The sequence below is a fragment of the Gopherus evgoodei genome, chromosome 4 (assembly GCF_007399415.2).
Source record: "Gopherus evgoodei ecotype Sinaloan lineage chromosome 4, rGopEvg1_v1.p, whole genome shotgun sequence".
Lineage (NCBI taxonomy): Eukaryota > Metazoa > Chordata > Testudines > Testudinidae > Gopherus > Gopherus evgoodei.
The window spans coordinates 7,671,219-7,815,397 of NC_044325.1; the positions used below are offsets into that span (position 1 = coordinate 7,671,219).

Consider the following 144,179-nt stretch of genomic DNA (forward strand, 5'->3'; position numbering starts at 1 on the left):
AAGGGAGCGGGGAAAGGGGAAATCCCTTTGTTTAGATTCAGAAGCTTGAATCTGTCTATCTCTCCAGGATAGCCCAGGGAGGGAATGCCTGGGAGGGGGAGAGAAGGGGGGGGGAACAAACCTGACTTCTCTGTGTTGTGATTCAAGGAGTTTGAATCAAGGTGATCTCCTAGTTACCCAGGGCAGGAAAGATCTGGGAGGAAGAAAGGAGAAGGGGGGGAAATGGTTTATTCCCCTTTGTTGTAAGACTCAAGGACTTTGGGTCTTGGGGTCCCCAGGGAAGGTTTTTGGGGGGACCAGAGTGTCCCAAAACACTATATATTTTTGGGTGGTAGCAGCTTATCAGATCTAAGCTGGTAATTAAGCTTAAAGGAATTCACGCTGGTACCCCATTTTTTGGACTCTGAGGTTCAGATTGGGGAATTATACCATGACAGGCCCACAGGCTGCAGTTTGCCTACCTCTGTGCAGCATTTTGGAGCAAGGCCCCCACCCTAGTTGACAGAGGGGTTAATGCTCTAAAATAGCAGTGTAGACAGGGCTTTGAAGGTGCAGCTGGGACTCTAAAGCATAGGGAGGGGGAGGGGGAGCTTCAGCCTCAAAATGCTGCGCACCCAGCTATTTCTAGAGGCCCGAGGCTGGCTCTGAAAGGCAGGTGAGAGGTACCATTAGAGACTCATGTTCGAAAAGCAGCAGCTCCTGCATGCTGAGGTGTGGGGCAGTGGCACCAGTACATGAGCCTGACAAGTGGCTCCAGGTACATGAAGAGGAAAGGCACAGGGTGGTCCTGCTCTCCTTGCACCTGCCTCAGCCTACACTTCGCTGTAAGAATCCTTTGCTGAGAGGCCTCCAGTCCCACGCCATTAGCCAAGAAAGCAAGCCCCTACTCCTGCCTTCCCTACAGGTAGGTGTTAATTTACCTCCCGCTGTTCCCAACCAACCTAGAACAGGGCTTCTAGATATCAAATAAAGTGCATGTGGCAGGAAGGCTGAAAACAAAGTGAATATAAATGGAGGGGTGGTGTAGCTCTCTTGGTCTCAGGATGTTAGAGACACAAGGTGGGTGAGAGAGACAAGCTTTCAAACCTACACAGAGCTCTTCTTCAGAGCTCAGAGCAGCTCTGCATAAGCTGGAAAACTCGTCAGTCTCTCCCCAGCAGAAGCTGGTCCAATAAAGATATTACCTCGCCCACTGTTCTCTAACAACTGAACAAGCAGGAAAGTCTAGCTAAACAGTCTGCACATCCAGCCTCAGCTACAACCTAGTGGAAATGCAAGAGTTTAAAACCAACATTCACCTCAGAAAGTTTCCTCTCAGCAGCAAGCTGCCATCCTCCCAGGGCTCATGTGTCTGCTTGGAATCACTGTTGGGCTTCACTGCCGTGTTGCACCTTTCCTCCTCAGCTAACTCAGATGTCACTACCACCACTACAGCTGTTTCTCAGTTTACAATAGATCTGATCACATTCATTAACCCCATTTGCTTTCCTAATCTGCTGTTTGCATTTCAAAGAACTCGAGGAGCCTGTTTTAGTCTTAAGTTGAATACAAAACTTGTTCACAGAATAATTAATACTTTGGCACCTTTCACAGGTCCTGAGCTAACCTTGTATTTAGTGCTAATAATTGCACTCGGGGGTATTTTATCCTGGTTGAAATGTTACAGAACAGACAAGGTATAAACAATATTAGACAAACTTCAAATGTCGATAGCAGCTACAAGTCATGTGGGAAGAGACCATTTATGTCAAACTGATGTTTGCTGTAGGGCAGTTTTATAGCTGTACCTTTTCTTCTGCTGTTTTAAAGCATGCCATACTAACAGATGTATCCTACTTCTAATATGGTTAGAATAAGACTACACTAAAGCCACTGCAGCTGTGCCACTACAGAATTCTTCTGACAACCTAGCCAGGTTGACATTAGGGGTTAGGTTCACCTAACTACAGCACTCAGGATATGAAATTTTGCACAGTGCTGAGTGGTGTAGCTTGGTAGATCTCATTTTTAAGTGTAGCCCAAGCCTTAGTAATAAATCACCTTTAAATATGGCAAAAGTCATTTCTATACTAGAAAATATAGCTAACTACCACTGAAAGTTTGTGACTTATTTTACCGCAACAAGCCAAGTGATAATACAAGGACATTCTGATACCACCCTCTGTTAAAACTTTTCATTTGAAACGTCAGCTCGAAAGTATCTTAAATGAATCCTCTCTCGCTCAAATACATACACAGCTGAAAAAATATTTGCAGAAACAAAATATTTTTATCTAGTTTGCTTTGCCATTTGGGATTCTGTAAAAATCTCAACAGCCACAGACTTTTTGTACATTCAGTCATTGGATGACTGGAGAACCTCCCACTCCCAGAGAAGACTACTTTAGAACAGGGTTTCTTAACAACCAGTCCATGGACTGGCACCAGTCTTTGCGATTTCCCTGACACAGTTTAGGAAGAAATCAGCTGGGCCCTACTATCCAAAACACTGCTTTAGAAAGCAAAATAATGGGACTTTTATAATGACACAAACTCCTTTCCAATTCTTCAAAAATACGAAACTTGTGTGCTACTCTTGTAAAATTTCTGATACAATTTATAATTAATTAGCCACATTATTTCAACATTATCCTATCTACAGTGTACTGTTTGGGAATATTTGTAAGGTCTTTATAAATTTCAATACAGTTTCTGAACTAAAAACACTAACTTGATTTAACTGTCAAATCAATACTACAAAACTAGGTTTGAATGACAACTGAAGTGGACAAAGCGTTTACATTTCTGCAGTTCAATCTTCCCACCAAGAGATCAGAACAACATGAAGGGGAATAGCTCAGTGGTTTGAGCATTGGCCTACTAAACCCAAGGTTGAAAGTTCAATCCTTGAGGGGGCCATTTAGGGATCTGGGGCAAAAATCTGTCCAGGGATGGGTCCTGCTTTGAGCAGGGGGGGTTGGACTAGATGACCTCCCTTCCAACCCTGATATTCTATGATATGATTCTAGATGCACCAAACAAGACATGACTCTCCTGATTCCTCACATGCACCAACTACCCATTGTTAATTTCAGCAATATTAATTATGAATCAAGCCATTTGATTTCCAAAAGGACAATGAGGCTCTTCATTACCTCAGCAGATCAGAGGACATCAAACCACTCATGTTTGCCTCAGAATCTGTCAACATAGCTTAGCAACAAAGCTTGTTGGTATTGTTACATTTACTCTGTTCTGTTATTGAAATGAATTGTGAAGGTTCTAACATATTTTCCCCCTATTAATTTAGCAGATATTGAGATTGAATGGGACACCCCAGTACACACTAGAATTAAGTGTTAAAATAAACCCTAACTTTAAATAACTGCTACTGCATCAGCCTCTGGCCTGATGCTGCTTACATCACGGCTAGAGTGTTATTGTGGGGTAATAACACCCCATATACAGGGTATGAACAGCAGTCTATCTGGTAGCATTTAAGTGTCCAGGGTACCATCAGAACGTTCATTAATGAGCAGAGACAATAGGAAGCAATGTGACTCTTTAATGGAGGAATAAGGTGATAAAGTACGGATGACAAACTAAAAAGGGAGGAAGGGGTAACAGGAGACATGACCCAGAGCTTTATTATAGAATACGTCTTCTTATCACAGATATTTATACTCTAGAGCTGGGAAACAACCATCACTAAATGACAGTCTGACAAACAATGTGAGCAACTATACATACCAAAAGCTTAGAAGCATAGTAGCCCTACAGACTCCCCTCTGGAATAGTATAAATAAAATACATGTTGTGGGCAGTTGGATACGTTATTCTCATTCCTTAAGGGTGACCAGGCACAATCCACTTATGTGTCTGTTTAATTTCACACAGGTTATCCCTAATTTATGAAAATAAAGCATGTATATATTACATATACACTGCCTGTCAATGACACTGACACTGACACACACACACACACACTGTACACACCCACCCGTGAATAACGTTTCAGGTGTCAATATTACATTTTGTATATACTCTACACCTATTTCAGTAAATATGAAACTCCCTTTTATGGCAACTCTGTAGGCAAAATGAATACAAAATACTTTGTTGTACAAAATTGCATTTATACAGGCACAACCAACATTGTACTATAACCCCCTTCAACAATGCGCTACATTTCTACAAGGACCAAGAATCATCAAATCTTTATACAACTGTAAAAAAGGCTAAGCTGCTCTGCAACCTTCTTTTGCTAAAAGTTAGATACATTACACCACTCCAGCAGCAGATTAATAAATAACGATTAAATAGTCTATTTTACAAAGCCATACAGAATGGCAGATTTAAAAATGAAAAGCATTGCTGATCCTTTCACTTCCTGCGCAAATCATCTTTATTAAGGATAAGACTCAGTATAAAGGACTGGCCAGCACTATATTTATATCTACAGGATACAAGGACAACCCAGAGGAAGTAAACACCTAACTTTTTATGACACCTTTATTGCATTTTTTTTTAAAGGCTGTGTTTCCCTAGGATTAACAAATAAAGGACTATTTATCTCAAAGCTTTTATTAAGCAAACTTGATATAACCAGCCACACAGTGGCAAGAGACAGAACTAGCTGTTTCCAGCTGCGAAAAGTACAATATTGATTTCTACCCTACAGACCAGATAATTAAGATCTCAAGAAGAGAAGAAGTAAGTTACAGTCCAGCTTGTATTTTAGTTTCCTTAATGGTTCTTTTTTCCTTAAGTGATGGATTCAGTCTCTTGTTATTTGCATTGGGTTACTGTTCCTTAGTAACTATTTTCATGTCCAGCCAAGATGTAGAGATTGCTGTGTGCAGTCGGGTTTTCTGTCGGCCTACTTTCTAACACTACAACCCTGCAAGTGAACACAAGCACAAAATAGAATAGGGTTAGCTGGAAAACAGAGATCCCACGGTTTAAATACTAACATCAAAGAGGAACAACACCCATTGTTCACAGGCTCATAAGGTGACAGAGGTATGTTGATATTCCTTTAACGCCCATTTAACTTATGTAAACAGCATTGTTGTAGCCATGTTGGTCCCAGGATATGAGAGACACAAGGTGGGTGAGATAACATCTGTTATTGGACCAACTTCTGTTGGGGAGAGAGAGAAGCTTTCGAGCTCTTCTTCAGGTCTGTACATCTAGATGTATAGCTGTGCCTCTGCAACACGTGTGGTGAAGATGAGCTTTCCCGTCGGCATAATAAAACCCACCTCCGTGAGCGGCATAAGCCATGTCGGCAGGCCTAGAACACAATCTCTTGACTTGTAAGAACCACATGGTTACGCTGCACAAAGCCTAGAAGGCTGAAGCAGCCTCGGCTAATGTGACAATTCTGGATTCAAAGAGCATCTTCCTTGAGCTAGTGGCTCCAATCAGACTGTACCTATTCCCTGCTTGCTTTTGCTGAAGAGACTCAGCTGGATGTTTCAGGGACTGAGATTAAAACGAAGCTTCGTGTGTTAAACAAAACAAGTCACTTAGGTTTGTTGCTATCTTATTCCAGACCTCAAGTCCCACAGAAGGAAAGAACATTTACAAGCTGGTTGTCTGTGTGATTCATGAATATAATTCTTCCCTCAAAATCCAAACCATGATTGCTAGAACCAGGACTTTCCTGAAGGGCATGGAGCAACATGACTACCATCTGTTACATGTGGTTCGTTCTCTCCCCACAGGTCTATTGCATGGGGATTTATATATTCTAGGTACACTGTGTTCATATTACTAAAAGCAATGTCAAAGTACGCCTGGCACTTGGACTGGAAGATGGCGCCAAACTCACTTTGGTTCTAATCACAATGACTTCTTAAAATCAACCAAAGGTAGCAGTGTTGAGCAACAAGCTGCATTGCCATCCATCTTTTTCCCCCCACACAAGGGTCTGAGACAGGGGTCGGCAACCTTTCAGAAGCGGTGTGCTAAGTCTTCATTTATTCACTCTAATTTAAGGTTTCGCGTGCCGGTCATACGTTTTAATGTTTTTTAGAAGGTCTCTCTCTATAAGTCTATATATTATATAACTAAACTAGTGTTGTATTGTAAAATAAACAAGGTTTTCAAAATGTTTAAGAAGCTTCATGTAAAATTAAATTAAAATGTTGATCTTTCGTCACCGACCCACTCAGCCCACCGCTGGTCTGGGGTTCTGTTCACCTAGGCTGATGGGCTGAGTGGGGCCTGTGGCCGGGACCCCAGCTGGGAAGGGTCTGGCAGCCAGAAACCCAGACAGGCAGCGGGCTGTGTGGGGCTGGTGGCTGGGACCCCAGACCGGCAGTGGACTGAGTGGCTCAGCCCACTGCCGCTCAGGGGTTCCATCCGCCGGCTCCTACCAGGCAGGATCCCGGCTGCCGGACCTGCTCAGCCCAGTGCCAGTCTGGGGTCCCGGCCCTGCCCACAGACAGTGGGTACCTACCTTCTCCCTGGTTCTGGCCCATTCTCCTCCTCTCTCTGCACTGCGCTGAGAGTTGGAGTGGACCGAGCACAGGGCTGGGGGTGAAGGGTCTGGCCAGGAGCTAGAATGAAGGAGGGGGCTCAGGAGGTTTGGGTGTGGGGGCACTTACCTGGGCAGCTCCCATGTGGTGTGAGGGGTGCAGGTGGGAATGTGAGTGGGGGTGCAGGGGCTCCCATTTGGTGCTCGGGGTGGGGATGTGCAGGGTGCATAGGATGTGGGGGGGGGCTGGGGATGTGGGGGGTGCAAAAGACAGGACAGAGGGCTGGGGGCATGTGAAGGGGGTGCATGTGTCAGGGTAGGGGGCTGGGTATGTGTGGAGGTGCCAGTCAGGGCTGGGGTCATGGGGGGGGGGGTGAAAGAGTCAACAGAGGGCTGGGTTGTACAGCGCTCAGGGCAGGGGCCTGGGAGTGTGTGGGGGTGCAGGGCTCAGGGCAGAGCTGGGTGTGTGTGTGTGTGTGGGGGGTCAGGGCAGAGGGCTGGGTGACTGCCCCTCCAGAACCCCCAACCCCCCCGCTCCTTGTCCCAACTACCCTCTCCTGGGACCCCACCCCCTATCTAAGCCTCCCTGTCCCTTATCCCGACTGCCTCCCTAGGACACTACCCCCTACCTGTCCCCTGACTGCTCCAACCCTTATCCACACCCCCGCCCCCAGACAGAACCCCCTGGACTCCCATGCCTATCTAACTGCTCCCCGCCCCCTGACAGGACCCCCAGAACTCTGGACCCATATAACCCTCCCACCTGCTACCTGCCTGCCCCAACCCTTCTCCACACCCCTACCTCCTGGCAGCCCCCCCAGAACTCCCGACTCATCCAACCCCCGCAGCTCCTTGTCCCCTGACCACCCCCTCCAGAGACCCCTCCCCACCCTAACTGCTCCCCCAGGACCCTCTTTGCTCCCTGTCCCCTGACTGCCCTGACCCCCTATCCACCCCCCAAACAGACCCCAGGACTCCCATGCCCCAGCCAACCCCCCTGCTCCCTGACTGCCCCCTCCAGAGACCCCTGCCCCAACCACCCCCCAGTATACCACCCCCCCATCCAACCCACCCTGCTCCCTGTCCCTTGACTGCCCCCACCCCTTACCCAACCCCCTCCTTGCCAGCCCCAGCCCCCGCCCCCTTACCATGAGGCTCCTCGCTCATCCGGAGCCCTGTCGCCACCGCCACCCCCACGCACGCATCCCTGCTTCACCCCGCCCCTGAGAGCGCTGTGCGCGCGGCAGCAGGGCTCCGGATGAGCGGGGAGCGTCTTTCCCTCCCCACGGAGCCAAACGCTGCCCCGTGGGAGCGGCTAGCCCCTGCCCCCAGAGCACTGCGTGTGCGCGTCGGCAGAGCTCTGGGGGAAGGCGGGGGAGGGGGCAGTGGCTTGCTGCACTCGGGCAGCACTCCAGCCCAGGACTCCGGACCCCGCGGCTTGACGCGTCGGCAGGATTTTTAATGACACGCGGAGTCCCAGCAGGCAGCCGCGTGCCATTAAAAATTGGCTCTCGTGCCATAGGTTGCCGACCCCTGGTCTGAGAGAACCATTCTGGACTGTAGCTGAATTTCAACTCATTTTCAGCTAACATTTAAATTAATACAAGATTTAAGTTTCTTAAATATAACTACCTGTCTGAACCCAATAAGCGGAAAACCCTGGTTTCATCCGAAATCTCTTGGGTAACCTGCAAAAGAAAAGGATTAGTAAAAAGCTCCTTTGTACTGGTAAAGTAAAATACATTAATCTGATTTAGAAGAGAAAATATCCAGCCAACTTCTTCAAATTACAATTTTAAATAAGATTTAGTGCAAAATATAAAACCTTATACAGGCACTAAGTACAGCTTAGTGATTAGACCTCACAAGATTAATCTTAAATAGCTTGTAATAGTGATGATTAGCACACTGCAGGATAAGATGGTGGACTTGAGGGTCCTTTGCTTAAATCTCAGCAGAGAGACTGAATTTCATCTATCACTGCGCAGAGTTAAAGGGACACTGTCAACTTGATTTTCACAAGATGAATTTTCATTAGAATTAAATTTTCTGAGCCAGCCTTTCAAATCGTCCGTCCTGAATTTGTATAAAAGGTTTAAAGGCACAAATGTATGAAGTTTTTTTGGAACCGTTGATGATGTTTAGGGTGGGCCCAAGAGCAACATGCCTCATATAACATGCCTTATAACGACAAACCCAAAGAGCTCAAACTATTCAGCTTAAAGGGAACGTTCAGTAGTGACTTCATCGCAGTCTGTAAGTACCTATATGGGGAACAAATATTTGATAACGGGCTCTTCAGTCTAGCAGAGAAAGATATAACAGTCCAGTGGCTGGAAGCTGAAGCTAGACAAATTTAGGCTGGAAATAAAGGTGCAAACTTAACGGTGACAATAATTAACCACTGGAACAATTTACCAAGGGTCATGGTGGATTTGCCACTGCTGACAGTTTTAAAATCAAGACTGGATGTTTTTGCAGAAGATCTGCTCTAGGAATTGTTCTGGAGGAGGCTCTGGCCTGTGTTACACAGGAGGTCAGACTAGCTGATCACAATGGTCCCTTCTGGCCTCGGAATCTATGAACAGCAACATGTTTGGGCCCATCCGTCTCCGTTCTCTGGACACACTTGCCTGATGCCTCTTTAGTTTCAGCTTGGTGCTGTGCTACCAGTAGATGCCTCTTGTGCGGGCTGGGAAAAAGCCTGCCTGTCATTTCCCCCAGAGCAGCACAGGACAGCAATGTCAGAACACGCATCTGACCATCCAAACCAGTGACACTGACTAGCCACACACTATTACAGTAACTCCTCACTTAAGGTCATCCCGCTTCATGTTGTTTTGTTGCTGATCTATTAGAGAACATGCTCGTTTAAAGTTGCCCAATGCTCCCTTATAATGTTGTTTGGCAGCCACCTGCTCTGTCCACTGCTTGCAGGAAGAGCCGCCTGTTGGAGCTAGTTGGTGGCGGCTTGGAACCAGGGTGGGCCAGCAGCCCCCCATGAGCTCCCCGCTCCCCTAAGTTCCCTGCACAGCAGCCACCCAGCAGGCTATCAATTACCAGCAGTTCAGCTGTCCCTCCCCGCACACCTCAACACCCCTGCGCTGGCTCCTGCCCTCTGCCTTGGAGCTGCTCCTGGGAGCCTCCTGCTTGCTGTGCAAAGCTGGGGGAGAAAAGAGGGGTGTTAATGTCAGGGTGTCCCCCTCCACCCTGCTCCTGCCCCCATGCTCCTTTTCCCCCACCTCCACAGAGCGGGGCATGACACGACAGGGCTCAGGACAGAGGGAGCTCGCTGGCAGCAGCTGCTGTCTCAGCTTGCAGATCTACTTAAAAAGGCAATGCATTTAGAGTGGGGTCAGCGAACTTAAAGGGGCAATGCACATCTCTCACACACATGGGGTGTGTCTCTGTCTCTCTCTGCCTTGCTGCCTCTCCTCCCTCCATCTGTGCTGCCTTGTAGAGCGCGAGGCTACCTTAACAACAGTGGGTTAACCCCTGAGGGCTCAGCCAAGTGCTAGTTCATCATTTAGCAGTAAGGCATTCCCTGGGAAATAGCCCACCCGCTTCCACCCTCTGACTCCACCACCTCAACCAAGCTTCACTATCATCATTGCTGTGTACAGTATTACATTGTTTAAAACTTATACTGTGTATATGTGTGTTTTTTATATATATATATACACACACACACTCACACACACACAGTTTTTTGTCTGGTGAAAAAACTTTCCCTGGAACCTAACCTCCCCTATTTACATTAATTCTTACGGGGAAATTGGATTCGCTTAACATTGTTTCGCTTAAAGTCGCATTTTTTCAGGAACAGAACTACAATGTCAAGTGAGGAGTTACTGTGTTATGGTAGCAATTTAGAACCCCAGTCAGCATCAGCAACCTGGAAGCAGGTGCGAAGGGAAGATGAGTTAAAATTAAATTAAATATGGAAAGACCGGGTGAGTACTTACTTCATCTGACTTAAAGCTTTTGCCCTGCATTCCGTGCTTCCAGAAAGCCAGTACACTGTCTTGAAGGCACACTACAAGAAGAAAAATAAAATTAGACAAATGGGTTGAAAGGAGGTCTATTGTCTCTGATCAAAGACAGCATTGGTGGGTCCAGTGCAGGAAGTGTGGCACCAAATGAATATTACACATTTTATAGCCATGCTATTTTTCCAGGTCTTGCTTGCAGCGCCGGCTTTATGAACTGTGGGGCCTTATTTGAATATCCGGCGGCAGTCCGGGGCTTTGGTGGCACATCGGTGGCAGGGGGTCTGGTCCGGGTCTTCCACGGCACCGAAGGACCCCCCTCTACCGCCAAAATGCCGCCAAAGAGCCGGAGTGGACCAGATGAGTAAAATAAATTTCTTTTAAACATTTTAAGAAGTGCCTACGGTGTGGGGCCCTTCTAGGCGCGGGGACCAGTTCTGGGGAATTGGGGGAATCGGCCTAAAGCTGGCCCTGCCTGCTTGTTTCCCATGTGATCTCTCAGAGACTAACGGGGCATGCTGTTCAGTAGCTGATGCACCTGGCATTCAATTAAGTCAATTGAAACTTATAAACTAGTGATTGGGCTTTTCAAACATCAACAAATTGTACCTTTTTCTACATAAAAAGCTATGTCTGCACTGCAACTGGTGGGGTGACTGTAACTTGTGAAGGCATGCCTGTGCTAAGCTATCACTTGGCTAGTGCAGCTAGCAACAGCTGTTTCAGCATCAGCTGCACAAGCCCACTTGGAATCCTGGGTATGTATTCACACTCCTAGCCCATGCCAGGAACCATGCGGCTGTGTTTTCACTGCTATTTTGAGTCGTGCTAGCTGAATTAAAGTTGGCATGAGTATGACTACCCAACAGCAATCTCACCTCTGACTGCAATACAGACATGCCCTTAGATTCCTGTGCACTTGCTGGTCCCTTTCTCCTGTCATAAACCAGGAAGTACTACTTATTCCTATTCCAATCCCTACATTACAAAACCGAGGCTCACCAGAGCCGAGTGTAATAAATTCCAGAAACCATTCACTGAACAGCCATATGCAAAGTGAGCTAGACAATTAGCACAAGAGTCCTCAATACATCTTTCCATCTCTTCATCTCTTCAGAGTGTCAAAGGAAAGTTGTCCACATAGTATAGTAGCATTATAGTGTAAATGACAGTGTATGTCAGTTGCTGGGAATGGAGGGAAAGTTTTCTCACTGAGAATTCAACTGGGTAATTATAACATTTCATGATTTAGGAAAGGACCACGTGTCAAATAAAAAAAAAAAATACTGCAGTGACCTTTCATAGCCTGACCAGTTCTGAGATTCTGTTACACAAGACCCTGCACTGCCGGGACAGATGACCATGTGACATTCATTCTTTAAAAAGCTATCTCAAAAATCAGTTGCCAAAGGGAAGATGCCTAAGGAACCCAGTGCTCCAAACTGCAAGGAACGGCTGGGTAAGAGTGAGCTGATCTTGAAACTGGGATTTTTATTAAAGGCTTTTCACCACTGACTCTGGTTCCAGAACAAGTTTAAAGAATTCCAGTTCTGCAACAATTAACGTATACTAAATACCCACAATTTGGGACAATTGATCATGGCAGGAACACTCAGCGTAACAGTGCGCAAAGCTGTAGAGATTACGGCACACCTTTCAAAAACAAGACCGCTATACACCGGGTAAGAGCTATGTATTATCATGAAGGTATGGGTGAGCTAAACTGCTATCCGCAGGGTTTCCTTAAGTAAAATCTCACCTTTGTTAAAAATTGCTCCAACCTAATTTATTACTACAATAAGAACCCTTTGATAAAAATGTTTCTTACTGCTCTAGAAATGAGGAGGAACAGATGAGAACAATTCCTTTGTTTTTAATCAAGACAGGATACATCTTATTGAAAAACAGCAGGAATGACACTAGAACGGAATTTCCAAACATCAGGCTCAGCTCGCAAACACAACCTGGCATATGGCCTATCCCCCTAGGTAGTCAATGCAGTCAAGGAGACAATTCACTGCAATAAACACCACACCAAGGAGTAAGCTTTTGCAGTGGTAGGCAATAAACCAACCTTGGCTAGGAAGAGCCATGCAATTTGAAGATAAAATCTTCTCTGCTCAAGGCTCAGTACCTGAGAACCAGTCGGGAGATTTTTACTTACCTACAGATTCAATGCAGAAATCAAAACTTAGCTCAGAGGCCAGCTTCTTGCTCGATTTCAGCTTCCCTTGTAAATTCACAATTTTCACAAATTCTCAAGGGAAAAGAAGTACAAAATCAAGCTCAAAACCCGTTGCTGAAAAGGATTACAGACAGCTTTACGTATAAAATGCTAACTACAACCTTCAGGCTTAAGAATATTTTATTCCCGTGTCTGGCTTTTATAGTCTGTACAGAACGAATCAAAGAGCATGTTTCTATTAATGCACAAGTAGATAAGACCGTATGCATATCTGTATGTTTGAGACATTGCTAAATGTCTTCCTAAAAAACTACAAAATATATGATTATTCAAAGAAAAAACAACCAACCACCCTAACATGAAGGTTTGTATATTTAAATACACAAAAGTCATGACTGGGTTGCTATTGAAACCATTAACTTTTCAGCCACGCTTCTGTGCATACAGATTCTTGTATTGCCAGGTGTGTTGTACAAGTTAAATTTGTGGTAAGAAATGAAGCTCTAAACATTTCTGATTTTTGAGTATTCTATTTTCAATCATAACACTGCATTAAGTTTAAACAATGAAAACAAAAGACAAAATAAAGGACATATGTATTTTTTTAAGAGGGCTGCAAACCTGATGGCTGCATGTTTCTAATTCTTAACTGAAGCCCTGATATTGAAATGCAAGTATAAAAGAGAACCAAAGAGCTGACATCTAACAAAGTAGCATTTGTGCCAAAGCAAAGGTTTCTATCACACAGCTCCAGCCATCCAGCCAATACTTACTGTCCAAGCAGACTAGAACGGTGTCTCTTTCCAGCTGCGTTACATGAATGGCATCTAACTGCTGATTGCCTTGTTAAAGGAAAACAAAACCAGTTTACATTACACCTTTAAAACCCCATCTTAGCTCCCCAAACCTTATAATCTACTTTGCGCATTTGCTGCGCTGCGTACAACCTTTACAGTTAGGGATTTCTATTCTTGTAGAGTAATTTTTTTTTCTTTTAGTGGTGGCAATGTTAAAGAAACCAATTCTCCAGCTGAAAAAGCAGCACAGAGTCCTGTGGCACCTTATAGACTAACAGACGTTTTGGAGCATGAGCTTTTGTGGGTGAATACCCACTTCGTCAGATGCCACAGGACTCTTTGCTGCTTTTACAGATCCAGACTAACGTGGCTACCCCTCTGATACTCTCCAGCTGAAGTAAGTCAGCTGCTTTCTGACCCTTCTGTGTTACAGGAGACAAGCGCAGGATTGAGTCCTGCCTCTCAAAAAATTGGGCTTTTAAAAGAGAAACCATAACTCTGAAGGGACTACTGTCTGCTTGTGACAGCCTGCCAAGAACATATCAAATCTGCTGTAGAGGGTGTTCGCAACAAGGTACAATAGTGAGTAGTGGGGATCAGCACAGGATACTTCCCCTATGGAGAATTCATGTTTGGAGATGACAATCTAGGAAGACCAGCATGACTGATAAGTTAAATACTAACAGTTTATATAGCTTTAATTCATAAAATGAGCTTGCCCACTAGTGCAGTTAAAAAGACGCCTTTAAATGTGGAAGGATGTGTCTGAATCAGCTTAGCAGAGAAAAAAGTAATCAAGGTAGCAAATAGCTTTTGAAGAGAAAGGAGTACTTTTTCTATGGCATAAATGGGCAATGAATTATTAAAACGGTCTATGTGGGGCCACAAGAGAGAGGCACGCACTTCGCTGAGAGTGTCCAGAGAGGAAAATGGGGAACAGAATTGAGACTAGTCCCATGGAGGGACATGGAGCAAGTAACCACACACAGAGCTCTTAGCTGAGTGGGTCATGTTCTGTTTTTCAAACATGCACTTTAATACATGGTGCTTTTAAAATGAAGCCTTTTAAAAGGTAAATTAAATTGGAGTTGGGCAGAAAACGGACTTGGAAAGGTCTGCAGGATCAGCCTCCTATGTGATGATTAAGTAGTGGGAATGAAGTAATTTTTGAAGTAGTTCCCCCAACTTTTCTCAGGAAGTGATTTTATATCTTACTACAAAACAGTTATGCTCAGAAGGCCAGAGCACAGAGAGGAAGATGCAATCCAGGCTGGCATGCCACTGCAAGGCCTATATCCAGATATGTATGCGTGCCTCAAAAATTAACTATGATGAAGGAATCAAGCTGGTAGAGAATGTGTTTCTACATTACTTAGAATGCAAGGTCCAAACCTTACCTGCACCAATTTCTGTAAACCATGAAGAAGCAGAGTTCAAGTTGATTGTCTCAAACTGAACTACCTGATTTGGTTCTGTGCCCTTACTAACAGCCACACAAACCATGGGGTATTCCTGCTCTGGTATCACTAGCATTTCAAACACATTCAGAGGGGTTGGCAAAGGAAAATCAAAGTGCTGAAAAATATTAAGATAAATCAAGTTTAGAAGTTACTTTTATCTAGCATGTAGACAGGCAGCCTAAAAACTGACATGCACAGATAATGAGAGATACTAATCAACATCAGAACACAAGAAGGGCCATACTGGGTCACACCAAAGGTCCATCTAGCACAGTATCCTGTCTTTCAATAGTGGCCAATGCCAGGTTCTTCAGAGGGAATTAACAGAACAGGTAATCATCACGTGATCCATCCCATTGCCCGTTCCCAGGTTCTGGCAAACAGAGGCTAGGGACACCATCCTTGCCAATAGCCACTGACAGACCTATTCTCCATGAATTTATCTGGTTCTTTTTTGAACATTGTTATAGTCTTGGCCTTCACAACATCCTCTGGCAAGGAGTTCCACAGGTTGACTGTGCGTTGTGTGAAGAAATACTTCCTTTTGTTTTAAACCTGCTGCCTATTAATTTCATTTGGTGACCCCCAATCCTTGTGTGTGGAGCAAATATCACTTCCTTATTCCCTTTCTCCACATTGTCACAATTTTATTGACCTCTATCATATCCCCCTTTAGTCGTCTCTTTTCCAAGCTGAAAAGTACATAAAAGGTTGTTACAAGGAGGAGGGAGAAAAATTGTTCTTCTTAACTGCTGAGGATAGAAGAAACAACAAAGGACTTAAATTGCAGCAAGGGAGGTTTAGGTTGGACATTAGGAAAAACTTCCTAACTGTCAGAGTGGTTAAGCACTGGAATAAATTGCCTAGGGAGGTTGTGGAATCTCCATCATTGGAGACTTTTAAGAGCAGGTTGGACAAACACCTGGCAGGGATGGGCTAGATAATACTTAGTGCTGCCTCAGTGCAGGGGACTGGACTAGATGACCTCTCCAGGTCCCTGCCAATTCTATGATTCTAAGTCTCAGTCCTTTTAGTGAGAGTTGTTCTCCTTTCAATTGCCTATGTAATTCAAACTACTACTCACAATCAAGGAGAGTACATGCCCAAAAGATTGAAACATTTCACATAATTCATGCTCTTAGTTTTTGGAGGTCTGCTACTGCTAGCAGTGGGTTTGATCCAAAATCTTGTGAATCAATGCAAAGACTTTCATTCATTTCCTCCGGCACTGGATCAGCCCTAGAGCTAGTAAAAGCTTGCAGGGACAGATTTTCAAGTGCTTAGCATCCACAATCAGGACTAGAAAGGGATGCACTTTCCATCATAACAATATGGAATGGTTCACACACTTTCAGAGAGCCTTGTTTATTTCTAATAATAGTTGAATGATTAACATTGTGCAACAGGAAAAAGACATATCTTGTAACTGGGTAAAGCTTACCTTTATTAACATGAATTTCTGCATTGGTTCATACCACTGAAGTAAAACAATTCCAGACTGCAATGCTCCACAAAGGTATTTATGTCCTGTGTATGGATTTCTTACTATTAAACAAAAAAAACCCCAGAACAATCCACACATCAAATAGGGTTGGATTTAACAAGCAATCACATTTCAAGTAAAACTGAAAATTACAGCTATTTTTACAGAGGATTCAAAATTTAAAAAACTAACCTTTTTGACCTTAGGTTTATTACTTGGTGCTGTATTAAAACGTTTGTTCCATTTATTATTGTGTTAACTTCCAAATGAACTAGACACAAAATTATCTATTTTGCTACATATGAACATAACTTGACCTGCGGACTAACTCATGAAATGTTACCGAAGCGAACAGCACACCTGTGCCAGACAAAGATTTGTTTCTAGAGGAGCAAGAGTGTCAGGGGCCTGTTGAAATAGAAGGAAGATGGGAACAGCAAATTACAAAAGAGCCAACAAACTCAACCAAATCACTTCTTCCTCTTGCAAAATTCCTCATTGCCCCAGCATTATTCTTTGTTTGTGTTATTGCAGCACCTTAGAGGCCCCACCTAAGACCAGGGCCCATTATGTTATGCACTGTACATACACAATGACAGAGAACCCTCACCACATTAGTCAGTGTTGTAATCCTGGTGCTGTTAGTCAATGTCATCCTCACAATAGCGTTCTCTATTACAGATGCTTTTCCTGGTGCTTAGCAACCCCCTTCATCATACTGACATCAGCAACGGTCACAGCTTTCTTTTCTTTGATCACACAGTCCCACTGTTTAGGAACCGGGGACTGATGACCTTAGCTAGTCTGTGCCTCTGATCCCCATCCGTACAATGGGAATAACAGCCCTTCCCTACCTCACAGGGTGCTGTGAGGATAAACACATTAGAGACTGAAATGCTCTAAGAGCTCCTCATGAAAAATGCTACACAAGAGCTAGTGCAGTGGCTCTCAAACGTCTTTTGACTGGTGACCCCTTTCATATAGCAAGTCTCTGAGTCTGACCCCCCGTTTATAAATTAAAAACACTTTTTAATATATTTAACACCATTATAAATGCTGGCGGCAAAGCATAGTTTGAGGTGGAGGTTGACAGCTCGCGAACCCCCATGTAATAAAAGACGGTTACTCACCTTTGTAACTGTTGTTCTTCGAGATGTGTTGCTCACATCCATTCCAGTTAGGTGTGCGCGCCGCGCGTGCATGCTCATCGGAAACTTTTTTACCCTAGCAACTCCAGTGGGCCGGCAGGTCGCCCCCTAGAGTGGCGCCGCCATGGCGCTCAATATAGACCCCTGCCGGCCCACCCGCTCCTCAGTTCCTTCTTGCCGGCTATTCCGACAGTGGGGAAGGAGGGCGGGTGTGGAATGGATGTGAGCAACACATCTCGAAGAACAACAGTTACAAAGGTGAGTAACCGTCTTTTCTTCTTCGAGTGATTGCTCACATCCATTCCAGTTAGGTGAATCCCAAGCCATACCTAGGCGGTGGGGTCGGAGTGAGAAGTCGCGGCATGGAGCACTGCAGATCCGAAGGCCGCATCCTCTCTTGACTGCTGGACCAGGGCGTAGTGGGAAGCAAAGGTGTGGACCGATGACCAGGTCGCTGCCCGACAGATTGCCTGGATGGGCCCACGGGCGAGGAAAGCCAGCGACGACGCCTGCGCCCTGGTAGAACGCGCAGTCACACGGCCCGTAGGAACATGGGCCAGCTCATAGCAGGTCCTGATACAGGAAGTTACCCATGAGGATAATCTCTGCGCAGAAATGGAAAGCCCCTTCATGCGGTCCACTACTGCCACGAATAGCTGGGGGGATTTGCGGAACGGTTTGGTCCTCTCCACATAGAACGCGAGAGCCCTACGGACGTCAAGCGAGTGGAGCTGTTGCTCCCTGCCTGAAGAGTGAGGTTTCGGGAAAAAAACCGGGAGGAATATCTCTTGGTTGACGTGGAAGGCTGAGACCACCTTAGGGAGAAAGGCAGGGTGTGGCCTCAGCTGCACCTTATCTTTATGGAAGACTGTATATGGGGGGTCTACCGTGAGAGCCCGGAGTTCCGACACCCGTCTAGCTGAGGTGATAGCTACTAGAAAGGCAGTCTTCCAAGAAAGATAGAGTAGGGAGCAAGTAGCTAACGGCTCGAAGGGGGGCCCCATGAGCCGAGACAACACCAGGTTAAGATCCCAGGTTGGGGCAGGGAGTCGGACGTTAGGGTATAGACGTTCCAGCCCCTTCAGGAATCTAGTCACCGTCGGGTGAGAAAAAACGGAGCGGCCATCCCCACCCGGATGAAAGGTGGAGATAGCCGCCAGGTGGACCCGCAGGGACGATATCGCCAGGCCCTGTTGTTTGAGAGACCAAATATAGTCCAAAATATTGGCCACCGACACTTCCATCGGGTGGAGACCTTTCTCCACGCACCAACAGGAGAAACGCTTCCACTTGGCCGAGTATGTCGCTCTAGTGGAAGGCTTCCTGCTGCCCAAGAGTACCTCCCGTACCGGGGTGGAGCAGCGTAACTCAGAACTGGTCAGCCACGCAGGAGCCACACTGCTAGGTGCAGCGACTGGAGGTCCGGGTGACAAAGAGTTCCATGTTCCTGGGTGATCAGGTCCGAGTGAAGGGGCAAGGGAACTGAGTCGGCTATGGCCAGGTCCAGCAACATGGGGTACCAATGCTGTCTGGGCCATGCCGGGGCTACCATGATCACGCGGGCCCTGTCCCTGCGCACCTTCAGAAGGACCCTGTGGACCAGCGGGAACGGGGGGGGGAACGTGTAGAACAAGTGGGTTGTCCACGGAATAAGGAAGGCGTCCGCTATAGACCCGGGTTCCCGGCCCTGAAAAGAGCAGAACGCCTGGCATTTCCTGTTCTCCCCGGACGCGAAGAGGTCCACACGGGGACAACCCCACCTCTGGAAGATCGAGAGGGCGACGTCCGGGCGAAGGGACCACTCGTGGGAGAGGAAGGATCTGCTCAGGCGGTCCGCCAGCGTGTTCCGCACTCCGGGGAGGAAGGAAGCCGTGAGGTGAATGGAGTGGGCTATACAAAAGTCCCAGAGTCGCATCGCCTCGTGACATAGGGGAGAGGATCTGGTGCCGCCCTGCTTGTTGATATAGTACATGGTCGTCGTGTTGTCGGTAAATACCGTGACACAACGACCCTGAAGCTGGTGACAGAACGTTTGACAAGCAAGGCGGACCGCTCTCAACTCCCGCATGTTGATGTGCAGCTTCACCTCCTGTGGGGACCACAAGCCCTGTGTTCTCAGGTTTCCCAGGTGGGCCCCCCAGCCGAGATCTGAGGCATCCGTCGTAAGGGACACCGAGGGCTGGGGCGGGTGGAATGGGAGCCCCGCACACACTACGGACTGGCCTAGCCACCAGCTGAGAGAATCCAACACCCCCTGGGGGATAGTGATCAGTATGTCTAGTGGTTGCCTTGCCGGCCGGTAGTGTGCAATGAGCCACGACTGGAGGGGCCTCATGCGGAGCCGAGTGTAACCGGTCACAAATGTGCATGCTGCCATGTGGCCTAACAGGGTTAGACATGTCCGTATCGATGTCAAGGGGGCTGCCCGCAAGCGCTGAACGATCGCCGACAACGCCTGGAACCTTGGCAACGGCAGAAGGGCCCTGGCCACGGTGGAGTCCAGGGTGGCCCCAATGAACTCCACCCTCTGCGAGGGGAGCAGGGTGGACTTGCCCACGTTGATCATGAGGCCCAAGGTAGCAAACAGGCCGGTGATCCTGTGGACGTGGCTGCAAACCTGTAGCTCCGACGTGCCCCGAATTAACCAATCGTCTAGGTAAGGGAACACGTGGATACGACTGCGCCGAAGATGTGCCACAACGACGGCCATGCATTTTGTGAATACCCTCGGAGCTGTAGAAAGGCCAAATGGGAGGACTGCAAATTGGTAGTGAAGGCGGCCTACCACGAATCGAAGGAATCGTCTGTGGTGTGGCCATATGGCAATATGAAAATAGGCGTCCTGCATGTCGAGGGCGGCATACCAGTCTCCCGGATCCAGGGATGGAATAATGGTCCCCAGGGACACCATGTGGAACTTCAACTTCGCTAGGTACTTGTTGAGCTCTCGCAGGTCAAGGATGGGCCTGAGGCCTCCCTTGGCCTTGGGGATCAGAAAGTAGCGGGAATAAAACCCCTTGCCTTTCTCGTTTTCCGGAACCGCCTCTATAGCTCCTTTGTCGAGGAGCGTCTGTACCTCCTGCCGAAGGAACTGCTCGTGAGAGGGGTCTCTGAAGAGGGACGAGGAAGGGGGGCGGGAGGGAGGAAATGATACAAACTGCAGGCGGTATCCCGTCTGCACCGTGCGTAAGACCCAGTGATCGGATGTTATTTGGGTCCACGCCTGGAGGAAAAACGAAAGGCGGTTGGAAAATGGGGGGAAAGGATCCGTGGGGGAAACTGGTACTGCGCCCTCGGGCGCACCTTCAAAACGAAGGTTTGGGCCCAGGCAGGGGCTTGGAGGAGGTTTGATTTTGCCCCCCTTGGTTCCCCGACTGTCTACGCCTCCCATTCCTGCCACAGCGCCTATTAAGGTCCTGCTGCTGGCGGAACTGGGGGTATGGCCTACGCCGCTGCTGCTGTTGCGGTCGGAAGGGTCTGCGCTGCGTCTCCGGCGTGTGCATCCGGAGGGAGCGCATAATGACCCGATTGTCTTTAAGACTTTTCAGTCTGGGGTCTGTCTTTTCTGAGAACAGGCCCTGGCCTTCGAACGGGAGGTCCTGTATGGTGTATTGGAGCTCCGGTGGAAGGCCAGAAACCTGAAGCCAGGAGATGCGGCGCATCGTTACCCCCGAGGCGAGGGTACGGGCAGCCGAGTCTGCAGCGTCCAAAGAGGCCTGTAACGAGGTTCGTGCAACCTTCTTGCCCTCGTCAAGAATCGCCGCGAATTCTTGACGAGCCTCCTGTGGCAGCAGCTCTTTAAACTTGTCCGCTGCCACCCATGAGTTAAAAGCGTAGCGGCTAAGAAGGGCTTGCTGATTTGAAACCCTGAGCTGGAGGGCCCCAGCCGAATAGACCTTGCGGCCGAGGAGGTCCATACGCCTGGCCTCCTTGGATTTGGGGGCTGGGGCTTCTTGTCCGTGGCGCTCCCTCTCGTTCACCGACTGCACCACCAGGGAACATGGCGTCGGGTGAACGTGGAGGTACTCATAGCCCTTGGAGGGGGCCATGTACTTCCTTTCGACGCCCCTCGCTGTAGGGGGGATGGAGGCCGGTGACTGCCAGATTGTATTGGCGTTGGCCTGGATTGTCCTAATGAAGGGTAGGGCGACCCTGGTGGGAGCATCAGAGGAGAGGATGCTGACGACGGGGTCCTCGATCTCAGAGACCTCCTCGGCTTGCAGGCTCAGATTCTGTGCTACTCGCCTAAGGAGGTCCTGGTGTGCCCTGAGATCTAGCGGAGGAGGGCTATTGGAGGAAGTGCCAGCCACCGCTTCGTCAGGAGAGGAGGATGAGGAGACTCCTGGCAAGAAAGTGTCCAGCGGGGGGTCCGCCTCAGCCCTCGCCTCTGGCTCAGGAGCAAGACCAGGGTCTTGCTGCTTCGATCCTTCCTCTCCATCCGGGGAGGGAGGGGGGCGAGACAACGACGCCTCCGGCACCCTGTGCTCCGCCGTTGGAGGCCTAGGAGGAAGCTGTTGGGGGCCCTGGGCTTGATGGTACGCCCAGGGTGTCCAAAACCCCCACTGCTGCGGACCCTGGTCCTGTTGCGGAGGGTCCTGGAATAGAGCCGCTTGTCTGTCGGTGCCCAGCGCATATATGCTGTCCGCTTGTGATGACACCGACGGCTGTCTAGAAGGCCATGGTGGGGCCGACCGCGGCTGGTAAGAGTCTCCGCGGTCCGGCACCGAAGATGTTCTCGGTGCCGGGGATCGGTACCGGGAGTCATACCGGCGCCGGGATCGGGACCGAGTTCTGTCTCGGTGCCGGGATCTGGACCGGTACCGGCCGCTGCTTCGGTGCCGGGATCGGGACCGGGACCTGCCACCGATGCGGTGCCGGGAGGTCGACCGGGACCGGGACCTGCCACCAGCTCGGTGCCGGGAGGTCGACCGGTGCGCTGACCGACAGCGAGACTGGCTCCTAGAGTCACGATGCCGCTATCGGCGGCTGGAACCAGACCGTGACCGTCTGGAGGTCGATCGGTGCCGCGAGTACGACCGGTACCGCTGAGGGGAGCGGTGCCGGGACTCCGAGTGGCGTCTGGATCTCGAGCGACCGTGGCGTCGGGACCTCGATCGCGAGCGTGAGTCCCGAGACGGCGCCGTCATCATGGGCTTGCCCCTGGAAGATACCCGCACCGGAGGTACCAGGGGTGGCGGCTGAGTAGACTCAGTCAGGGCAATGAGGTCCCGTGCCGAGGCGAAGGTCTCTGGAATGGATGGGACCAACAGCTCAACCCCAGATCTTATGGGGGAGCTCGGCGGTACCCGACTCGACGGACCCACCGGGCCCGGAGTCGACGGTGCCGGAAGCGCCGCGGCAGATGTCGATGCCGGGAGTTCCATTCGAGTCTGCCCGGCTGGAGTTGCAGACTTCGAAGGTCTTGTTTCTGCACCCGGTGCCGGGGAAGGTTGGTGCCGGGGAGTCCTTCCAGTGCCGGTGCGATCCGGTGCCGGCGTAGAGATCACGGCCTGCGAAGCTGCCAGGTCAAGTGCTGCTTCCATTAGGAGAGTCCTGAGTCTCTGGTCTCTCTCCTTCTTTGTTCTGGGCTTAAAAGCCTTGCAAATGCGGCACTTGTCCGACCTGTGCAATTCCTCCAGGCACTTTAGACACGCGTCGTGGGGGTCGCTGGTTGGCATAGGCTTTTTACAGGCCGCACATTGCTTAAAGCCCGGCGAACCAGGCATGAGCCCGGTGCCGGGTGCCGGGAAGGGCTACAGCCCAGACCGGCTAACAACTATGTACAATATTATCTACACTACAAACTAATTAACTAACTATACTTAACCACTAACTAACAACGGTAGTAACAATGGTAGTAACAAGGAGAGCTAGGGACGTGGAGGACAGCAATGCCGCGCTCCACAGTTCCAACGACTGACACGGCAGTAAGAAGGAACTGAGGAGCGGGTGGGCCGGCAGGGGTATATATTGAGCGCCATGGCGGCGCCACTCTAGGGGGCGACCTGCCGGCCCACTGGAGTTGCTAGGGTAAAAAAGTTTCCGACGAGCGCGCACACCTAACTGGAATGGATGTGAGCAATCACTCGAAGAAGAACCTCGCGACGCCCTGAGGGGTCCCGACCCCAGTTTGAGAACCCCTGAGATAGTGTAACCCACACACCTCCTGGGTGTGGTGTTTTGTCCCATCTAGCAGCACCAAGACCACTTATAGAGAGAGATAAAATGAGTCTGCTCTGCAGCCTTAGCTAACAGCCAGCTGGCTTTTAGCTCACGATGTAGAGCAGGGATCAGCAATCTTTAGCACCCGCCCATCAGGGTAAGCCCCTGGCGGGCCGGGCTGGTCTGTTTATCTGCTGCGTCCGCAGGTTCGGCCGATTGCAGCTCCCATTGGCAGCGGATTGCCATCCCAGGCCAGTGGGGGCTGCGGAAAGGGTGGCCCCCATTGGCCTAGGACGGCGAACCGTGGCCAGTGGGAGCTGCAATAGGCCAAACCTGCAGATGCAGCAGGTAAACAAACCGGCCCGGCCCACCAGGGGCTTATCCTGACGGGCGGGTGCCAAAGATTGCCGATCCCTGTTGTAAGGCTCATGCACTGAGATCCCAGGTTCGATCCCACCCGCTGATGACCAGGGTCTGTCGGTGTTACAAGTGGGGGCTCATCCGCGATTTCAACTGGGAAGCATCTGAAGCCCGGGATGCACTTCCTCAGCTAGGGGACGTGTGTAACCCACACACCTTCTGGGGGTGTTGTCCTGTCTCATCTAGTGGCACCGAGACTACTTAGAGAGAGAGAGAGAAAATGAGTCTGCTCTGCAGCCTTAGCGAAGAGCCAGTTGGCTTTTTGCTCGTGCTGTCGAGGCTCACGCGCTAAGCTCCAGAGATCCCCAGTTCGATCCTGCCCGCCGACAACAGGGGTCTGCTGGCATTACACTAGGTATTACAGCAGAACCCTGTTTATCTGATCTAAATGGGATCAGGGCCAGATCGGATAATCAAAAATCCAGATATTCCAGAGAATGGGAACATGCAAGATGGCAGCGCCATCTAGCGTCCACAGGAGAGATCACTCGCTTCTGGCCCTGGACTCGTTAGGTTAATGTGGAGAGCAGGATACAGGAGGGTCAGATAAATGGGGTGCCGCTATATTAATATTTGTTTTCTAGATGACTCTCCTCTTCCTGCTGCTAAGTAATTGTCCAAGGAAATAGCCTTCAAGTACAATCAGAGTATGCATGTGGGTTTTAAAGCACTTTCAAATAATGGCTCTTAAACCAGAAACTTTGCTCTCAGGGTAAAAATCTAATCCCGCAGGAGCCCTTGGAGAAGCAGGGAGAGAGCAATGAATGTTCACAACACACATTCTCAGATAGCTGCTGAGAGGGGCACTCAAACTCAGTCATATTTGGGTTCAATGGCCACAACATGTCACCTTGAGTCAGCCAGTTACTGTGAGATCAGGCTGCCTGCAAACACCGGATTTCCCCAGTCCGCCTGGACATGTACAGGTGCGTTTGGCTTGTCACCTTGGCTTTAGCCACATTGTAAAGCTAAGTTCCCCCCAAATACATTTTAAAACACTGCTTCCCCAGAAAGGGAAGAGGGTGCCAATCAGTAGGTGAAATCAATCCCTAGCAGGCAGTATCAATCTGAGGAAGATCAGACCCATAGTTTGAACTCCACATGTCTGCATGAGGGAGGCAACATTTTAAGACAACAACATTTTTACAATTCTTAAGTTCCACTGATTTTCCATGACACAAGCTCATAAGTGCACAAGACCCTTTGGAAAAATTTACTCCAAGATTAAAAAATGTGTGTGTGTGTTTACACAGCACACACCAGGGTTGTAAGCTTGCATGTCAGATACAGCTCAAAGTGATTTTTAATCTGCTGAACTACACCTCCCCCCACCGCATACACCTACAGATAATAACTGGTCCTTTACCATCATGTTTGCTAGTTTTCCATCTTCAGCCTATGGTGCCCTCTACACCACAACCGTACCCTGAATGTGCCACCCTCCTAGGGTCAGAGGATATTTCAATTTCATGACCAGTCTTTGGCCTCTTTAGTGAGGCATAACAAGAAGTGTCAGTCTGTGACAGTGCTTACTGACAGGGACACTTGTCCACTTGGAACTGGACTGAGACCGACCACCACATTTTTTGATATAGGCCTCTGCCCAACCCACAGGTAGTAGTGACCGTGGGGACTGATCTGGGCCACACTGACTGGTGATTTGAGGTGAAATACTGGCCCCACTGAAATCAACAGCAAAACTTCTCTTGACTGCACTGGGGACAGTATTTCACATGTGGTAAGGTAAAGCTAGATTTTCAAGGTACATTTTAAGGGGTTCAGAGGATGATGCATGCTTACGGGCACTGGACGAGAAAGCTGATGGTAGAAGAACAGCAGGAAGAAAAAGAAGATCTTGGATGGATGCTGTTGTATTCTGGGTGGATCAAAAGAACTATTCATCCACCAAGAGATTAGCAGAGGATTGTACCGAATGGACCACCAGGTTGCAAACTTCCAGTCATGAGAAGTCACGTAAGAAGGTAAAGCTCAGTAATTCATTACCAATCTCCTGAGTTATCCAGCACCCACATTTTTATTATGTTTATGATGATTAAAAATAAATCTGAGTGGAAACCACTCTGTTCCAGCAATAAAAACCAAGGACAAGAAATCAGTAAACAGTAATCACTCACCTATGCAGCATTTGTGGCATCCTTTTGTATCAGGAATCTTTGTTGTTAAGGCAAACTTCCTAGAATAACAGAGTAACAACACACATCAGTGACCAATACTGAAGGCCTTTTATGTTACTGATTCATACAGACATACATCAGAAGCATAAAGGATAAAGTAGTTTAGAATGTGTTCATTTTTCAGAATTGTCTAGAAAATAAAGATATTTTTGTACCTTGGCAATATTTTGTCAGGGAACCTATGAGTCTGCATATGAGCAGCAAATCCTGTTTTTTTGGCTTGTTCAAACAAAGCTATTAGGTTATGTGAGTAGAGCTGGAACGTTTTTCCTGTAAGACAGAAAATTGATTTGTATCGTACATACGCACATCAGACAGACGCAATTCATGGTAAAAATACATAGTGGTAATTACCTTCTAAAAGGCGATCCAAAAGCATGTCAAAAATAGAAGCCAAGCCAAAATGTAAAGAAACAAATCATGATTAAAATGACAGCACATTGAGTGGGGACATAATTCCACTATTACAGTTAAGGTTTAATAAGAACATTTAAGAAAATGTGTAAAACAAATGCACACACTAAATTCTAGTGTTGTTCTTTGATACCACATCAAGGCACTGATGTGACTGTATCAGGCCACTACACCTTCATTAAACTGATATAAATATATTTAAATATAAATTATTAATATTGAAATAGAAAATTGATATTGAGCTATGTACAGATACCTGCAATCACTCAAACACAATGCATATAGCTAAACAATCTTGAAAAAAACTTTTATGGCCTATATAAGCACCCTTCCGTGCCTGGCAGTGGAAGCATTAATTCACATGGGGAACAAATATTTAATAATGGGCTCTTCAATCTAGCAGAGAAAGGTATAACATGATCCAATGGCTGGAAGCTGAAGCTAGACAAATTTAGACTGGAAATAAGGCGCACATTTTTAACAGTGAAGGTAATTAACCACTGGAACAATTTACTAAGGGTCATGGTGGATTCTGTGTCACTGACAATTTTAAAAACAAGATGGGATGTTTTCCTAAAAGATCTGCTCTAGGAATTCTTTTGGGGAAGTGCTATGAACTCTGTCACAAAGGAGGTCAGACTAGATGATCAGAGTGGTCCTCTCTGGCCCTTGGAACCTATGTGCCACCAGCCTTCAGGAAACTCATCCTGGACTATCTTCATATTATCACGTGACTTGAATTACACACAGAATCCTATGTCTAAAGGCCTGATCCTGCAATCCGTCTGCACTCAAAATTAAGATCCACCTTGGGCTGCTGCTTTGGATGCAGAATTCTCTTTTGTCAGGACAGGAGGGAAAACCCCTTGTTTCAAATCATCTACAGTCAGGACAGATATAATAGATAAGAATGACAAATTCATTATTTACATGCACACATTAACATACGTCATTCCTCCTTAACTAAGGACTTTTCCTGTCCTCAATCATACCTATTTTCTGAGTCAGTGGGATGTATGCTGAAGATAACTGGCAAGTTCAGAGCCATTAAAGATGGCACCAAACTGCAATGCACCAGGGGAATGATTAGACATTGCAGCTCAATTCTTAGAATCCCTTTCCACCCCTCCCCAATAGAGCTGAATGTTGGCTTGATAGTTATTTTAATAGCAGAACACTGCCCTGAACTTGGAACTGCAATGTCAGAGGCCAAAAGCAGAAAAAATTCAATATCTTTCTCCCGCTCAAACTGGGCCCTTGGAATTACTCAGAAAAAGACTTGTATCGTGTGGTCTAATCATCAAACTCCTAACCTTTCAGGGAAGAAACAATGGGAGGCCTCAGATGCATTTAACCTAGTGTTTACAAATTTGATTTTATAAGCTTCCAGCCTTACAATCTATGAAAATTTCTTGTGTAAAGCACGTTCAAAGTAAAACTTCCTTTATGGAAAAGGAAAACAGAAATACAGGAAACAGCACGATTCTCTTATTCAGTATAATGTTGCTGATCTACATGGCGCACATAGGAAAATATCCTTTAACAAGTGAATGCTTTGTCTACTTTCCCATTATTTATAGTCGCTTTTTTTTATTTAACAGATACATACCTGACAACGACATTAAAGTATTATTGATAACATACAGCCAGGTACACTTTCGGGGAAATAACTAAAGGAAGAAGCAGAAGATATTTCCATGTAACAGAGAGAAACTGAATTAAAAAAGAAATATATACGGGTTAATAATGCAAGGTCCCCTGATCCATTTCCTCAGGCCCTGTTCATGCCCTGATAATTGCCTCTTGATGAAGTTTTATGATGACGCTGACATTCTCCATGTCAGGTTCATTCTTCTGTATCCCAGCTGTACTCCCTCCCCTTTCTTTCTAAAACAGTTTCCCCCATCGTTACACCACCAGCACCCAATGAGGCGCTTCCATCTTTAATTCTCCACCTTTAAAGTGGTGGATTCAGAGATCTCACTTCCACTACCTGCCTCTATTCTTGTAGCTCACCTCCACAATTCCATGTTTCTGTTCATTCTCAGTTCCTTCTCCAATACCTACTTGGTCTTACCTTCCCCTGTGCTTTCAAGCATGTTCTGGAAGAAACTAACCCAAGAAAACCTTCTCTCTTGTGACTGTATCAACTTCAAGTTCCTCATTCTTACCATGAGATCTATCCTATCTCATAGAACTGGAAGGGACCCTGAAGGGTTATCGAGTCCAGCAGCCTGCCTTCACAAGCAGGACCAAGTACTGATTTTGCCCCAGATCCCTAAGTGGCCCCCTCATGGATTGAAATCACAACCCTGGGTTTAGCAGGCCAATGCTCAAACCACTGAGCTATCACATTCTTCTGCTTGCCCAGCGCCCTCAGATCATCTGGCCAGGTTGCCACTTTGTCTTTCACTCACACTTCGCTTTGTGTCTTCTATCATGTTGCGCCCATGGAACAGCCTCTCTTTTCCGATATGCTGAATACTCTCTCTACTGTACCTCCTTCTGACCCACCCAGTGCTAGGATCCTGCCCATGCGCTCCTCCTCAGAGCCCCACGTTCTCCTTTTCCTCTAATATCAGCTTGTGTTGTGTTTTGTGTCTCTGGGGCAGAGACTGGGTCCTTGCTAGCTTTGGAAAGTGCTGTACAACCGTACAGCTCTGTATGACAACAGCACTAGCACTATCTAGACCAACTCTACTCCAGTCAGAGGCTTCTTACCTTTTCCTCCCTCTTTGGGCAGTAACAGTAGCAAAGCATAAAAATACCTTACAGTAAGTCTGGCAAAAACTGTCTCCCTCTGAAGGCTACCCCCCAGTAGATAACTTCAGATAGGCCTCATAGGGGGCCTGAACGTATAACTCCATGAGGCCCAGTGTGAGGGTACAGCAAATCAAAGAAATAAAAAGGACTATTAAAAACAACCAGGAAGGAAGATGTTAAGTCAGAGGTGACGAGTGAACTAAGGACTTTGCGCAAGCAATGGGGTGCTTAGCGACAGTAAGCAGTGGGCCAAAGCCAAAGCACAAAAGGAGATGGGGTTTGCAAGGAGAGAGGCAGGCAAGCAGGGGAGAAGCAACAAGGAGATTAGAGGAGGAGCAGCTGGCCAGCCCATAAATATTTACCAGCTGCATTTGTGCTAGCTGGACTAACCAGCAGCGGGGCTGCAACTGCCTACGGGTCATGCACAGTGGAGGAGAGGTGTGCCATCTAGTGGAATCAAGATGGAGAAGGAAGAGGCAGGCTGGGTAGCAAAGGAGAGGAGCAGGCCAGAGCAGGAGGATGCAGAGCCAGTTCTGAGAGAGCTCCATGCTATCCTTTGATTTGAGCATCTCATCAACAGTGTCAAAAATATTGCCCTGAAAGTCAGGGCTTTCTACTGTTAGGACTAATGGGATTTGACTTGATGTGGCCCTGCTTACAGAACAAAGCAGAGCATCTCTATCCACCCCCACTAAAAATTACACAGTTTTGGTGTTTTGTAGTATCGGTCAATTATATTCTGCCTGAACAAGACATTGATAATTACCTGTTCCATTGTTGCTTCATGAAGTTCATTCAGATTCAACGTATAAATACCATCTTCAGTTCCAAAGATAATATACTGATCTAAAAAAAGGAGAGAAATTGGCTTAATCCAGAAGTGCAATACTGATTTTGTAGCAGGATTTAAAATACAAAGGGTAAAGCTAGCCTACCTTTAGTATCAGGATGTATCCATGATGTTGCACAGTTAATCTTCAAAGGGCAACCATCAAAAACTTTTGAAAAACATGCTCCCATCTAAAAGCAACCCAAATTTAAACCGGAAACAACTTTGCAATGTAAACAGTTTATTATTAGACATCTATTTAATTAAATGTCAGACACACAAACACATTAGTGTTCTTTTCTTCAATCACACAAACCTATTTTAATATCCCTTGATGCAAAAAAGCCCTTCATCTTCCCCAAGAACACAACAATACATCCTATGAAACATCTCTGTTTGGCTGAATTTCTACAGAACACCATAGATACAAATCCGGAACAACATGAAAGCTTTTTAGTGGCAGTTACGCTGACAGCAACACTAAATTCTTTTGGTAATAAACTAATTGCTAACAGTATAAAGGCAAAGTAAGCAGAGGGATGAATAAAACTGTGCTCCCAGTTACTCCTATTTTAAATGAGATTTCTTACCAGCACCTTTGGCGTCGGCGGTAGACCATTGATGGCTGGCTTCTGTGGGGAAAGAGATGAATTGTCAAATGATTCACACTAGCTTAAAATTCTACACCGGACATTCATGTGCGTGTAATCTATACAAATGAAGTCATGTCACTGACCAATATTTAACAGCCACAGTACCAAATACTTACTGGAAAGTCTCTTTTGTCTTTTTTACGTGGCAGCTGGGGGACCTGTCCAGAACCTTCTGCATTTTCCTCAATGAGTTTCAGCATACTATCCCCATTTCCTAAAACAAATCCCACATGCATTTTAATGCATATCTGATAACCAAATTAAGTACAAATAATTTTGCTGCCTACATGCCTCGTTCTCTTCTCTGCAACATATATAATTAACCCTAAAGAAGAGGGAGGCACAGTTCTGAAGTTACCATACATTGATCTCAGCCAGCTGAACCTTTTCAGAGGGAGTTGCGGAAAAGGAGTCAGTCCAGCTGCCCAGTGGCTAGGGCTCTTAACTATCAAGAGACGCCTGTGTTTGTTGTCATTGCAACCCGCTCAGACCAGCGGGCCAACGTAGGGATGGTACTGATTGGCTGCAAGAGAGATTCAATTCAGCATCCTTGTGCCAGCAGGAAGTTCCCTGACCTAGGCCTTTAGGATATGAACCTCCAGGGCATAGAGAAAGCCCAGCACACGAGAAGGAAAGTCACACTTCAGGAACTACTTCTATTACAATAATGTTTTGCTTAGAATCAAGTTGGCTCCAAAACATATTTCTTTTTATGGGAAACAAGTCACTTGCTGAAAATGTAATTTAGCGAGACAAGGTGCATGAGGTAATATCTTTTATTGGACCAACTTCTCTTGGCAGAAGGTACAAGCTCCAAGCTACAGGCACCTGAAGAGTAACTCAAAAGCTTGTATCTTCCATCAACAGAAGTTGGTCCAGTAAAAGATATTACCTCACTCACCATGTCTCTCTCATGTCCTGGGACCGACACAGTTACAACAATACTGCAAACAATATAAATTAGGTTATTTACCCAAGTCACTGTATCTAGCTGTAAGCAGTCCAGGGCTGCTGAGGCTGCTAGTCATACCAATGGGGGACGGCTCAGCTTGAGAACCACAAGTTGGAATACTCTGTCTCCTATGAGCTGGCAGCGCTCTACTCTGTGAATCTGGAAAGTGTTTTATTGTCTGAGACTTCTCATCATCTGCAAGGCTTTCCTCAGGGTAATTGTTTATCCTTGGCTGTAATAAATAAAATAGGTTGGGCTTTATAAAATAAAGGTTCATAGATTCAGACTTTAATGCCAGAAAGGAACATTCTGATAATCATAACCTGCACACTGCAGGCCACAGACCCTCACCCATCCACTCCTGTAATCGACTCCTAACTTCTGGCTGAGTTACTGAAGTCCTCAAGTCATGGTTTAAAGACTTATGATGATTTTTTGGAGGCATAAAATTATTACATGCTAGCTTTTACGTAGAAAATGTATCACCATTCTAACAAACACTGACAGCAGGATAATCTATTATCAGAATTATTCTTTTCTTGATAGATTTTGAAAAATAATGACATAGTGGCAGAAAGAATAATGGTCAACAGGACATATCACACATATACCACATCCTTTCAAAAGGGAAACTACCTAAAAACCACTTTTACAAAAATATATAGGGCCCAGCGACACCCAGTATAATCACAAAGTTTAACAGGACAGCACAGGGTGTAAGTCACTGCAAAATATGGCCCATCATGTGAAGTCCAATAGCTATGTTTCCCTCCAACTGATAGTAAATGAGCTTTTGAACTTACGAGCAATTAGAAAGCATCAGATTGAAGTATTTCATAGAGTGTCCTTTATCAGTAAACCTTTCTTTAAAATACAGCAGAAACTTACCTTAGGAGGTAGTGGTGGTGGCCCTGCTCGCTTTAGGGTTGACCTAAAACAGAAAGGTGCAGTAGCATCTTGGTTATATATACAAGCACAAAACACACAGATAGTTTTGGCTGAAAATATGAAATCTGTGGAAATAAGATGAGCTATGTGCATAGAATAGATTGTCTTTTCATAGCTTGACACAAACGGGTTAAAGCAGACGGACAATAAAAGGAGGATCAGAAAAACAGGTTAATATTTGTTAGTGGTTTTTTTACTTAAATTATGTTCTGTCATAACGCAATGTTAGAGACAATTGTGCAGTGAAGATGACTTGAAATTAGTGGGATTAAACAGATGTTAAGGCAGCTATTCCTGTGGGGTGATTATCCCCACTCCCTTAATTCTAACTCTCTTGGTTACTCAAGAAAATCCCTCTTGACAATGAAAGTGCTACAGTGCTGGATCAGCCAGTAGGTTAAGACACAGAGCAGAGTCCTCCCAAATTCCTTGAAGTGACAAAAGAAACCGACAGTTGTCTTCTAATAATCATCCGAACACCTACTGAATGTTTGGTTCAAACCACAAAAAACCCACAGCTATCGGACATGGCTTGCAGTTTTTGCTCAAGAATGATTAAGAACTGGAATAGTAGGAGTGTCGTAGGGCAGAGGGAGGTGCATTGGCAGAGGTCTTGTACATCAACTGTCTGTAGTAGGCCCAGCTCATCATAGTAATATTATCCTCTCATTCTCAACATGCAAAATCCCCTTTAAAAAAAAATCTGAAGCATCCTTGCACACCGCATAATATTTTATTGAAGGAGGGAAGAGAAGAGGGGATAGTTCTATTTATTCAGGGCTTTCATATGTTCTCTTGATGCTTGTATACACAGTGAAGGGTGCATTACATTTATGAGTGCCACTAGCCCCTCACTGTCATGTGGGATAAATATAACATTTTCAGAAAAGGGATTTTGGCAGAACCTTAACCACTTAAAGAAAGAGCTAGAGAGAATACAACTGAAAATGAAGGAGGTTCACTCACTCTTCAACATCTTCACTGCCATCGCCAAATTTTGTGAACGGTCCCCTAGGTAAAATGTTCATAAAAATAAGAAGCCCACTCTTAAGTTGTATGAAGATCAATGCAGTCAAAATCTGATTACTGATGCACTTCACTTTGACATTATAGTATCTATCAGCCCATCACAAACACAAAAGTACCTTGCTCTTATTATGTTGAGTTTTTTTTTTCCTTCCCATTTTGCACTTCCTTTCCCCCTAAACTAAGGAATAGTTATTTATGTTCTCTTATGCTTGGGTATCATAAACTAATCTCACATCTCCATCTATTAAGGCACTGTTGCAATGTCTAATTATGTGCACTAAAACAACACAAAATGGAGAAAGTTAGTGAAAAATGAAGGAATATAGTAAAGATTCTCAGACTGTTTTCTTGTTACACCATTAAATAGTTTTCTCTGTCAAACCTACTATAGGATCAACAGAAAAGTCAGATTTTTTTAACCAAACTTTTAGATTTCTGAAAATCACTAACTTTCTAGCTAATTTTATAGAGTAGTAACTTCAGTTTATTTCACAGATATGGTTCTAAATAACAGTACATTGTAAACATTCAGTTGCTCAAAATCCATCAACACTAATGCTGCTCATGCACACACAGAGAGAACTATTTTGCTGATCGTCTGTTATGATTAGTTAATCTCAATTATGGTAGTGAGCTCAGGGAAGGACAGGCCTTTTTCCTGGAGGTGGAGGTGAGAGTCGCAACTTGCCTGTCACAATTTTATTTTTTTAATAATCAGATGCAGATTTGTGCAAGGCTAGGGAAACAGGCTGGCAATCAGAATCCATTGGAAAGATACAACTAGCACTGGGAAACGCTACAGGTTTGTTTGTTTGTTTTTGATAAGCATGGTGGCATCTAAAATTCCGAATAATAGTGGACAGACTCCAATACCACAGGATCCAGCTTTCCATGTGTCTAGCTTTCTCATGTCCCCACTAATGAGTACGTTCTGGAAGGTTCCATGAAATGCAATGTCAACAGGAAAAGAAGATTACAGGATCCATTTACATAACTACTGAAGAACAAAAGCATATTAATAAAAACATAGCACTCTGTATACTAATCAATTTACCTTTGAGCTGCTTCTTCTGAGGGGTCTCAGAACAGCTGCTAAAGAAACTATGCCTGCTGCCCCAGACACTACCAGGGGAGTGGGGCAGGAGGGAATCAATTACCCCCAAGTCATTACCAGATGTGTGCACTAAAAAGGTTACTCATGCATAATGCAGAAAACAGTGCACAAAATACTGATTTTTAAATAAATTATAGATTGAGAAAGTATCCAACCAGTTCAATCTTCCATAAGCACAAATGGCATTTGTCTTGTTTACATAAAACTAACCTGAGTCAGCGTATAAATCAGTGTTATCTCTGGCATGGGCCAAACCACAGAAAAGCAGCCCACCCCCGCTCTCAAGCCAGCCTTTTCTTTACCATTTTGGCACTATCCAGAACTCCCTGGCTCAGAAGGGCTAAGCATTTCCTGTTTACCCTTCTGAGAAGGAACTGAATTCCAAGAGAATGCCAGAGAAATTCACTGTCCTGGGACTTTATGACTGTACCCCTTCCAGTCAGAAGCATCACTTCAAAAACATGTACACTGATTTATAGCCTCTGTTACAGCTGTTCATAGTTGCTTTTGATGCAGTTTTATATATACAGCCTACTTTATACAAAAAGCCACAGCATTAAGGAATCAAATTTATATCCACGGGTAGTTTTGAAGAGGACACAGAATTCCGAGCTTTCTGGAGTGTAGTCCCACCCCCCCAATCCTGGAGATTCCAGCTGCCCACAGAACAGCCTCGTCAGTAACACGTAAGGCTTTCCAGCTCTAGCTAGCCAGGGTCACATAAGCAAAACAAGAAAAAGGGGGAGGAAAAGGAGTTGTTCCTGTTTCTGGGGAGAGGACGACTGGCCAGGCCTACAAAACCACCTTGAATTTTCACTATTGAAGGAGCAAAGATGAGAAAAAAACAGAAAATAAATGGAAGGATAAACTGTCATACATTTAAAAACAATGGTTTTATTATACTTTGCATGACATGACCGGTTGGATTGTGGAACTGCAATGCTGGAAATGAGCTATATGCTAAAGGTTATCTGCAAAAGTTAAAAACAAAAGCATATTGTGCACTGACTGCCTCCAGATAAAGAAAGGAGTGAGGGATTTTTCAGCCTAGCAGTAATTTAAACTTGCAGAAGAGACCATTTCTAAAATATTCTCTTTCCTGTTTAGCTGGATCATTCAGCTGGTAATACCAAGCCTGCTTACTTTTTCTTGTAACTTCAAAGATCAGCTTTAAAGCAGTTTAGCAGTGTGCAGTAAAAGGAAGCCCTGTGCAACTGTGGGATCAAATTCAGCCCTAGCTTCAACAGAGTTGTGCTCATTAATTTCAGGGTTATTGTTGACCTACAGTAAGTTGGGATTTAAAATGTTGGGGAGGTAAAAGCTAAATTGTTAACTGACTGTCCTGTACAATACACTGCACCTATAATGGACACATACCACAAACACTTGAGTAAACATATCTGCAATTTTTAAAAGCCACATTTTTGGAAGTCAGTTCCTCCTTTACTTACTTGCAAAGACCACTCGTCAGCATTCTGTGTGTGCCTTGCACATGGTGACATCACAACCACTAACCAGTACAGGAGTGTTGCAAGGCCAATGCAGAATACTGAACTGAACCCTTTGACAGGCAAGTAAAACAAAACCTGATTTTAGTTATTTTGTTTTAATACATACATGACATGTTCCCATAACCGAGCCCCCCAAAAATCACTGTTCATCTTTCACAGGGATCAAAACTGCACGGAAGTGATTATCCTGGCCCAGATCAGCTGACCAACTGGATCACAAGAACTGCACTGCAATACTGTATATAATGTGAAGTCCAAATCATTTTTACCTATACTTTGGCCTGTCTTACTTTATCAAAGGACATAAAAATTAGAATTAATCAGTTCATGGTTTTGAGGTTTTTTAAAGCACAATTCTGTTTTTCTTTTCACAATCAAAATTCTGAAAATGCTATTAAACGATGTACGTACTTGCTGCTGCTTCCACCATCAACAAAAGGATTCCAGTGTGAAGCAAAGTCTGTGCCTGCTGCCACAATCTGAAGATGCAGAAATTTCAGTTCAACAGTTTGTATTTCATTGAAAGAAAATATTCTCTAAACATATTTCCATAACATCATGGGGGGCTTGGGAGGTAGAGAGCAGCAGAAAATAATCACCCATAAACAGTGGAACTTCAGTTCCAAAGTCCAAATGTTTTTTACAGTCTGATTATTAGGGGGTGGGGGGCTTAATTTCCAACCTTCCTTTAATTTGGGCTTGAAAGCAACACCTGGAAATGGTGAAGAGCCCAGGTTCAACAGATGACAAATGACTTAATTAAAGTGTTCTGGTCTTGACAAGGAGAAAGCTTTTCTCCGTGTGTACTGGCATAACAGACCACTGCTACTCTTGGGGACTGTGATCCCAGAATGAGATCACATTGTGATTCTCAGAACTACAGCTCTTTGAGGGCGGTCACCCTTGACCCCAGACAGCCGGCATTACACTGCACTCTTGCTGAACTCCCAGTCCCATCAATGCCTTTTCACCAGTGACTGGTGAAGGAGCTCCTGGTGAATGCTGTTAGTGCAGCACTCATTAAAGTGACTTTAGACTTGTTAAAAAATTAAAATTTTCCTCGGGAATCAAATCAATCCGCCTCCAATTCTGCTGTTCTTTAAAAAACTATTGCGAGCTGTTGCTTTATGTAATCAGCTTGGGTCAGTTGCTTCCCCACTAACTTCCCCTTCACAGACGCAGTTATCGCAATGGGAATAGAGGTTTTTTTGTTCAGTGATTAAGCCCCAAAGGGACCAAACTGGGAAATGGTGCAAATTTTTGCCATGAAAAAGGCCTATCTGGCCAACAAGAAAAGACGGTTACTCACCTTTGTAACTGTTGTTCTTCGAGATGTGTTGCTCACATCCATTCCAGTTAGGTGTGCGCGCCGCGCGTGCACGTTCGTCGGAAACTTTTTACCCTAGCAACTCCAGTGGGCCGGCAGGTCGCCCCCTAGAGTGGCGCCGCCATGGCGCCCAATATATATCCCTGCCGGCCCGCCCGCTCCTCAGTTCCTTCTTGCCGGCTACTCCGACAGTGGGGAAGGAGGGCGGGTGTGGAATGGATGTGAGCAACACATCTCGAAGAACAACAGTTACAAAGGTGAGTAACCGTCTTTTCTTCTTCGAGTGATTGCTCACATCCATTCCAGTTAGGTGACTCCCAAGCCATACCTAGGCGGTGGGGTCGGAGTGAGAAGTCGCGGCATGGAGCACTGCAGTTCCGAAGGCCGCATCCTCTCTCGACTGCTGGACCAGGGCGTAGTGGGAAGCAAAGGTGTGGACCGATGACCAGGTCGCTGCCCGACAGATTTCCTGGATGGGCACACGGGCAAGGAAAGCCAGCGACGACGCCTGCGCCCTGGTAGAATGCGCAGTCACGCGGCCCGTAGGGACATGGGCCAAGTCATAACAGGTCCTGATACAGGACGTAACCCACGAGGATAACCTCTGGGAGGAGATGGGAAGCCCTTTCATACGGTCCGCTACCGCCACGAAAAGCTGGGGGGATTTGCGGAAGGGTTTGGTCCTCTCTATGTAGAACGCGAGAGCTCTACGGACATCCAGCGAGTGGAGCTGCTGCTCCCTACCTGAGGAGTGAGGTTTTGGGAAAAAAACCGGGAGGAAAATCTCTTGGCTGACGTGGAAGGCTGAGACCACCTTGGGTAGAAAGGCAGGGTGCGGTCTAAGCTGCACCTTGTCTTTGTGGAAGACCATGTATGGGGGGTCTACCACAAGGGCTCGGAGTTCCGACACCCGTCTAGCTGAGGTGATAGCTACTAGAAAGGCAGCCTTCCAAGAGAGCTAAAGCAGGGAGCAAGTAGCTAACGGCTCAAAGGGGGGCCCCATGAGCCGGGACAACACCAGGTTAAGATCCCAGGTTGGAGCAGGGGGACGGACGTTGGGGAATAACCGTTCCAGCCCTTTAAGGAATCTCGACACCGTCGGGTGAGAAAAAACGGAGCGACCGTCCGCACCCGGGTGAAAGGTGGAGATAGCTGCTAGATGGACTCGCAACGACGATAAGGCCAGACCTTGCTCTTTGAGGGACCAAACATAGTCTAAGATTTCGGTTACCGAAACTTCCATAGGGCGGAGATTTCTCTCTACGCACCAACAGGAGAAGCGTTTCCATTTCGCCGAATACGTGGCTCTTGTGGACGGTTTCCTGCTGCTCAAGAGCACCTCTCTCACGGGCGTGGAGCAGCGCAGCTCGGAACCAGTTAGCCACGCAGGAGCCACGCCGCTAGGTGCAGCGACTGCAGGTCTGGGTGACAGAGAGACCCGTGGTCCTGGGTAATCAGGTCCGGATGAAGGGGCAGGGGAACTGGGTCGGCTACGGCCAAGTCCAGCAGCATGGTGTACCAGTGCTGTCTGGGCCATGCCGGGGCCACCATGGTCACACGAGCCCTGTCTCTGCGCACCTTCAGGAGGACCTTGTGAACCAGAGGGAACGGAGGAAACGCATAGTACAGGTGGGTCGACCACTGGATGAGGAAGGCATCCGCTATCGACCCCGGCTCCCTGCCCTGAAAGGAGCAGAACGCTTGGCACTTCCTGTTCCCCTTGGACGCAAAGAGGTCCACCCGGGGATAACCCCACCTCCGGAAAATGGAGAGAGCGACGTCCGGGCGAAGGGACCACTCGTGTGACAGGAAGGATCTGCTCAATCGATCCGCCAGCGTGTTCCGTACTCCGGGAAGGAAGGAAGCCCTGAGGTGAATGGAGTGGGCTACGCAAAAGTCCCAGAGTTGTATCGCCTCGAGGCACAGGGAGGAGGACCTGGTGCCGCCCTGCTTGTTGATATAATACATGGTCGTCGTGTTGTCCGTGAACACGGCTACACAACGACCCTGAAGCTGATGACAAAACGTTTGGCAAGCAAGGCGGACCGCTCTCAACTCCCTCATGTTGATGTGTAGCCCCACCTCCTCCTGAGACCACAGGCCCTGCGTCCGCAGGGTCCCTAGGTGGGCCCCCCAGCCTAGATCTGAGGCATCCGTTGTCAGGGATACCGAGGGCTGAGACGGGTGAAAGGGAAGACTCGCACACAATACGGACTGGTCCAACCACCAGCCGAGGGAATCTAAGACCTTCTGGGGGATTGTGAGTAACATGTCTAACGGTTGCCTTGCCGGCCTGTAATGACTGATAAGCCACAGCTGGAGAGGCCTCATGCGGAGCCGAGCGTAGTCGGTCACAAAGGTGCACGCCGCCATGTGGCCTAACAGGGTTAGACATGTCCTCACAGACGTCAACGGGGCTGACCGCAAGCGTTGAACGATCGCCGCCATGGTCTGGAACCGCTGCAGAGGCAGCGAGGCCCTGCCCACAGTGGCGTCCAGGACGGCCCCGATAAATTCCACCTTCTGAGTGGGCCTCAGGGTGGACTTGTCTGTGTTTATCAACAGGCCCAGACTCGCAAACATGCCGGCGATCACGCGGACATGGCTGGTCACCTGCTGTTCCGACGTGCCCCGAATCAACCAATCGTCCAGATAAGGGAACACGTGGACACGGTTGCGCCGAAGATGCGCCACGACAACTGCCATGCATTTTGTAAACACCCTCGGGGCCGTGGACAGGCCGAACGGGAGGACTGCAAATTGATAATGAAGAGCCCCCACAACGAAGCGGAGAAAGCGTCTGTGGCGCGGCCAAATGGCAATGTGGAAATACGCGTCCTGCATGTCGAGGGCGGCGTACCAGTCTCCCGGATCCAGGGATGGAATAATGGTCCCCAGGGATACCATGCGGAACTTCAACTTCACGAGGTATTTGTTGAGCTCTCGCAGGTCGAGGATAGGCCTGAGGCCCCCCTTGGCCTTGGGGATCAGAAAGTAGCGGGAATAAAACCCCTTGCCTTTCTCGTTTTCCGGAACCGCCTCTATAGCTCCTTTGCTGAGGAGCGTCTGCACCTCCTGCCGAAGGAATTGCTCGTGAGAGGGGTCCCTGAAGAGGGACGAGGAAGGAGGGCGGGAAGGAGGAAACGAAACAAACTGCAGGCGGTATCCCGTCTGCACCACGCTTAAGACCCAGCGGTCCGATGTTATTTGGGACCACGCCGGGAGGAAAAACGAAAGGCGGTTGGAAAACGGGGGGGAAGGATCCATAGGGGAAACTGTTACTGCGCCCTCGAGCGCACCTTCAAAATGAAGGCTTAGGACCAGGCGGGGGTTTTGAGGAGCCTTGGTTCTGCCCCCCTTGGTTCCCCGACTGCCTGCGCCTCCCGTTCCTGCCGCGGCGCCTGTAAAGGTCCTGCCGCTGGCGGAACTGGGAAAACGGCCTGCGTTGTTGTTGTTGTTGTTGTTGCGGCCGGAAGGGTCTACGCTGCGTCACGGGAGTGTGCATCCCGAGGGACCGCATAACGACTCGGTTATCTTTCAGACTCTTGAGTCTGGGGTCTGTTTTGTCAGAAAATAGGCCCTGGCCTTCGAAAGGAAGGTCCTGTATGGTATGCTGGAGCTCCGGCGGAAGGCCGGAAACCTGCAGCCAGGAGATGCGACGCATCGTAACACCTGACGCAAGGGTACGGGCAGCCGAGTCCGCAGCGTCCAAGGAGGCTTGCAAGGCCGTGCGTGCGACCTTCTTGCCTTCGTCCAAGATGGCCGTAAACTCTTGGCGAGCATCCTGTGGCAGCAGCTCCTTAAATTTGTCCACTGCCACCCAGGAATCAAAGGCATATCTGCTCAGCAGGGCCTGCTGGTTGGAGACCCTGAGCTGCAGCGCCCCAGCCGAATACACCTTACGGCCAAGGAGGTCCATCCGCCTGGCCTCTCTTGATTTGGGGGCCGGAGCCTCCTGGCCATGACGCTCCCTATCGTTCACCGATTGAACCACCAGTGAACACGGGGTCGGGTGTACATGGAGATATTCGTATCCCCTGGAAGGGGCCATGTACTTCCTCTCGACGCCTTTTGCTGTCGGAGGGATGGAGGCCGGAGACTGCCAGATGGTGTTGGCGTTGGCCTGGATGGTTCGTATAAAGGGCAGGGCGACCCTGGTGGGAGCATCAGAGGAGATGATGGTTACAATTGGATCCTCTATCTCCGAGACCTCCTCCGCCTGCAGACTCAGATTCTGAGCCAATCGCCTGAGGAGGTCTTGGTGCGCCCTGAGATCCAGCGGGGGGGGACTGTTGGAAGAGGTACCCGCCACCGCCTCATCCGGGGAGGAGGATGATGAGACCCCAGGCACGAGAGTGTCCAACTGAGGGTCTTCCTCAGCCCTCGCCTCTGCCTCCGGAGCCACAGCGGAGTCCTGCTGCTTGGACCCTTCCTCCCCTTCCGGGGAGGGAGGGGGGCGAGACAACGAGGCTTCCGGGGCCCTACGTTCCGCAGTCGCCGGCCTAGGAGGGAGCTGCTGGGGGCCCTGGGCCTGATGGTACGCCCAGGGTGTCCAGAATCCCCACTGTTGTGGGCCGTGCTCCTGCAGCGGCGGATCACCAAACAGCGCCGCCTGCCGGTCGGTGCCCAGCGCATAGCCGCTGTCCGTCTGGGAGGATACGGACGGCTGTCTCGAGGGCCACGGTGGGGCCGACCCCGGATGGTACGGGTCTGCGCGGGCCGGCACGGAGGATCGTCTCGGTGCCGGGGACCGGGACCGGGAGTCATACCGGTGCCGGGATCGGGACCGGGACCGGGACCTGTCACGGTGCCGTGATCCTGATCGGTGCCGTGATCCTGATCGGTGCCGTGATCCTGATCGGTGCCGGGCGCCGCTTCGGTGCCGGGACCTGCTACCAGCTCGGTGCCGGGAGGTCGACCGGGACCTGCCACCAGCTCGGTGCCGGGAGGTCGAGCGAGACCGGGACCGGGACCTGCCACCAGCTCGGTGCCGGGAGGTCGACCGGTGCGGCGAGTAGCGTCGGGACCTGCTCCTGGAGTCGCGGTGCCGGTGTCGACTGGAGCCTGACCGCGACCTTCTCGATGCCGACCGGTGCCGCGAGTGCGACCGGTACCGCTGAGGGGAGCGGTGCCGGGACTGCGAGCGGCGTCGGGATCTGGAGCGCCCAAGACGTCGGGACCTGGATCGGGAACGACTGTCTCTGGGCGGTGCCGACATCATGGGCTTGCCTCTGGACACGACCCACACCGGAGGTACCGGGGGTGGCAGCCGAGTAGGCTCAGTCAGGGCAATAAGGTCCCGAGCCGAGGCGAAGGTCTCCGGTGTGGACGGGACCACTATCTCAACCCCAGATCTCATGGGGGAGCTCGGCGGCACCGGACTCAACGGACCCGCCGGGCCCGGAGTCAACGGTGCTGGCGGTGCCGGCGGCGCCGCGGCCGATGTCGAGGCCGGGCGCTCTAGCCGGGTCTGCCTGGCCGGAGTATTAGACTTCGACGGCCTTGGCTCTGGCTCCAGTGCCGGAGAGGGTCGGTGCCAAGGAGTCTTCTCGGTGCCGGAGCGATCCGGCGCCGGTGCCGATACCACGGCCTGCGAAGCCGTCGGGTCAAGTGCGGCCTCCATTAAGAGAGTTCGGAGCCTTTGATCCCTCTCCTTCTTTGTCCTCGGCTTAAAGGCCTTACAGATGCGGCACTTGTCGGATCTGTGCGATTCCCCGAGGCACTTCAGGCACGCTTCGTGGGGATCGCTGGTAGGCATGGGCTTCTTGCAGGCCGCACACTGCTTGAAGCCCGGCGAACCAGGCATGAGCCCGGTGCCGGGTGCCGGGAAGGGCTAAGCCCCCGGCGAAGAAGTACTTTACAACTAATTAACTTAACTATCAACTTAACAGACTAATTAACAACTATAATGAAACTAGAGATAACGATAGATAACGATAGATAACTAGGAGAGCTAGGGACGTGGAGGACAGCTATGCCGCGCTCCACAGTTCCAACGACCGACACGGCGGTAAGAAGGAACTGAGGAGCGGGCGGGCCGGCAGGGATATATATTGGGCGCCATGGCGGCGCCACTCCAGGGGGCGACCTGCCGGCCCACTGGAGTTGCTAGGGTAAAAAGTTTCCAACGAACGTGCACGCGCGGCGCGCACACCTAACTGGAATGGATGTGAGCAATCACTCGAAGAAGAACATGGCTTTAAACATCCGGATCCTGATTTTCGTAATGCTGAGCACCTGTGTTTCCAACTGAAGTCAGTGGGAGCTACTGGGACTCAGCACTTATGAAAAATCAGGCCCATTGCATCCACAGCGGTACTCTACTCCAGACGAACGTGTGTTGGCTAGTGGCATTCAATTAATCTGAAGTAAACAGATCACGGCTGAGAGTTAAAACAACAGCAAGAGGCACACAATGGAGCAACATGGCTGGGCTCTGAGTAACAAAGAGTAGAAAAAATAATATTGGCTGGTAGAGAGATCTAAGGGAATCAAATTCAGAATCTCTTTTCACATTCCTACATTAATTTGTGCATTTCAGTTTGCACATGAGGAATACCCTTCACATGAACCACAGAGAGCAATTCATTTTCTTCCGAATGTGGCGACTGTCTGAAAACTGATAGTTGCCTTCTTGTGACTCTTTTTATACTCTGAATACATATTACTTAACAAAGTTAAAGCATAAAACAATGAGGACATTGTGATTATAATAAACGATGGAAAACCAAGTCCTACCATTTCATCCCGAGCTTCTGTTTCTTTCCGTAAGGGAGGCTCAAATTGCAGCTTGTCAACTGCAAAACATCACATTTTCAACTTTAAAACATGTAACATTCTACTGACACCCCCTTATGGACACTCTATTAAAGCAAGCAGCATGCTGTAGCATATAAAAAAATCAAAGTGCACACTGCAGTGTTACATAACGCTTCATTTTAACTTGCCTATAAAATTCTAAACTCTTTGAATCATGAACATTTGTTTTTATGGAAGTCTTCAATGTCTAAATGTTTGCACTTGCAATGCATTTGTTATGAAACAACCCGCAGAAAAGAAAACTCAGAAAACAGCAGTAAGAATCCCCATTTAAAGTAGTCTAAATGCTAATTATTTATTTTGTGTGGGCACTTCTTCAAACACAGAGAAAGCTGGTTCCTACTTCAAAGGGCTCCAAAATTTCAGCACTTTTCCCCCACTCCAGCTGAAAGTGACTGAATAGCGTGTCACTATTTAACATACACCATAGTCAGTACAGTACGTGACCATAATATTTATGGTCACATATCTACCAATACTTCAGTTTCCATATCTATGGAATCTTATGTAATCGGCTTGGGTCAGTTGCTTCCCCACTAACTTCCCCTTCACGGACGCAGTTAACATGATGGGCGTAGAGGTTTTTTTTATGGTCACATATCTAATAATACCTACTAATTATTTAGTTTGCAAGAACACTTTTTCAAACACAGAGCAAGCCAGTTTCTGCTTCAACAGGAACCAAAATTTCAGTATTTTCCCCCCACCCATTTGAAAGTGACCCAGTAGCGTATGAATGCTGCATGGAGTGTAAGGACTTGCACTCCTTTTGAGTTTAACATACACCATATAGTTGTATAGCAGACGTGACCATAACAAGTGGAGCACCCTCAAACGGTTAGGATGAGGTTTAGCTGACCATCAATGTGAAAACCAGCACGAAATCAGAGTGGCATCAAATTGCCATCTACTTTTCTATATTTCCCCTAGCCAGTGAGGGCCATGACATCTATGTGTAAGAACATGCTCGCCCCACTATAATAATCAACTTGGTCTTCCTGTTTAATGCTTCTATTAAATTATTATTTTTTATGACGCCAGTAGGCATTCAAAGTCTGGCACCACACCATGGCAGACAAAGGCTGACTACAGAAGAAACAATATCCTGGTTTTATAGAAATGTTTGCATCCTGAAATGACATGAAATGAACTAACAGAAAAGTTTGCAAGTTTTAATTTTAGTTTTGGAAAAATACTGTGGGGGAGGGATAGCTCAGTGAGGGGGGAGGGATAGCTCAGTGGTTTGAGCATTGGCCTGCTAAACCCAGGGTTGTGAGTTCAATCCTTCAGGGGGCCGCTTAGGGATCTGGGGCAAAATCAGTACTTGGTCCTGCTAGTGAAGGCAGGGGGCTGGACTCAGTGTCCTTTCAGGGTCCCTTCCAGTTCTATGAGATAGGCATATCTCCATATATTATTTATTATTATTAATACTGCAGAGATTTTTTTGCTTGCATTTTTTCTTTAAGTGTGCCAATAGTAAAAGTCAAGTATCAGAGGGGTAGCTGTGTTAGTCAGGATCTGTAAAAAGCGACAGAGTCCTGTGGCACCTTACACTAACAGACGTATTGGAGCATAAGCTTTCGTGGATAACAATGGTAAAAGTGGCTCTCTAAGATTTGCTATAAAAGAGTGACACAGACACCCTCCATCAGGAAAAATAAACCAGCACCACAAAATGGGAAAAAGCACATTTGGGACTTACAATTTATCTCTGATGCTGTTCTTTCCGCTCTAGCATTTCTGTTTGTAGAGCGAATGGTGTGACGAATAACAGAGTGAGGCTGTTAGAAATAGGAACATTACAATTCAGTTATTGCCTTCACCTTAGATCTCATACCATAATTAAAGGGAAAGAAAAGCTATTACAATGGGGGACACATTCTGTTTCCTACCAATGATACTTTCATTGCCTGCATACAAGCCCCCTGTACTTGACAGCAAGCTTAACCTCAACTCTGTGGCAAGGTTTCTACGGCACTGCTGTGCAGCAGAGCAGAATAATTTTTCAACCCCTCTCTGAAGTGAGAATCTAGGTTTACAGAGTGAAAACAGGAGAAGATTTTTAAACATTAGCTTTTCAAAACAGGAAAAATACAAGTATGTTCTCACCTCAAAATCATCGTCATCAGCTTCAACGTAATGCGTATGGTTGTCAGGATTATTTACTTTGTCCAACAGCTCAACTGCTAGAGATCTCGAGAGACCAGGTTGTCCTACAAAACTATGCTAAAAATCACAAAAAAAAATAACGTTACAGTAGGTTTAATAGGAGGCAGATATTTAAACCTGTACGTCTTGGCTTCAAAAGATTAGCCTTCTTGTTTTGCAGAACTTTATAACCGACACTCTTCTGTAAATCTTTTTAACGTCTCCTGAGCAAGCAGACCTCAAAAGCACGCATCTGTTTTAGCCTGATCGCATTGTGCGTCAGTTGCAATTAGAAATTAAGACCCTAGTTGTGCAAACATTGATGCATTTGCTTTAACTTTATGTATGTAAGTAGCTCCACGGAGTTCAATGGGACTCTTTAGGTGAGTAGAATAAAGCATTCGAGCGTGTTTTCTGAATCAAGGCCTAACTTTGCCCTATGGGGTGATTAATAACCAAACAGAGGCATACTGTTACAAAATGCCAGTCTTTGGACAATTAAAACTGGACTTATCTTGCAGTATAGACAGGTATCTTTATAAAATCTGGCCACCAAGAGATTCCAATTTCACTTTTGCTGCATTTGCACCATTAAGCACACTGTTACAATAGGAGTGTGAAACATAGCCCAATTGGTGCACTAATGACTTCTTTCTCTGTGAAACAATAGATTTAGTGGTGACATTACAAGTTCTGACTTTGCTTTTTAGACACTTACAGTAAGGAGTCTTTCTGCGGTTGGTCTCTTCTTTGGATTTTTGGTAAGTGCTATTTTGACAAAATTATGGAATGTTGATGACCTTTACATAAAAAGAAAAAGAAAAAATTGAAAACTTAAAATCAAGTTAAGTTTTTCTGAAAAGGAAAAAATAATGGTCACTTTCAGTGTAACTGCTATATAAATGGCAAAACATCGGCTGAATTAGAATCCTGGCTCAAATATCCCAGGGCATTTCAGATTTATACCATTCTGCTGCTGAGTTAACTAGTGGGAGATTACTACTACTGTCCCTTTGGAAAAAGCAGTCAAAAGATCAGATTCCATTTGTATCTTATGACACTATATAACAGAAATAAAAATCTACTGAATTAGGTATACAGGAGAAAGCAACAACCTCCTCTTTCAAACGCATGGTTGAGATTTTTAAAGCAGTACAGATGATTTAACTACACCTCTTTCTTTTAAATTAATGCAAGATGTGAGGCTAAATCCCTTTGAGAGTCTCATCCTACAATTTTTACTTGTCTTTCTTGCACGTTTATTTTAATATATCTTTCAACGGATATATTGCCTGAATTTGAGGACTTTCAGGGCACGTTGCAAAACTTATCCCTCAGGCATTTGGAAACAAGAAGGAATTGGACTGGTGAAGGGCAGGGGGGGCTGATGATCTGCTTCTTGGAGGTGGGTTGTACTGAACTGTACTACTGCACATCGAGTTTTACTTGTGATGTGCTTTTAAGTTATGGCAAGAATGTCTAGAGTATATGGATAGGTACTCTTAGCATGTGCATAAATCTGGGGGGGAGAGGTGCAGAGTGCAAAGTTAAGTGCAGAATGCAGTTCACAGAAGGATGTTTTTCCAAGTGATAAACATTTTAAGTATCTGCCCACAGCAATACTGGCAGAATCCCCCTCTCAAAGACTTAAGGAAAAAAGGACAGTTACTTGGTCACCAGCAGCATTCTAAGTACATAAATGGGATTAACTGCTTCACTACAGCGAGTCTTGATCATATGCACAATGTCAAGCTAAATTGCCAAATGTGTGTTCTGGAAGGAGATTTTTTTCTCTCCAGGTAGCAGCCCAGAGGGAGTTTTCCTTTTCCTCTGGACCAGCAGAGGAGAAGCAATTAGCATTATGTGGGCCTGTCCCACACAGTCAGTTTCCTGCCATTGCAGAAGTGTGGGTACTGCTGGACCTTGGTCCTTTCTGTTGCATTTGTTTCTAGGTTCCCGTAACATCAAATCAATTACCAAAAAAAAATAAAAAAATCTATCCTGCTTGCTGGTACGGACTGCAGACATCTCAGCCTAAAACACTTCATCCTCAGGGAAATCATCTTTCAGATCACTGGAATGAAAACTAATGCAGCACACTTTCATCAACGGTTTTCTTCTTCCACAGAGCAATATGAAATTAATGTCCCATTTTTAGAGATAGATTGTTTTAAAGCATGATTTACCAGGGATGAATTATGTTCCAAGAAAAACTTCTGAGTTTGAGCAAACAAAGATGATTTTTTGGTCACTACTGAAGTCAGAACAATTTAAAAATTCATGACCTATACTAAATTTAGCCCTGATTCCGCAATGAGAGCTTCACAGTTCAGATTTAATGGGGCACTGCATGAACAGGGAGTCCCATTCGCACGGTCCTCATTCCAGGATCAGAGTCTTTTGCTGTAATTAAGTATTTTGTTTAGCAGTAAAAACTGAATTTGAAGGGACAACTCATGTATAAAAGTCTCAAATGTGCATATGTGTTTGCAGGTTGAGGGCATATGCTTATGAACTGTTGACATAAATAATCATTCACATGATCTTTAAAATATGCACTGAACAAAGGGAGAAAAAATTTATTTGACTTACCATTTTGCTTTTTCCTTGAGCTTTGGAGGTTGAAAGTTACTTTTAGACATTAAAAACAAAGCCCTAAGATAAAGAAAGCATAATAATATTAGACAATATGAAATAATTCATCTTATTCTAGTATCTCGAGATTGAATAAATACTGTACATAGCAGTTCTATTACCCTACGAGAGACAGTATGAGCTGATGAAAATCCAAATGGGTTCTGTAGTATGTAATATAAAAGATCTTGTAAGAGACAAAATAAAGTTTTGATTTTTTTAATTATAGACAGTGTTTCTGAAACAATATCTGTTTATTTTCATGCGCAACCCTGCTAACTGGAGGGCTACCATAGACTGCAGGAACTAAAGCACTTACAAAATGTTGTGTGCTTAAGAATCTGAGTCTGGAATCTGAATCTACATCTTTAAATCAAGACTGGATAACTTTTACAAAAGGTGTGGTGCACTAAAACAGAAATTATGGGCTTGATGTAGGAATCGCTGGGAGAGGTTACAAGGCCTGGGTTATGCAGAACAGACTAGACCAGGGGTCGGCAACCTTTCAGAAGTGGTGTGCCGAGTCTTCATTTATTCACTCTAATTTAAGGTTTCGTGTGCCGGTCATACATTTTAATGTTTTTTAGAAGGTCTCTCTCTACAAGTCTATATACTATATAACTAAACTAGTGTTGTATTGTAAAAAAAAAACAAGGTTTTCAAAATGTTTAAGAACCTTCATTTAAAATTAAATTAAAATGCTGATCTTACGCCGCCGGCCCGCTCAGCCCGCTGCTGGTCTGGGGTTCTGTTTACCTAGGCTGGCAGCAGGCTGAGCGAGGCTTGCGGCCGGGATCCCAGCTGGGAAGGGTCCGGCAGCCAGAAACCCAGACCAGCGGCGGGGCTGTGCAGGGCTGGCGGCTGGGACCCCAGACCGGCCGTGGACTGAGTGGCTCAGCCCCCTGCCGCTCAGGGGTTCCATTCGCCGGCTCCTGCCAGGCAGGATCCCGGCTGCCGGACCCGCTCAGCCCGCTGCCGGTCTGGGGTCCTGGCCCTGCACACACAGAGTGGGTACCTATCTTCTCCCTGGTTCTGGCCCATTCTCCTCCTCTCTCTGCACTGAGCTGAGGGTGGGAGTGGACTGAGCACAGGGCTGGGGGTGAAGGGTCTGGCCAGGAGCTAGAATGAAGGAGGGGGCTCACGGTTGGGGCAGGAGGTTTGTGTGGGGGGACACTTACCTGGGCAGCTCCCATGTGGTGTGAGGGGTGCAGGTGGGAATGTGTGTGTGCACACGTGCATGCAGGAGCTCCCGTTTGGTGCTCAGGGTGGGGGTGCGGATGTGCGGGGTGCATGGGATGTGGGGGGGCTGGAGATGTGGGGGGTACAAGAGTCAGGGCAGAGGGCTGGGGGCATGTGAGGGGGGTGCAGGTGTCAGGGCAGAGGGGGGGCTGGGTATGTGTGGAGGTGCCAGAATCAGGGCTGGGGTCATGCGGGGGGAGGAAGGAGTCAAGCAGAGGGCTGAGTGTGTGTGAGGGAGGTACAAGGCTCAGGGCAGAGCCCTGGGAGGTGTGCGGGGGTGCAGCGCTCAGGGCAAAGGGCTCTGTGTATGTGGGGGGAAGGGAGTGGTCAGGGTTCAGGGGAGAGGGCTGGGTGACTGCCCCCCTAAGAACTCCCAATCCCCCTGCTTCTTGTCCCCTGACTACACCCTCCTGGGACCCCTTCCCTCAACTGCCCCCCACGACACTACCCCCTATCTAAGCCTCCCTGTTCCTTGTCCCCTGACTGCCCCAACCCTTTTCCATACCCCCGCCCCCAGCCAGAACCCCGGGATTCCCATGCCTATCTGCCACTCCCCGCCCTCTGACAGGACCCCTAGAACTCCCGACTCATACAACCCCCCCAGCTCCTTGTCCCCTGTCCACCCCCTCCAGAGACCTCCCACCCTAACTGCCCCCCTCCAGGACCCTCCTTGCTCCCTGTCCCGACTGCCCTGATGCCTATTCACCACCCGCCCCCTGACAGACCCCGGGACTCCCAGGCCCCATCCAAACCTCCCTGCTCCCTGACTGCCCCCTCCAGAGACTCCTACCCCTAAACTCCACCCCAGGATCCCACCCCATCCATCCAACCCACCCTGCTCCCTGTCCCCTGACTGCCCCCCCACCCCTGGATCCCTTACTATGAGGCTCTACGCAGAGCCAGACACGCTGCCCCGTGGGAGCACACAGCCCCTCCCCTCAGAGCGCTGCACATGCGGCGGCAGAACTCCAGTTGAGCAGGGAGTGTGTCTGCCTCCCCGCAGAGCCAAACACTGCCCGATGGGAGTGCACAGCCCCAGCCCCCAGAGTGCTGCGTGCGTGGCGGCAGAGCTCCAGTTGAGCAGGGAGTGTGTCTGCCTCCCCGCAGAGCCAAACACTGCCCGATGGGAGTGCACAGCCCCAGCCCCTAGAGCGCTGCACGTGCGGCGGCAGAGCTCCAGTTGAGCAGGGAGTGTGTCTGCCTCCCCGCAGAGCCAAACACTGCCCGATGGGAGTGCACAGCCCCAACCCCCAGAGCGCTGCGTGCGTGGCGGCAGAGCTCCAGTTGAGCAGGGAGTGTGTCTGCCTCCCCGCAGAGCCAAACACTGCCCGATGGGAGTGCACAGCCCCAACCCCCAGAGTGCTGCGTGCGCGGCAGCAGAGCTCCAGTTGAGCAGGGAGTGTGTCTGCCTCCCCGCAGAGCCAAACACTGCCCGATGGGAGTGCACAGCCCCAGCCCCCAGAGTGCTGCGTGCGCGGCAGCAGAGCTCCAGTTGAGCAGGGAGTGTGTCTGCCTCCCCGCAGAGCCAAACACTGCCCGATGGGAGTGCACAGCCCCAGCCCCCAGAGTGCTGCGTGCGCGGCGGCAGAGCTCCAGTTGAGCAGGGAGTGTGTCTGCCTCCCCGCAGAGCCAAACACTGCCCGATGGGAGTGCACAGCCCCAACCCCCAGAGTGCTGCGTGCGCGGCAGCAGAGCTCCAGTTGAGCAGGGAGTGTGTCTGCCTCCCCGCAGAGCCAAACACTGCCCGATGGGAGTGCACAGCCCCAGCCCCCAGAGTGCTGCGTGCGCGGCAGCAGAGCTCCAGTTGAGCAGGGAGTGTGTCTGCCTCCCCGCAGAGCCAAACACTGCCCGATGGGAGTGCACAGCCCCAGCCCCCAGAGTGCTGCGTGCGTGGCGGCAGAGCTCCAGTTGAGCAGGGAGTGTGTCTGCCTCCCCGCAGAGCCAAACACTGCCCGATGGGAGTGCACAGCCCCAACCCCCAGAGTGCTGCGTGCGCGGCAGCAGAGCTCCAGTTGAGCAGGGAGTGTGTCTGCCTCCCCGCAGAGCCAAACACTGCCCGATGGGAGTGCACAGCCCCAGCCCCCAGAGTGCTGCGTGCGTGGCGGCAGAGCTCCAGTTGAGCAGGGAATGTGTCTGCCTCCCCGCAGAGCCAAACACTGCCCGATGGGAGTGCACAGCCCCAGCCCCCAGAGTGCTGCGTGCGCGGCAGCAGAGCTCCAGTTGAGCAGGGAGTGTGTCTGCCTCCCCACAGAGCCAAACACTGCCCGATGGGAGTGCACAGCCCCAACCCCCACAGCGCTGCGTGCGCGGCGGCAGGGTTCCAGGGGAGAGGAGAAGGCGGGGGAGGGGCCAGCAGCTTGCTGCGCTGAGCCCGGCGCTCCGGCCTGGGAGCACAGACTCTGCGGCTTGCCGCGCTGGGAGAGTGGGGCCATTTGCCCATCCCGTGCGCATGGCTATGCTTCTGCTCCCTGCCCCCGCATGGGGAGCGGAGGGCAGAGGAGAGCGGGCCGGGCTGGGCAGGATTTTTAATGGTTGCCGACCCCTGGCCTAGATGATTGTAATGATCCCTTATGGGCTATGAGTTAAGAAAATGCTTGAAATGAGCGAGTTTTGTGATCAGCAGACCTCATTGGATGAAGGTCAAACATAGGAGGCTGAAGTTCTCCAAGTTCGATTGCTGTTATGCCAACTGCCCAGATATCACAGAGTTGGTTGTAACCGCCATTCTTTTCCACTGCTGCAACTTCTGGGGCCATCCTTTAAATGTAAAATCATCATTTGATTACACATTATACACCATCACTTCCACAGGCACCTCCTTCGACCTGAGGATCTCAAATCTTTTTACATGATCACTGTGGAATTCATTCCAAGGCAAAGGGCCTATACAAAGAGTGTAAATGGGGCCTCATGTGATTCTCTGCACTGGGATGTATTTCTTCCATTAACAGAACAAAGACACAAGGGGTAAGTGTCTTGTCCAAAGTCATGAATTCTGTAGCAGAGCCAGGAATAGAACCTAAGTCTTGTGATACCCAGTCTAATCCTCTAACCCCAACACAAACTTTCTTCCCTCAGTCTGTTTTCTCTAATATGAATACAGCATGCAATTTTTGCAATCTCTAATACAGTATGCAATTGAAAAAAATCTGTAATTTAAGTGTTTTGTCTATATTCAGTTCTCATTATGGCTATTACGCTAATGAGGGATCTCTGTATTAAGGCAGTGCCTCAACTCAGTGCAGTTAAATTTGCATTTTTATACAACCCCAAAATTACGAAGTTGAAAATGTCTGGCATGTCAAAGCCTTAAATAGCTAAGACTGTTTTGAAACAAAAATAGCTGAAATGTGCTTCTTTTCTCTATACTGTCCCCTGCCTGGGGGAAACCCAGATGCGTACATTGAGGTTTTGTCAGCAGAATTTTACTTATAATACTGGGATATAAGCATTAATTTTTAACACATGCCTACATATACGTGTGTCACTAATTGTGATCTTAGACAGCACTTTCAAATGATTTTTCTTTGCTCTTAAAAAGTTTTTTGGTCCACCTTTAAGGTATAAATATTATGTTTTTATATTGGTGAGAGGGAGAGGAGTTACAGCACCAGACCAAACTCCGACCAGGCGTACAAATAACATTCAGCACTGTGTTAAATTGGCAGAGGTGTCAGCCAGGCCATTAGCATCACATGGTTGATGTTACAGTCATATTACAAAGCAACAAAACAACAAATGCCATATTTTGCCCAAGCACATTACTAAAATAAGAAAGTTTAAATAACTATATTATGTCTGCAGTTAAAACATATCTGTATTTTAGAAGCTTTAGTATAATTTGTAAATATTGACTTCACTTTGCATGTAGTCATTCAATGAATCAAAGCAATTTATTACCAGTAAGGGGTACCAATAAAAGATTTTCTCTTCGCAATGGTGGCTGTTATTTTTGCTGCTACACCAAAGTCAGCTGTAAAAACATATATTACATCATCATTACATGTTCAATGAAAAACCAATAACACTCTAGGAAGTTATTATAAATCAACAAAACACACACATTCCTAGGTAATAAAATTAAGATAATTGTTTACAATGTTAATCTCTCAGGTAAAGAAGAGCAGAACATTCTAGCTGGAAATTTTTTTTTTTTTGAATGTCTGGAAATTGAAAGTTAGGTTTCTCCAAACTGCCTTAAAACGGACCCTGTTTCGCTGCTTACCTCCACCTGTCTTATCACACCATAACTGAATCATATCAGGACATAATGTTATGTATTCTAATTAACATATACTGGGGGGAAGATAGATTGGCATTGTAGTTATGAGAGTGCTATGTCAATGAGGAAATAACGGGAGATGTTTTGTTCGTACTGTTAGGACAAGAGAAGCAGTAGGGACTCTGATAGCAGAGCTACATCGAATGCATGTTATTGCAGATAATCATCCTATGTACCCAGAGCCAGAAATCATGCCCGTCTAGTTTTATTTTACTGTATTAACACGATAGCACCTGAAGAACTGTAGTCCACATTGTAGGCAAAGGATGCCTGGCCAGTTGATAGAAAATGGGTATCCATGTGTGATCAGAGTTAAAGTTGTTAATGGAAACTCAACTATGAGGTTCCTAGCCTTTCAATTAAAAAACAAATATATTGTGTCCTCCTAATACATTGCTTCTGCACATCCACAATGGAGAAGTGCAGTTAACCATGTGGCCACATACATTTCTATATGCTTGCTTTACATATCCTGTTTAGTTAAATACGAGATAGAAGAAAGGAGTATTCGTATCTCATACTCTGCTGATAGTTCTCGCCAGAGCAAACTGTTGTGTAGCTACGATGTAAGTGCAAAAGGTGTCTCACTGAAACAAAGCATCTGAATTGGTACCTTAACTTACCACCTTCTGTTAGGTTCCATTAAAAAAATCTTCATTCAGTTTCTGTTTACTAGTAAATTCAACTGAACGTACCTAATTTTATGTCTCCATGGTCGGTTAGCAGAATGTTTGCACCCTAAAACAAAACATGCAAAAATTAATATGCTAAAAGAATATTTGGAACATTATTCTGCATTACAAAGTATTAAAATAGTCCCTGAAGTTTTAAGTGACCTTACCTTAATATCTCTGTGCATTTTGCCCTTCATGTGCAAATAAGCAAGACCCTACAAGTCAAAAATAAATCTATAACTCAAGTTTGCCATGTTAACATACTACACAACATGACATTTCAAATTGGATTTTTAACAGTTTAAGCTCTTTGTAGTTTTAACTAAAAACTGAAAAAATTAACGCTGAGATTTTGAGAAAATGCATCCATGGCTTCTGCTCCTCACCACTCCTGATTCCAACAGCAACACATGTGCAGACTTTTTTCAACAAGTTATATAGAAAGCATTTTTGTTAGATATATTTTCAGCTTCAAAATGCACCTCAAGAGGCATAAGATTTATGACTGAAGCCAATAAAGTTTATTTACTTCTCAAGTCTAGGAAGCTTTCAGCCAATTTGCAAGTCTGGGTGCCTAAATCCACATTTAGCTCATAAATAAAAGTGGACTTGTTTTCAGTGGTGCTTAATGCTGGAATCTCTCACTGAAAGTCCAAACAAGTTCTGCAGCACCCATTCTTACTGCAAGCAAAATATCAGCTAAGAGGTTAGGAACAGAACTGCTATATCAGATCAGTTCGCTTGCCCATTTAGTCTACAGTCTGCCTCTGGCAATGACCAGTTCACCAGCGTTTCATATAAAGGTGTAAGTGTCTTCTACAGTTCCCTTACACAATTATATATAGAGGTATAGAGCACAATGAAGCATGAAATTTCACTACCTATGTTGTATTGGCTTACATTTATGTAATTATAATAAAATGAACCAGAATTTTAGCAGCCCAGCCACAGAATTTTTCCCTCTACAAAACATTAGAATTCACTGCCATAGATTGATTATACATGGCAAAATATTTCTTTTTATTGCTCAGTTTTATTACTTACCCTATCTTACTAGGAATTAGCTGTCTTCTGCAATGAGATTCAGAAAATTTATCCTAAACAATGGCTTCACTGAACCACCATGTCAGTTGTCCAGTGTATGAGAATAGCCAGGTCAATCTAAAGCCTCAAATCTCCAGAGACTTACACAGGATTAAAATAATTGCATTGAAATCAATGGGACTACTCCTGGGGTTAAAGTTAAACACGACCAGGACTGGGGCTTAAGATTCTGATCCTGCTACACAGGCAGACTCTTATAGCTGTATAAATCCGTTTGCAGGATCAGGGCATATGGGAATTGACATGAAATGCTGCATTAAAAAAGTATTTGTTGCACCACATTATTGTAATATCCTACTAATTTATATCAATACACTTCTACCCTGATATAACGCGGTCCTTGGGAGCCAAAAAAATCTCACTGCCTTATAGGTGATGAGACCGCGTTATATCGGGTACGGTATGCCGTGCCAGACAGGACCGGCTTCCCCGGCGGTGATTTAAAGGGCCTGGTGATCCAGCTGCTGCGGGGAGCCCCAGGCCTTTTAAACTACCACCGGAGCTCCAGCAGCAGGGCTCGGGTGGGGATTTAAAGGACCCAGGACTCTCCACAGTGGCTGGAGCCTCTGGCCCTTTAAAGCATCACCCGAGTCCAGCTGCTGGAGATTTAAAGGGCCCAGTGCTCCAACTGCTGCGGGGAGCCCCGGGCCCTTTAAATCACCACCGGAGATCTGGCAGCCAGGCTCGAGCGGGGATTTAAAGGGCCCGGGGCGCCACACGAATTCGGATATAACGCGGTAAAGCAGTGGGGCTCAGGCGGTGCTTTAAAGGGCCCAGGGCTCCCCGCTGCTTTACCGCATTATAGCCGAATTCGTGTTATATCAGGTCGCGTTATATCGGGGTAGAGGTGTACTGGAAATATGAAAAACAAATTTGTTAACCCTAGCAAACTGGTCTCATTGAAGCTGTATTCCCAGATTTACAGATTTAAGTGACAGCACAGCATCTCCTTCTGAAATAGTTTATCTTCCACATCTTCCTCATGTGTATCAAAAAGAGGCTTTATTCTGTATCTACAGATGTACAGTACCTGTAAAGTTTCTCTGCATACATACGCAATTTGTAACTCTGACAGTGGTCCGGTTACTGAAAACAGAAAGATAGAAACAAGCCTATGAGTTGTAATGCACACTATACATACACCATTGTAAAACAGTCAATAGAATAGGGTAGTATCCAACCTGCAAAAGTCCAAGGGACACTTTCATCTTAAAATATAGTTTATTTAAAAAAAAAAAAAAAGTTGAAAGCCAGTGTCTTTCTGTAGTTTTCCAGCCACGTTTTTCATTATTAAAACAAAAAAGAAGGCTACTACCCAACTTCTCCAATATGAACAATGGAGGGAAACTGATAATACAGGGGAAATAGTGAAACTGGGTGCACCCAAACCATCATCAAATGCACAAGTAAAGAAGCTGAAAAAGAGAAGGAACATCTCTCACATCTCTCAGATATAGTAATCCTGTGTAATATTTGCAACAAGAGGTAAACATTTGCCAGAGAACAGAGAATTAAAACATTTTTCAGACAAATGTGATTTTTAACTTGATGACAACAGGGTAATAATATTGTTTATTTACCTCTTCATGGAGGTAAAAAGCAGCAGAGATAATTTCTGTTTGCCTTTTAAAATTAGAAATTTAGATCTTTTTAACCTGGAAGAGTGTGGCATCTGAAGATTGTTTAAAAACTTGCTTTCATCGACAGCTATTTACATTACACTAAATGACTGAAACATACATAGATGAAAGGATCTTTGCTTAAAATTCAAGAACCCCATCCCTTTAGTTAAGGTCTGAGAAAGCCCACAATCTGCTTTCCAAGACCTTCCAGCAAAACCAGTGAAGACCAAAGCTAACATACATGAAGTAAAAAACAAGCACAACTGTATAGAAAATATCTTTTTAGTCTTTAATCATCATAAAGGAGAACAAAATGACACATACCCTTTTTGTCCTTTTAAGATCACATTCAAGGTTCTCCTAGCAAAATTAGTTTTCCCAGATTGTTCACTATATGTTTAGCCTACTTTTACAGGCCTAACTTGTAATCAAATAGTATATCTGCAATATGAGGACGTTACTTTAAGAACTTGGATTTTTACATTCCATGACTTGTGTGTTTCAATAAATACAGTATTTATTATTTAATTACTTCAGTTATTAATGTAACTTTTTGAATTTAAGTAGCTTGGGGTTTTTATTTTTTTCACTTTTTCAAAGAAAGAGAATAAACTACCCATCCATGTTAACATTTAAAGAAGGCTTTGAAAGTCACATTTCATTGAGATGAACTTCTGCAATGTGTCTCAGAAACCGTCTCCAAGCCTATCAAGGGTAATAGGCACTGTGATGTCACAAAAGGGGCGTGATTTCATTAGGAAATGTTAATTTCTTAGCAAATATCAACTAAACATGATCATTTTCCAGTCACCCGTAAGTAACTTTTCTCTCCTAGGACTGACTTCTCAATAAGGACTGTTTACATGCATGATTGAAGGTTTTCTTTTTTTTTTTTTTTTAATAGAGTTAAAGAGCAAAAATATCTCAAACCCTTAAGGCTGAAAAAAGTGTATTTTGTTCACTTCTCCAATAACTAAAAATATATTTTAACTTAGAAAACAAATAAATCCACAAGCTCCTCATCTCTACGCTCAAACCATGCATGAAAAATTTGAGTCCCCTAAAGAAGAACTTCTCAAAGCTGTGATTATGTGAAGATGGGAAAATAAGCTTTACATTAACTAGCAGTTTAAGGGTTATTTGTTCAATACAATATGGAGAGATTTAGTTACATATTTCCATTATTTTTAACTCATCTGCTATTCATCACATTGGAAGTATTCCTCCAAATACCTACTTGCCAAAAAGGGCTCCATTTATTCCTATTTAGGGTCTATATACCATAGAGGTACTTACTTATTTTGTAATGTTCAGTATAACACAACAGGTTATGAACACACTAGTCACTATGTTTATGAAAAGTTGCCATTAAAATTGACTATTGTTCTGTCATATTTTCTTTGCTTTCAACGTCGAAAAGATGCAAATAAATACCAAAATCAGTTTCAAAATACCATGGTAAATGTCTTGAAGTGATCCACCTCCACAGTATTCCATGCAGATCCACAGCTTTTCACGGCTATTTTTAAAAAGTTAAACATAACTGTTAGCAGTTGACTGACCTATATACAGCACATGCAGTCAATAATTATCATGATTTTATTATTTAACTGCTAGTTATTTGATTGTTGTGTTTTCCATTTTCTTATACCCTGAGGAAATCTGAAGTGCTGATGTATCACAAAACCAGATATACATTTTGCATGTGTTTTAATACATACAGAGAAGTCTAGTAAATATCAATTCTCACTTAGTGTGAAACTCCTTACATGTCAGATTCACTGACAAATTGCTCTGTTGATCAGAACTGTAATATAACTGCCACAACCATGACCTTTTCTCCAAAATAAAGTTAATGTAAAAATACAACGGAGGCATACATTCTATTAACTGAGATAAAATTATCTGGACATGCGCAGCCATGCTATGCTAGTGTCAATGCTCAAAAGTGTGTTCCTCACAGATTCCACACCTCAGTTTTTCAAAGAAGTGTTGGCTTAGCCGTAAGTCCAATTAAAGTCAATTTGAGTGGCATCTTTCACTTTGAAAATGTAACTCCCCAAGCAATTTGGAGACAAGATCTCCTAGAACTGTGTAGCTAGGATCAGAGCCCAAATGTGGAAAGTGATGATATATATTGTCCACAGAGCCCACTGATAAACTGCAGAACTGCAGAGAAATGGAAAATATTCTCCAACTTTTTGTATAATATTTAATGTGTATACCTGAAAACACAGCCAGCTGGCCTCACCTTCTCTCTCCAATATTTCACAGCTGTCACACCACAGCCATGAAATCTAATTGTTACCAACAATTCAGATTTAGAACATTTACAAATCACAGATACCCAGCTATACTTCTATAACAACAATACCTTTAAATAAAATACCAAGAAGCATAATTCTTTGGGTAAGTAAATAGCCTTTTTTATTTTAAAAGTCACTAGAATTTCAAATCTCTCCACCAACTTGGTAAAACCAAAACTCCCAAAACATCAGGCTATGAGGCTGGATGCATTGCAACAGTCTCTAGGGAGAAGGTTTCTGGCTAGCAGAGATGGTGCAATACTAGTGACTATTTAAAAAGGCAACTAGGAATCAAGGGCCCAGATGATAGGGGGACTGGGGCGTGAGGATAAAGGCGGTACTCCCCAGAGAGGAAGAGTTGTAGAAATGCACACAATTAAACAGGACTTACTTGAGATAGCTTCCAAAGTAGGCTACAATGTTGCAGTGTTTACATTCTTTAACCATATAGATTTCTTGCTGTATCAATGAAAAATCATCTCCTGAAAAACAAGAGATGGCACAGTGATGGCAACAACATACATAAAACACAGACCTATACATAAACCAGGGAAGTGATCAAGAGCTTGAAAAGGTCTGAAAACATGCACATAATTATGAAACCCCAACCCACTGTATTTTGACAGCTGCTGATTCTTTTTGAGAGTTTCCAACATCATCCTATTCAATATCAGTGATCCATACATGTCCTCCTTTTCACTTTCCAATCTTTTTTACATGATTTGCATGACACCAAAATGTTTCTTGAAGACCAGTGGAGAACAGCTGGCCTGGCAGTCCAGAGGTAGCCTGCAATATGATCAGTTAAGACACTAGATCATTCAGACACTAGGCAGCAAGCACTGGGAGTACTCTGGAAAGACAGTACTCAGAGGGATGGGAACATCATAAAATGCTTTCCAGCAGCTCCTCTGGCTACTTTAGGAAGGGAACTAACTGGTTCTGTAGGGGGTTGTTCTAACTCTTCATTTGCAGGGATGGGGGAGGGTGGGTGTATAGTACCAGTGATTCAAGAGCCCTGAAGGTGGAAGGAAATGGTCCCCCCTGAGAGAAGACACCACAAAAACTATTTTTTAAAGTATTCCACTTTCAATTAATTCTGGGGGACAGCGTATCGCCAGCCCAGTACTCTCAGGCCTGGTCTATGCTACGCTGTTAAACCGATTTTAACAGCGTTAAATCGATTTAACGCTGCACCCGTCCACACTACACTGCTCTTTATATCGATTTAAAGGGCTCTTTAAATCGATTTCTGTACTCCTACAAAACGAGAGGAGTAATGCTAAAATCGATATTACTATATCGGATTAGGGTTAGTGTGGACGCAAATCAACGTTATTGGCCTCATTATTTTACAGTAGCTACCCACAGTGCACCGCTCCAGAAATCGACGCTAGCCTGGGACCATGGACGCACACCACCGAATTAATGTGCCTAGTGTGGACGCGCACAATCGACTTTACAATATCTGTTTTATAAAATCGGTTTAAGCTAATTCGAATTTATCCTGTAGTATAGACGTAGCCTCAGTCACTGATGACCAAGAGAGCAGGCCAGAGTCAGAGTCCCAAACTCTGATCTCCTTGCTACAGATGCATTTTAAAATGATGGAGCATAGTGGTTATACAAGCAAAATTATGCATCCTAAGCAATGTCTGTCTTGAATGCATTGTAACTAGAAAACGCTTAATGAGGCTGTTCTCTGCCCTTGATATATCCACCATTTAAATATAAAGGGATGTTAAAAGAAATTTGTCCCATAACTTTAATTGTATAAAAAGGTTTAAAAAACAAACAACAACAACAAGAAGGAAACCTAGAACTGTTTGCTTAATACTAGGTCATTCCGATGAACAATAATTTTAAAACAAACATTCCCCAGTAGTATTTAGAACCCAAACATTACAGCGCTAAGGCTCAGATCCTCAATCAATAGGAGTTAAACACTTAAATCCCTTTGAAGGTCTGGGCCCAAGAACTTGTAACTGAGTGTAAACAAGCAAACATTAGACAGGTGGGTTTGATTTTCAGCATCCAAGCTCAGAAACTTAAAAACTAAAATTAGAAGCAAGAATCTCAAAAATCCAAGGTGTTATTAGCAAGATGGGGGCGAGGGGGTGAAGAAGCAGCTAATTTACAGAATATGATTTCACAACACTCCTTTAAAATAAGCCAGAAATACTGATCTACATCATGGATTCACTTAAGATGTTCTTTTTAGACAAGAGGCATGAAGATGAGACATTCAAAACGTCAATTCTTCCCTATGTGAGAATTTATAGTAATAAATCTTCACAGGTTTAGATCATTTATCCTAACTTTCACTCTAAAGAAATTATAACCCTCTGCAAACAGGTTCAAAATGGAAAAGCTGAGTGAAACAGTAGACAGGTTACAGGCATGTAATTACATTTAAGAAAATATTGTTTCTAAATGAGTATTAATAGTGTTTCCCCAGGTATATTATGTAAACTTTTTGTGCCTTACTGCAATCTAAAATGTTGGCACTAGAAATTAATAATATCAATTTGTCTCTGCTCCCCTCCCCTCTCCCAAACAAAACAAACCCTATAGTCCATCTTTAAGTTGCTCTGCTCACAGATTATGTTCAACAATAGCATATCATCATATCTGCAGGAAGGACCTGGTCCACCTCCAATTAAGTCAATGAGAATCTTTCCACTTACTTCAATAGGGGTTGGATCAGACCCTAAATGATGGGGCACCAACATTACTATGGCCACTTTCTTGCAATGGAAACCAGGAAAAGTGGGCACAAAGGGGGCTGGTGATGGTGCTTAAGGAAGAATGTGATTGGGGGTCTAATTTTGGAATGTACATTTTAAATGCATGTTCTGCAGCCAGATGCTGCTTTGGCAACAGATGGAATTAAAATTCCAAGACAAAACCACATTAAGATGGAGTCAGGGTTGAGAGCATATATCCATAACAAGGGTAAAAAGCATTACAGGTTTATTGCAGTTATCCCATAGCCTTGCAGTACAAACCCAGAAAAAAAAGAGTTACACTTACAAGAACTACGAGGAGTCCTTGTGGCATCTTAGAGACTAAAATTTATTTGGGCATAAGCTTTTGTGGGCTAAAACTCACTTCATCAGATGCATGGAGTGGAAAAACAAGAACTGCATAGTTAAGCTACCCAAACAACCTTAACTCGGCCCTGTAGCGACATCATGTAACAAAAATGATGATGATTAAGGTATCTGTACCCAGAGTTTAGATGAAGTGAATTAAAAAAAAAAAAAGACAGGATATTTTTTCTTTGCTCTTTCATGGTGCCACTACATGCAGAGTTAAGGCTACAGCCAAGAGCAACAGCAAAAATACCAACTCTGAAGAGGAAGGTTCTTTGAGGGGATTTTAAGACACCATCAGGGGTATTTCCTAATGACTGAGACAGGTATCCTCTGAAGAATGCAAGCAAATGGGAAACCTTCAAATACAACTGGCCAGTTCAAATAAGAGCTATCCCAAAAGAAGAACTCTAGAAGACCAGAGTGCTTGGACTCCCCTCTCAACTATCCTATACGCTGAACCTAAGCAACAATACTCAGCAAATGTATTGAGTGAAGCCCACATGGCTACCGATCAAATGAGCATTGATATAGCCAGTCAGGTCATAGCAATCTGAAATGTAGCCAGCCAGCTATTTAGACACAGTCCTACTGTTAACAGCATTGCACAAGGAAGGGGTGTGAGGTAAAACAAGAGGTGGAGAAAGCTGTCTAAGAACCTTAGCGTGCTTCAAGTAAAACCACAAGAACTTTTGAATGTTTAGTATATGAAGAAGGGCCTCACTGGGGTGGACAAGCAGGCATGGAAAAAACATTAGCAGCACAATGGTCTCCTGGAAAGGTGGAACTCAAAACATCACATTAGAGGAGAGTCTTCAAGGTGCCCGAAGCCAAGCACCTGAGATAGCCACTCTTTTTTGTTTATACATTGCAAGCTAAATAAATATAATAAAGCAATTTCTATAAACCAGATGATCAAGTTCTGCACACACTTTGTACTGTATGGGGCGTTACCCTATGATCATACTGAATTTTGGCATGAATTCATGCACCTGCCTAAAACTATTACTGTGAACAGAGGAATTTTGGGTTTGAGTCAAGTGGATTAATTCACTCCAGTCTCTGACAAATTTCCTACAAGAAACTGTTAAAACACTTATGTATAACAGATTGGAGCATTTCAAAATTAATGTCACTTTTAAAGAAGGTCAATATCAAATCCAAAAGAGTACATTTGAAGGAAGAAATCAGCACCAGGAAGGCATTATCTTTCGCTAGATAACAATGTTTGCAGTGTTGTTGTAGCACTGTTGGTTCCAGGATATGAGACACACAAAGTGCTGAGATAGTATATTTTACTGGGACAACTTCTGTTGGTGAAAGAGGTAAGCTTTCACATCCACAGAACTTTTCCTCAGATTGTGGGGCTCGAAAGTTTCTCTGTCACAGACAGACGCTGGTCCAATAAAAGACATTACCTCACCCACAGTGTCTCTCCAGATAACAATATCAGTTCTCCAGCTGTTTGCATCACATCAAATGATGCCAAATCCCTTGTTAACAGAAATGTCTTCACATCAATTGTCTATTCATGAACAGAGACTTGAATATACATGGCACTTTTATTTCAAAGAGATGATCAAACAAGGTCCCAACCCTAAACACCTCACAATCATAGGCAGCAAGCAGCCTTACAGAGACCTTGCCTAGCAAAGAGGGTGTTAGAAGGGGTCCAAAGGAGGAGGTAGGAGGTGCTTGCTGGATGTTGAGAGAGATTGTAGTGGACTATGAGAAAGGAAGTGTGAAGAACAGAGCAGTAGGCAAAGAAACCTGATGGAGTACATGGAGGCTAAAGAGAGGTCAGATATGTAGATAGGCGAGGAGTTATGCAGAACTTTAAAGGGAGGAGGAGGAGGAATTTCAAAAGAATAAGGGAATTAGTGCATACGGGAGGAAAGCGGAAAAGCTGCTAGAATAGTGGGAGAGCAAGAGGCTCTAGGTGGCAGTATCTTGGACAGACTATGAAAAGGAAAAGATGGGGAGACCAAGATGAACTATTCCTTAAGCTCGTACCGGAATGAAGTGAAGGAAATTAGCAATATGGCATGACAACAATACTTGCTCTTAACATTTCATTTGGAGGAAGACAGAAAGTGAAAATAAGACCTTGATTTTAAGCAACATAGCTGATGACAATATATCCTTGCAAAACAATTTACTTCTGGTTTAGTCATCAGGAGATCACTTCGTGCTAAACAACATGTTATTGGAAAAATGTACTTTCGTCTACTCATATGTTTGCAATTATAGGTTATGCAGCACGCTGAGCAAAAAGCCGGTTTGGGGAGTTGTTGTAAATCATGCAAGCAGCATGGTGACTCACTGCAACTTGCTAACACTATGTAATTGTATCTGTACAGTTAAACACAGAGCATACAGAAGAGCAGTCACAATATAAAGTACTTTTCCCAGATCAAAACTGGTGGTTGAATCCGCTCCATTTGGCTCAACAATCTGCTCTTCTCCCTGCCAACTGTGCTACAGAATAGACTATTTAAATCTGTAACCATACCACCTTGTGCCGCGATCCCATCCAGAACTCATAAGCTAGGCAAGTTAGGGCCTGGTAATTTAAGTCACACAGTGTTTGAATGGTTTCAGAGTAGCAGCCGTCTTAGTCTGTATCTGCAAAAAGAACAAGAATCACTAAGACCTATCTGCACTAGAAACCGGTTCCAACTGAAGTTTTAGAATTAGCCTAACTATCCAGCATTAGTTCTGACCAGCCATCCTAGATCCGGTGTTGGTCCATCCTGGATCCACATACACACCTCTTCGGAGCAGGGGCATAATGTCTATGGTTTACAAGGTATATTCACTCTTGATCACATTTTCATTTGTTCCACTGCCCTGCTATGAAGGGTATCATCCTGTGTAAGGAGCCACACATGCACCCCGGGAAGCCAGGGATACATCCACTCCCTTGCAGCCCTCCTGGACTGACTCTGGGTCACATTTTCAGTGATTCCCCTTGGACAATAGATAGTTATTGTTTTAATAAAATGGGATCTGCACGATCTCAGTGTGTGTGTGTGGGGGGGGGGGGGAGAGAGAGAGAGAGAGTGAGTGTGGAATGGACACAGCTGAGAAGAGCCACAGCAGCTCTTGGGCCCACATGCAATTGAGCAGGGCTGGTTTTAGGCCTATTCCACCAATTCCCCCGAATTGGGCCCCGCGCCTAAGAGGGCCCCGTGCCCAGTGAGAATCCCTTCCCTGACTAGAGGCACCTTTTTAATTTTTACTCACCTGGTGGTGCTTCAGGTCTTTGGCAGCACTTTGGTGATGGGTCCTTTGCTTGCTCTGGGTCTTCGGCGACGGGTCCTTCAGTGCCGCCGAAGATCTGGAGCAAGTGAAGGACCCACTGTCGAAGTGCTGCCGAAGACTCGGAGCACCTCCCAGTGAGTACAAGCCTCATATGTTTTTTCACATGTGTGGTTTTTTTTTTTCAGTCATCCCTGCCGGGGCCCTATCGAAACTATTCGAATTGGGCCCCACACCTCCTAAAGCCAGCCCTGCAATTGAGAGGAAAGGGGTTTGCCAGGGTTGCCAAAGACAACACTCCAGAGTTGGGCAGGAGCACTGGGAGAAAAATGCACCCCGCCAGCTAGTTTGCCAGCACTCCTGATCTGTGCTAGCACTGCAAGCTACACGAGTTAGGAAGCCATATTAGACTTGCTGGCAGAGGGATAATGAATGATACAAAGCATGCCTTCAGATCAGACGCAGCTACACACCAGCTTGCTGCATAACACCCATGAGGCAAATAATTTTATCTATTTTGCCACAAGACATCATTGTAGATGGGGCTCCAAAGGTGCTAGAAGAAGTGGCATTTGCAGAACCGCTGTGCCAGCATCAAACTCAAGGCAGTGAAATGCAAGTGAGCAGTTTGCAACATTTGCCCCCATTAAAGATCTCTCGTGTTTTATCAGTGGTGAGGTCCCTTGGCTAAATTCCAGCTCAGGAAATGACTAATGACTTGAACTGTGCCATTTTTCAAGTGTTTGTATTTGAACAATTAGATCTCCCAGAAAAAGCAAGAATAGTGTCTTGGGATAAGTTGTTACAATAATTCCTCTCAGTGTGCAAACTCCACAGCAAAGCTGCCCAAAGTACAATATTCAGACCTCACTAAACCCCTAGAGAAATTTACAGAGATCTCCCCATCCCATTCAATATTAGGAAAAAAAAATCATTCCAAACCCAATGTGTGAATCCAATCAGGGGTCCGATCTGTGCCAATGACTGATGTAGGTTTCACAATGCGCAGATTTTTATTTTAAAGTGGAATTTAGTGTTTTGATCTCCCCATCCAGAGATATGTGCAGGTATCTGGCTTCTGACTGTAACCATGTTGCTTGTCATCTAAGCTGACATAAAATCTATTCAGAACCGATCATTACAGCAGCTTTAACTTTTGCTCTGTGTAACTCGAAAGCTTGTCTCTCCCACCATCAGAAGATGGTCCAGTAAAAGATATCACCTCATCCATCTTGTCTCTCTAATATCCAGGGGCTGACACAGCCATAACAGTGCGGCATATATCACCTACTTGGACGGTCTTGTTTTCCAGAACCCCAGTGCTGTGCCTAAGGTTCTCTTCACAGGCCCTCTAGCATCTAGGAGATTTACGGGATCACCTTGTGCCTCTCACTCTCATGTAAGGCAGCTGGACTCTGGTCCTGGCTACAGGATGGGTGGAGCAGAATGAGACTCTTCCCAAGGAATAAAGTCAAGATGTGGTTGTTGTTGATGGGGGAGGAGGTTGTCTTTGGCCTAATGGCCTCCATCTTAGAGTTCCTTCAGAGCAGTCAGACACATGATCCCTTTGAGATATGCTGATCCTGGTCACTCCTTCCCCAGGGCTGTTAGTCAGCTAGGGAGCTGCCTGCCACCTCCACTCAGTGGGATTACTAGAAGGAACTGCATGAGGCAGTCAGTTTGAGTGGCTTCAGGGACTCTGCCTAGGGAAGCATCAGTGGGTGTGAGGCTCTGGGAATGTAACACAATTAGTCTCACCTCAAACCACTGGATCCCATTACTTCCCTCCCTCCCTCCTCCACATGCATTCAGGCTCCTGAAACTCACACATCCATGGAACAGTGGACATGTCCCCTGAGTCTGCCTTCTTCCCAAGTCTCATGCTTTCCATTCTGTTTTCTGAACTGTCTCATGCCCAACTTTCCTCCCAGTTTCATCTTGTCCTCAACCACTTCCCAAGCTGGCTGCCTTCTTGATTTCATTAATTCTGTACCAGTCTGTGATGGGGTGTGTTCGGCCTCTGCGACTCCTTGCTGGGCCCCTTGGGGGGTCCTATTATCCCCCCCGCTCCAAGAAGTGGCAAGCTGAGAGGAAGAGAGCAGCAAAAGTGGGTTCTCCAATCTTATCTAAAGAAGAGACTCCAGAGCAACCATTTTGGAAACCATAGACCAAATCCTCCAAGGGCTAGAGAAACTAGCAACAGCCAGTCAGGCCCTGTCAGTCCAGATAAAAGGAGCTGCCTCGCCTTAGGAGGTCAGTTCCCACCTGGAACAAGAGAAGTGAGGAAGGACACTCCTTTCTGGGCAAAGGGACCTGAGGGACAGCCAGAGTTTGTTTTCTGGCTGCGTTTTTCATAGCTGAGATTGCAGGGAGAGAACCTAAGAACCTTAGCACTGAAATATCGGTGAACCTACAGGTTCCAGGTAGGAAGAGGCTCAGGGAAGAAGCAGCAACAAACTGAATCAAGCACTACATGGCTGCTGTTTATAGGATCGTTGGGCTGGGGCTGATATTAGTGGTGGGTCCGGACTCCACTCCTGGCCACACACAAAGTGGCATAAACCCCAAGAAGGGGATGGAGCTTATTTGGGAGCCTGAACAAAAGGCTGAATTTAAGTGGCCCAGAGCCAGAGCTGAAGACCCTAGTGAGAGCAGACAGACTGTTAACTGACTCTTTCACATGCTGGAAGGGTGTCACTCAGACTTTGTGACTTGGCTGGAGGGCCATGCCGCTCAGGACCCATCGTAGTCAGTCAGTAGCTTGTGGAAGGCATCGGGGTGAGAGGAGGACTGCAATACCACTCCCAGCCACAATGAGGCACTCAAGAGGTGAGTGCCCCTTTACATAGTCAGTAAAAGGTTACGCTGAGAATGGAAAACATAACCTAGACATGTAGCTATCTGACATAAGAATAGTGAATTGTGAGAACACTGTAGAAAGATGCACAATATGTAATAATCAAACTAATAAAATGACACCAGATTTCAAGAAATACGTTTCAGAGCACTTGGTATCTTTATTGCATTAATTTAAATAAAACAGAGCATTACCGCATGCCTTCTGCATCATCAGCAGCAATTAAGAACACTCCATTGCTTCTGCTCTGCCTTCTGTATATCCTGAAGACAGGTTGGTTTGTTCAAAAGCTGTTTGAATTGGGTGCTCATGAAGCTGAAGGTTACTGTCACAGAGATTAAGGCCAGAAGGGAGCACCAGACCACCTTGTCTGACCTCCTGTATATCACACCCCAACAAGCCCTAAACTAACCCAACTACATAAATGAGACCCAAGTAGTACAGCCCACAGGAGAATAGACCACTATGGGCCAGAGGCAGAGAATAGGCGGAACTGAGGAGCATCAATGCTTGAGGCCTCCACAGGGCAGGGAAATGGTTATACCCAGATAATCCTGGAAAGTGACCCACACCCACATGCTGCAGGGAAGGTAAAAAAACCCACAAGACCCCATTGCTAGTCTGACCTGGGGGAGAATTCCTTTCCGATCCCGTCTATAGCGATCAGTTAGACCCCTGCCTGTGAAAGAAAGAATGAGCCAGCCAAGCCCTCGAGAGAGAGAATGCTCAGTGCCAGTTCAGAGTCCTGGCCCACCCTGACAATGAACCACCTCCAACGATATTGATCATCTTGCTTACACTACACCATACGCTAAGGTGCAGTCTCTCTCAAACAACGCCAGTGTGCCCCTAAAACTGCCTTGAAACATCCCACTCCAGTTCTGAGTATGTCATAAGCGAAGAATGATCTATCATGTCAAATTGCACAGTGGTCTCATCTAGTGAAATGATATCGACCAGGGTCAGAATGGGACCAGACTAAGTCAGCACTGAATCCAGGTGTCAGAAGTGAAAGGCAACAGGGCCAACACTATACCACTTCATAGCTCATGAAGCCTTTTTAAAAAAAACAAACAAAAAAGCTAACAAGGTCACACACTAAGGACCAGATTCTTAAGTCCAGCAAGGTTATGCTCAGCACAAGGTGGTGGTGGAGAGTCAAAGGTAGCTTAAAGCTATTTTCATACGCCTCCAATCTTGGGGGCTGCTAGGGCCAGTTCAGCCATATGTTAAAGCAGTCTCAGGGTTGCTCCTACTTACACCAGCTGGTAACGGCCCCCTGGGAGCCACACTACATAGCCAGGGATTGCCAGAGTATACAATGGTCGTCCCAACAATATCTCCTCACCCTCTTTCAATCCCCAATATATTCCTTATTAAGGCAGATTTCCAGCTCCTGTGTACTGCAGAATGGCCCAAAGAGGCCAGAACAGTGGTTGAGGATCTGGCTGTAATAGTTCAACAGATGTGATCAAATATTAAAATGAAAGTGACTTCAGAATGTGAATCACAAAGTGCAGAAACTAATATTCTGAACAAAACACCCTGTTCTGAATTTATGAAAACCAAAATACCACACATGTGGACAGTTATTTGCTATGGCATTAAAATCTCTGAACTTCCAACTTCAATTAACATATTACAAGATACATCAATAGACCAACTTCTAATACAATAACTAGCTTGTTTTGCCCTAAACAGAATATTTCTACTAGAAAAATAAACACATCAGACCAATTCTCCCTAAACCAAATGAAAACACTAGCAACTAGATACTTCAGTAAATTTGTAAAAGGGTTTATTTAGAGCATTACAAACATATGTCAAATATTCCCAGTGTCTTTATTTAAAGGTACAGCAGTATTTGCAATGTAGATTCTCATTAATTTCAAAAGTAATGTTTACTGTATTTTCCTAAAGAGAAGGCTCTGCAGAGAAGAATCACACTGACAAATAATTGTCCTCCTACATCTACTATTTCATTAGTTCATCTGCTAAATCCATACAAGGAAGTGGCTTTTGTGTTTCACATAATTTTGGCTTCTGCGCAGGTCTCTTGAAAATATTGAGTACAGTTAGAATTCGTTTCTGAAATCGAGCTGGCTCTCAAGTTATGTGAAGCATTTGAACTCAGTGAATGTTGGGAAATGTCACTACTGTGCCAGAATATTTTTGGCTAAACACTCTCCAAAGTCTGTGCCAAAAGAAGTGAAAAACACTGTCTAGTCCGATTTTATTAGCACTGTCTAAGTAACAGGGGCAGCTGAGCTAGCACACTGCACAGAAGTTCAAACAAATTCAGGACTGAAGCCTTCTAAATGGGGGGTGGAGGTAGTTTCTTTTGTTTAGAGGAAGGGGACAAGCAGGTAGAAGAAGAAATTTATTAATTTTGCAACCTTGGTTTTAGTTCCACATTTCTTTTGCCTACTAATCCAATTATTATCATTAGACTGGTTATGGGAACAAAACACAAAACCATTCCCATCCTAAAATTAAAGCAGTTTCTTTCTCTGGGTTGTCTTCTTCATCGGTCCCATACAACAGTGAGAATTTCTCAGCTATCACCTGATTTTGGGCAGCCTCTTTTCAGCTCTGATTCAGTACACATAGCTTGAAGTTAAAGCCAGACAAATTCAGACTGGTAATAAGGTATACATTTAACTGTGAGAGTAATTTACCCAGAGTCGTGCTGGATTCTCCATTGCTAACAATTTTTCAAACAAAATTGGATGTTTTTCTAAAAGATCTGCTTGGGAAGTTCTCTGTCCTGTGTGATATATGAGGTCAGATTAGATGATCACAGTGGTCCCTTAAGGCCTTGGATTCTATAAATATATGAATCACTTGCCTTATCATTCTTTGTTTTCCTCAGTTGCTTCCTTCCTCTTCTCTGAGGTCCCCTATTACGGCGACCATCCCTCTCAGTTTAAAAGGACTGTACAAAACTCAAAGTTAGTCAAGCGCCTTCATTTCTCTAGTGACAGCAACATTCAGAATTTTTAACAGCATATTATCAATCTCATCTCTAGCTGTGTCCTCTGGTCTAAATGCAAAGACTTAGCTCCCTACCTCAACCACCAAATGTTCCATTCTGTCTGCTTAGATACTCAAATGTCTTCAATGCTGTACTGAAGATAGCATATTTGCTACACTCTGGGTTTGGGTTAAAAGGAGTTGTATTCTCTGCAAGAGCTCCAAGATTAATTGGTAGTGTTTCTCGCATTGACCTGATGCCAGGGCTGACAGTACTACAGCCTGACTGTTTAATCTGAAACATCTCAATATATTGGACAACATCCATTTAAAACATTCAAAATAAGTAAAAACTTTATATAAATACAAAATCTCCCCCAGAGCCAAAGCAGAGATTTTTTATAAGATGAGAGTGATACGTTGAGACAGCCACGTCTACCTGCAAGGATGTGAGCTGCTGCATTCTAAACAGACTGCATCACTGAGGCCATGTGAGCAAACACTCCAGAGAATAAAGAAATACTGTAATCCAGCCTTAAAAATAACACCCCCACAAGGTCTTCACCAGCAGTCTGTGCAAGCACCGCCTAAGAAGGAACTCCTGCTAGCAATGGTTTGTAGTTACCTAAAACACTTGAAAAGTAGTCACTTGCATGAGGCAGGTCAGGCTAGCAGTACAGTGAAATTTACAAAGCTATAATCACCATTGCTAATTACAGTAGTGTTATTCCCAGTAGTGAAATGGGTCCTCACATGGTTGTATGTTTCGCTCTGCTACTCAAAGTGAAGAGCACAGGCAAGGACAATCTCTAGCTTCTGAAAGTTCTTTCCCTCCCCACACCACCCTCTAACAGCAGAGGATTAAGTCCCTGCCTCTGCTCACAACTTTCCAAGCAGCACATAAAAACATATAAGCATCTGCTCTATTTCATCTGGATCAGGAGCAGAAACCTAAGGGCTCAACGGGGCCAGTTTTACTGCATTCATAGTAGGCTGAATCCACCCTACTCTTCTCCATAAAAAAAACATTGCCCTGCCCCCGTCTTTGGGCCAAGCACTTTGGCCTTTAACTCTCCCACTACAGGCTGGCAGGACCTGTTGGGGCTCATCTGCTCTCTGCAGTAAGTGCTGACAACCCCAGTTGAGGTTACGATTTTGGGTACATCAGCTGAGGGTGTGGGAAGAAAGATTTAGTGCCGCTCGATATATTTTCTAAAAGAAAACGTGGATGGATAAAGCTGACCAGAATCTATGTATAAACTAACGTTGACTCTGTTTTCCTCTTCTTTAACATCACATAATTAGAAAGAGCCCTAGCTGCATTTTACATGTGTAAACAAGAAACTCCTATTTTGCCAATGAACAATTGCTAGTAGCAGCAGCACATAACTAGAGGCCCCAACTGAGATCAAGCCTCCACTGTGCTGGACTCTATATAGACACAAAGTATGAGACCGGCCCTATGCCAAAGAGCTTACAGTTTGAACCAGAGAAATCAGAAAGAGTTGAGAGGACAAGAGGCACAGAAAGGTGAAGTGACTTGTCCCAAGTGACACAGCAAGACAGAAACAAAACTGGGAAAAGGACCCATGTCCCAGTTCTCTACCTCTCCAATATCTAAGCAGGTAATTAGCTCTAGTTTGGGATAAATAGGCCCTGAGAGTGTGACTACTAGAATTAAGGTGTTTCTGTAACATGATGCAGGTGCTCTCAGAGCCACTGCCATTGGAATAGGGAGTTCTAACCATCCAAACCTAGTCAGACATGTGCTGGGCTGGATTTGCAGAAGATCAGATTTTAAGGTCAGAAGGGACATAAGAACGGCCATACTGGATCAGACCAAAAGTCCATCTAGCCCAGTAACCTGTCTTCCGACAGTTGCCAATGCCAGGTGCCCCAGAGGGAATAAACAGAACAGGTAATCATCAAGTGATCCATCCCCTGTTGCCCCATTCCCAGCTTCTGGAAATCGGCTAGGGACACCATCCCTGCCCATCCTGGCTAATAGCCACTGAATTTATCTAGTTCTTTTTTAAACGCTGTTATAGTCTTGGCCTTCACAACCACCTCTGGCAAGGTGTTCCACAGGTTGACTGTGCATTGTGTGAAGAAATGCCACCATGACCATTTAGCCTGACCTTCAAAGCCTTAACTAATTTTTAAGCTGGGTTCTATAGACAACAAATACATTTTAATTTCTAGGAATCCATTGCTCACAACTTGTGGGTGCCTTACAGTTAAAAAATAAAATCCAGGAAACAGCAAACAAAATCTCACTCACTCGTGTGAGCACGTGCTCTCTCTCTCTCTCATCCCTCCACATATGTACTCCCCCCCTTGAGCCCCCCCCCCCAAGTTTGTACTCCTTCCCTGAAGGCCAGAAAAACAAACTGATGTATGGAAAGAGCACACTGCAGAGCTGCACCTTCAACAAAGAAGGTCCTGCATCCCACACAAATCATGGTGCAAGAGGCCAGGCTGAGCAAGTTGTGGGGTGACAATCAGAGAAAGATACGTGGAAGATAATTACACCCCTACCTTGATATAACGCTGTCCTTGGTAGCCAAAAACTCCTACCACATTATAGGTGAAACTGTGTTATATTGAACTTGCTTTGATCCACTCGAGTGGGCAGCCCCCCCCGGAGCACTGCTTTACCGCGTTATATCCGAATTCGTGTTACATCGGGTGGCGTTATATCGAGGTAGGGGTGTATAAGGAGGGATTTGAAAGTGAAGAGGGGAGCAAGAAGTGGGATATTAACACTGCACGCTCAAGGGTGGTACAGATTATATTTTGGGAGAGGAGTTGGAATTCTCTCACGCTTCAGGAATAGGTTAATTGTTCCATCCCAATTTCCATTCTGGACACTCTTCCTGATTTCATCTCTCCATGCAGAACTCCAAGATCAGATTTCAGATCAACAGTTATCCTGGGCAGTGACTTATTTTTTGCGCTGGGATAGGGGGGTGGTAGTGTCAAATCTACAGCGCTCTCATCAATCCAGGATAGAAAAATGGCAGCACATTAACATGCAGGGGTGTGAGAGACTGGCTCTTCTAACCCAGCTAGATGGGTATTAGCCAATTCCCTCAATCTGAACTTGCACTGCCCCTTACCTCTCTGCTCTCACACAATGACTCATGCAGACCATGGGAACTGAGGAGGCTGCAATCAAAGGAACTGGGACAGGAAGTCATGGCTGCCCAGGAAAGCATCCCGAGCAGGAAGCTTGGTGGAGGTGAGGGACAGGAGGGAAGGACAGGAGAGATGGAAGGCAGCTACACGGCCTGTTCCTCTCTGCCTCTCCCACAGAATACTTTGGGGGGGGGGTGCCTGCAGGAGAGGTTTGAACACTAGCTCTGTAAACAGGAATTAAAACATTAATGTACAGGCTATTCTGTAACAGTTTATAGGAGGGAAAGCAGCAGATTCAGACTAACACGGCAACCCCTCTGACACTATAGGAGGGAAAACACCTCCTGCCCTCAAGCTTGCTTTTAAACTAATAAAACAAACCTTACTGTTATAAATTAACAGCTGATAGATAAAATAGATAAGAACGAAGGAGAAACAACAAAAAGGAAATAACCAAAGGTAATTGTGTATGCTTTAAATAATTCTGTAGCATTTCCTGAAACCTAACCACTGAAACTACTGCAACCACCACTTCTTCAGCAAATAGTAATAAAATGCAAATGCCCTATTACTGCTGTGTGAAAACAAATACGCAGGGGAACTGGCAGTGTTTAATGACAGATCATATGCCTCCCAAAAGTACTTGGAAAGAATGCAAAACTTACCTGGCTCTAACTTGATAATTTTTACAGCAGCCAACTCTCCTGTATGAAGATTTCTGGCCTAAAATAAGAAAGTTAAGACATATTTAATCATAATGCAAGGGCATCTGACATAGCCTTATAAACAATGGCCTTTTACGTAGTGAAGCCTTGTATAATAGAACAGCACAATGCAATTAATTGCAAGCCCTCTGGGACAGAGATTGTCTATTTCTATGATTGTACAGCTCCAAGCACAATAGGCTCTAATCCTGGCTGGGGTCTTGGGGTGCCACCAACGTGCTAACACTTACCCTAATCAAACTCAGAAAAATACAATTAGTTACCTGCAACTGCTGCCTCTCCACATTCATGCTTGTGGGATGAACTGCTCAGGGCTGCTGAGGTGGGAACCTTAGGGAGCCTGTCTGGACAGCACCAGCAGCCTCTTGCAGCACCAGTCGCTCAGAGGTCAGGTTACAAAGGACTGTGCAGTCCTCACTCTCTCATTTCCTACCACTAACATCCAGAGCATTATGCAAGTAGAACTCTCATGCAGAGGGGAAAGTAGGCGAGCTGGGAGACTATGCAGAGGCAACACTCTTAAAATAGCCACTGTTTTTTATAAGCAACCTTAATCTTCATTCGGTGGCAGCCTCTGCGTTGTCCTGCTTGTGTGAGTCTAGTGAGCAGTTCAGCCCTCAGGGAAAGGAGGCTGAAGTAATTACGGATCACAGAACTGCTCTCTCAAAGTACAAGAGAGTAGTGCTGCACAAAGATGTGATTAGAACCCCAGGTATTAGCCCTGCAGATTTCTATGACTGCATTAATGAAATCCCTGCGAAATGTTTCCATTTCAGCTCTAGTAAAGTGAGCACTAAGTCACTCAGGTGCTGTCACCCTCACTAAGGTATATTATTTTTGATGTACAGCTTAATTCACTTAGGCAGGTGCTGAATGGAATTGGCATTTCCTTTCCACCGATCATCCAAAGGTTACAAGAAATCTATTCTTAGTTGTTTTATCCCCATCCAAAATAGAAACACACATTTCCCTGGGCACCGTGGATATGGAGTGAGGTTACAGGAGGAATTTGGGAGATAAATAACCTGAGATGGATGAGCAAGAATTTAGGATGAGGATACAGAGCAAGTTCATTCCCCTGGAATGAGGAGAAGAGAGGATCAACCCTTGAAGCATACAACGCACTCCTCCCCCAGATTAGCAATGCTGATTTTAACACTGGGGGGGGGGGAGGGGCAGAGACTAAGGAGCACTAGCCCACGGAATCTAAAGGTGAATCCCTCATCTTGGTCAACACTAAGCCAAGGGTTCCATGTCAGGACAGATCCTCGAACCTACAGAAGAAAATCACCAGCCCTTCAAAATCCAGGCAACTGAAGGTCGCAGAACCATCCACTGCAAGTGACATGCTGAGATGGTAAACAAGTGCAGCTCGACTGAAGACAAGAGGCTGAGCAAATAGCCCAGAAGAGAAGCTACGGAGGCGCAACACAGATTGCTATCCACTGCCCACAGAGGAAACTATCTCCGCTTCTGAGAATAACCTTTCACATAACTGGCTTTCTAGAGTGCAGGAGAATCCCTTTATACTTTTACTGAGTGAATCAGCGCAGAAGTAGTCTGCATCTTGTGTCCAAGCTGGAGGTAGAGTGACTTGGTCAGAATACAGGATAAGGGTCTTCCTGACATTGCAGGCCTGACAATACCATTAGGAAATATGGAGATTCCCATGAGAGACCAAGGACAGATTTGCTCACACTGTGACCCATGAACGCTTACTGGTGTCCCCAGAGAAATGGCTGATCACATAGTGTTGGCCTTTCCCTCTTTGCTTCCAGCTGTTCAATTGCATTTCTTAGAAGTTGAAACATACGACACACTATATCCCTTCCTGATACTACTTTTCCATGTAAACAATAGCTGTCATTGCTACAGGGATGTTATGCAAATATCAATTACATGGGATGCAGTCTGCCAACCTTTGGCATTCTGAAAGTGCCTGGCACTGATTCACAGCTTTTAAAGCCAAAAGGATCATTGTGATAATTTAGTCTGACCTGCAGCATAACACAGACCACAGAACTTCCCTGAATTAATCCCTGCTTCAAATCCAATAGCTGTGGTTGAACCAGAGCAGATCTTTTAGAAAACCATCCAATATGGATTTTAAAAAAATTTTCAGTGATAGAGAATCCACTACAACCCTTGGAGTAGGTTGTTCCAAATGGTTAATTATCCCCACTGTTCAAAATTTGCACTTTATTTCTGGTCTGAATTTGTCCAGCTTCAACTTCCAGTCACTGGACTTTGCTATACCTTTGTGTGCTAGATTAATAATAGTGGGCTCAGATTTCTGTTAAATTACATAGATTGAGCGCCTTGAATCTCTCATTATAAGGCAAGTTTTCCAGTCACGGTTGCGGCACTTCTTCAAATTCTCTCGAATTTTTCACCCTCATTCTTGAATTGCAGATACCAGACCTGGACACAATATTCCACGTATACATCCAAGCAGCATCGCACTGGGAGCTCATGTTCAGCCAATTATCTACCAGGCCCCACCCCGGCCGTTTTCAGAGTCTCTGCTTCCCAGGAGAGAGTCTCCTAACCTGCAAGTAAGGCCTGCATCTTTGTTCCTAGACATAGAATCTGACATGTGGCCATATCGAACTGTATATTATTTGCTCATGCCCTGCTTACCAAGCAATCTAGATTGTTCTACGCCAGTGACCTGTCCTCTTCATTATTTACCACTCCCCCAATCTTTGTGCCATCTGCAAACTTTCAGTAATAATTTTAAATTTGTCCAGATCATTGATAAAAATATTAAAAAACACAGGGCCAAGAACCAAACTCTGCAGAAACCCACTAGATGTGGGTGTTTACAATTGCATCTTGAGACCTATCAGCTCTTACCCAGTTTTTGAACTATTTAATATGTTCCATATTGACTTTGTATTGTTCTATCTCCTAGTGATTTCAGAGTTGCCCTGGTGACCTAGTAGTGGGACAATAAGGTACCAGGTACAGAAACTCATTTACGCAGGTTTTCTAATATTTGAGAAGAAACTGAGAATCACAGTAAAGCAGAGGTGGGCAAACTACGGCCCATGGGCCACATCCAGCCTTCGGGACCCTCCTGCCCGGCTCCTGAGATCCTGTCCCAGGAGGCTAGCCCCCAGCCCCTGCCCTGCTGTTCCCCCTCCCGTGCAGTCTCAGCTCACTGCGTCGCCAGCACAATCCTCTGGGCAGCGGGGCTGCGATCTCCTGGGGCAGCGCAGCTGCAGAGTCCGGCCTGACTCAGTCTCTGTGCTGCATGGTGGCTTGGCTGGCTCCAGCCAGGCGGTGCGGCTGTAGCGCCATCAGCCACCAGTGCTCCAGGCAGTGTAGTAAGGCGGCAGGGAGGCTGGATAGAGGGCAAGAGAGTTTCGGGTGATGGTCAGGGGCCGGGGATGTGGATAGAGGTTGGGGCGGTCAGAGGGCAGAGAACAGGGGAGTTGAAAGGGGCAGGAATCCCAGGCGGGCCGTCAGGAGGTGAGAAGCAGGAGGGGTCAGCTAGGGAGCAGGGCGGGCCACACCTGGCTGTTTAGGGAGGCACAGCCTCTGCTACCTGGCCCTCCATACAATTTTGGAAACCCGATGCAGCCCTCAGGCCAAAAAGTTTGCCCGCCCCTGCAGTAAATTGTGTGATGACTTTCGTAATGTAGACCAATTGTGACCACAGCCAGGATTAGGAAAGAAACCCATGGAAAGGATATACTTTCTCATTTATCACTGAAACTGTACCTATGACCCCAATATGATTCTCAAAGCACAAGGCACTGTTCCACATAGGTTGGTTGTGGTTTTATTTTGTGAAGTTCCATATTGCCCACCCAAATTACAAGATTTTCACTGTGGCTTGAAAAGCATTGCTCGGATTGGCATTAAAAAGCTGTCCAAGAATACTGGAAATCACAGACATGATAATTCTGGGTAGGACATTCTCTGGCCACTCCTCTCAAACCTGACACACGGAAAAATATATTATGGTTGGGGCTCTCTGGCCATCCGACAAGGTTGTTTCAGAACCAGTTACGTATATAGCACGACAGGTGTATGTAGGGCCTTACAAATAAAGTGAGACAATCCCAGCACAGATGAATTTACAATCTAAATTACTGAGCTGGGAGTTGACAAAGTCAGGAGGAAAATGGGGGAAGTAATTCACTTGCTGAACATCACAGTTACAGCTGCTCTAGTCTTTATGTTCCTAGTTTTTCTGTTCCACCATCTTCTACTCCGACATTGAAAGGAGAGGAAATGAGGGAGATCCAGGTGTCAATCTCCCATCCTCTGCTGTGGCAACAACTTCCATGTGGAGAGCCCATCTGAAAAACCCTTGCCTCCAAGCAACTCACCATCACATCCTTGTTTGATCTCCAACTTTGGATCAACTGCCCCACTCATCAGAATGGCTGCTTGCTTGATCTGTTCTTTACTAAATATTGCATCTTCCATGATATCTCAGTTTCCAAGTTCCTCTCTCTGACCTCTACTATTCATCCCCTTTGCCTCTTTCACAACCTTTAATCTGTTAATACTCATGACCTTTTCTTCCACACTCCAAGTCTCCACCCTAGTTTCTCCTTTCTTGCAGACTATCCCTCGAGTCTCTCCAAGATGCATCTTTGATCTCCTTCCTATGTCACCAACATGGAGATTTCTCATCTCCTCGCCACTTCTAATCTCCCCACCTCCTCATCCCGCTGGCTCCCACTTTCACCATTTCAAACCCCTCACACTCTTTGGACTCATTGCCCTGACAATACAGGCATGCCCTCATCTCTCCTAGCCCTCATAAAGCAGCCCCTCGACATCATTTCCCTCCCATCTTTTACTCTTCACTGCCAAACTCACAGAACATCTACAACTACTGCCTTGAGCACCTCTCACCAGCTCCATCCTGGAGCCTCCCCACTCCAATGAAACTGCTCTCAGAGCTTTTAAACAACCTCTTCTTGATCAAAGACCAAGCCCTTTATTCCATCCTCATCAGCCTCTACTCTGCTGCTTTTGACACTCTTGACAGCATCCACCTTCTTAACATCCTCCTGTCCCTTGGCTTCCATTACTCTACCCTCGCTGGTTCTCCACTTACCTCTGTCTACCCCTCCAGGGCCTCTCTTTTTATAGGTAGCTGTCCTCTCCTTTCAACTTCTATAGGGGTTCATCAGGGATCCACCCTCAGCCCCTTACTCGTCTCTAGATATTCACAGCCCTCCAATAGCCTTACCTACCACTCCATGCCAAAGACTCACAAATCTATCTTTCCACCCCAGCCGTCTTCCTCTATCTATTCCCACAATACAGCCTGTTGTCGCATATCTCTGCAATGTCAGCTTGGCATGTTGAAAAGACATCTAGGTCACTCTACATCCATGAAAACAACTTCCCTCCGCGTATGCAGGAAGTACACATACTTGTGCCAAACCAGGGTACATTCAGTACTCTAGCTGTGATCAGGTTATAACAAAAATTGTAAAAATATTGCAAGGCATTGAGGAAAAAAAAGCAGAATGCAGAGACAAATCTGTGGCTCTGGATATTTTCTTATGAAGGGGACAGGTACATACTGGGAGAGTCTTAATGGGACTCAGCCTGGAGGCCCTGGGGGGGGGGGGGTCTTGAAAATGTAGAGTCATAAGAAAGGACATATTGGGTCAGACCAAAGGGCCATCCAACCCAGTATCCTGTTTGCCGACAGTGGCCAATGCCAGGTGTCCCAGAGGGAGTGAACCTAACAGGTAATGATCTATGATTCTATGATGGCAGGAGAGAGATCACTTCAAGATTAGGGTTGGAAGGGACCTCAGAAGGTCATCTAGTCCAACCCTCTGCTCAAAGCAGGACCAATCCCCAGACAGATTTTCACCTCAGTTCTGCAAATGGCCCCCTCAAGGATTGAACTCACAACCCTGGGTTTAGCAGGCCAATGCTCAAACCACTGAGCTATCCCTCTCCCCATCTCCACCCTCTGACATACAGAGGCTAAGGACACCATTCCTTACTCACAGCTCAAAGCTCTGAAGTAAAACTGCTGTGCTTCCAGGGAAGTTGTAATAAGCAATTGTTGCAAGCTGGCACCATCCCCATAGCCTTCTGTGGGACCACACACTGCCTGCCTTCTCTTTGACGGAGGACTTGCTTCCTGGAGCATACCTTCATCCATAGGACATGCGTGCTCTCTGCAGTGTGCCACTGGCTCTCATAACCACATCTGGATTTTCAGAACTGAGTGGCAATGGCAAAGCTCCACGACTAATCTGCGCACTCACATATGGCTAGCTAAGCATCTAGTCACTTGCATGCACAATCTTTGTTACGGCACAGGCAAGTTAAATGCATATGGTCACTTGTATGCACAATCTTTGTTACTGTACAGGAAAGTTAAATGCACTGTTCTGGGAAACCAGACAGTTGGTTTCTTACTGAATTATTTTCATGTTAGGCAGCAAAGAGTCCTGTGGCACCTTATAGACTAACAAACGTTTTGGAGCATGAGCTTTCGTGGGTGAATACCCATTTCGTCAGATGCATGTAGTGGAAATTTCCAGGGGCAGGTGTATATATATGCAAGCAAGAAGCAGGCTAGAGACAACGAGGTTAGTTCAGTCAGGGAGGTGTGAAAACCAAGGGAGGAGAAACTGCTTTTGTAGTTGGCTAGCCATTCACAGTCTTTGTTTAATCCTGAGCTGATGGTGTCAAATTTCCAGATGAACTGAAGCTCAGCAGTTTCTCTTTGAAGTCTGGTCCTCAAGGTTTTTTTGCTGCAGGATGGCCACCTTAAGGTCTGCTATAGTGTGGCCAGGGAGGTTGAAGTGTTCTCCTACAGGTTTTTGTATATTGCCATTCCTAATATCTGATTTGTGTCCACTTATCCTTTTCCGTAGAGACAGTCCAGTGTGGCCGATGTACATAGCAGAAGGGCATTGATGGTGTATATTACATTGGTGGATGTGCAGGTGAATGAATTGGTGATGGTGTGGCTAATCTGGTTAGGTCCTGTGATGGTGTCGCTGGTGTAGATATGTGGGCAAAGTCAGCATCGAGGTTTGTTGCATGGATTGGTTCCTGAGTTAGACTTAATATGATGTGGTGTGCCCACATATCAGCTCAGAATTAACTGCTAGAAGAGGGCCTCATCCTCCCTAATTGAACTAACCTTGTTATCTCTAGCCTGCTTCTTTCTTGCATATATATACACACCTGCCCCTGGAAATTTCCACTACATGCATCCGACGAAGTGGGTATTCACCCACGAAAGTTCATGCTCCAAAACGTCTGTTAGACTATAAAGTGCCACAGGACTCTTTGCTGCTTTTACAGATCCAGACTAACACGGCTACCCATCTGATACTTTTAGATTAGGCAAAATCCTCAAGAGCAAATTCAGAGGAGAAACATAGTACCTTCCTCTGGCCTGCGGGAGAAGTAAAAAGAGAGAATCTGTCATGAAGGAGAGTGGTTCCTTGCTTGCCTGACTTTATAGCAGGCCTGTGAGAAATGAAGGTGGGAAATGAGTTTCCAAAAGAACCATAGATCTCAAAGGAAAGAGAAGTGCCCCAGGATTGTCGGAATCGCCAGACAGGAACAGATTCAAGGGCCACCAAGTCCAATATCCTCTCTCCAACAGTGGCCAGTATCAGACCCTTCTGAGCAGGGCCGCTGGGAGGGGAGGGGCAAGTGGGGCAATTTGCCCCAGGCCACGGGCCCCTGCGGGGCCCCCACGAGAGTTTTTTGGGGCCTCTTGAGCAGGGTCCTTCACTCGCTCCAAGGGCTCCGGAAAACTCTCAAGGGGCCCGGGGCCCTGGAGCTTCTTCCACTCCAGGTCTTCGGTGGCAGGGGGTCCTTCCGCCCCCGGGGCGGAATGACTTCCGCTGCCGAATTACCGCGGAAGCGGGACCTGACGCTGAAGTACTGGGTCCCGCTTCGGATGTAATTCGGCGGCGGGGGAACCCTGCCGCAGGTCTTCGGGGCACTTCAGTGGCGGGTCCCAGAGCGGAAGGACCCCCCGCCACTGAATTACAACTGAAGCAAGGGACCCCCCGACGAAGACCCCAGGATCCCTGAATCCTCTGGATGGCCCTGCTTCCGAGGAAGGTGTAAGAACTCCGCAGTAGCGGATGTGATAATCTGCCCCTCACATTAGGCCTCATCCTGATCTCTAATAGTTATGGATTGCCTGAAACCCTGGAACATGCGCTTTAATAGCTCTTCCAATTTTTTTGGACGCACAACAACAACTCTAGATATTTTTGATACCCAGACAAATCCATCTGTCCGTTTTAGAAACTTCTCTTCTGTGAGGAGGAGGGGTAGGGAGCTGGAAAACTAAAAGTTAAACTGTGAAGCAGGAGCACAGGACATGCTACTATTAATATCCGCCGAGAAGGTGCCAGAACACCAGCAACGTTGCCTCCTTAGTGGGTGAACCTAACCCAAAAGTCAAACCACAGGTTGGTGGGTAGTCGTTGTGAGAATGCAGCTTGTAACTAGAACCTCTTCACAAAATTCAGTTCGTACGTGTGGAGAGTTTATTCTCCCTGAGTGAGCTTGCAGAAGTGCTGTGCGTTGGAAAAATAGAGGTTGCTTTATTGTACATGGTTTAGTACCACACGAGAAAAGTACATTCTTTAGAGAAATCAGGTTCGCCAAAGGAGTTTTTCGTCTTTGTTAAAGGATTTGCAACCAAAGGTTAAAATGTAATTTACACCCTGTAGCCAGGCTTGGAGCTGCTTTCTGACCTCCCCAGCTGCTCACCCAAGCAAGACTCTTCAAAGAAAATATACAACCTCTCTTCTCACCAAGGAACAAATCCTGAGACCAGTTCTAAGCCAGACACACGGGGGGGTGGGAGGCGACACACACGACTATAGACCACAGAGTGGCTTCACAGCTCCTCTGCACAGGTTATTCAAGATCGGTACCTGAAGTAGCCTCTGAAGGCAGACCCTGTATTCTGGTCCCACCCTTCCCGCAATCCTATTGCCATTCAGGAATCCTCAGAAGTGTGCAGCATACTGCAAAGGAGGTGCATGTACCACGTGTCTGTGCAAGGAGTCCCTGTATCCCACCTCCCTATCCTCGAGCAACAAAATGATATGGGTTCCACTCCCATGGAGCCTCTTTATCAGCAGAGAATGGGGATGGATGTGCAAACTGAGCATGTCTAGAACAGATGCTGAACAGCCATTTTTGTCTGCCACATGGGGAAGATCTAAGAATGGAGTCACATGAGAAGTGGAAACAGACGTGGATGGCTATGAAAATGATCCTACAAAAGATTAACGCAAATCCTGCTGGATGGGTGCACCTATCAGAATAGAGCTCTGCCAGACAGAAGAAACTGCACTTCCCATTTTGAATCCTTACAACACTGCATTCATGAGTCGGCTCAGATCACACGGACATAGGTGAGGCACACCTGAAACTAATCCCAGCGACTAAGAGAGACACCTAACAGCAATTTCTAGTCTTCAGGGTTCTTTCCTTTTCACAGACAGAAATACCCAGACGCAATTGTTCACTCTGTAATTTTCCAGCTGGATTTCTAAGACAGAGAAGCAGTACCAGGCTCTTTTATAGTGAAGAGCACAGAGCCTTTCAGAACACTTTCCCTAAACAGAGACGTGTCAGATTCTACACACTAAAGAGGTTGGTCTCTTACAACTGTAGTTCTTACTTCTTTCAAGAATAATAAGCCTAACTGACAGTAGAGTCATGGGGGGGGAATAAATATACTTCTACCTCCTTTTTCACTCTGTATTATCCTAGTATTTAGGCACCAATCAGACTGGGGCACCATACTGCAAGGTGTTACAAACAGATAATGACAGCCCCTGCCCAAAAACTTCATACCTAAATACTCTTTCCTCTAAACTAGAGATGATGCGTAACTGTTGATGGGGTGAGGGGACAATTTAAAAGTTCTAGTGGTATGCAGCGGGGCTCAAGGAAGGACGCATAAACCCTGGCAGAAATCTGTGGCTGCACGTGACCCTGCATGACCCCCCCGCCCACCTCTGCTCATTAAACATTAAGATCTGCAAATACAAAACAGAAGTTCTGTTTCACAACTGACATGCTCACTCCACCTGCTTTTTGTCTGGTGGGGGACGGGGGGAGGGGGAGTGTGAGATAAGGCCCTAAATACTTACAGCTAGTGAGGATCTAAACTTCTATCACTTAAAAAAGATTCATATTCAGCGTAAAAGGCTATAAGCACCAAATAGAAGAACCTGAATCTAAAGTGTAAACTCTGTGGGGCAGGGTCTGTCATCTTCATACAGGTCTGTACAGCACTTAACACAATAGCTAGATCTACACAGCTCATAGCAGGAAGCCTCCCAGCCCAGGCTGACAGACTGGGGTTCACGCTACCACACTAAAAACAGCAGCGCAGACATTTCAGCTTGGGCTCTAAAGCCAAAGGGGAGGGGGGCGGGTTTCAGAGCCCAAGCTCCAGCCCATGCCGCAACTTCAAAGCACTGTCTATGCAACTATTTTTAGAGTGCTAGCTGGAGCCTCAGAGGTCCAAGTCTGTTGAGCCAGGCTGCGTGGCTCACTGCTGTGAGCTATGTAGACATATCCAAGGAGGTCCAATCCCCCAACCGGGGCCTCCAGGCACTACTCTAGTGCAAATAAATAATAGTTAAATGTACAAGCAGCCAGTTCAAGTGCAAAAGTACATTTCTTAGTGTGAAAATCTGGGTATGAATTGAGGGAGAAAAAGTACCCTTTCCATCCACCCACAAGACAAAACACTGCTATTAAAAAAATCATGTTTTAAACAAATAAAAAAAAACCACCTCCAAAATTTCCTACTTGTATTAAGCCTCTTTAGATTCTGTTAGAGAAATTTACTAATCCATTTCCTTTTCACTATTGATGCTATTGGTTTACTTTTTTGAATTTACCAGAGTTTGGGACAATGAAAATAGGCTAGTTGGTTTTGCTTTCTGATTCCCTTGCAAGGCTTTGATTGCAAACAAAAAACTTCTTCCTATGCCTTCCCCTCCCCCAAACCACTCATTCCTACCCCAGAATAAACACTTTATGGAAAAGTTTCTATTCATCTTGTTTTGTGAAAGTTCATTTACTCACAATGTAAAAAAGTTGGATTAACTTTGATCTGAGTGCCCCTTTACCAATTAAAACCAAAGAACTGGTCCTGTGTTTTTTACACAAGACACATGGATTCAGGGGCAGCTCTAGCTTTTGCACCACCCCAAGCACTGCAGGCAGGCTGACTTTGGCCGCATGCCTGCAGGAGGTCCCCGGTCCCACGGATTTGGCGGCATGCCTGCGGGAGGTCCCCGGTCCCAGATTCGGCGTATCCACCGCCAAATTGCCACCGAATCCACGAGACCGGGGACCTCCTGCAGGCATGCCACCGAAAGCTGCCTGACTGCTGCCCTCGCAGGGACCGGCAGGGTCCCCCCCGTGGCTTGCCGCACCAGACACGCGCTTGGAGTGCTGGTGCCTGGAGCCACCGCTGCATGGATTCCACTCATTTAAATTCTCTTACAGGTTCTATGTGCCTTCCTAACCCAAACACATACCGGTACTTACAACAGATGTTTTACTCTGGCTCACATGAACCCATTTATATAATTAAGTACTGCGCTGTTTTTTTAAATAAAAGTTATTACCCTATAACTGCAGTTCTTTGTGCTGTCAGTACAGATCCACGCTTGGTATGCACGCACACTTGACTCCCAAGATGGAACTTTTGAGAAAAATCTTGACCCTTGAGGCTACACACTTACTCCCTTGAGGTACCAGATTCCCAGGCTCACTGATAAGGACCTATGACCCAAGTTTCCTTATCACAATCTCAGAGAGACTCTGAAGTAGCAGGGCTGACAATTCATAGATTCCAAGGCCAGGAGGGACCATTATGATCATTGAGTCTGCCCTCCTGAATAACACAGGTCAGAGAACTTCCCAAAATAATTCCTAGAGCTGATCTTTTAGAAAAACAGCCAATCTTGACTTGAAATTTGTAAGTGATAGAGAATCCACCACACACCTTGATAAATTGTTCTATGGCTAATTACCCTCACTGGCAAAAATGTTCGCCTTATTTCTAGTCTAAAATTGTCTAGCTTCAACTTCCAGCCATTGGTTCATGTTATATCTTTCTCTGCCCATTATTAAATATTTGTTCCTCATGTAGACACGCTCAGACTGTAATAAAATCAGCTTAATCTTCTCTTTGTTAAGCTAAATAGATTGAGCTCCTGCAGTCTATCACTATAAGGCATCTTTTCTAATCCTTAATCATTCGTGTGGCTCTTCTCTGACCCCTCTCCAGTTTATCAACATCCTTCTTGAATTGTTGGCACCAGAACTGGACACAGGATTCCGGCAGTTGTCGCATCAGTGCCAAATACAGAGGTAACATAACCTCTCTACTTCCACTAAAGACTCCCGCTTATGCATCCTAGGATCACATTAGCTCTTCAGCTCGTTTTGCCACCGCATCACACTGGGCGCTCACGTTCAGTTGCCCATCCACCCAGATCCTTAAATCTTTTTCAGTCACCGTTTCCCAGAATAGAGCCCCCCAGCCTGTAAAAACGGCCTCCAGTCTTTGTTCCTAGATGTAAACATTTACACTTAGCTGCATTAAAACTAATATTGTTTGCTTGCACCAGTTTGCTAAGTTTACCAGATCACTCTGAATCAGTGACCTGGCCTCTCCATTATTTACCACTTTCCCAATTTTGTGTCACGTGTAAACCTGATCAGTGATGATTTTATGTTTTCTTCCAGGTCATTGATAAAAATGTTAAATAGCATAGGACCAAGAAATAATTCCTGCAGGACCACACTGGCAACACACCTGTTTGATGACAATGTCCCATTTACGATTACATTGAGACCTATCAGTTAGTCAGGTTTTAATCCATTTAATGTGTGCGATGTTATTTTATATTGTTCTAGTGCTTTAATCAAATATAGATTTATGCTGATGACCAACTCTAAGAACAGCTGTTACCTTATAAGTAACACCTTTTTCTTCAAGAATCATCAGCACATATCCCCAGACCTTGGGAGATAAATTAACAGTAACAAAGTCAAAAAAGGAGAGTTACAATATTAAAACGAAGAAGGCAGGTCTACTCTTGAGAACTGGGATCAGCTCTGGAAGCCAAGATAAAGTAGTAATCTTGCATAAACAGATCAACTGTGCTCCAAGTGGTAGCTTTACAGCTCTCAGCAACAGCAACGTTTGAGTTATTCTGAGCTACTTGGGACCCATGTGTTTCAACATCTTCAAGTAGAGATATTCCTGCAAGGTCATAACCACTCGAAAACCAAGCTTTGTTTCTACACTTTCATAATTCCCCTTACTTCCCACTTGGCAGCCTCTGGAAGCGGATTCAGGAAGTGGAGGATTTTGTCCCACAAGAAGTGGTGTCAGGCTATTAGGGCTTGATGATTTGCTATTTGCAGATGACTACAACTTCTGTCCCAATAAACGGCATCTGGTTTTCACCTGGCCCTGGTTCTTGTGGGGGACTTCAATCACCCTGATATCTGCTGGAGAGCAATGCAGTACCGCACAGACAATCCAAGAAGTTTTTGGAGAGTATTGGGGACAACTTCCTGGTGCAAGTGCTGGAGGAACCAACTAGGGGCCAGGCTCCTCTCGAACTGCTGCTCACAAACAGGGAAGAATTGGTAGAGTAAGTATAAGTGGGTGATAACCTGGGCAGCAGTGACCATGAGATGGTCAAGTTCAGGATCCAGACAAAAGAAAAAGGAGAGCAGCAGAATCCGGATGCTGGACTTCAGAAAAGCAGACTGACTCCCTCAGGGAACTGATGAGCAGGATCCCCGGGAGGCTAATAAGAGGGGAAAAGGAGTACCAGAGCGCTGACTGTATTTTAAAGAAGCCTTATTGAGGGTGCCGGAACAAACCCAATGTGCAGAAAGAATAGCAAATATGGCAGGCGACCAGCTTGGCTTAACAGTGAAATCTTTGGTGAGCTTAAACACAAAAAAGAAGCTTATAAGAAGCGGAAATTTGGACGGATGACTAGGGAGAAGTATAAAAATATTGATTGAGCATGCAAGGGTATGATCAGGAAGGTCAAAAGACAACTGGAATTGCAGCTAGCAAGGGATGTGAAGGGTAACAAGAAGGGTTTCTACAAGTATGTTAGCAATAAGGTGGTGGTCAAGGAAAGTGTGGGACCCTTACTGAATGGGGGAAGCAACCCAGTGACAGATGATGTGGAAAAAGCTGAAGTACTCAATGATTTTTTTGCCTGTCTTCACAGACACGGTTAGCTCCCAGACTGCTGCACTGGGCAGCACAATATGAGGAGGAGGTGAGCAGCCCTCAGTGGTGAAAGAACAGGTTAAGGACTATTTAGAAAGCTGGACATGCACAAGGCCATGTGGCTGGATCTAATGTATCCGAGGGTGCTGAGGAAGTTTGCTGACATGATTGCAGAGCCATTGGCCATTATCTCTGAAAACTCATGGCAACTGGGGGAGATCCTGGACAACTGGAAAAAGGCAAATATAGTGCCCATCTTTAAAAAAGGGAAGAAGGAGAATCTGGGGAATTATAGACCAGTCAGCCTCACCTCAGTCCCTGGAAAAATCATGGAGCAGGTCCTCAAGGAAACCATTTTGAAGCACTTGGAGGAGAGGAAGGTGATCAGGAACAGTCAACATGGATTCCCCAAGGGCAAATCATGCCTGACCAACCTGACTGCCTTCTATGATGAGATAACTGGCTCTGTGGATACGGGGAAAGCAGTGGACGTGATATATCTTGACTTTAGCAAAGCTTTTGATACCGTCTCCCACAGGATTCTTGCTGGCAAGTTAAAAAAGTATGGATTGGATGAATGGATTATAAGACAGATGGAAAGCTAGCTAGATCATCGGGCTCAATGGTTCGCGATCAATGGCTCGATGTCTAGTTGACAGCTGGTATCAAGTAGAGTGCCCCAAGGGTCAGTCCTGGGGCCGGTGGTTTTGTTCAACATCTTCATTAATGATCTGGATGATGGGATGGACTTCACCCTCAGCAAGTTTGCAGATGACACTAAGCTGGGGGGAGAGGTAGATACGATGGAGAGGAGGGATAAGGTCCAGAGTGACCTAGACAAATTGGAGGATTGGGCTAAAATAAATCTGATGAGGTTCAACAAGGACAAGTGAAGAGTCCTGCACTAAGGATTGAAGGATCCTATGCACTGCTACAGGCTGGAGACTGACTGGCTAAGAGGCAGTTCTGCAGAAAAAGACCTGGGGGGTTACAGTGGACAAGAAGCTGGATATGAGTCAACAGTGTGCCCTTGTTGCCAAGAAGGCTAATGGCATATTGGGCTGCATTAGTAGGAGCATTGCCAGCAGATTGAGGGAAGTGATTATTCCCCTCTATTCGGCATTGGTGAGGCTGCATCTGGAGTACTGCATTCAGTTTTGGGCCCCCCACTATATCAGAGGGCAACAAAAATTATTAGGGGGCTGGGGCACATGACTTATGAGGAGAGACTGAGGGAACTGTGCTTATTTAGTCTGCAGAAGAGTGAGGGGGGATTTGGTAACAGCCTTCAACTACCTAGAGGGGGGTTCCAAAGAGGATGGAGCTAGGCTGCTCTCAGTGGTGGCAGGTGTAATGGTCTCAAGTTGCAGTGGGGAAGGTCTATGTTGGATATTAGGAAAAAACTATTACACTAGGAGGCTGGTGAAGCACTAGAATGGGTTACCTAGGGAGGTGATGGAATCTCCATTCTTAGAAGTTTTTAAGGCCCAGATTGACAAAGCCCTGGCTGAGATGATTTAGTTGCGGTTGGTCCTGCTTTGAGGGTTGGACTAAATGACCTCCTGAGGTCTCCTCCAACTCTAATCTATGATCTTCTGGTTTTTCTCAAGCAGATGTGTAGATTTTCCATAGGCCAGCCTTGAATCAGATACCACTAAGGAATGTGGATGGGAATGTTGGAAGAAATAATGAAAACTAGTCTGAGGGACTTGGTTAAGCCTGTCTGCATCCCAGATTTGTTGTAGTTTTTTTTTCCTCTGCCCTCCTCTGCTATGAATGATTGATCAGCGCTGACAGGCTGAAGATGACCCACCATTGTTTGGAAGTTCCTTCTACTGTGGAAGACGCCATAGAGATGGCCATGTGCTGAGGTCCTTTACGTCCAAAGAACAATTAATGTTTCTTCACCACTGCTGCATACCTCATCCCTGACTTGCAGCTACCATATCTAAGAACTGATGCAGTTTCCATGCCTATGCAGTCCTTAGGCTTTTTCCTGTGAAGGGCGCCACTGCAATGGAAATATTGTGATTTGAAAGCCTGCCTAGTGGGAAAGTAACTGAGACCACAAAATCCTTTCACACAAAGTAAAATATTGGAGACCTGTGTTTTATCTGCAACAGTAGCCAAAAACCAAAGAATGAAGAAAAAATAAGTTCCATAAACCAAGAAGAGATTAGAGCCACAGCCTTTTTAAAAAAATGAAATTATTGTGATGTGTGACTGAGGTAAAGCAATCAACATTATCATTTGTTGCAAAATATCCTGAAGACACTACACATTTTTCAAGCCTGTTCTGTATGCAGAAGGATGCTTTACAAATCAATATTACCCATCTCTGCACAAGGATGCTTAAGCACTGCAGTATGTAATTAAATGACAATTGTATGGGGTATTTGTAAAAACTCCATTTCAACCTTTAAAAAAAGAAAAATAAAAAACATACGAGATTGAATGAATGCAGCACACAAGAGAAACTAATGTGTTTTTAAAGTCAAGATGTTCCCCAAGTAGCCAATAAGTCCAAGAGTCACAGGAAAAGACAATGCAGGAGAGGAAACGGAGTGCCCCATACCTCAGATGCGGTTTATTCTGTACTTTGAGTTTTTGGTAAACACAGTTCAGGCAGGAATCTCCAACTGCTGGGACTCTAACAGCTGCATATTTGAGTTGTTAGAATGTACAAATACAAACTTGCTGCAGGCTTTATGACTGAAGTACCCCATCTCACGATGTAAAGATGCATCATGATTGCTTACTGAGACTGTTCCCTTTATCTCCTTTCTTCAGTCACGACTCTGTGCCTTTTATCAAGCTCCATACATCCCCTTTCCTCTTTCAAATCCCACCCCCAATCAGAAATCACAACCCCATTGTCCTAAATGGCAAGCAAACAACCAAGACGGTCCCTGTCCCAGATTGCTCACAAGCTGGGATTCAGACAAAACTCAACAGTTGAACACACATAAATCTGAAGGAAAGGGGAGAAAATGGGGGGACAGCTACTAGAGAAAGGTGCATATGTATAAATTAATCCTAAGAGTGGCCTCAGTAGTCACAAGTGATTACAAGTTAAACCAATGCCAGGCATTAAACCCTCGTCTTCAAGCAATCCCTCCCCACTCTCAGTAATTCCCACAAACCCTGACTCTCCTGATCTGTTGTTCTTGGTCTCATTTAAATTGCAAGGTCTGTAGGCCAGGAACTCTGCCTTGGTGTGGTTTTTAAAGTACCATGTTAATTGACAACCCAATGTGATTTTTCTTTGAAATGATCAGTGTCCCTTCACAAACATCAAGCTGAGAAGCAGAACTTAAACCAGGGGCTTTTAAGATTTGAAGCAGACCTGTCTCATTTACCCACCTGCAGAACAATCAGATACCGCCCAGGTACAAACCCAGGTTTCTCCAAATCTGCATGCATAGACATTTATTTTGCTTATGTCAATGCAATCAGTAAGAGCAATTAGTGCAGCATAAGAAAACCCTCTCCCCACAAGAGCTACAAGTGTCACACAATTCATGCCAGCACAGGGAGGAATTTGAATTCAGATCTTTTATACAGCATCATATTATGTTATTGCTACATTACTGAGACATGCTCCCTGTAAATCTTTCAGTTTGAAAAAAAAAGTTTGAAAAAGTTAAAGATCTCAAATTTGTAACAGAATATATATTTAAACTTTAAATTACTCCCCTCCCTAAAACACTGCATTGAACACAAGGCACACACACACTCCATTATTCCACTATGCACCTCAAACATCAGCAGAACATCTCCACAAATATCTTCATGTTAAAATGTCATAGCTATATGCACACCCCCAAGACATCAGTTCCCATTCCTATGGCCACCATTAAAATCCATATTAATGTTTTATCCGATTTCAATTAAAGAATAAAATGTATAACCTCCTTTATGCCTTCTTTACTATCATTTTTATTCTGTATTAATTAGTAGAGATTTCCAAAGCACTATAGTGATATAGGTGTTTACCTGTGCTGGAATTTGGCCAGGATACTGGGGTTATTACTTTCTGTACCTAAATTCTATCTGCAGTTTCCACTGGATTTTTTTTTCCAGTCTCTTGTCTTAAAATGTTGGATAGCACGCAGCACTGCGGCCCAAGAGCTTCTGTGTTCACCAGAGATAAAATTCCCGATCTACTCCACAGGGTACTGGGAGGTTTGATTCATGTTTATACAATGCTTTGAGATCCTCCTATGGAAGATACTATGGAAGTACTGTAAGGTGGGTAAGTTGGAATTTTGCCAGGAAAGCAGAACTAACATCCATCCCTACTTTTCTGAACAGCATTATGGGAACTTTAACAGGATGGCAGCATGCAAATGATTTGACAACAACAATGGAGGATGGAGGCACCAAGGATAAGACACCACCATACTTTTCAATGCCACTGAATATCCCAGCCTCATTACCTCTTTTCAAAGTTAGCATGTAGGATATCCTTTATAAAGAACTGTATTAAGGGAAGTTTAAAATGTCATTAACATTCAATAAACAGTGCTATGTTTTATGCAAGCATTAATGAACAAGCAGATACATCCCTAATATAGATTAGGCAATTGATGCATTGATATTTTACTGAAAAGGGCACTTCCAAGGTTGGCAGGCCCAAATTTGGATCTGTGTATACACACTGCAAACAGATACGAAAATCACTTATTTACAGGCATTTCTCCTCCACCCTGAAATGCATTCTGGAATAGAAAAACATCAAATCAGTGCCAAAATTCAGCACTCATGAGCAACCCTACAATAAACCATTGTGCACTATGTGGTGAAGAGAGAGGGGGAAAAAAAATCACTAACAAAACAGATTTCAATTTTAAGCTTTTAGTAACAGTTCTGAACAGCAACGTGGGTAGGATGGAGGATGCAAAATAATCCCTTAAATGTACTGCTACAATCTAATGATGAACACAAATATTTGCTTAAACCCTCCATCAAACTGCCAAAAAAGACTAACTGTGCTAGAAGCTGCTGAGTGCCCAAATTTGTGCCCAACCACAAATCATTTTATTTTCTTCTTTTCTAGGTTCATAATGCAGATCTCCCTACAATTAGCATCTCCCTGTTTATAGGGGGTCTTTCATAGAGTATCATAGATTATTAGTGTTGGAAGGGACCTCAGGAGATCATCTAGTCCAACCCCCTGCTCAAAGCAAGGCCAATCCCCAAATGGCCCCCTCAGGGATTGAACTCACAACCCTGGTAAAGAAAGAGAGTAAAAACCAATGGCCCAGGAATAAATGTAGTATCTGAAGCTATTTTTAACTCTCAGATTTCAAACTATGTATTAAGTTGAGGGTGTCCCTTTCACATATTGGGGGTTTAATTTTGTCAGGTTAGATTACAGAGAGGTTTTGATTTTATTCCTGTTTGGGATCTTTGCATGGGAAGCTGATAAACTTTCTTCAAGTTCCTGAAAAATTTAAAAGATCAACACTTGTTTAAGATGGATTTCATTTTAGATCTGTTAAGCTGAACTGGCCTTTTCAGATGCTTAGAGCAAAATTCACTAGCAAATGTACTTAGTGGTCCCTTGTAAAGCCCTCTGGAAAATACCTGATTTTAGTATTTATGATTGTTAAATATTCCTGAGGTAGTGACTGTGTAGTACAGTGAAGAATGCACTAGAAACACCTTCCTATAGCCAACCTCCTATTTTCAGCAACCACTTCAGGAGTGCCACCAAAATTAACCTGTACAGTTTTATTTGATCTCAGTTAAAGACATCTCTAGTAGGGGTCAATTTTTGTTGGCCCCTCGTATAATGGCTTAAGATAGGTTTCACTGTATGTTGTATTGTGCCAGTTCCACTTCTGAGTTAAATGTACTCTACAGCATTCCAAAGTAAAACACTTCAGCCTCCTTTCCCAAGAGTTAAGAGCCCCAGTTTGCCAACAAAGCTAAAAATCTTAAGCACTATTTGCAAGATGCCCAACCCTGCAAGTTGTTGAGTATCCTCAATGCCCACTGGCTTCGCAGAAAATGGTCAGTACCTCACCAGGTAATGGTCTAGGAATGGAAGTGTAATATGCATTTATTTGACATGGTTGTGTTTCCCGCATCAGCGTGGTCAGGGCTTAACTAACTCTATAGTGGCCTGAAACTCCATATGACTTTCTGAAGAGCTGGCTTACTCTGCTTCTGCCTCTGAAAGCTATTATTAACTCAGCGATAAATTTGCACCCTTTTAATCAGGTACTATAAATGACACATTCTCAAAAGTAATTCAGTGAACAAATAACCCTCCCCTCCCATTAAAAGGATCAATAAACACTGAAGGTAGCAGGTGATGTATCCATCAGTTCAGAACCTTTGCAGCATCAGGACCAGAGAGATGATATTTTGTCCCATCTACCCCAAGAGTCAAAGAACTTTTTTATTTAAAAAGAGAATGTGGTGGTACATGCATGAGGGCTGCAGGGAATCTCAGCCTGCCAACACTGTGCCAGGGATCTGAACGGGCCAGGACTCTTAGGAAGTCACCATCTCCCACTTCCAGCACCAGTGGTCCCTTTGTGCTCTGAAGTTCGGGCACAAAATGAAAAGGGCTAATAAGTGATTTCTAAAAATAAAAGTTGATTAGCATTAATATTTACAGGGTCACAAAAGAGGGAGTGGGGGTGCAGACAGAGTCAAGGGTGTAAGTGTATTGTTCTCACCTTATAGACATCTCCATATGTGCCACTCCCCACCCTCTGGATGAGCTCATAGTCCTGCTGTGGATTCCGCCTCATGATATCCCCACTCGGCCGAGCCACAGGGTCCATCCTCAGTCAATACAGCCCCAGGGAGGGGGCAAACAGGACCCTATGCAGTTGCTTCTCCCTTCACCACCCTTGGGAGTCCACTCCCAGGAGGACAGATGCTCTAGGTGTCTAACGAGGGGATCTGTTCTTTGCACACATGGCTTCTGCTCCCACCTTTTTGCCTAAGACACAAAACAAAACGACTTATTAGGCTTTGGTTTCAGTTAGGCTTTGTGTTGCTGGCTTCCCAGGAGACTGGGGAAGGGGACTCGGATCTCAAAAGAGAGACGCCTCCACCCACAAGTGTTTCTATGCTGCATTAGAGGAAAGGATCTCAGCTTCTGTTACAGCTTGGTTGACAACAGTGGTGGAGGTGGGACTGCTATGATAGCAGCTGAGCAAACACTGTGCTGGGGCTAGGAAACAGCAGCTACCTTCCCAAACTCTTCCCATCTCTGGTCCAAAGGCAGAGGCAAAGGAGAGGCAGTTCCCTGTCTGGATGCTCTCCACAGCACAGGGCAGCTACGTGCTGTTGATATTTTAAGGACCCCCTCAAAAATAATGCTAACTTGCCTGCCATAGGCCCAGAGATAGATGTTCTAGCAGAGAAAGAGCTGGGGTGATAGAGCGTCTATTCAGGTCTTCCATTTAAACAAAAAATGCTCTCTCATAAACATAAGCAAGGAGACAGGCAACAGCACCTGGAGGCACACTTATGTACGTGCTCTTGCTGCAAGCATTTATACTTTGGTCCTGGGCAAATAAACTGATTATTGACAGAACACCACAGAGCTCAGTGTGTCATCTGCAGGGTGGGGATGGAGCCCTTGAGTGGTGGGGAAGGAGATCATGGCCCCTTCTCCTCCAGCAAGGCCTTGTTTGGTACCCAGCACTTGTGGAGCTATTCCAAAGGCAGAATCTTTGTTCTTCAGGGGAACTGTTGTGGGCCCCAGGGTCAGTCACCTCAGGCAGTGATGCTGGAGAAGGGTGACTCCACAAGAGGGAGGGGAGTCTGCCCTCACCACTCATGTGATTGGGGGGCTGGATTTAACAAGGGGCTGGTCTTAAGAGCAAATGACAGCCTCCCCCACCTCTTTCTTCAGCCCAGAGGGACCATCCCACCCGAGGCACATTGCTGATGCCAGGATCCCCAACCTCACCTGTCCCCTATCATTAACCTTCAGAGACCCCTCCACACTGCATGGACCCAGGCAATGCCCCCCACCGTTATCCTAGAGCCCCCTCCATTACATGAAGGTGGGTTCTGCCCTCCTCTTTACCCCAAGAACCCCCTCCCAACCTCACAGCTCTGGTCACTACCACCTATCACTAGCACCCCACCACATGGGACTAATCACTACCTCACATCGCTGCCCGCCCGGACCCTCCCCACCACACAGGGAGGAACGCTGCCCTCCCCCCGGCCACAAACCCTTCCTCCGGACTGGTGACTGTGCCCCCCCCCCGAACCCTTCCCCCCACAGTCCGGTCGCTGCCCCCTCGCTGGCACCCTCCCCACTGCACGGGGCCAGTCGCTGCGCCCCGCACCCCGGGACCCTTCCCACCGCATGGGGCCGGTCGCTGCGCCCCCCTCGCCCCGGAGCCCTCCCCACTGCACGGGGCTAGTTGCTGCGCCCCCCACCCCAGGACCCTTCCCACCGCACGGGGCCGGTCGCTGCGCCACCCCACCCCCCGACCTTCCCCCGGTCCGATCACTGCTCCCCGCAACCTTTCCTTTGGACCGGTGACTGCGCCCCCGTCCGGTCGCTGTGCCCCCCCCCGAACTCTTCCCCCCCAGTCCGGTCGCTGCCCCCCCGCCGGCACCCTCCCCACTGCACTGGGCTGGTCGCTGCGCCTCCCCGGGACCCTCCCCACCGCACGGGGCCGGTCGCTGTGCCCCCCCGAACTCTTCCCCCCCAGTCCGGTCGCTGCCCCCCCGCCGGCACCCTCCCCACTGCACTGGGCCGGTCGCTGCGCCCCCCCCCCCGGACCTTCCCCCTGTCCGATCGCTGCTCCCCGCAACCTTTCCTCTGGACCAGTGACTGCGCCCCCGTCCGGTCGCTGTGCCCCCCCGAACTCTTCCCCCCCAGTCCGGTCGCTGCCCCCCCGCCGGCACCCTCCCCACTGCACTGGGCCGGTCGCTGCGCCCCCCCCCCCCGGACCTTCCCCCTGTCCGATCGCTGCTCCCCGCAACCTTTCCTCTGGACCAGTGACTGCGCCCCCGTCCGGTCGCTGTGCCCCCCCGAACCCTTCCCCCTCGGTCCGGTCGCTACACCCCTCCCCACGGGGCCGGTCGCTGCCCCCCCCCCGAGACCCTCCCCACCGCACGGGGCCGGTCGATGCCCCCCCCCCCCGAGACCCTCCCCACCGCACGGGGCCGGTCGCTGCCCCCCCCCCGAGACCCTCCCCACCGCACGGGGCCGGTCGCTGCCCCCGCCCCCACCCCGGGACCCTCCCCACCGCACGGGGCCGGTCGCTGCCCCCCCAGCCCGAGACCCTCCCCACCGCACGGGGCCGGTCGCTGCCCCCGCCCCCACCCCGGGACCCTCGCCCCGGACCTCCCAGCGGTGCGGCGGCTCCGGCGGGCAGGCCCAGCAGCCCGGGGAGTCCCGCGGCGGCCGGATCCGGGGTAGGGGCCTCCCTCGCCCGGCCGGCCGGTCACTGACAGCGGCCGGGCCGCCGCCCCACGGCCCCCGGGCAGGCCGGAGCGAGCCCCCGCGCCGCTCACCTCTGCCCGGGCTCCGGCGCGGCCCTTTGTCCCGCTCTGCCAGTCGGCGAGCGGCGGGCCCAGCCCGGGCCGCCCAGTCACACGAGCCGCCGGCCCGGGCCTGTTCGAGCCCGGCTCAACCCCGCTGCGCCGCCCGACCCCCCGCGGTCCCGGAGCTGCCCGCCGCCGCCGCCGCGCTCCGTGTCCGCTGCTGGCGGCGCCGCGCAGGGCCGGGACGCGCCGAGGGGCCGGGCGGCAGCGCCACAGCGCCGCGCCGCGGGGAGACGGGGCGCTGCCTCCGGGCCCTGCCGGGGCTCCAACCCGGCCGCGCTGCCTGCGCTGTCAGAGCCGCGAACAATTGTCCCCGCCTCCCTCACCTCAGCCCTGCCGGCCCATTGTGATCCTCCAGCCGGGGCGGCAAAGCTGAGCCCAGGGACCTTCCAGACATGGAAATCAGCCCAGCTTAGCCCCGGGCCCAGCGACTCAGCCCCAGACCCTCGTAGAAGGACAGATGCCCCAGCTTCAGCCAGGGCTGGGCTGAGCAAAACGCCCACGAGGCGCCTTTCAGGATCCACGGCTCCCACGCGTGCCTGTCACATGTGGTGTACCTCACCCCCCCACTAAATGCCCCAGGCACAGCTGTGTGGGAGAAACCAGACAGCCGGGAGGGTCTCAAAGAACTGACGCAGGAACATGATAAAAGCCCAAAACAGTTGTGGGTGTCGACTTTTCACAAATGGATCACCATGTCTGACGCTACGTCTACACTACAGCATAAAATCGAAATGACTAAAACCGGTTTTATAAAACCGATATTATAAAATCGATTTTATGCATCCACATTAGGGCACATTAGTTCGGTGGTGTGCGTCCATGGTCCTAGGCTACCATCGATTTCCGGAGCGGTGCACTCTGGGTAGCCACAGTAAAAGAATGAGACCAATAACTTGGATTTCCGTCCACACTAACCCTAAATCGATATAGTAATATCGATTTTAGGGTTACTCCTCTCGTTGGGCAGGAGTACAGAAATCGATTTTAAGAGCCCTTAAAATCGATTTAAAGTGCCTTGTAGTGTGGACGGGTACAGCGTTAAATCGATTTAACGCTGTTTAAATCGATTTAACTGTGTAGTGTGGACCAGGCCTGAGTTCCTCAGAGGAAACCTGCCCAACTTCTTCAAAGGAATTTAAATTCACAACATTGCTAGATGCTCAAAATCATGGTCTTAATAAAGGCACTGGATTTATGGCTCATTACTAGGGTGATCAGATAGCAAGTCCAAAAAATCGAGATGGAGGTGGGAGGGCAATAAGAGCCTAGATAAGAAAAAGCCCCCCAAATCGAGACTCTCCCTGTAAAATCGGGACATCTCATCACCCTACTTATTACAACTATAACCCACTAACTTACCTTTGTGTTAACTGCCCACTTCACCGTGAATGGTCTCTTATAACATGTTAATCCTTTATGCTAACCAATCTGTTCCATCTTGCATTTAGCTTCGATACACTGGGTACTTTTCTCAGACCTGAAGAAGAGCTTTGTGTAGCTCAAAAGTGTGTTTCTTTCACCATTAGCAGTTGTCCAATGACATATATCACTTCACCCACCTTGTCTCGCTTATCTTCCAGAAAAGCCTCCAGCCTTGCCTTGAAACATCAAGGGATGGAGAATCCAACACTTCCCTTGGCAATGGTTAATCACCCTCCTGGTTAAAGCTGAATTTGTTTGGGTTTAAATTCCAGCAATTGGTTCTTGTTTTGCCTTTTTGTGCTAGATTAAAGCGCCTTTTAGGGCCCTTGCATTTTTTGCCAGCCCCTGAATCATTTCTGTAGCTCTTTTCTGTGAGGCCAGCTCATACATAAACCTGTGTGTGTAAGCAATTTTTGGTGGTTATTGTCAACAGGTGAAGTAAGTCTCCCCTGGATTCAGCAGAGGTGTGGGGGATGGAGGATGGGGTGCAAGGAAGATGGTTGTGGCTTCCACTCCCGGGATAGCTGTTGGTCAATTCAGACTCCAGCCTAGTTAAGAGCAGCTTCAAGGGGGCATCTGCCAGTCCCATCCCTTACCCTCGAACCTGCACCCTATGCTGGGGACTGGAAGACGGGGGTGTAGGGCTGGCTTTATTCCACCTGGCAATTTCCCTTACACTGGAGGAATACCCAGTTATCTGTTTTGTACAAGTGCTCAGAACTGAACCCATTCTCTTGGCTATAGCCGACAGTCCTAATACAAATTGTGATTGTAATTCACTGGCCTATGCATTTGGCTGTACTCATAATTAGAAATGGACCCAAGCTGCAAAGTTCAGATCTAGATCCAAGCTTTATTTAAGGTCCAGAGGGTTCAGGGGTCTAGTGTTTCAGTTTGGGCCCATTTCTGCATATTACTAATTTGAATGACAACTAATTGAAAAAAAATACAATTTCAGAAACTGAAGCCCAGATCCAGGTGCCCTCCTGCCATTTCCCACCCAGATGTAGTTCAAATCAGCCAAGGCTGTCATAAATGACTGCTTGGGGCTTCCTACTGTATAAAAGGAATCCCCAGGGTCTCATGTTCAGTGTCATCACCTCAATCCAAGCTCAATTCCCTGCATCTATAACCAACAAACCAATACAATATCCAGACAAAGAAAACCCTACCCCTGTGTTAAAATAACATGACTTAGGTAGTCAAATCATTCACCTGAAGGTTAAGAAATGCCAGGTTTACGGTTGGCTGTGCAACCGTGATTCTGCCTCCCTGTGCAGCCATCCTGCACATTGAATGAGGCAGGGGCACTGTGGAAAAAATAGCATGTGATCTTGTAATTAAAGACTATCATAATGTATACAGAGAGGGAGATAAATTACACTTTCACAGGCAACTCTGTATCTGGCATTTCCTAACTTTTTGAGTACTTGACTTTACAACCTTTGTAGTGTTTCTTTAATGTAGTTTTTTTGCATGGCGTTTCTTAGTGTGTTTTTTTAAAAACAAAACCAAATTCTATCATGTGCAACTCCCCATCATGTCTTCAGCTTTGTCACACAAGCAACCATCACCTGAGCTACAGCACTAATTACATTAGCCAGTGTGGGGAACGTGATTTACCTCAACCAGCAAACTCATGTTAAAACTACTAATTGCCTTGTCTACACTAGAATTTTAAAACATGCTCATTAGCACATGTTAAAATTACAGTTTTTCCTTGTGAAGACAAGGCCTCAGAGAAGGCAGTCTTTAAATGCAACAGTCCATGCTCATGAACACACCTCTCAGTGTTAATGATCTTGTTAATTACACCTCATGTCCCATCTCTGGTTCTTGGAAAAGACAATGGTGAAGAAGGTAGCATACCAACTGCAGAACCAGAGCCAACATTTTAGATCTCCTGCAGTCCGTTGACAGACTTTGCTTCTTGCATGGCTATGGAACTAACAGCAGTGATTGAAGATCAAATGTCCATGCTAATATCGTCAGATTTGTTGGCAACGTTGGCACAAATTAATCACAAGATGCTTCTGACTCACCTAAAGGATCTGGTAGAAGGTTATAAAATTACTTTAAGCCAGCGTTGCTCATTCCTCTTCCATAGATCCCAGGACATTGAGATGAGCAAACTCTTGGACATCCCAAGAAACCACCCCCACACAGACCTCCTTCCTGTCACTTCCTTTATGTAACATTTTTGTGAGATTGGTAGGAGAGACTCTGGGATGTTAGGGATGGCAGTGCTATCAATACATTGTTGACACCCAACTATATATCTCCTTCTCAATAAAGGTGGACAATATGTCTGCCTGCTGACAGATTCTGTGAATTAGGAGGAGATCTGAATAAAAAGTACCTGGCTTGAGCCCAATTTAGGATAGATGGAGGTGGAATTGGTTGTGATTGCCATGTGACCTCACCCATTATTGAGAGTTTCTGCTTTCTGTGGGTCAAAGAAGTGCACAATCTCAAGGTACTATTCATAGCCTTTAAGGCTGGAAGGGCCACTGCGAACACCTAGTGTGACCTCTTGTATATCCCAACCCAGAGAACTTCCCCGAAATAATTCCTTTTGAGCTACAGCATATCTTTACAAAATACTATACTGAACTCAACACGCAGGTGCCCAGATAGCAACTTGTGGCTAGAAATACCTTCTTTCCTCTTCTTCTAGATAGTCATCTGTGTCCATCTTTCCAAACAGAGGTCTAACCCTGGTGATCCATGGTCTTGTTACCTCCAGGCTAGATTACTTTAACTCGCTATACCTTGGATTGACCCTGAGGGCCACCTGGAAGCTATAGCTGGTACAGCATGCAGTAGCCTACTTCTTAACTGCTACAAACCAACAAGACCATATCACTCCAGTACTTCACATTCTACATTGGCTGCCAGCTCAGTTCTGGACCCAGTTCAAGGTCCTGGTCTTTATCTGTAAGGCCCTAAATAGGCACTGGCACAACTGTCTCGGAGATGACCTATCTCTTAGCAACCTAGTACATCATCTGTGCTCATGGGGAATGCTTTGGCTTTCAGAGCTTAGGTTTCAACTTATAGATGTACAGGCCAATGCATTCATTGCAGAGGTCCTTCAGCGGTCGAACTTGCTACCACTAGAGATCAGGTTAAGTTTAAATATTTCCATGCTCAGAGCATGACCCTGGAAATATTTACACAGGTGTTTCCCAATTAACCATGTCATAAATTACTCTGGCAAAGCTCCCTTGGAAGCAGAACATTGGGGTCTGAACATTTTAAGAGAGCAGAGGGGAGTTCTCCCCATCAGAGGGGATGATGAGGTATCTCTAAATGTTGTGCGACATCCAGATACAATGATGGTCACATTAGAAATGGGTACACAGTTTGTCAGGATTTATCAGCCCTTGAGCCAGTCAAAAGCTGTTTTCAAGCTGTTTTCAGGGTAAAGTCAATGGCTGAAGGTGTGTCTTCTAGATCTGTATATCACTAGTTGAAGAAAAATCAGTTTCAACATGGCAACTGAACTTCTGATCAAAACCTGTGTGTGGCTTTATAGCTTAGAGTCTTTCAAGAGCACAATATAAAAAACCCAGGGCGTGGGCGAGAGAGAGATTAGAGTTGGCAATAATGTGCACAACACAGTAAAAGCACCCAGACAAAAACAGCATGTAATTTTCCTTCCATTTGGTGGAATAAATATCTTTTAAAAAAATTAGGTGGAATAAGATAAAATGAATCCTGATGTATCAACCCTGCATGTGTCTAGTGCATTGATTGAATTAAGAAGCATGTGCTTTATGTACAGTCATACCCCTCATACATATCCATCATATTATACTAGCTAAACAAAACATTTAGGACCTGATTTTCAGACTGAAAACAGGATTTATGTTCCTATCTCCTTGGGTGCTTTTGAAAACCCTACCCTTAAGCCCTTGGAATAGTATCACTGCTTGCACCAGCCATCCTAAGGAGAGTGAGGATCATGGGACCAACTATTTTGGATTAAACTCATAGGTGTCCTAGCTGCAGTCTAAGGCATTATGGTCTCACCCAACCCTAATTGTTTTCTATTTAGTGGATCACTTTAAATGAAAAGTGTTTGCTTCCAATGCAACACAGATCATGTGCACTAACTAGAAGGGATTCACTTTTAATTTCCTCTTTGCTCTATAAACCCTTCTGCATCCTGCGTATTCTTTCCAACATAAATACATGCCTCTTCCTGCACATCCACCAAATAAGAGAAAGAAAAAAACAATTTACCCTTTCAGGAACTATATTTCCTGAAATAATTTTAAACAATTAAATATGTCCCAGTAAAGCAGCTGCCTACACTCCTAGTTATGGTACCCGTTTTACCAGCCTTCTGCTTAGACTCCTTGGTGAGAGTCACAAACACCAGTCTCAGTTTTCTGAATTTAGTGCTCACAGAAGATAGTTAAATTATGGCGTGAGAAACAGAACATTTCAATTTCCAGTAATAGACTACATTAATGTGTAGCCTCATATAGAGCTTTACATTTACACTTTCAAATTAATCCTCTCAAAAACTCCCTGTCAAAATTCACGAAGTCCTATCACCACCTCTTTTAACCCTGTGATGAATACAAGTCACTGCAGTGAGGCCTGATTTCAAACCCAGTGAGATCATCAGAAAGAGTCCTGTTGACTTTGAATTAACCTCTTGGGTAGCCCCGTGGCTACCTGTGACTACTGGCACCACTGTGACTACAAACTTAGGCAAATTCAGGTTCCCACAATTCAAGATAAATTGGAGAGGGTTCAGAGAGGAGGCATGAAAATGATTAAACGCTTAGAAAACATCCCTTATACTGATAGACTTTACAAAGAGAAGATTAAGGAGTGGCTTGATCACAGCCTATAAGTGTCTACATGGGGAACAGATATTTAATAATGGGTTCTTCAATCTAGCAGAGAAAGGTACAGAGGTGAAAGTAAGCTAGTACAGTCCACTACGGTTTACCGGCAAGAGCCAGTAAGCCGTGCTGGACCACATCGACTTCCACGGCGGGGATTGAAAGGGCTCTGGGCTGCCCGCGGCTGAGATTTAAAGGGCTCAGAGCTCCCCGCTGCTGCGGGAAGCCCAGAGCCCTTTAAATCCTGGCCACGGCTGAGATTTAAAGGGCTCAGAGCAACCCACAGCTGCGGGCAGCCCAGAGCCATTTAAATCCCGGCCGTGGCTCCAGTGGCAGGGCTGGGTCCAGGATTTAAAGGTTTCAGAGCTTCCCGCGGCTGCGGGCAGCCCAGAGCCCTTTGAATCCCGGCCGCAGCTCCAGCGGCAGGGCTGGGTCCGGGATTTAAAGGGCTCCGGGCTTCCCTCAGCGGCAGGAACTCTGGGCCCTTTAAATCTCTGCCCCAGCCCCGCAAAGCTTGGGGTTCCCCCTGGCGGCCAGAGCCCTTGGCCCTTTAATTTGCCCCTGAGCCCCGGGGCGCTCCCAGCCACCTCTGCAGCTGGGAGCTCCTGGTTGATTTAAAGGCTCTGAGTCTCCCAGCCACAGCTGGTTCCCCGGGGCCTTTAAATCTTGAGAGGCCACGCCTCTTCCGGATGAGGCCACGCCCCCCTCAGGACTTCAGCAGTACCAGTAAGTTCTGTAAGTTACTTTCACCCCTGGAAAGGTATAACATGATCCAATGGCTGGAAATCAAAGCTAGACACATTTAGATTGGCAATAAGGTGTACATTTTTAGCAGTGAGTAATTAACCATTGGAACAATTTACCAAGGGTCTTGGTGGAGTCTCTATCACTGACAATTTTAAAATCAAGATTAGATGTTTTTCTAAAAGATCTGGTCTAAGAATTGTTTTGGGACAGTTCTCTGGCCTGTGTTATACAGGAGGTCAGACTAGATGATCACAATGGTCCTTTCTGGCCTTAGAATCTATGAAAACTGTCTTGACTGTTACCTTGTCCTCCCCACATCATTCTTCTCCCCATCACATCTGTATGTTCATTCCAACATTCCATATTGCCAGAATCCAAGCTCATGAGCTAGCTTGTGCAGGGACAGCCTTTGTGCTGCCCAGCTGTACAATGCCTAGCACAACAATGGGTCCATAGGTACTAGTGCAATAAATCAATAATAACAATCTGAGTCAGGTAGGTCTGTATAATTATACCCATTTTACAGGGAAACTGATATAAAAAACTTAAGTGACTTGCCCAAACTATTTGAGTGTGGAATATAAGAGCTAGGAATATTAGGACCCATGAATTCCCTGATTCCCCTTACTATGTTCCACACATTGAATGACACCGCTTCTTTGACAAGAAGGGAATTATATTTTATGTTGCACCTTTCATCTGGATGCCTCCCAGCATTCAATGGGATATTACGTAGTTTTACATAGGGTATAATTCAGGATTGGATAACATGAGCTCTTTGCATGGCAGTCTCCTGTGAAAGAACACTGAAGGTTATTTTTATAACAGATACTCAGATTTATTTAGTAGCTGTAGTTACAAGAACATTTATGCAAATTTCTATCTGAGCAATACAGTCGAAGGGTGTTTTAAAAATCAGTGTAGGGTTTGAATGCACTTTTATTTTACAGTCAGAAGCAAAGAAAATGGTCTACTTCCATCCTTAATGAGAATGCTAGGAACTCTTTGGTTTGGAATGTTTTGACCGACTCTCCCACTGAACTTGTTCAAAGCATTAGGAAAGCTCGTTTTATTCCCGTAGTGTATTTGGATAATAAATATATTGGAAGCCTGGCAAATGCAGAGCTTAAGGATTCATGAATCGACAGCAAAGCTTGCAGCTTTCCCATTTATTGATTCCTACAATATTGTCCGTGTTGTGGACTCTGCATCCAATTTCAATATCGATGAGAGCAGAGTTAGCTGTCAAGAAGGGCCACAGCATCTTTCCCACTCTCCACAGTGTGGCTTTTTCCAAAGATTTTTTTGGTTTGTTTTTAGGTGGGTTTTTCCTTCCCCTCCCCCACCGGTTTCCTGCAGGGTTCCTGGCAGTTGATATGAGTTGTGGACCTGAATGCTACAAGGGAAATGTGAGACCGACGAAGAGGATATTGTCAGGCTCTCTGTACTAAGCACCCAGCCTTTCAATCCCATTCGACACACAGTGGGCCAGATTTTCTACCTGTTAAGCCTGCTTTGTGCCACTGACAGCATTAAAGCTGGCTTAACTAGACAGCTAGACAGCTAGAGGAACCCCATTGTCTAGGTGAATCCTTGAGTGTAGAGCCACCATAAAGGTTCTTATGCCGCCCAGGGGTCATACCCAGGGAAAAGGTGGTGAGGCCAGGTCATGTCTACATCCTGATGATCCTTGGCCACTGAAACCCTTAGAGCTGTGGCAGCTGCAGCAATGTTGGGGGCCACATACTGCCCAACACAGAAGGTGCTGAGAAGATACCTAAAAAGCATCCTTATGCCTGGGAAAGGGACCTCAAAGAAGGGGTTTTGCTTTCACTAGAAAGCCAGAGAGAGCAGAGTTATGGGACGGTGGCAGAGGAGAGGAAGCAGCCTCCGAGGAGGAAAAGCAAAGAGAACTGGCAGCCAGGCCTAGCACCTGCTTCATTGTCTAGGGCCCCAAAGTTGGATCTTGGAGAAGAGGAAAGGTGCGAGCTCTTTTTTGACTGATGACCCCCGGATCTATGCCCTGTAGAGGGGTGAAGATTGACAGACCCCCAGGGCGGGCTGTGACTCAGAGAAAAGCCTGGGTGATAGTTTGTGACTTTTGTTTACTCCAGTGATAGGTAGAGTTTTTGGTGTGGTGAAAGAGCTAAACTACCCAGCTAGCTAGCAAGGGGCAATGGAGTTGGAGGCATTGTCAGAAGCCAGTGGGGAAGGTCAGCAGCGAGCATTGGTTACTGAGGCAAGCAGATGGTCTGCATGTCCATATCGGACATATCACATACAGCAGCTGTGGGCAACAGGCTGTACAGACCTAGGTACGCCTGATTCAACAGTTTACTCAGATGCAGAGGAAGAGAGGTATTTAGGATTGCCAGTGTTGGTTGGACGCATTCCTGGAGGTTTCATCACATGGCAATCTTCCTGGAGAGTCCAGGACAGTCCTGGAAGATTGGCAACACAAGAGATATTCTGTAGGGTTGAAGGCAGGGGAGTTATACCAGGGTAAAACAACCTGAGTGAGATCACAATCAGGCACTTTGTGTCCCATTCTTGGGCAAGTGAACTTTCCAGTGAAATGTCTGGTGTAAGGCTTTGCCTTTTTCTAAAGGAAAATTGAGACACCAGTGAACATAATTTATGTTTGTGTCATATCATTTATGCAAACCTGTCTCAGGACACTGAGTGCAGTATTTGCATTCAAATGCAAGTAAACCATCTAGATTACAATATCTCCCACAGATCAGAGCTCTGCGAAAGGCAGGGCATTAGGTGACCAGGAGTACAACAGGCAATTTCAGGGAGAATAACTGAGCTCAGGGAAACTGCTCAGGGAAATTTGCTTGTTTGGTTAAAACTAGCATTAGGAGTCTGAAATATACTGGCAGACTCTAGTATCCTGCACAGGGATTGGTCTTTGCTTCCTGTTATCAGGTGCTTGAGCCCTGCTGGAACATGCTGTGGAATTATTGCAGAGTCATGCCAGCCAGTGCATTCAGCTAGTTTCTGCCAGGATACAAAGGAGGGTTGGAGGCTCTCCCATGAGCAGAGAGCGATCTGCAGGAAAAATCCTAGAAACAAACAAGCCTGGGGAACAAAAGGCTTTGGTGCATAGTTGACCGTTGTTACTGACTTACAATATAATCAAACTGTAGGAAGGGGATATGTTTTAACGTGTGTGTGTGTGTGTGTGTGTGTGTGTGTGTGTGTGTGTGTGAACCAGATGGGAGCAGTGTCATGGGACAGAGAAAAGGAATTAAAACCATAAGGATCAGGCCAAAAGAATGGACTACCCTTCAGGTCTCAGCTGGAGGTACAACAGACTTTCTCTTTTCAACCTCGGGTCTCTGTTCTGGTAGGAAGGATTAGGCCAGGAGAAGCACCTGTGATCTCTGCTGTGGTGGGGGAAAATTAGCCTGTGAGACGGCCGCTCTCCAGTGGCTTTAATACAGCAGGGTTTGGTGGCCCAAACTCCTGTGAAGTTACTTTAAATCCTAATCCTGTCTGTGATGTCATACAGAGTTGCTGTGGAGAGGGTTATGATGTCACAACCAGAGTGCGACTTCATGTGAAGAACAATCAGCACGAGTAGATAAGTACCTAAGCAACAAAGATCTACTTTTCATGCAAACATTTTTAGTAAGAAAAAACAGGGGCTGAGAAATCTTATGAAGGCCTCAGGGATCAAGAAATGCAAAAAACATACAAAAGTGGTGTCTGCCTGGAGTATTTTTCAATGTTTCCCGTAAACCTGACCCTTTAACACTGGGAGTAAGAATGCAGAAATGAAGCCAGTCCCAACAAGGGATCCATCACCTATACTACCATATCAATCACATAAGAGCAGAATTAGGCAGGGAAAGCTGTCACAAAAAGCTCTTTGAACTAGAGTCATCAAGATCTATCTCCAGATACAAAAAGGTCACTTTTGTAATGTCTCACGCAGCAAAGCAGAAGTGATGAAAGAGTAAAAGTTGACAAAGCAGAAGTGATAATATTTATGGAGAGGAAGGAAGGAATTAATTCAATCATTCTTTGTCGTCAAAACAGGGATTAATATATGACCACTGTAAGAACTGAGGCTTGCATAGTTTTCTCTCAATGTGAATGTCAAGAAAACTTTAATGCTAGCAACATTTTCATCAGCAGCAGAACATACTGAGTACAATGCTGTTGCTGGGAATTAGTGCAGTTTCAGACCAAACAGAAAATTTTCCACACTTGGGTCTTTCAGACATCTTGTGGAAGTACTGCAGAGTGCATTTGGTTAATACGTGCAAAGCTGCATGAAGATGTAAAGCCACCTGGTTGAGTACAGTCTTTTTGTTCTGTGCCTGTCCGGTGCCTTGAACAGTGGGGTCCTGGTCCGTGTCTGGGGGTGCTTGCTGCTGCCATAATGCAAGTAGGAATAACAAAAGGGTGTTTTTGTGGATCACTGATTAGCAAGTGAGTCAGTCAAATCAAGGCAAAATTATTAAACTGCCCCAGCAAAGTCAGTAAACGGCACATTATTTATTTAATGTAAATCTCGGTTGTCTCTCAGCCCCATGGATCTTGCTGTCTCTTGTGCCCCATCATATTCTTTTGGCTCCCACATTTGGTGGCGTCTCTCAGCACTGCATTTGTTCCTCAGCTCCATGTTGCTGTTTCTCAGTAACCCCTCCAGCGTGTGATTGGCTGGATCTTCACCCCCGTCCCATTGCCTCACTCCCTGCCTCTCTCCCTGAACCAGGGTCAGAATGGGAAGAAAAATAATTAGAAAAGCTTCTGAAAGGCAGCAGCATGGGCCTGCCCTAGTGGGCAGATCACAAGGGGAATGAGGGAAAGCAAGGCTTGCACACAATTTGATCTAATCAGACTTTCCAGTTAATGGATCTCCTTTCCCTTCGTCCTTTTTCTTTCCAATTTTCAAATGTTATTTCCTTTCATTTTCTGTTTCAGTGTCTGCAGTCCTCCAACAGTCTCCAGGGCAAAACGCATCCCTGAATGCCATCTGTTTCTCAGCCACTTCAGAGGAGCAAGAGGTAGACACAACTTCAGGCACTAACAGTAAAAATCTAAAGGGAAACTTTGGAAGAGTCTCAAAGCATGTTATACACTATCACCCTGTCCTGCTCCTTTGAGATAGCCACACGTGGTGTCCCAGGGTGCAGAAGGATTTGGCTGCCTGACATGTGAGCCAATGCTTCGGAGAGCTGAAAGAATGTACATTTCACTGGAATGCCATAAACACCGAAGGGAGAACACTGGGTAAGATATTACTAATGAAGTACCAGCATGTGAATGGGAGCACAACAAAACACTGGTTTGGCACACACAGGCTGCCTGAGCAGAACATCAATTTACTTTTGATTTTTTCTCTTCCTCAAACCGAAGCGGGACGCACTAGCTCAACCCACACACAGCGTGACAGATGGCACAACTGTTGTAAATTTCCCTTCAGTGTCACAGGTTGTATCACAGAACACAGTCGCTCTCTCTGGCACAAAACATTTTGCAAGATACCAGCCTGCAGCTGAATTCCCATCTCCTGCCTCCAGGTTCCACCCATTCTCATCCTCTCGTTTCCTTGGTGTCCAGCTACATTGTCAATTTGCCCCTTTGTGCTCCAGAGTGGCATTATTATTGATGGCTTGCGCTGACATAGCATCCAGGAGCCCTAGTCATGGAGCAGGCCACCATTGTGCTTCTTGGTGGTCCATCGATCCGATGATGACAAATCTGTGCAGGTCATCTATTGTTGGTCTCATGGTGTGCCCTCTGATGACTGTACAAGCCAATCATAGAGGTGCACATTTTGCTGCAGATGGTGCATGGGAAGTTCGTGGTCAGTGGATTGTGCGCTGCTGATGCTCTGTGACATCGTTCGCGTGCCTCTTGTAGACGCTGGCAGTGATCTTCCTCAAAGGCAATGCAGGTATTTCTGACTGTTGCATGCCACTGTGTTCTGTCGCTGGCGGCGTCCTCAAGGTCCCTAGGTTTGATACTGCTGTACTGCAGATTGGCTTTGACGGTGTCCTTGTAACGTTTCCGTGGACGACCTATACGCCGGATGCCCTGGGAGAGCTCACCATACAGAAGCTGGCTGGGAATTCTGTTGGCATCCATGCAGCTGACATGACCAGTCCAACGTAGCTGTGACTTCATGATCATCATTTCGATGCTTGTCATCTGGGCTCTCTTGAGGACCTCGAGATTGGGCACTTTGTCTTGCCAGCGGATCTTCATGATGTTGCGGAGGCAGCGCATGTAGAATGCTTCAAGCTGCTTGATGTGACACCTATATAGTGTCCATGTTTCGCACCTGTACAAAAGAGATGAGAGAACAACAGCTCTGTACACAAGCAGTTTTGTTGACATCCGGATGTTGTGGTGGTTTAAAACTTTGACACGCAGACAGCCAAGTGCCTGGCTTGCTTTGGATATTGGTGCGTTGATCTCATCATCCAGTGATCCATCACTGGATATGACACTACCCAGGTATTTAAAGTTCTTCACTACTTTAAGATGAGTGCCATCAATGGAGATACTCGGGACAGAAGATTTTGATCCAGGTGCAGGTTGATGAAGAACTTCTGTCTTTCCAAGGCTGATAGTTAGTCTGAAGAGTTGCGAGGCCTCAGCAAACTTGTTGACAATGTGCTGAAGATCATTTTCAGTGTGAGCCATGAGGGCACAGTCGTCGGCAAAGAGTGCCTCAAGAAGGAGTTTCTGCACTTAGTCTTTGCATTCAGGTGACGGAGGGCAAAAAGGGAACCATCGTGCCAGTATTTCAAGTATATACCTCGGTCCAGATCTTTCATTGCATGGTTAAGGATGCATGAAAAGAATAGATTAAATAGGATAGGAGCGAGAACACATCCTTGTTTCACGCCATTGGTGATGTTGAAGGGGGCTGATGTGGCTCCATCAGACAATACTTCGCCTATCATGCTGTCATGAAAAAGGCGTATAATCTGGACAAATTTTCTTGAGCAGCCAAGTTATGTTAGAATGGTCCAAAGGGCTTCCCTGTTGACGGTATCAAACGCCTTTGTCAGATCTATGAAGACAGCATACAGGTGCATATTCTGTTCAATGCACTTGTCTTTTACTTGTCTGACAGCAAACACCATGTCGACTGTGCTCCGGCCAGGTCGGAAACCACATTGACTTTCAGGTAGATTTGCCTCGGAAATACTGGCTATTAGGCGGTTCAAGATGATGTGGGCGATGATCTTCCCACCAACGGAGAGGAGGGATATGCCTCTATAGTTTCCACATTCTGCTTTGCTGCCTTTGTTCTTGAAAAGAGAGACAATAGTAGCGTCACAGAGGTCCTGTGGTATGTTTTCATCCTCCCAGATGCTGATGATCACACTGTGGAACGCTGCTAATGCTGCTGGACCTGCTGCTTTGTATATCTCTGCTGCTATCCCATCTTTTTCAGGAGCTTTTCCTGAACTCATCTGGCTAACAGCTTTCTTAATCTCACCTATAGTGGGGGGAAAGTCAAGATATGTCAGAGCAGGTTGTTGTGGAATTTCATTGAGGACATTATTATTCACGGTTGATGGTCTATTGAGAAGGTTGCTAAAGTGTTCTCGCCATCTTTCATTGATGCCTTCTTTATCTTTAATCAGTGTTGTGTTGTCTGACAGCAACGGGGTCAGACAACACAACACTGATTAAAGATAAAGAAGGCATCAATGAAAGATGGTGAGAACTGTGAATAATAATGTCCTCAATGACATTCCACAACAACCTGCTCTGACAGATCTTGACTTTCCCCCCATTATAGGTGAGATTAAGAAAGCTTTTATGATGATTTGCACAGGACCTGTGCGTGAAAGCTTTTTAAGTATTAGAGCCATTGCATGGGAGCAATCCCACTCTCTCGACCTTAGAAGCCAGACACCAATGGTACGAAAAATTGTCATGATTGGTAACTTCTTTGGATGCTGTGGATGGCCTTGATGTCTTTTGTGCCTCGTCAAGCCCTTCACTGTCCACAAAGCGTTGTAGAATCGCCTTCTTGGCCGTTGGATCTTAGTGATCTGTTTCACCCAGTCCACCAGAGCTGACATTGCATGCAGGGTAGGCATATCCCTAATTCACTGAGGGTTTGAGTCCCATCAGTTACACTCACCATTGTGCTAGATGCTGTATAAATACAGACCAAAAAGTCCCTGCCCCAAAGAGCTGACAATCCAAGTATAAGACAAGAGATTGGAACAGACACGTGGGGCTATACAAGGAAGCAGTGTGACCACATTGGTCAGCATGATCGGCACTGGTCTCAGCAAGCCAGCAGCCTAACCACTGTTGAGTTTTTTTTTGTAGGCATCAGGGCAAAGGACAGTTATAAGGAGGATTCTGAAGAACAATGAAGTGGCTTGGGGGATGTTCGCAGGGAGCTCCTCCCCAGGGTGATGGGCACTGCTACTTCCAAGGAGCAGAAGCCGAAGGAGGCTGTAGCTTCAGGTTTATTTTGTTTTAAAAAAGGTAGGGTGGGTAGGGAGCTTGTATCTGGCAAGACGGCATTGCAGGCACAGAACAAAACCAAGAAAGGACATTACCCCTTTTTTCTGGGCAGATGGCAAATGTAGACTCATGAAGCAAGTCACTAGTGCTGTAGCCCTGCCATCCTTAGTGCCCACGTATGTCACCCGTGCAATGCAAATGAACTTGTCGATTGGCTGTGCGTTGGGTTCTAGTATTTTGGGCCTCAGTTTACATTTCCATCAGTGTTTTGTGCATGACAGAGAATATTCCTCTGTGTACGTTCCAGAATGTAATGCCATTGTGACAAATATATGTACAAGTCTCTACGCATACACTCAGAAGCACGACATATGTAAGAGCACTTTAGAACCCAACGTGAACCATGACCTTTCATCATAGCCGCTGGATTTCCTGGAATAATCCTTGGAAAGCAGATAGTACCCGGAAGATTAAGGGCCCAATTCACCACTTGGTTACATACATTTTACATCAGGGTGACTGCACTATCTTCATCTGAGTCGGCCCAGCATAAAACTGGTGTAACAGGGTGGTGATTTGAGTCCTAACTATTAGGGGAATCATGCGCCTGCTGTTACCGGAAAACCTGGCAGGAGGGATGCATCTTACATGTCTCCCTGAGGTTCAGACAGATGTCTTTCTGGTGGGATCAAATTCCAGGGGTGAGTGAGCTCCGTGCCCAGAAGCACCCTTTCCCCTAGGCACCTGTGAGCTGGCAAAAGTGGTCCCTCACCATGTAGTTCTCAAGAGGGCAGTGGTTTCTGAGGTAGCTGGGGCCCTGATCAACTGGAGCTTTGTGGTTGTTGTGTTGATGTGTCTTCTCTCTGTGTATGTTGGGGATCATAGAATCATAGGACTGGAAGGGACCTCGAGAGGTCCTCTAGTCCAGTCCCCTGCACTCATGGCAGGACTAATTATCTAGACCATCCCTGACAGGTGTTTGTCCAACCTGCTCTTAAAAATCTCCAATGATGGAGATTCCGCAACCTCTCTAGGCAATTTATTCCAGTGCTTAACCACCCTGACAGTTCGGAAGTTTTTCCTAATGTCCCACCTAAACCTCCCTTGCTGGAATTTAAGCCCATTGCTTCCTGTCCTATCCTCAGAGGTTAAGAAAAACCATTTTTTCTTCCTCCTCCTTGTAACAATCTTTTACATACTTGAAAAGTTATCATGTCCCCTCTCAGTCTTCTCTTTTCCAGACTAAACAAACCCAATTTTTTTAATCTTCCCTCATAGGTCACGTTTTCTAGACCTTCAATCATTTTTGTTGCTTTTCCCTGGACTCTGTTCAATTAGTCCACATCTTTCTTGAAATGTGGCACCCAGAACTGGACACAATACTCCAGCTGAAGCCTAATCAGAGCAGAGTAGAGCAGAAGGATTTCTACTTGTGTCTTGCTTACAACACTCCTGCTAATACATCCCAGAATGATTTCTCTTTTTTTGCAGCAGTGTTACACTGTTGACTCATATTTAGCTTGTGGACCACTATGACCCCTGGATCCCTTTCTGCAGTACTCCTTTCAAGGCAGTCATTTCCCATTTTGTATGTGTGCAACTGATTGTTCCTTCCTAAGTGGAGCACTTTGCATTTGTCCTTATTAAATTTCATCCTGTTTACTTCAGACCATTTCTCTAGTTTGTCCAGATCATTTTGAATTTTAATCCTGTCTTCCAAAGGACTTGCACCCTCTCCCAGCTTGGTATCATCTGCAAACTTTAGAAGTGTACTCTCCATGTCATTATCTAAATCACTGATGAAGATATTGAACAGAACCAGAACCAGAACCGATCTCTGTGGGACCCCACTTGTTATGCCTTTCCAGTATGACTGTGAACCACTGATAGCTACTCTCTGGGAATGGTTTTCCAACCAGTTTTGCACCCACCATATAGTAGCTCCATCTAGGTTGCATTTCCCTAGTGGGTATTTCCCTGAGGCCACTTGGCTAGCTCACTGATGGCAGGACTGGGGAAGCTGGAGGATGGGGAATTAGCTACCCCATTTAAATGTTTTGGTTGCAGGGACTGAAAAGTGGTCTGATATAAATGTATATGACAGTGTGTTGGCACTTCTTTCGGCACATGTGGGTCTGGATTTGTGTTGTGTGTGTTTCTATCTGGTTTTTTTTTTGGGGGGGGTGTCTCCGCCTGGTGGTCTTTGGCTTTATGTGCTGAGACTACATGTGTTAGAGGGTGTGGAGCTGTGCTGTGTGTGTGTTGGGTTGTATATCTTTGAACTGGGCTCTGAGTGCAGTGTGTGTATTGGGGTATGTGCTTAGTGTGCCCGGCTCTGTGCACTGTGGCGAGGTGTGTAGCTGTGCACACCATCTGTGTGTTGTGGTGTGCAGTTATGTGCACTCTATGTTGTGGTATATGTCTGTGTGTGTATGTGCACAAGTCGATGAGTGCACTCTGTGTGTGTGTGTGTGTGTGTGTGTGTGTGTGTTGTGGTGAGTGGTTCTGCGTGCTTATCTCTTGTGTGTATGTGATGTGTGTCTCTATGTATTGTATGTGTGTGAGTTTGTGTTGAAGTGTGTATCTCTGCTGTGTGTGTTGGGGAGAGTGGTTGTGTGTGTGTTGGGATGTATGTCTCTGTGTGGGGTGTGCATGAGTGTGCTGGATGTCTGGCTCTGCGTTGTGGGGTGGTGAGTGTGTCTCTGTGTTGTATGTGTTGGGGCTTGTGGCTCCATGTATGCGTCTGTGAGTGTGCCCTTGAGAGCTGTGTGTGTGTACTGGTGTGCCAGTGAGGGTACACTCTCTGTGTGTGTTTTTGCATGCTGTGTGTCACTGAGTATGGGATGTGTCTGTTGGGACCTGTGGCTCTGTATTGAGTGACTGTGTTTGTTCATGAGTGTGCCGTGTGTATGTATTGGGGTGTGGGGATTTGTGTTGTGTGATTCTTAGTGTGTGTGTTTTGTGGCTCTGGGTGAGTGTCATTGAGTCTGTGTGATGTGCATGTGTGTAGAGGTGTTTGGCTTTGTGTTACATGGCTCTGTGTTTGCTGGTGAGTGTGCATAGTGTGTATGTTTTGGGGTGTATGGCTCTGTGACTGTGCACAGTGTGTGTGTTGCAGTGTGTGGTTCTGTGTTCTGTAGTTTGGGGTGTGCATCACTGAGCATGTACAGTGTGTGTGTGCTGGTGTGTGTGTGTACCATGGGTGTATATGTGCAGGTAGTGGTGTATGGGTCTGCATCTGTGACTGTGTGTGTGTGTGTGTGTGCGCGTGTGTGGTGTGTGTTGGGGTGTCTGGTTTTGTATATGTAGCTCTTGGTGTGTGTTGCTGTGTGCCCTATGTGTGTTGTGTGGTTCTATGTGTACGGAGTGTGTGTGGGGTATGTGGCTTTGGGTGTGTGTTGTGGTGTGTGGCTCTGGGTGCGTGTTGGGGTGTGCAGTAGGCATGTGTGGCTCTGGATGCGTTGGGGTATGTGGTGCTGGGTGTGTGCAGTGTGTGTTTGGTGTGCCTGGTGCGTTGTGTGGCACTTGATGTCTGATGTCTGATACTTGATGTATGCAGTGTGTGTTAGTGTGGGTGTGCAGGGGAGTGTGGCCCTGGATGTGTGGCTGGGGCATGTGAAGTGCTGGGTGTGTGCTGTATGTGTTGGGGGGGTGTGGTGTGGTTTGAGTGGTTGTGGTATGGGTGTAGTTCTGGGTATGTACTTTGTGTGTGTGTGTATATGTGTGTGTGTTGGAGAGTGTGGCTCTGAGTATGGGCAGTGTGTGCATGTGCACAGTGTGTGTGTGTCCTGGGGTGTGTCCAATGTATTGTGTGTGTATTGGGATATATGCAATGTGTATTGGGGTGTGTGCAGTGTGTTGTGTGTCTCCAGGTGTATGCAGTGTTCATGGTGTGTTCTCTGCTGGGTATGTCTAAGTGCATGCAGGGTGTGTGTGTGTTTACACACAGTGCTGAATGTGTCTCAGGGAGTGTGCAGAGCATGTGTGTGTGTTGGTGTGTGCTGTGTGTGAGTGGAGTTTGCATGCAACAATGGGTGTGTCATGGGGTGTGCAGTGTGTGTGTGTGTGTTATGTGTGGCTCTGGGTATACAGTAAGGGTGTGGCCCTAGGTGCAGTGGATTTGTGTACTGGAGGGATGTGCAGTGATGTGTGCACTAGAGGTGTGTGCTGGGTGCACTAGTTGTGTTCTGGGGTGCACAGTGTGTGTTATGGTATATGGGTGCAGTGGGTGTGTCCACTGGAGGGGTATGCAGTGTGGTGTTGTGTGTGGAACTGGATGTGTTTCAGCATGTGTGGTGTTTGTGTGCAGTATGTTGTGTGCAGCACTGGGTGCATCCCAGAGTGTGCAGTGAATGCGTGTGTGTTGGGGTGCACAGTGTGTGGATGCAGTGGGTGTTCCGCATGGGATGTGCAGTGAGTATGTACAGGGGGGGTACTGATGTGTGTGCAGCATGTGTGTCCCAGGGTGTGCAATTTGGGTATGTTGGTGTATGCACAAGAGGTGTGTGAGTAGGTGTCTGCATTGCCAAGCATGTCTGGGATGTGCGGTGTGTGCACAGTGTGTGCGCGCACAGTGTGTTGTGGTGAGTTGAGGTATATGCGGTGCTAAGTATGTTGTGAGGCGTGATGTGAATGTGTGTGTGCTAGATTGTGCAGTAGCCATGTGCACTGGAGGAGTATGCAGTGAATGTTGGTGTGAGCAGTGGGTGTTTCCTGGGATATGTAGTGGAAGTATGCATGTTGGGGTGTGCAGTGTGTGTGTGCAGTAGGTGTTGGTGTGTGTGTCCTAAGCTGTGCAGTGTGTGAGCGGTGCTGGGTGTGTCCTGGTATGTGCAGGATGTGTGCAGGGTGTGGGGGCAATGGGGGTTGATGTGTGCAGTGTGTGTGTTCCAGGGTGTGTGTCATGTGTGCACGCTAGTGGGGTGCATCCCAGCATGTGCAGTGTGTGTGCAGTGTGTGTGTGTGTGTGTGTGTGTCGTATGTGCAGTGTATGTGCTCAAGGTGTGCTGTGGAGAGCTTGGGGTGTTCAGTACGGGTGTAGGAGATGTTGCAGGGGTGTGCAGTGGGGGTGCCCGGGATGAGTAGGCTGTGTTGCAGTCGGTGTTGCAGTTGGTGTGCCTGGGGATGCAGTGGATGTGTGCCTGGGTGAGTGAAGTGGAAGTGCAGTGACTATGCTTGGGGTGTGAAGTGAGTGTGCAGGGGATGTGCCTGAGGGTACAGAGGGTGTTGCAGTGAGTGTGCCTAAGATTTGCAGGGGGTGTGAAGCGGGGCTGTGTGTCAGTGGGTGTGTAGGGTGTTTTGCACTGGGTGTACCTGGGGTGTGCAATGGGTGTTGCAGTGAGGGTGCAAGGGGTATTGCAGTGCGTGTGCCCAGGATGTGCAGAGGGGGTGCAGGGGTGTTGCAATGTGCAGTGACTGTGCCAAGGGTGTGCAATGTGTGCACTGAGTGCTGCAATGTGCACAATGCGTGTGCCCTGGGTATGCAGTGAGGTGCAAGGGGTGTTGTAGTGTGTGCGCGTGCAAGGAGTGTCACAGTGAGTGTGCAGTGGGTGTTGCCGTGTGTGCAGTGTGTGTGTGTGTGCGCGTGCCTGGGGTGTGCAGTAAGGCATAGGAAGTGTTGCAGCGTGTGTGTAGGGAGTGTCAGAATGTGTGCAGTAAGGGTGCAGGGGTGTTGCAGTGTGTGTGTGCAGTGTGTGCGCCCTGGGTGTGCAGTGAGGGTGCAGGGGATGTTGCAGCATGTGTTCACAAAGGGGGTGTTGCAATGGGTGTGCAGTGAAGGTGCAGGTGGTGTTGCAGTGGCTGTGTCGGGGGTGTTGCAGTGGCTGTGTCGGGGGTGTCGCAGTGTGTGTGCAGTGGATGTGCCCGGATGTGCAGTGAGGGTGCAGGGGGTGTTGCAGGGTGTGTGTGGCCGGGGTCTGCATGGAAGGTGCAGGGGTGTTGCAGTGGGTGTGTCGGGGTGTTGCAATGTGTGTGCAGAGGATGTGCCCAGATGTGCAATGAGGGTTCTGGGGATGTTGCAGTGCGTGTGTGCCTGGGGTGTGCAGGGGGTGTTCCAGTGGATGTGTGCCTGGGGTGTGCAGTGGGTGTGTCGGGGGTGTTCCAGTGGTGTGCAGTGAATGTGCCTAGCCCGGATGTGCAGTGAGGGTGCAAGGGGTGTTGCAAAGGGTGTGTGCCCAGGGCATGCAATGGGTGTTGCAGCAGGTGTGTGCCCGGGGTGTGCAGTGGATGTTGCAATGTGTGTGTGCCCGGGGCATGCAGTGGGTGTGTCATGAGTGTGGTAGTGGGTGTACAGTGCATGTTGCAACATGTGTGTACCTGGGGCGTGCAGAGGGTGAGTCACAAGTGTTGTAGTGGGTGTGCAGTGCATGGTGCAACGTGTGTGTGCCCGGGGCGTGCAGTGGGTGTGTGGCAAGTGTTGCAGTGAGATGCCGGGGATGTTGCAGCGTGTGTGTGCCCGAACTGTGCAGTGAGATGCCGGGGATGTTGCAGCGTGTGTGTGGCCGGGGTGTGCAGTGAGATGCCGGGGATGTTGCAGCGTGTGTGTGCCTGGAGAGTGCAGTGAGATGCCGGGGATGTTGCAGCGTGTGTGTGGCCGGGGAGTGCAGTGAGATGCCAGGGATGTTGCAGCGTGTGTGCGGCCGGGGTGTGCAGTGAGATGCCGGGGATGTTGCAGCGTGTGTGCGCCCAGGGTGTGCAGTGAGATGCCGGGGATGTTGCAGCGTGTGTGCCCCCGGGGAGTGCAGTGAGATGCCGGGGATGTTGCAGCGTGTGTGCGCCCGGGGAGTGCAGTGAGATGCCGGGGATGTTGCAGCGTGTGTGCGCCCGGGGAGTGCAGTGAGATGCCGGGGATGTTGCAGCGTGTGTGCCCCCGGGGAGTGCAGTGAGATGCCGGGGATGTTGCAGCGTGTGTGCGCCCGGGGAGTGCAGTGAGATGCCGGGGATGTTGCAGCGTGTGTGCGCCCGGGGAGTGCAGTGAGATGCCGGGGATGTTGCAGCGTGTGTGTGGCCGGGGAGTGCAGTGAGATACCGGGGATGTTGCAGCGTGTGTGGGCCCGGGGAGTGCAGCGAGATGCCGGGGATGTTGCAGCGTGTGTGCGGCCGGGGAGTGCAGTGAGATGCCGGGGATGTTGCAGCGTGTGTGCGCCCGGGGTGTGCAGTGAGATGCCGGGGATGTTGCAGCGTGTGTGCGCCCGGGGAGTGCAGTGAGATGCCGGGGATGTTGCAGCGTGTGTGTGGCCGGGGAGTGCAGTGAGATGCCGGGGATGTTGCAGCGTGTGTGTGCCCGGAGAGTGCAGTGAGATGCCGAGGATGTTGCAGCGTGTGTGTGCCCGGGGAGTGCAGTGAGATGCCGGGGATGTTGCAGCGTGTGTGTGCCCGGGGAGTGCAGTGAGATGCCGGGGATGTTGCAGCGTGTGTGTGGCCGGGGAGTGCAGTGAGATGCCGGGGATGTTGCAGCGTGTGTGTGCTCGGAGAGTGCAGTGAGATGCCGGGGATGTTGCAGCGTGTGTGTGGCCGGGGAGTGCAGTGAGATGCCGGGGATGTTGCAGCGTGTGTGCGCCCGCGGTGTGCAGCGAGATGCCGGGGATGTTGCAGCGTGTGTGTGCCCGGCGTGTGCAGAGGGTGTGCGCGCTGCGCGGAACCGGCGCTCAGTCCCCGCGCTCCCGCCCGGCGCCGCCTCCTGCCGCTGGCTCAGACGCGGCGCCGCAGCCTCCCGAGGGCAGCAGCCGGAGCCATGGCCCGGAGCCGCGCGGAGAGGAACAGCTGGGGTAGGCGGCGGCTGCAGCGGGGCGGCTCAGCCCGAGCGGCCGGGCCCGGCGCTGCCCGATCCCCGGCCGGCCGGGCCCGCCCCGCCAGCATTTGGACAGCACCCGGGCTGGCGCTGCCGGGCGGAGGCTCCATCCGCCCCCGAGGGCGCCCTGGCCGGGGAGCCGGGGCCGGCCGCGGGGGAGGCGCGGCGGGCAGGGGGAGGCTTTGTTCCCCGGCGCTCAGGCCGGGCTGCGGGGAGGGGCGGCCGCGGGCTGGGGGCTGCGTGCGCGGTGTAGGCACAAGGGGGTTTTCGGGGGGGTCCCCTTACACGCCTGCCCCCCCCCCGCTCTGCCGTGCCCCCCGCCTGTTCCAAGAGCTGCCACCGGCGGGCTGGGAGGGGTTTCTCTGCTCCCAGGCTCCTGCCTGGCGGAGAAGGGCGGGTAGATGGTTTGAGGGGGCAGCCGGAGCCCTGGGCAGCGAGGAGCCTGGAGCTGTCACCCTAGCTCTGGGGTGCTCTGTGCTCTGGGGCAGGTCACGGGGGGCTGGCCCTGCTCACATCCCCCCATCCGCTCTGGTTGGCAGGTGTCCCTGGTGCCCTGGCCTTCGCACAGGGGTGCGTTTCTGACCCTCCCGCCTGACTTGCAGAAATGCTGAGCAGGCACTCGCCCCTCCAGCTGAAATCAACGGGAGCTGCTGGTGCCCAGCCCCTCCCGAAATCAGGCCCTTCATCTTCCTGCCACGCTTCACCAGCCTCTGCAATGGGGATCTCCCTAACTCAGCTGCCTGCAAAGGAAACTGCAGATTGATGTATCTCTCAGGTGTGGGGCTGGTGCTAGGTGCAAGGAGGCTGCTATGGGGTTTTCCCTCTCTAGGGTCCAGCTCCTCTTGTCCTGTGCCAGGGGGCTGGGGTGGAGGAATCCCTGTGATCTAGGGAAGCCCCACCCTGCTGCAGAATAGGTTCCAGGGCCTACAGTTTTAGGGGAATCTCCCTGGGGTCAGAGGCTGTTTCTTTTACTCCCTTCCAGCCTCCATCTCTTCCTGGTGGTTGCCCAGGGGGTTGTAGGATGGTGCTGTGGGGGGGGGCTGACTCTCCCTTCCGTGGGGTATGAAGATCTGTGTGCAGAGGAGAGTCTCCGTATGTGGTGCGTGGAGGTTGGCGAGGGGCACCTTTCGGATCTAGGTCACCTATTTCAGTCTGGTGGCCAGTGGCGGAAACTGTTCCCAACTGACAGGTGTTCAGTGGCCTCTGTGAAAAGACTCCGGTGATCTCAGTACAGTTCTGGGTGGCTGGGTCACAGAGCCACCCACCTGGTCCTAGCTAGCTCCTTGGATGGCCTAGCACTCTCAGCCGAGAAGCAAATCATTAGACGTGAATACTAAGCTCCCTGATCTCTTGGCATGGTCCTTGTAGCCCAGAGACAAGGCTCTGTGAGGGGTCAGGGTCGGCCCTGATGCTCCAGCTGTTCTGTGGATGGATAGGAGCACCCTGGCCAGGCTGGCAGTCTTGCACCTTTCAGTAGGCAGTAATGTCACACACCATTTTAATGCCTTGTCATCCCTCTTTACAGAGAGGCACAAGCTGAGGAATTGCTTCTCGTCTGTCTTCCTTTTCTGGCCAGTTTTGCAGAAGGGCTCGTTCTCTGGGCTCTCCTCTTCCCAGTCTGCCTTAACCAACAGGCTTGTTCTCAGCATGGGACACCAGTTATCAGGCCAGTTTAGATAGAATCTGTGAGCTTCATTTAACTCTCCCGAGACTCACCCTTGGTCCAGCCTTCTCCATGGTAGTCTCCCCCTTCTCTCTTTTCACAGGATCATGCTCAGGGAACCCTTTCCAGCTCCTTCTGGGTTGTGATAAGACCCAGCACTTTCCCTCAATCCCTCTGCTGCCTGGGAACGGCACCTTATCTCCCCCTGCCTTCTTCACATCCTGTAGGACAAGAATCCCCATCTTCCATCTTGTCCTGCTGCTAAGTGAGCTCTCTCCCTGTGCTTTCTCATGGCATTTGAGAGATCCTTCCTGGGCAGATTTTTACAGCTCCAGGGCACTTAGCAAGGTAGAGTTTTCACCCTGCTGGGGAATGCAGCTGTCTCTGTCCAGTCTAGCTGCCCTGCCATGGGAACGGGGCTGGGACTGAACTGTGATCAGGGAGGGTCAGCATTTAGTGACTGCTGCTGACTGGGTGTAAAGGGGGCAGAATACCCTTTGCTGAGAGCAGCTTCCTTTCCCTCTCTCTCCCGCAATGCTGGTTCAGCTGATGGCCGAGTGCGTTGGTGGGGCCGAGTCAAGCCCCCCTGTGCTGGAGGAGGAATAGCTGGTAGCTGCTGCTTTCCCCCTCAAGCAAGGGTTGGCCATTCAGGACCCAGCACAGGAGAGTAAAGGAGACTCTTCCTAACACCCTGTTCCTTCCTGGGGTAGCTGGATTCATGACGAAGCCCTGTTTGTTCACCTCGAGAGCGACGTCTTGAGGATTTTCACTGAGGCGTTCTCTTGCCATTGTTTAATGCTGCTGGAGAATAGAACTTCTCACCTACCTGAAAGCTACTCAGTGCTAGGGGCGTCTGATCTTTGGCAATGTTCCTGTGAGGCACAGCTGGGTGAGAAGTGCTGTACTGGTTAGATACACAAATTGTGCCTTCATTCAAAAAGCTGATTGTAATATTTCTCATTCCATTGAACTACAAGCTCGGGAATTATTTGCTGAAGAAACTGGTTTCTATCTGAATAATATATATAAGTGGAGGATTTCGTCATCTGGTTTGCAGACAGCTTGGGGACAAAAATGGACAAAGTCCATGAACTCAGTCATTGGTTTAACTCTAGTTTCAGGGAAGGTGTCAGGACCCTCACTCTGACAATGTTCTCTCTAATGTTTTACATCCATGTGCGGAATGAATTTTGTTATGTGCACCAATACGGAAGTGATGTGTGGCAAGGGTGGGGCTGAGGGGTTCGGAGTGTGGGAGGGGCTCAGGGCTGGGGCAAAGGGTTGGGGTGCCGGCAGAGTGGGGGCTCTGGCTGGGGCTGAGGGTTTTGATTGCACAAAAAGATAGAACATATGGAAATAATGTTTTTGCTGGTGGCAATGGAGTGAAAAGAACATTAAACGGAATGGACAGAATTAAATACAGTTAAATAATATATCAGATTCTTAAGAAAAGCCTCAGTCCAGAAAATCCATTAAATATGTGCTGAACTGTGAACACATTCATAAGTTCCATTGAAGTAAATGTGACTTAGGCTCACGCTCAAGCATTTTGTGGAATCAAGGCCTTAGGCTGGGTCTCAGAAATTGGAAAGTACCTAGGACCATTTATGAATCTAAAGGGATCTTTGTTGTAGAAATGGAATCAGCCTATGGTGACCAGCCAGCAAGTGTGAAAAATCAGGACAGAAGGTGGGGGATAATAAGCCTATATAAGAAAAAACCCCAAATATCAGGACTGTCCCTATAAAACTGGGACATCTGGTCACCCTAGATCAGTCATCTTTTGCTGCATTTCAGCGATAGATCAAAATCACAGCCTAAGAGACCCACAGAGGTTGGTATATTCCTACACTATGATTTCGCGCACACTCAGCCTTGGCTGCAGATATTGCTGGCATAACTTAGAGTGTTAAATGCTGGTGCTTTTTATTAAAAGAAGGTCCCTGAAATAAAAATATACATTTAAGCAATAAAAACTGTGACCTGTCCCCTGCCCTCATGATATTCTTTGACTGTGTGAGTGGCTGCAATATTGTGTAGTCATATCACTCTTTGTAATGGCTCCTCCAGTGCTAGTTTCTTTAGCCCAGCTGTCAATGCAGAAGACTGGGGCTCTGCCGAAAGCTTCTGGCCGTGTTTAAAATGTGCTTAGATGTACTAAAAAAAAAAAAGCACATGATTTTTAAATAGCATAAACTTTGTGCTAGTTAGCTCCTCTTTGTCATGACTGATAATTCCTTAGCTAACTGCTTGGTATAAACCTTCCCTTCTTGTCTCTTGGTAAAAATCTTTTCATTTAAGAGATTAAAGAACAATTTTAGGAAAACAATTGTGCGGACTCCAAAAGAATTGCCTCTCATTTGCTGTCAAAGCTAACTTCCTGTAACATACGTGTACCCCTGACCACACATCTCAACATAATGCTTTTGCTAAGGGTAAAATTTACCCTGGGAAGAGGGCCAAGATAAAACTTACGGGTCACTTGAGCATATAGTGTTAAGTGGTGGATAGACCTCACAATTGCTGTCTGCTATAGGGTGAATTTCACCCTTAAGAAAGTGCTGTATATATAAATAACATACAGATTTTTTTCTTTAAGTAACAGAATACAATCCCTGGTTGTGCCTAAATAAGACTGCTAGTCTGAGCCCTAATTGGTTCTGTAAAACTCAGCAAGCTTGATTTGAGTGTTATAGAGGTTACACATCCTTCTTTTGAAATCTTTTGTAGTTTTCATTTGCATACGTTCAGCAGTGCTGCGTGCCACTAGGGTAAAGTCATTAGAAATCGCTGCTGGTAGAGGCTTATAATGCACTCATTAAACAAATAAATAAAAAAAAAAACCAAACCAGATTGGAACATATATAAAGGATTCAGTCCTGCATGCTTTATATTGTGGTCCACTGGAATAAGAAAGGCCCATATTGAAATAATTCAGTGTTTATAACTATGAAAGGGGCAGGCAGGCAGGTTCAGGCTTCATGGCCAAGATTTTCCAAATGGACATGGACTGTGATTTTGAGAGCCCTTAGCAGGGTCTGTAAAAAGCAATAAAGAATCCTGTGGCACCTTATAGACTAACAGACATATTGGAGCATGAGCTTTTGTGAGTGAATACCCACTTAATCAGACATGTGGTCCAATACGTCTGTTAGTCTATAAGGTGCCACAGGACTCTTCGTTGCTTTTTACAGATCCAGACTAACACGGCGACCCCTCTGATACTTAACAGGGTTTGATTTTCAGAAAGTGTTGAGCACCCGCCCACTGAAAATTAGTCCCCTTCAAGGTGTCTCAAATGCTGACCCCAGCTTTCAAAAGTCACCATTAAAAAGTTTTATGGTCTTTTAAGCCAAAGTAATAAATATTGAGTTCTTTTTCTTCACCTTCTGACCCTTTAGGGGAGCATTCAGGACACAAGCGATGGATAGAAACCTACTCCTCCCTCCCCCCTGCAGAAAGAAAGCTGAGATTCACAGGCAATCTCTCGATTCCACCAGCAGCAGCTTTAAGAAAAACACCAAATATTGCAAGTGGGCTCTTGATGGACCAGCCAGTCTAGCAGCTAGCACACCTGACCTCCAGCCCCTTGTCTCTCTGTCATAGCAGTAGAGATGCCTGGTTCCCAGACTTAGGCCAGGCCTGTTTTGGCTTCCACCCACATCAGGGCCTTTGCCATTAAAGGGGAAATGGTAGGGGAACCCCCAGATCCTCCGATCTCCACTGGGTCCCATTCAAGGCCCTGTGGGAAGCAACACCAGCAGGGCCCTCCCTTCAGAGAGTCTTAAGTCCACTGCTCTGGGCTATTTCTTACCTGTGTGCTCCTTTCATTTGGGGTGTGGCCCCTACAGCCCAAGCAGTCAATGCCGTAACAAAAAAGTCCAAGTGAGCAGGGCCTTGCAGCAGGACCTTCTCCACCCAAAAGGGGAAGTGGGGGGTGTCTGTGAGCTCAGCAGAGGATGACACAGTAGAACGTAGCTGCTTCCATGTGCCACTCCAACCCCCCTGCCCCAAATCATGCAGAGAACAAGGGGAGGAGCTTCTATGGGTCAGGGGATGATGCCATGAATTCCAGCTCCCCACCCCCACCCCTGGGCCAATCCAATGATCCAGGAACCCTTCCTAATGTATCCCCATCTGTACTAACTCTGTTATTTAATTTCATTGATTCAATCACCTTTACATACAGAGACACTCTTTTTTATTGCTATAAGTTCTGATACTAAACCTGAAAAACTGACCACCATGGCTAGTGATCCAGCCTAGGTCCAGTTTAATTATTGCTACTAGCTCAGCTGTCATGACAGCTACAGAACCAGATATCCTTTTAGATATATTAATTCCCATACCATCAAGTACAAATACCTGCTCCTAGCCTCTCTCAATTCACTGGGTTTTGGAACCCATGTCCCTGGTTTAGAGAGTGCTACTTAGTTGATCGTGAGTCCCTCTGTCATAAAACAGTTTCATTGTCCTTGATTCACATAATCAGGGTAACAACCTTTTATTCTTCCTGCCCCAATAACAGAAAAACTGAGGATCTCACAGCAGCCAAAGTGACCATTTGGGCTCATGCTAGGCAGGGTGGCTGTGCCTATGCAAACAAGGTCAGCCCCTGAAGTTCTTGTCCACAACTCATCACAATTCACCACTAGATGTTAGGGTAGAGCTCCACTTACATCTTTGTTCTCCATACAGATGCAGTTTACATCCTTTTGTAGCTTTCCTGTTCACAGGCTCTGATTTTACAAAGTGCCAGGGGGGCACTCGACCCCCCTAGCTCTGCCCCAGGCCACGCCCCCTACTCCACCCCTTCCTCCAAGGCCCCACCCTGCCCTGCCTCTTCCCACCCCAGCTCCACCCCCATCCCCACTTCTTCTTGCCTAGGTCTGCCCCCTCTCCAGAGCGCGCCTCGTCCTTGCTCCTTCCCCTTCTCCCGCAGAGCCTCCTGAATGCCGTGAAACAGCTGATTAGGGTGGGCTGGAGGCACGGGGAGAGAGGGAGAGGCACTGATCCATGGGGCCACCGGTGGGCGGGAGGCACTGGGAGGGTGGGGGAGGTGCTGATAAGGGGGATGCTCGTGGGTGCTCAGCACCCACCATTTTTTCCCTGTGGGAGCTCCAGCCCCAGAGCACCCACAAAGTCAGTGCCTAGTTTCCCTTTTGTAAAGGTCTGTTCTTTTGATTTTAGAAATGGAGAACTTGAAACCCCCGGCATTCTCCCAATCTGAAGTCACTTGTAATGCTTTCTTGATTCTCTTTTTTGCCACTTCAGTATTCCTGCTCCTAATCCACAGAGCACAATCACCTGCCAACAGAGTGGCACTTACCCAGCACTTATTTGTTTTGGAAGATCATTTATCATAATGTTAAGGAAGGTTGGAATGATAACCAGGGCCGGCTCCAGGCACCAGCAAATCAAGCATGTGCTTGGGGTAGCACATTTTCAGGGACAGCATTCCAGCCATCCTTTTTTTTTTTTTCGCTTGGGGCAGCAAAAGCCTAGAGCTGGCCCTGGCAGCAGCGGTATGTCCTGCACGGGGGGTGCCCTGGGGCCGCTGCGGTTCACACTGGGGAGCAGTGCCCTCACCTTATGGCCTGGCGGTCTCTGAGTGGGGACACTAGGGCTGGGGCCGCGCATAGATCCGCCTGCAGGTGCCGCAGGGCGGCTGCCCCCCAGGGCCGCAGCTGGGGCTGGGCAAAGTGGCCTGAGCCACCCAGGGACTGCGGCAGGGTGGCCAGGAGCAGTATCAGCAGTGGTGCCATAGAGGAGACTGGTTCCTGGGTGCCCTCATGCAGGGCCTGTGTCCCGCTTTCTGGGGCTCCGCTCCCTCTGGGGCTGCCCTGCCTGACTCCTCAGCCCTCTGCTGGGTTGTTCCCCCAGCTCTGCCCTCCCGGGTCCCAGCTGGTCCTGGAGGTAGGAGCCCCGGCTGGAGGGACCCTGGGCTGAGGCATGGTGTGGGAGCCTTGCTGCTTACCCTGACCCTGCCAGCGCCGGACCGGCTGGAGGCGAGCGGGGAGTGGGTGGAATCAGCACTGGTGGAGGGGAGCCCAGGGCTGGGGTGGCAGGGGGTGCAGGTGGGGTAGGGGGAGAGCCCAGGGTTAGGGCGGCAGGGGGTGCGGGTGGGGTGGGGGGAGAGCCCAGCGTTGGGGCGGCAGAGGGTGCAGGTTGGGGGGAGAGCCCAGGGCTGGGGCAGCAGGGAGGTGCGGGGGGGAACACAGGGCTGGGGTGGGACCGTGGGGAGCAGCCAAATTTTTTTTTGCTTGGGGCGGCAAAAAACCTAGAGCCGGCCCTGCTGATAACACTTCCCTGAAGTGTGCCATTTTTAATACTATACATATTTGGCATAACTTTCCAATCTTGTATGGTCATTGTACTCAAAAAGTCTCTAATCTATCCATACATTTTTCCCCTTATCCATATTGTACCTACTTTGTACAGTAAGCCTTCCCTCCGTGGCATGTCATATGCTTTTTCAGTATCTAGAAACCTTTGTGTCTCATACTTCCTGTATTTCAGTTTCCAGTTTAACAGTACAGCTGATGGTGCATCTTCCTCTTCTGGAATCACTCTGCACCTAGAATGCCATTGTTTTCAAAGAGGCAGCCAAGCTTTCACTCACCATTCTTGCCCTGATTTTACCCAGACAGGATGTAAGAGCAACTGGTCTGTAGGCCCCCATTTTTGTGGCAATCCTCCATTTTCCACAGCCACCGGCCTCCCTTTATAGGGAATTTCCTGATCCTACTAAGGTGGGGCTCATCTTTAATCAGGGTTGACCTCATCCCATGCTCTCCAGCCCAGGGGGCAAGCCACCCTGTCAGACCCACCCTCAGGGGTTTAAACAAAACTTCGAAGGCCTCCTTCAACCAGGACGTGGAATGAAAACCAAGCAGGAAGGCTTTGTGCAACCAAAGCTTGAGACTGTCAAAAAGAGAGGTTTACCAGCCAGTCCTTTCCGACTTTCATGACCACCTCACTGCATCCCCCTCCCTGAGGGAACTGAGCACCTCAGCTGTCCAGATCACATACCCTTGACAATCCCTGAACTTAAGGGATGCCGCTGTGGTCTTTCATCTACTCAACACTTGGAGCAGGATCAATACACTCCATTATGCTAGAAAATCCCCTTCTCTCCCTCCTCCCCCCACATTATGCTTCATTTTCACCATTTTGCTTAAACTTCCAACCAGGCTGCTAAAATGCAGGAGTCTGGGCAAGCATCCTTCGAGGAACAAGACATGAGATTTCTGCTACCACTCAGCTCTGCCATATACTCAGAATGAAGCTGCCTCTTCCAAGCCCTTGAGGACTCACAGTAGCTGACTGGTTGGCTTGTTTTGTGTTCGTTCAGCATGAGCAGAGTGAGTGGAACACGGGCAGCGGCAGCAGGGCTGAGTACAACACGTGCAATTAAAATGGGGCTATACCATGTTTGAGTAAGAGCCCTTGGTTAATGTCATTTGTAAAGGCCAGTCTCCCTGTCCTAGAGCCCGAAGTCCTTCCCAGAAGGCTCTTAGAGGGATCACATCTAGGGGGAAGAGTTTAATTTTGTTCCCTGTGACCATTCAGTTGTAGGCTTGTCTGGTGAGGCCATTTTTAGTAACCCGGTGGTGGTTTTGCAATGTAGACAATCTGGATAAAGACAGTTTCAAAGAGGACTCCCAACCATCATCGCTACTGAACTGGGCAGGATTCAAACTAGTCCTCATCTGTGATAGACCCTGCATGATGAGCAGCATGAAGCACATGTTTGAGTTCAGAGGAATAAAGACAGACTGATGAAGGGGGTTGGACTAGATGACCTCCTGAGGTCCCTTCCAACCCTAATAATCTATGATTCTAAGTGGTTCACTAAAGGTTTTTCCCCCACTTTTGCTTATTTCCATGGTTCAATCCATGGGCCGACCTCAAATTTTGCTAATTAGGTTCCAAAGGCAGAAGGCCCAGTCCTGCAAACTCTTACGTCTGTGAGGAAGGGCATAGTCATGCAGGCAAGCGCGCCTGTGAGTAGCGCTTGCAGAGCAGACATGCACAAATTGGTTTTCTAAGAGCCTGACCTTGGAACCTTTACTCACGGGACCGATCTCTACTGAGGCTGTTCCTGTCAGTATGGACTGCAGGGCGAGGCTCTTTCCAAAGAAACAAACAGTGCTGAATTGATTATGTTTGACTGCTTTCCAAAGACCCATTTCTATAGTATGATCTCTCATAGCTGCATGCATATGCCAAGCTTTTGCCACAGCGATATATAATTTATCTCGTTTTCTCATCTGCAGACACTGCATTTGCAGCTGTGTATCAGCGTTTCGGAGGAATACGGAGCATATTGCATTTTAGTTTATTTTAATTTGTAGAAGTTCCTAACACAACTGAAAGTGGAACTTGTTTTTTCCCTTAGATTTACAATAATTCTGTGGGCTGATTAGGGGAACCAGATATCTTGCTTGCAGGCTGCATCTCTCAGATGACATCATAAATATGACTGCTTAAATCTCATCTCCTTCATCTTCCCACATTAAGTGACCCTCTGAGAAATTAGGCCTGACTACCACCTTGCTTTGGAGGAGCTTGTTTTAGTCACATCAGTGGTAATTAGAATATTAACAAGAAAGGGGAAGTAAGTCCGGGCAGTTGATTAATGAACAGCTTGACAAGTGACGCAGTTGCAAGGGTGGCCAGCGAGAGGCTGACCCGTAGCACAGAGAGAAGAATTTATCTTGAACAGCAGCAAAAATAAAAGTGCCATTAGGGAAACTCAGCTCTCTTTCCTTTCTGTGTCTGTTACTGCCAGAAATGCATTTTGTGTTGGTTGATCTATGAGGTCCTGGAAACTGGTCTATGCCACAAAGACCAGTTAAAAAAGCGTGATTTCTAGCAACAAAAAAACCAGCCTGCAAAATAACATTTGACTCACTGATCCGGTAAATAACCAGTATCCTCCAGCGAAGAAGTGATGGGAGTTCTCTAGGGTTCACAATAAACAAGGAAGTACTTACAGTTTTATCTTTTAGGTGATAGGAACAGTGTGTTACAGCTGAAATTTGCACAGAGAAGTACCTGATATAATCTCCTTTTTATACTCATATCTACAGGACAATGGAAAATCAAGCCAGGCAGCTCTTCGCACCTTAGCAGAGACTGTACTTTGTCCCTGCTGTTCAGAAGATATGCCAAGGAAAGCTCTGCACACTTCTCTAGGTGTTTCCTGGGGGCAAGTGACTGCCTGATCTTCCCCATTCACAGCTCCTGGATCAGGGGACCCTAGAGGAAATCCCTGTTTAGAATGCTTCATCTGGACTCTGCTGGTTTCTACTGGAAACCAAGAACCATAGCCCAGTTATACACAGTTTCCTTGTTCCAGGCCCTAGCTGCTGTATGAAACCCATAGCAACAAGTTGCAATTATCTGTGGGAATTTCAACAGAGGAAAGCTATTCACCACCCTCTTTCTAGCAGTTGGACTCAAGGTAGGAAGAAATACTTTGGGCCCAATCCCTATTCCAGTGGTAGGATTGGACAAGGGGAAATATGTCACCCAGTACCCCCAGGACTGGAAGGGGAGGGAGCTCATTCCTCGTCAGCTTGGGGTCTCATAACTCTGGGCCAGTTACTGACAAGGTCAGTCAGTTGTCTGAGCTGCAGCTTCTGTGGCAAGGCACCTGCTCTGTCATTGGGCTTAGCACTTCCCCCTCTGGTGTGACAGGGCCTGGAGTAAATTAGCCCCACTCTGGAGAGTGGTTGTCTCCCCCTCTGGGTTTATTTATCAACTTTATCAAGGTAGGCCTGCTGCAGGCCCAAGGAGCGCTCCTCTGCCAAACAAAAGAAACACATTCACAAACACAAAACAAAGAGGGGGAACCGTTTCTGGCCCCCTCTTTGGGGAGTGTTGTCCTGTTATTGGTCCCGGGGTGTCAGTCATTCCCCATAACAGGCACTCAGTTTTGGTTGTTTCCCCTGTAGGGAGTAGAACAGCCTCTCACCCTGGAGAAGCCTGTCTCCTCTCTAACACTAGCTTTGCGGCAGCTCGTCTCTCACTCCTCTCTCTCACCAGAGAAGGAGTTTTAAAGGTCTCAGGCAGCACTTAATTGGACTCATTGATTTTAAGGTCAGAAGGGACCATCATGATCATCTAGTCTGACCTGCACATTGCAGACCACAGAACCTCACTCACTCCTGAAATAGACCCCTAGCCTCTGGTTGAGTTACTGAAATCCTCAAAACATGGTTTAGACTATCCCTGACAGGTGTTTCTCTAACCTGCTCTTAAAAACCTTTAGTGACAGGCTTCCATAACCTCCCTAGGCAATTTATTCCAGTGCTTAACCACCTTGACAGTTAGGAAGCTTTTCCTAATGTTTTACCTGAATCTGCCTTGCTGCAAGTTAAGCCCATTACTCCTTGTCTTGTCCTGAGTGATTAAGGAGAACAATTTATCACCCTTGTCTTTATAACAACATTTTACATACATGGCTGGCTTTAGGAACTGCGAGGCCCGATTTGAAGACCCGGCGGCGGTCTGGGTCTTCGGCGGCACTTCGGTGGTGGGGGGTCCTTCCCTTGCTCCACACTCCCCCTGCATGGACCCCTCACCGCTGAAATGCCTCCAAAGACCCAGACTGTTTCCGGGTGAGTAAAAAAATTTAAAAAATTAAAAAGGCACCTAAGGCGTGGGGCCCTCTTAGGCACGGGGCCCGATTCTGGGGAATTGGGGGAATTCGCCTAAAGCCGGCCCTGTTTATGTACTTGATGACTGTTATCATGTCCCTCCTCAATCTTCTCTTCTCTAGACTAAACAAACCCAATTTTTTCAATCTTCCCTCAGAGGTCATGTTTTCTAGATCTTTAATCATTTTTGTTGCTCCTCTCTGGACTTTCTCCAATTTGTCCACATCTTTCCCAAAGCCCTGTGTCCAGAACTGGACACAATACTCCAGCTGAGCCCATTTCAGCGTGGAGTAGAGCGGAAGAATTACTTCTTGTGTCTTGCTAACAACATTCCTGCTAATACAGTCCAGAATGATGTTTGCTTTTTTTGCAACAGTGTTCCATTGTTGACTCATATCTAGTTTGTGACCCACTACAACCCCCAGATCCTGTTCTGCAGTACTTCTTTCAAGGCAGTCATTTATTTATTTTTTATTTATACTGAAGGCACAAAAGAAGTGGGGGTGGGGGGTGGGGATGGAAACAAGACAGCCTTTTAGGCCATCTTTATAAAAAAGCACAAGAAGATTTTTTTTTTGCCTTTTCCAGACCATCTTTAAGCATGTGTAGAATGTAGTTCCTTTCCTTTGAAATCAATGGGAGCTGAGCACTTTTCAAAATCAGGCCATTTTTATAGGTGCCTAAGCGGGGACAAGGAGCCTAACTTTAGGCCACCATGTTTCAAATTCTTGACGCAAGGGCATTAGAATAGCCCATACAACCTTAACCGCAAACTTCTCAGAGAGGTCTGGAAGGACGTTTGGCTCACAGGGTCCTTCCCTGCTATCCAGGAGAATTTACGTGGCTGGAGGTGAGCGGAGGGCTGTGGCAATCACCCCAGATTTCTTTCTGTGAAGAGCAGCCTGTGGATGGTGAAAGAGGAGTGGCCAATAAGCTCCATCTCGCCATGGCCGTGTTCTCTGCGGATGGCTGTCCTGATGGTGCTGTCTTCCCCATAACTGCTGGGCGTGTGCAAAGCATCCCGAGCTGAACGTTAAAAGCTTTTATTAATGCCATTGTTTTGGAGACTCATGGGGATGGTGTAGTTGGCGTGCTGCCATTTATCGAGCCTACTCAGAAACAGTGAGTGCCCGTGGCTGCTGTTGAGCGTCTTGGCTGCAGCACGACTGGCCTCATCAATTCTCCATCTCTCCAGTGGGTTGTTAACCCGAGAAGGATGGTGCAATGTTGCAAGGCTGGCTGGTGCTCAGAGCTTGGCAGTACAGATGAAATTCACCTCTATACACAAGGCCCGTGCACCACGTAAGTCCTGCTCTTTCAGAGGCCGAAGTGAGAGTGTCCAGGATCTGAGAAGGGAGAGACCAAAATCCACACTAACAAAAAACGTGTTCCCTTTAAGAAGACCTTGAAACCGACCCTGGCTGGCAGAGTTCCTATTTCTAGGCTTCCTCCTGTTCCCATAGTCATCAGGTTGGGAAAGGAGCCACCTAATCCAGGTCATAATAAGGCTTTTACCTCAGAGCCTTGAACCAGAGCCACCAAATTTATAGTCAGAAGAAACCAAGTCTTTAGGACCCAGGTCAGGCTAGTGGCTGCTGGTTCCCTCTCCCTTTCTCAGCTTCCTTTTCCAGTATATAGCCCAGCTCCAGAGCAGGGCAGGGTGTTCCTTGATTGCACCCAGTCTGTCCCTTAAGGGTGTAATACACCCCCACCACAGGGACTGAAGTGATGCATGTGCTTTGCCAAGGGCATTCTGCCCAGGGCTGAATTTCATTACAGAGGAGCAGCACTGGGTGGCTTTGATCAGTATTTACGTCATGTCTGAGCAGCTGTTCCTAATGGTACCGGAGGAGATTTCAGGAGTAGTGTTTGGTATTTGGCAAGCCTGGCAAAAGTGTATTGGCCCCATCCTGGCATCTTTTATAGCTAGGGCCCTACCAAATCCACCGCCATGAAAAATGTGTCATGGACTGTGAAATCTGGTCTCCCCCCCCCGTGAAATCTGGTCTTTTGGGTGCTTTTACCCAATACTATACAGATTTCATAGGGGAGACCAGCATTTCTCAAATTGGGGGTCCTGGTCAAATGGGACTTGCAGGGGGGTCACAAGGTTATTTTAGGGGGGTTGCAGTATTGCCACCCTTATTTCTGCACAGCCTTCAGAGCTGGGCAACTGGAGAGCGGCGGCTGTCGGCCAGGCACCCAGCTCTGAAGGCAGCCCCCTGCCAGCGGCAGTGGATAAGTAAGGTTGGCAATACCACACCATGCCACCCTTACTTCTGTGGTGCTGCTGGCGGCAGCTCTGCCTTCAGAACTGAGCTCCTAGCCAGCAACTGCCGCTCTCCAGCTGCCCAGCTCTGAAGACCATGCCACCACCAGCAGCAGCGCAGAATTAAGGGTAGCAGTTCTGCAACCTCCCTTACAGCTAGGGTGACCAGATATCCTGATTTTATAGGGACAGTCCCAATTTTTGGGTCTTTTTCTTATATAGACTCCTATTACCCACCACCCTCTGTCCCGATTTTTCACACTTGCTGACTGGTCACCCTACTTATAACAATGCGCCTCCCCCACCCCCCAACTCCTTTTTGGGTCAGGACCCCTACAATTACAACACTGTGAAATTTCAGATTTAAATAGCTGCAATCATGAAATTTATGATTTTTTAAATTCTATCACCATGAAATTGACAAATGGACCGTGAATTTGGTAGATCCCTAATTATAGCCAATGAAACACAGTTTAATTTCTGAACATGTTACTACCAGCTTTTGGGGTTTTATTTATTTATTTATTTTTACAAGGTGGCTTTTCAGAAAAGAATTACGAGTGGAGCTCTGAAGAGGAGGCGGCTGTGAAGAAGCCGGGGCCAGTCCAGGTGCTCATTGTTAAAGATGACCATTCCTTTGAACTGGACGAAGCCGCGCTGAACCGCATTCTGCTCTCGGAGGCCGTGAGAGATAAAGAGGTAGTTGCTGTGTCTGTCGCTGGAGCTTTCAGGAAAGGAAAATCGTTCCTGATGGACTTCATGCTGAGATACATGTATAACAAGGTACAAGTAATGCCTCCTTGTGTTGTCCTGGAGTCTTGGTGTGTCTCACTGTGCAGGGTTTCTCATTGCTCTGATATGATACCTCCCTCCCATGCAAACTGGAGAGGGGTCTGAGCCAGAGGCCTGGATTCACTTTGGGGGCACTTGGGCCGCCCTCTGTAATGGGCCCCCACTGGGATTTGAATTCCCTGTGACAGTGCGGGAGTTTGGATTCAGATCATTATTCAGATCTGAGCTTCATGGTAGTTTGGGCTCCCAGCCGATAAGGCATTTTTCTGGAAGGCTGGTACTCCTCCCTATCTAGAGGGCTGGTGCAATCCCAGTGCATGCTCCCTGACGGGCAGTGAAGGTTCCTTTGATGCAGCCGGCAGGGCCTCAAGCTTTGCTGTATTGCTGTGAGCAGAGAACGCTGTGCGGCATTGCCCTCCGCTGGTGGCTGCCAAGAGATCTCGGGCTGCCCGGCCCTGTGCCAACTTCCACTTTCTCCGTACCCTTGCCCTGGTAGTGCAAGCCTTTAGGGATGTGAGCAGGGGGACAACCTGTTGGACGGGGGAGTAGAGCAAGGAGGACCTCCTGGAAGATGAGTCTGGGGGAGGGGACTGCGAGTAGGGGAAGGGCACAGCCATCACCATGAGCCCAAGGAGGAATGCTGTAAGTTAGAGCAGCACCTCAGCTGTTCTAAATTCCTTCGGGGTCGGCTGGTCCTTGAGCAGGGATCCATAGCTGGCTCCCTGCAGCTCCATTGTGCCTGACCTCGAATGGGGCGTCATGGAGAATCTGGCCCTTAGTTTTCACAAGTCCTGTTGTATACTTGCTATGGTGTTAGTGTACCACTGCCCTCTACTAGACGGAATCAGTGCTGCTCAGGGGCATGCTGTCCATACCATACTGCTGTTGGAGAGTCTTTGTTAGCTCAGGTGTCAGGGGCCTGTGATTTTGGAACAGGTGGATCTGAGTTCTTCCCAGTCTGGGTTCCGACTGGACATGGCATGGATCAGCAGCAAGCATGCAATCCTTGATGGCCACCGCTTTGTCACAGTGACTGGGGAGGGACTCCTGGATTTGGGCCCAACCTTCAGATGCCTCTTCATGTCCAGCTGATCAAAAGAACTGAATGGGGAGGCTGTGAAGTCTTGCTTCCTGCTAGGAAACCTCTGGTGTGAGTAACCGTGGGATGGAGGCAGCACAGGTGAGAGAAGAACCCAAGGGCGCGGGCTGTGGTGATCCATTTTCCTCCCCACTCCCAGGAAACCATTGACTGGCTCGGCGATTACAATGAACCGCTGACGGGCTTCTCGTGGCGAGGAGGGTCTGAGCGGGAGACGACTGGCATTCAGATATGGAGTGAACTCTTTCTTGTGGACAAACCAGACGGTAAAAAGGTATGCAGGGTGTCCGGTGGCAGCACATCCCTTTGTTCGGGGGCTACCTTTGGGTTCCCCTACCCTGAGCTCTAACATGGATACTCTGTTTTTTCCTAGATAAGCATCCCTTTAGATGGTTTTTGATGCCATATGGCTTAGATTTCAGCAAATTCTAATGCACCATTACTATAATATCTAAGTCTCTATCCAAAGAGCAAGAACAATCTCTATTAGTTGCTATATCTGTACTGCTTTCAGGAGTCCCATGACTGATCAAAAAAGTGAACAGAATGTTGGGAATCATTAAGAAAGGGATAGATAATAAGACAGAAAATATCCTCTTGCCTCTATATAAATCCACATCTTGAATACTGCATGCAGTTGTAGTGGCCCCATCTCAGAAAAGATATATTGGCATTGGAAAAGATTCAGAAAAGGGCAACAAAAATGATTAGGGCTATGGAACAGCTTCCTTATGAGGAGAGATTAATAAAACAGGGACTTTTCAGCTTGGAAAAGAGACAACGAAGGGAGGATATGATAGAGGTCTATAAAATCAGGACTGGTGTGGAGAAAGTAAATAAGGAAGTGTTACGTATCAGGGGGTATAAGTATAAGGAAGCATTGTAATTTACTTCTTCTCATATCACCAGAACTGGGAGTCACCAATGAAATTAATACACAGCACGTTTAAAACAAACAAAAGGCAGTATTTCTTTACACAATGCAGTCAACCTGTGGAACTCCTTGCCAGAGGATGTTGTGAAGGCCAAGACTATAACAATGTTCAAAAAAGAACTAGATAAGTTCATGGAAGACAGGTCCATCAATAGCTATTAGCCAGGATGGGCAGGAATGGTGTCCCTAGCCTCTGTTTGCCAGAAGCTGGGAATGGGCGACGGGATGAATCACTTGATTTTTACCTGTTCTGTTAATTCCCTCTGGGGCACCTGGCATTGGCCACTGTCGGTCTGACTCACTATGGCTGTTCTTATGATTCTTGAGTCCAGGTCCCTAGCAGAATACTGCTGCCCTCTTGTAGGACTGGCTGGAGAAGGGCACATTTTGACTCACTAGAGGCCCAAGCCAACACCCAGAGAAGACAGTGGGAAGCGTCTGTGGGCATTGGATTAGATCCTATATTGTGTATGGATATGCTACCATATTTTGGCTCCTGAGATATGAAATGAATGGGATCATTAAGACAACACATCCATGGCTACAGGAAATGGTTTAAAAAAGTTCCTCCCAAAATGAAGGCCCATCCATCTCTGGGCTGGAATTAATGAAGCTTAGTTAGTTGTGTTCTCTTCATAACCTGGAACCATCGGGAGATCAGAAGTCGCTGGGGATTGTGTTTCCCTCTCCGTTCCAGTGTGCTTCATTTCTTCCAAGCCCGAGACGTGTGTAGTGAGACAGCCAGCAAGATGGTGTGGTCATATTTTGGTTTTCTCCACCACGGTTTGGGACTGGAGAGCGATTTGATTGAAAAGCTCCATTGGGTGCAGAGCACTAATTCCAACCGCTTCACTCTGCAGGTTGCTGTGCTACTGATGGACACGCAGGGGACGTTTGACAGCCAGTCGACTCTGCGGGATTCAGCCACCGTGTTTGCCCTTAGCACTATGATCAGCTCAATCCAGGTAGTACGGTGATGAATCTGTGCATCATTTGCTGAAGGAGGTGGGTGGGGATTTGAAAAAACTGCGGCTATTGGCTTAACTCTACCGCTAGTCACTGACTTCTAGGGGAGCTGAGACCCACTGACAGCCCCATTGATGGGGCAGTTGCGGGCACATGACTGGAGGAGGATGTGAGGAAATTCTTGATGGTGTCTCTTTGCTGGAACTGTTCTGTACTGCAGCTATAGGAACCCTCCTCTAGATATTAAGAACAACTGTCTCTTGTATTGGATAGCCAGGGGAGTGCACAAGGGCAGGCAAGCAGGGGCCTGGGCCCCCCCAATAATCATTGGGGGCACAGAACTTATCTGGCCCCAAGGCTGTCGCAGGAGCTGACAGCTCCTCCCGCCCCGGGACTACAGCGACAGGAATAACGCGGTTAGAGTGAGCTCCTCCGGCACTGGGCCTCGGCAGGGGCACAGAATGCGCCCCTGCAAAAGGGGGTCAATTTTAAATTCCTGCACACGTCCCTGTGTATAGCCCTGCTCATCCTGGGAGCTCCCAGTGCACCTTGCAGACTGTGGGCCAGAATTCAAGTAGGCTCCTCGCCATTTTGACCCTGAAGACAGGGCCGCCCTTGGCACTGGGAAGAAGTCCGTTTCCCCAAGGATGAGCTGATCGAGACGTGCTCCAGTCCCAGATGGACCTGGCTGAAGTCTGTCAGGTGCCTGGGGCGCTCCATATCTGACTCAGGGCACCACAGGGCCAGGCCCATTGGCAGGAACAACAGCGGGTGGCCACATAATCTCCCCCGTTAATGTGGAGGGGCTGAGCAGGGATGGTTCGAGGAAGCAGCCATAGGTCGGCTCCTGTGAGCTGATGGTGTTTATCATATTGTGACACATCTCTGCATAGGCTGCCAAAGGCTCCCTGGTCTAGCACCCAGCCAGCCTGCCTGTGCAGATGGGCACTTCCCCGGGGGTCCTGCAGGAGACCAGTCAGAGGTGGGAGGACAGTGCTAGCCAAAATGATGCCAAGTTTAACACCCCAGGTCAGGGGTGCCAGAACTGGGGGGGGAGGGCAGGGGGCCATGGCCCCATCACTTTTCACCAGCCGTAACGGTGAGCAGTGGTGGGGGAGGAGAGAAGCAAGTGGGGGATGGAGTTTTGGGGGGAAGATGCAAGGGGAGGGCCTTGGGGGACGGGGCGGCATGAGGGCGGGGGGCTTGGGGAGAAGGAGTGGGAGCTCAGAGGCAGGATCTTGGTGGAAGGGGTGGCACGCGGGGGCAGGGCCGTGGTTCAGGTGCCGGTGGCCCCCACTTTTAGGGAGCTTCAGCTGCTGCTGCTCCAAGTAATAGGAAAAAAGACTCACCGAAGTGCCTAGCCCACATGTCCTGGGGCCCCAGCTATGGCAGCCTGCTGGTGCATTGTCCAGAGCAGAGAGGTAGGGGGTTTGTGTGTGTGTGAGACGCAAACAGTAGGCTAGCACCTGTTCTCCTGTGTGTTGGCTCTAGGAGCACCTGCTGGACGGGTCACTCGCTGGGACAGGGACAGTCTTGTACTGTGTCTGTACAGTGCCTTGCACAACGGGGCCCCACCCCGACGGGCCTCGACTCTGGCCACTTCTGTAATACAAATAGATAATGTAAAATTGGTTTGAGTCAGAATGTAGCTAATTGAAAGGCATTGAAAATGCTGTATCCGAAGGGCAGGACATTTTAAGTCCCTAAAACATTTCCTTTTAAATACAGGTATACAACTTATCCAGAACGTTCAAGAAGATGATCTTCAGCACTTACAGGTAACTTCCTGGCGGAGCGGGGGAGTGAGAAGAGGGGCGTTAATCTGTCATGCTTTCATTGGTGGTGCTTGTCGTAAAACTACATCCTTTGGCCTGCTTGCTTCTGCACTGGAAACATGCATTTAAGTAAATAAACAACGGGCTCTCATCTGGTGTAGAGGTTATTGTTCTGCAGTGAATGGGCAGTTAGGACAGTC

At 47.1% G+C, this 144,179-nt stretch overlaps 2 protein-coding genes across 6 annotated transcripts; one reads left to right on the plus strand and one right to left on the minus strand.

Moving 5' to 3' along the window:
* Positions 1 to 3,529: 3,529 nt before the first annotated feature.
* Positions 3,530 to 100,608, minus strand: MAP4K5 (mitogen-activated protein kinase kinase kinase kinase 5). Of its 5 annotated transcripts, XM_030562829.1 has the most exons (34): positions 100,502 to 100,607; positions 97,687 to 97,955; positions 76,660 to 76,717; positions 61,062 to 61,152; positions 59,819 to 59,883; positions 57,773 to 57,828; positions 55,806 to 55,853; positions 55,660 to 55,702; positions 54,583 to 54,655; positions 53,308 to 53,439; positions 49,402 to 49,464; positions 47,528 to 47,609; positions 46,771 to 46,887; positions 46,364 to 46,442; positions 44,581 to 44,639; positions 36,927 to 36,994; positions 33,828 to 33,872; positions 32,802 to 32,844; positions 31,935 to 32,145; positions 31,078 to 31,175; positions 30,899 to 30,940; positions 30,415 to 30,499; positions 30,246 to 30,325; positions 28,326 to 28,386; positions 26,657 to 26,659; positions 26,458 to 26,572; positions 26,243 to 26,301; positions 16,336 to 16,439; positions 14,832 to 15,009; positions 13,411 to 13,479; positions 12,617 to 12,709; positions 10,429 to 10,499; positions 8,096 to 8,151; positions 3,530 to 4,879 (listed from the first exon to the last, which is right to left on the minus strand). In XM_030562829.1, the coding sequence occupies exons 2-34, from the start codon at positions 97,792 to 97,794 to the stop codon at positions 4,792 to 4,794; spliced, it is 2,643 nt and encodes an 880-aa protein (XP_030418689.1). In that variant the 5' UTR covers positions 97,795 to 97,955; positions 100,502 to 100,607; the 3' UTR covers positions 3,530 to 4,791. The 5 variants fall into 5 exon arrangements, 4 of the variants coding, with proteins under 4 accessions (XP_030418689.1, XP_030418691.1, XP_030418690.1 ...); XM_030562831.1 differs by lacking the exon at positions 33,828 to 33,872; XM_030562830.1 differs by lacking the exon at positions 26,657 to 26,659.
* Positions 100,609 to 123,695: 23,087 nt separating this feature from the next.
* On the plus strand, positions 123,696 to 142,215 carry ATL1 (atlastin GTPase 1). Its single transcript, XM_030559115.1, has 4 exons — positions 123,696 to 123,791; positions 138,949 to 139,196; positions 140,444 to 140,578; positions 142,099 to 142,215. Exons 1-4 carry the CDS (start codon positions 123,758 to 123,760, stop codon positions 142,213 to 142,215), a joined length of 534 nt encoding a protein of 177 aa, XP_030414975.1. The 5' UTR covers positions 123,696 to 123,757.
* The last annotated feature ends 1,964 nt before the right edge of the window (positions 142,216 to 144,179 follow it).

Excerpts from the sequence above, each read along its gene's own strand:
- MAP4K5 (XM_030562829.1), bottom strand. The coding sequence starts at position 97,794 with ATGGACCCTGTGGCTCGGCCGAGTGGGGATATCATGAGGCGGAATCCA. Across the intron at positions 33,873-36,926 it reads GATGGTGGAAGCAGCAGCAA|GGGACCGTTCACAAAATTTG; the intron begins GTACGTACATCG and ends CATTTTACCTAG. Across the intron at positions 30,500-30,898 it reads CGCCGACGCCAAAGGTGCTG|ATGGGAGCATGTTTTTCAAA; the intron begins GTAAGAAATCTC and ends GGTTGCTTTTAG.
- ATL1 (XM_030559115.1), top strand. The coding sequence starts at position 123,758 with ATGGCCCGGAGCCGCGCGGAGAGGAACAGCTGGG. Across the intron at positions 139,197-140,443 it reads TGAGATACATGTATAACAAG|GAAACCATTGACTGGCTCGG; the intron begins GTACAAGTAATG and ends CCCCACTCCCAG. Across the intron at positions 140,579-142,098 it reads ACAAACCAGACGGTAAAAAG|GTTGCTGTGCTACTGATGGA; the intron begins GTATGCAGGGTG and ends TTCACTCTGCAG.